The 144,179-nt window shown below is 36.7% G+C and overlaps 7 protein-coding genes and 1 pseudogene across 9 annotated transcripts; 4 read left to right on the top strand and 4 right to left on the bottom strand.

The window, feature by feature from the left end:
* Nucleotides 1-51,630: 51,630 nt before the first annotated feature.
* Nucleotides 51,631-60,082, top strand: LOC144438420 (dolichyl-diphosphooligosaccharide--protein glycosyltransferase subunit 1-like). Its single transcript, XM_078127445.1, has 10 exons — nt 51,631-51,949; nt 52,822-52,883; nt 53,360-53,669; nt 54,131-54,337; nt 55,109-55,301; nt 56,601-56,700; nt 57,260-57,518; nt 58,173-58,308; nt 58,826-58,935; nt 59,544-60,082. Exons 1-10 carry the CDS (start codon nt 51,701-51,703, stop codon nt 59,727-59,729), a joined length of 1,812 nt encoding a protein of 603 aa, XP_077983571.1. The 5' UTR covers nt 51,631-51,700; the 3' UTR covers nt 59,730-60,082.
* A 7,794-nt stretch (nt 60,083-67,876) lies between these two features.
* On the bottom strand, nt 67,877-70,276 carry LOC144435206 (tripartite motif-containing protein 3-like). The gene has a single exon (XM_078123789.1). It carries the CDS (start codon nt 70,274-70,276, stop codon nt 67,877-67,879), a length of 2,400 nt encoding a protein of 799 aa, XP_077979915.1.
* Nucleotides 70,277-73,957: 3,681 nt separating this feature from the next.
* On the bottom strand, nt 73,958-85,197 carry LOC144435198 (mesoderm-specific transcript homolog protein-like). The gene is made up of 11 exons (XM_078123777.1): nt 85,047-85,197; nt 84,641-84,720; nt 83,845-83,922; nt 83,142-83,272; nt 82,361-82,428; nt 80,259-80,299; nt 77,722-77,789; nt 76,786-76,887; nt 76,099-76,175; nt 75,173-75,233; nt 73,958-74,090 (listed from the first exon to the last, which is right to left on the bottom strand). The coding sequence occupies exons 1-11, from the start codon at nt 85,195-85,197 to the stop codon at nt 73,958-73,960; spliced, it is 990 nt and encodes a 329-aa protein (XP_077979903.1).
* Nucleotides 85,198-87,783: 2,586 nt separating this feature from the next.
* Nucleotides 87,784-114,661, top strand: LOC144438439 (centrosomal protein of 41 kDa-like). Of its 2 annotated transcripts, XM_078127466.1 has the most exons (12): nt 87,784-87,810; nt 87,939-88,002; nt 88,390-88,437; nt 89,246-89,307; nt 100,890-100,950; nt 105,321-105,474; nt 106,064-106,221; nt 107,510-107,583; nt 108,190-108,304; nt 109,302-109,460; nt 110,093-110,149; nt 110,586-114,661. In XM_078127466.1, exons 1-12 carry the CDS (start codon nt 87,784-87,786, stop codon nt 110,687-110,689), a joined length of 1,083 nt encoding a protein of 360 aa, XP_077983592.1. In that variant the 3' UTR covers nt 110,690-114,661. The 2 variants fall into 2 exon arrangements, with proteins under 2 accessions (XP_077983592.1, XP_077983599.1); XM_078127473.1 differs by lacking the exons at nt 87,784-87,810; nt 87,939-88,002; nt 88,390-88,437 and adding an exon at nt 88,813-89,119 and having other exon boundaries at nt 109,302-109,462; nt 110,095-110,149.
* Nucleotides 114,662-116,814: 2,153 nt separating this feature from the next.
* On the bottom strand, nt 116,815-117,180 carry LOC144440208 (late histone H2A.2.2). The gene has a single exon (XM_078129515.1). It carries the CDS (start codon nt 117,178-117,180, stop codon nt 116,815-116,817), a length of 366 nt encoding a protein of 121 aa, XP_077985641.1.
* Nucleotides 117,181-117,556: 376 nt separating this feature from the next.
* Nucleotides 117,557-117,925, top strand: LOC144440217 (histone H2B, gonadal pseudogene; annotated as a pseudogene).
* A 1,942-nt stretch (nt 117,926-119,867) lies between these two features.
* Nucleotides 119,868-125,807, top strand: LOC144441073 (SH3 domain-binding glutamic acid-rich protein homolog). 2 transcript variants are annotated; one of them, XM_078130610.1, is made up of 4 exons: nt 119,868-119,914; nt 121,686-121,806; nt 122,751-122,915; nt 125,604-125,807. In XM_078130610.1, the coding sequence occupies exons 2-4, from the start codon at nt 121,762-121,764 to the stop codon at nt 125,664-125,666; spliced, it is 273 nt and encodes a 90-aa protein (XP_077986736.1). In that variant the 5' UTR covers nt 119,868-119,914; nt 121,686-121,761; the 3' UTR covers nt 125,667-125,807. The 2 variants fall into 2 exon arrangements, with proteins under 2 accessions (XP_077986736.1, XP_077986728.1); XM_078130602.1 differs by lacking the exon at nt 119,868-119,914 and adding an exon at nt 121,090-121,261.
* Nucleotides 125,808-127,500: 1,693 nt separating this feature from the next.
* LOC144442841 (D-beta-hydroxybutyrate dehydrogenase, mitochondrial-like) lies at nt 127,501-133,952 on the bottom strand. Its single transcript, XM_078132226.1, has 5 exons — nt 133,643-133,952; nt 130,671-130,805; nt 130,283-130,435; nt 129,041-129,174; nt 127,501-127,887 (listed from the first exon to the last, which is right to left on the bottom strand). The coding sequence occupies exons 1-5, from the start codon at nt 133,950-133,952 to the stop codon at nt 127,501-127,503; spliced, it is 1,119 nt and encodes a 372-aa protein (XP_077988352.1).
* Between the last annotated feature and the right edge of the window lie 10,227 nt (nt 133,953-144,179).

Below are 144,179 nucleotides of genomic sequence, written 5' to 3'. Positions count from 1 at the left end.
GCGAGTCCTTGTAGGGAAGTTGGATGACTTCTGGCAGAGTTCTTATATTTCTTGTAGCACTGCACATGCACTATCTGACCGTTCACCCATCTCTGGATTGTGATCAGCATCTAGGCGGTGTGGATGTTTTTCTTCAAAATATACACTTTGAATGAAGGAGAAAACGTAACAGCATCATTTGACAGATTAAACAAATACTCGTAAGTTTGTCCAAAACAGAAAGCGTCCATGAACGAGGGCGATGTGGTTTCACGCATACGACGAAAAAGAACACCAAAGTGTCCTACCCCTTCTTTTTTAGCAAATGAGCAAATTGAGCAAATGCTGAGCTCGTGGAGGTTGAATTTTCAAAGTCCAAGATTCGAATCATTCAATCGCGTGACAAGCCAGAGAAGTAAATTTTACGACCGTTGATGGCGCTATTCAATCGGTACACTGCACAGCGCAGCATCCCCTATATTCTAGTTGTATTCCAGTTCAATTCGATCGAGTTCAATATATGTATTTCTCTGTGTATTATAATTAGATATTAATTAGCGATTCAAGATACTGAAATAATTATAAACAAGAACTTGACGGAACTTGGTGTTGTCTATATTCACTTTATTCAATCTTGTTATAGACACCAGAATTGGTTATAGACACCAGAATTGTTGCCTCATGCCCTTGCTCTGTCCATATCCTTCTTCTCCCTCTTTAGTTCTTGAGGGAAATCAATGCGGTTTGGCATGATGGTACCAACAGCATATAGTTAATCTCAGCTGGAGGGTGTAGAGGAGGATGGGACTTGTATAAAACCTGTCAATATAAGTGTGATAACCTTTGTTGGCAAGGGGTTCGGTTATCTGCAATATGTGATGACAAACTCGTAGATGGATACTTCTGGACCACCTTGTGACGACCACAGTACACTTCAAAGTTGTAGTTGTATCCTGTTGTACTTTCCGCTAACATCCAAACATACAGTACAGGGATTATTATTGACTGTACAATATATATTGAAGGAAGCAACAGCTATGTTACTAAATACATGTAGGTCAATAAAGTGAAAGCACTAGATGTGCATCACAGTTAACGATCTTATTACACTAAGCATACATAAATATTTCACATCATTATCTAATCACAACAGAAATAAATCTATAGACAACCAAACACCTTTTATACGTTTATCTGACTGATCTATCAACTCAATTCTAGATATAGAAAAAAATCACTCACATGCTAAAATGTGACCAGTACTACCGGATTCTCCACCAGTGATGCGAGTCGTAGAGTTGAACGGTATAAGTATGGATAGTTCTGACGTTACACTCTAGCATTCACACTCTCATACTCTCGTACGGGATCATTCAGGTCCAAGTCGGGAATTAGTCACGACTGAGAAGAGATTTCGGCTTGCCAGAATCACCTACCCGAGTGCATCTCTCATGAGCTCGTCTCGTCTCGTCTGATTCTGGATGTTTTATTCTCACTTAAGTATACTTCCAATACAATGGAATTTACACAACCACTAAATATAGAAAATCACACCATAAGATCATGGCATCATAAAAGTTATTACATACTTTTCTCTAACCAATCATGTGAATTTCAGTTACATCATGTTTGCCCAGATTCGTCATTGCCAGTCTATATCTGACCTATGGCCTACAATGCCGAAAAGTAGAATTTATTCCCTTAAATCCGAAATACTATATTTTGGATCGTAACACCACCTGGTTATGAATCTGAATTTCTCATGTATGGATCTATAATTGGAATATTCTATACCATGTTCCCCACTTCACTGGCTTGTCTTTCTCATATTGGTGCGTAACCATTCTGCTTTTGAATGGTACCATACATTTGTCATGGAAACCTCTTGGAATGGAGTGTAGTTTTTGAGAAGCTTTCACTTATTGTAATTTAGCAGTGGCCGTATCTTCCTTAGTTTATGGAGGTGGCCTTGGGTGTGTTGTTGCTGCTGCTGTTGGTCTTCATCACAGAAATGCAAATGCCTCAGTAGCTGAGTGAAACGGTTACAGGTGAAAACTGTATGAACGACTGGCAAATCAAAAAAAGAAAATACCCTCAGTGTATTCCACAGCTCCTCTATGCTGCCATTACAAACAAACGCCTTCAACTCGTCAAAGTCCACTGTCCCATGTCGTTATCTAGGTCCTGTTCCCGCTTTTCTTGTGTGCTGATGTTTGTCCACTGTTGTGTCCGTTCAAACAGTTTGTCAGTAAAAAAAGAGCGTAATAATTAATTGCTCTGTAGCCTGGTGGGGTCCGCTCATGGCAGTCATGTCGTATCAGAAGTAAACTCCTCACTTGCGTGGTCAACTTCAACATCGCTCCACTGAAAATCAGGCAAAGTAGAATCTTGTGGAAAACCGAAAAAAAAAATCTTCCTCATTCTCCATCTCAAGAAAAAGTGCATGTATGTTGGGGAGATTGTCCTATGATGACATTCTTGCCGATGGAAATGCATTCCCAACATTTTCATCAATGGATATGTCATCACGATTACTTCATTGTGTAGTGGTACGTTTGCTGCTTACACCATCTTTTAAACTCAATATTTGCATAGGGAATCAGATACTGTCAGGTAGGGGGTTGTTTGTCTTTAGGATTAAAATGAATGACTCAACTACGTACCATATACGGTAACTTCTAATCCATGTTGTTCTGTATGGACCAATACATCTCTAATGATATATCATGGTGAAAAGCTGTTAGAGGTGCTTTGGAAATAGTGAATTGGTTAGGCCAAAAAAAAAAAAAGAAATGTTTCTGGTCATGTCTTTTTTCCAAAAACGGTGCGACGACGCGAATTTTTTTTTTTTTTTTTTTTTTTTTTTTTTCCCTCCCCCCTTATATACATCACATATCACATATAGTGTTCAGTCAGTGATCATGGGCCTGGGCCCTGAAGAATTTTCTCTTTCTTCTGAGTCGTTTTGGTTTGGTTGCATAGCAACCACTGCAGGTTGGGTAGATGTCAGCTGCTCTCTCTCCTGTCAGCAAATCATGACCACAGCCACAATAATTACAGATTGCTGGAAACTTAGAAGATGAGAAATATGGAATCTCAACTGGAGATGTGCATTGCAGATCATGTCGAACATAGACTTTACTGATAATGTGACCTGGTTGTCCTTCAGGGATGAAATAGTGGATGTCTGTTCCACATGTGAAGTCTATTTCTTCCATTGCAGTGTCTAATTGGTCAAGTTCATGCTGTTTAAGTTTCTTTGCGGCATGCAGCACTCTTGGTTTATCACATTCGTAACATGTCACTGTACGCTGAACCCTGCAGGCAGTTTGGGCACTTGGATTGAATGGAAGCCCATGGCCTTTGTCAGTGGATGTGTTTGAGGATAAAGATGGTCTGTCCTTCTCAGTGGTTACAGTTCCATACAAGTCACCAAATGGTTTGTAGTGTATACCAGAGTCATCCAGGACTGGATCTGGCAAATGGTGAAGTCCAGTGAAATCATCATTTGGCAGTCTTGGGACTTTGTGGAACTTACATTCTCTGTCAAGACATTTCTTTACACTAAAGACATAGTGTCTTTCCACGACATGCTTGTCGTAAAAGTCCTTCATATTCTCACTTTGAAGCACTTGCTTCTTGGTCATGTTGATCGATATTTTGTCATCTATTTGATGAAGATGGTCCAACAATTGACCTATCTGTTCATCACTGGCACTTGTGAATACACTGAACTTTTCATCTTTGAGTTGCAATTTCTGTACAATTGATGAGATCAATGATATTGGTTGCTGAATGCTATCCTTTATGTCGTCCTTCAGCTGTGGATTTTTCTTTGCCATTTCCCTCACATCTTTCATGGAGTTGCACTTGTGCAAGGATTTCTCAGACTCATCATTCATTTCTTTGCGCATTACGCCCACTGCCTGGAGGCCAATGTTAAGTATTGACATGATCCGTTCGGCAGGATTTTTCCAAGAGTGTCCTGGTGGTGTTCGTACTGCTATGATAGCATCAAGGTCCTCCTTCAGGAATATTGCAATCAAGGAGAGTTGTACACTTGCATAGGTAACTCTATGGTCAGCCCCGCCATCACTATACATCAGTTTTATGGGAGCATCATCTTCAAGTGTATGGAGTGCTTTGTTAAGCTCAGTGACATGTCGCTGGGGTGAAGATGCTTCAAATGTGCTACACTTGATACCAACAAACACTCTCCCACGATAGAAGCTGTCAGTAATGGTTCTTGGAACATCAACCACCAATGCAACACTAGGTGTCAGTGTCATCCTGGTAAAGTCGTGGTCAGCTACGGCAAAACTTGTGTTTAAACCAACCAAGACTTGCTTTCCCCTATCTACAGCTGCCACTGGTACTCCTGGTTCTCCAACTTTGACTTTGTGTTTGTCATCTACACACACGAAAGAGACATGGTCCCTGTACTTGATGGCCATTTCTTTTAAGTACCGGAAATAGGCAGAGGCAAAGTGGCAGTCGATGTGTTCTTTTCGCAGTTGCCGCTGTTGGACCATGTACTTAACCTCAAGTTTCCCAGTATATTGGAGAGCTGATTTGGTGTATGGGTTTTTGGGCCAAAACTGAAGACGTAACCATTGTTTGGATGGAACAGGTGTATCTACAGGGCACAGTTTGGTTACTTCTTCATGAAGATGTCGAACACTCATAGCAGTTGCCATGTAAGTCACTGACTCGTGTCTCCGTTCATGCACTGCAGTCTCTGCTACATTGTTTATGTATTCAGCGGTGACCTCCCAAAATTTCTCGTACACAGGAGGACGCCCTGGATTATGAGTACGCAAGTCACAGATAATCTTGGGATCACCGAGTTCCACCATCATCCTTACTCTCTGGTCTCTTTCTGCTTCCATTTGCGAGGAGGGAGCAGCAGAATCATTTGTCAGAAGACGATATAGCTCTCTGAGATGCATTGGTTTTACCTTGGCTAGAGTACCTACCATGTCAGAAAACTCTCGCCTCATTTGTCGTGTGTGATATTTAGGTGCGGCTTTCTCTATTTCAATGGTAAGCTGTGCAGTTTTAGACTTGGCCAATTCACTAGGAGTGTCTTCAGGTTCTTTCCATATGAAATGCTGATTGGATATATTTCCACCAGGGGAATATGTGTAAAGTACTGCTTTAGTAGGCAGTCCATAAAGTTTCAAAGTCTTAATAGACTCATATCGCTTCTTCCTGTCAAGTGGTAACATGTCATTTAGGCCTATGAACTGGAAAGCTTCCTTCTCATTGAGAGCTGTCACGATTGGTTCTACAAGTTCTAGCATTTTCGATGAGGTTGCAGTTGATTTTGGGAGGTTGAAAATGCCAACACTATCTTCCAACTCTCTGACCTGCATGGATGAGAACAAAATATACTTTGATTTCTATTGAACAGACACATATGAAACTGGAATTTTACATGATGAACTTCCATCAAATCTTTGCCATACAATATTACATAAAACAAAGCTTTGCATGATATAAACAGAATGCTCTGTATAAAGGTATAATTTCAGAGATTTTTCTTATAATAAAATTGTTATTGCTACGTATATATATATTAAATTTTTCTTTGATGGTGCATAAAAATAAATGAATGACAGATGCTTTACCGGTTGTTCAGCTCTATGATGAACAGATGTCACCTCCAGCTGCTTCTTCAGGTAAGATGCATATTTATTGAACGCTGATGCAAGAGATTCAGTAGCTTCTCTGATGGCAGACCATTCTTTTTTAGAAATCCAAGACTGAAAAAGAAATATGCAGTACTTTAAAAGTGAGGGATGTCATACATTGTGAACTTTTTTTCCAAAACACTCCTCACACACACAAACATATAGCTAGTCTTTTAAAAACAATTTTAAAATAAAATAAAATAAAATATACACAAATCTTCATTTCTCAGAGCCACACATTTTTAATTAATTCAAATGCTACTTGTTAACATACATTTTGATGTACTGTACATGTATCTCAAACTCAAAGGAAAGTTTTCATGTAAAATGACAGCCTGTTATTTTCTTTCCTGGATTCTGCATTATAAGCAGTATTTGAATGTGGGCATTTCATGTCTAATCGATTGATTGATACTGAGAATATGACAAAATTACATGAAACATACCTGTTCAAGAATGTTGAATAAGAGTTGTGATAAATTTCGTAGTTCGTCTCCATTCAGTGGTACACAAACATGTCTGTGGACTGCGGGACAATTGTAGCCTTGGAAAACATCATACAACTCCGGAATTTTACACTGTTGTAAGGATATTTTGGAACGATGGGGGTCGATCAACCAAAGAGCATCTCCTAAAATGTTGACAAATTGGTCGCCAAGTGATCTGCTGTTATAATCCCATCCGAGGTTCTGTCCCTGCAACCATCGTATCATATCATTGTGCAGTTTAAAACGTGCGTTTGGTCGGTCAAGCTGTCGTTGTTTTGGCCACGTTTTTTTTCTAGCACCACCCATCAACAGTTGAAATGCATTCTGCACTGGTACTGGTCTCGACTCTTTCTGAACATCACCAGTTAAATTAAAGGTGATAAACTTTCCAAACTCGATGACCGCAGACATTGTCACTGATAATGGTATCGTTTGAAACTGGCCGGTGATTGACGTACTCACGCTACTTTCCACGGGAAAGTCAGCATACGCTGGCTCCAGTACAAATCTATCTCCAGTATTCAGAACACCCCTGCTCAAGTCATGGAACAGCCTTAGTAAGGTCACAGTTGGCGATGCGTCGACAAGGCCAAAAGGCCTTAAGATCTTTGACCCAAACGTAATCTGAACTGAGATTAACATGTCAATAGGTACGTGATGAATTAGGTCTGACAGCCATTTTGGGTAATACTTGTACCCTGCAATATTAAACTTTCCCTAACACCCGTGCGCGATGTGTGTGCATTCATCTTGATGAGTGATGAACTGTGGGTAGAATGTTATGAGAAAGGGGTATGAAGCCCGCCACCAGTGGCCATTTTCAATTTTTGAACAAGCTCAAAAAGCGAGCTTGCCGCCAGATCGGGAAAAAAAAGGAGTGACGCGCTGGTGTTGAAGTGACGCGCGCGCTGACCAGAAACATTTCTTTTCTTTTTTTTGGCCTTATCCAGTTAGAACGTAAAATATTGAAAAGTTTGTATATAATGTTCTTAAATCTGGTGAAAAATGGGTGGTAAGTTAGAGACAATATTGGACGTTCATTATTACTATATTATGTGAATTGATGCAAGATTGCCCAGGCAAAGATGACACTGTCTCTAAACCCTTACTGGTATTGAATGAAATAGTGGAGAAAAACGGTTCAAGATGACAATAAAAGCAAACAGTTGCTTTGTTGGTAGCTGTTAACTCATCACTGCATTCTTGTCAATGGAAATACATTCCCCTGTCATTTTTATCAATAGGAATTTCTTTATTACTACCGTGCCTCTGAACACATCTGCTATATTATATAAAGAAATGCATATGGAACTTGTAAGTCAGTCCATATAAATAGATGTAAAATCTAACGTTTCGAATAAAAATTCTTTATCAAGGTATTATCGGCGAGCTTCAGACATGTTAGGTAAACATCTGAACACATCTGAATGTTATGGAACAGAACGACAACTGCGCGTGATTAACGGTTATAAGTGTGAAAAGTTCTAATATTCACACGCACAAAATTGAACCCAATAGAACACGCCTGAAATTAAAAAAAAAAAACATGATTAGACTGGAAATGACGAGAATAATCTATTAATTCCAAGGGGTTCCAGCGTTCCGAGACGGAAAAATTATTTCCTCTTCCTTTAACCTCAATACTTCCTCATCACCAGAAACCTTACAAATTCCTGAAATAGACATATCTGATACACTGTGATCGTTGGTAATAAAATGCATAGATACGGGATAGTTACGCTTCTTTTGTTTGGTCAGGCGGAGATGTTCCACGAAACGATCACCAAGACGACATACAGACGAACCTATATATATAAAAAACCACATTTCTGACATGTAATGCAATACACTACATTAGTACTAATACAAGTAAATCTACAGGCATACTGTTCTTAGGGCTAAAAACATGATTAGTATTAATAATGAAACGACATGTACCACATCGAGTACGATCGCATGGAAATGAACCAGCATTAACTTCCAATTCATGTTCTGTATGGACCACCATATCTCTAAAACTGGTATCACGACGCCAAGCTGTTAAAGGTACTTCAGGAAACAATGAATTGGTAACCCTATAAGAATGTAAGATTTTAAAATGCTTGTATATAATGTTCTTAACTCTAGTGGAAAAGGGATGGTATGTAAGAGCTAATATGGGACGATCGTTGTTACTCTTCTGATCATGTGATTTGATACAAGCTTCCTTAGACAAAGATGACACTTTATAAAGTAAAGCCGCATTGGTAACCGACATTGGATAACCACGTTGGTGGAATTACGTGCAAAATTCAGCAGACCTTTCTGTGGAACCCAAATCACTACTACAAACGACATAAATGAAGTAATTGTGAATAGGGAATGGAATCTTTACACGTATTAGGATGTCACGGATGAACCATACTGCAAATATGAATGTGAATCAGTAGGTGTGGATAACTCACAATAGAAAAGGGGTTCGGAAAATAGCAGTAATAGAAATGACAATACAAGCAAGTAGTAGAATACAATTGGGAAATATGTTCTTTGTATATGCACGCGCGCTCCAACTTGTAACTTAAACTTACATCACACAAGAATGCACGCGAACTCCGACTTGTAACTGAAACATCACACAAGAAATTTTGATTTGATCGTCTGTCTTATCGGCGGGCTGCGTGCTGATTGGTTGATTATGTATGATGTATGACTATATAATGAGTTCAGAAACAGCAACAATGTTAACAACAACGTATAACACAAAATATGAATCAATAAATGTAATTCACGACATACTCCGGGCCGCGAGAAGAACTCCATCAAAATTATTGATTATATATTTTTGACGGCTAAGGTAATATAACACTGTAATATTAATAACACGAACACGATAATATCAAAGGGTTCAAATTCACAAATAAAATTAAAGTTCAACATACGAGTTCATTTACTTCCAAGAGTTTATTTAGTAAGTTACTACTTTTATCGATTGATAAAGTCAACAAGTCCAATGTTTGATTTTTTGTTTGGTGACTTCAGCAGCCTTGCGAGTAGGGCGTTCAATTCGTGTGGTGTCACCTGCGTTTTGTAGTTGATTTGTATTGTTATCAGTAGGGGGATTTTCCACTGAAAGTGATGTCGGGTCATTTGTTGTTGGGATTCCGCTGGTCTCCAGTGGATACAACTTCGTGACTGGACGATATGTTTTTCCCAACTTAGTCTTGATTTCAACAGCATTGACTCGTGATGTCTCGGTAGTAATACGTGCCTTTTCGATGTATATGGCGACATTCGTGCATCGGGCTGAAACATTTCACTATATTGACCATTTTGTTCCTGGTATCGGATGCAATGGTTGAGAAAGGGTGTTAAAGTTGGCAATAAATGCAAACAGTCCCTAAATAGAGAATTGAAATTAGACTTAATTCAAAAGAATAATGTAATAAGTCGCTACTCAGAGTTTCACGTTTCGAGCGATCTTCAGACAACTAAATTGGGATTGTCAAAATCAGTACATACACTTAATGTTTGTATGTATATTGTGTAACAAGATGGTCGGACTAAACTATTCCTTACGGGGGTTTACTCCTGTAAGTCCTGACCAGATTTTTTGTTCAATAACATACTCTTTTCAGCATTGATTATACAAAGTTTCTCAGTTAAACAGAGGTTACAACGTTTCGCCTCACTTGTATAAGCAGCCACTTGAATTGGGTGATGATTGTTTTGCAAATCTTAATGCTTTCTTTAGTAGATTTACGGTGATGGACGGGTAGAAATTGACGATATCGAACTTTATAAAGGTGTGATTTGATTTTAATTATCGGGGATGATCTTACTGCCACAGAGTTTTTCCATTGGTTCACTCCTGTAGCACGTATGGTATTCTCATTAATGCAGTCAAGTATCCTCTTACTGACCAGACCCATTTCACTTTTTGTAGGATTAATTAATCGGCATGTCGGGTTGTTGGTAAAATTCTCTTTGTGGTCTTTCAGAGTTACGAAGGCTTGCTTTTTGGCCATTTTTTCCATTCTGTCGCCAATGGTCAGGTCGTATGCTATTTTCTTTGCCTCTGTATTGATGTTTTATTTATGTAGTTTTGACGTAAATGAATTTGATGCAAGTGAATGCATTATGCAATCTATTCTAAATTTTATACCATTCAATCACATAATTGATAACAAGAACTCATATTGTATTTGCATGATGAGTTGGTATATCCCCACCAACACATTTATTCATCTCTTATCATTTACAATCCCAAAACACAGAAAATCAATATAAACCAATAAAGGTCACTCCGCACTAAAACCAGAGTAAAAACCTTCTGTTTAGCGAAAAATCTCTGAAAAAGCATGTATGAAAAAGTGTCGATAACACATTAATTGACACAGAAATATGAAAAGAGAACTAAAATGATAACTGTCCAGGGCTCGAAATTAACTTTTCTCTCTGGTAGCCCCTGTGGGCTACCATTCATAAAGGTCAGTAGCCCCATGACCTTCACTGGTAGCCCCATATATTTGTGTACATAGTTATCATACAACAGTGGTTTACCAACACTGAATGTGGACTATAATGTCTGTTTAACAATGTAAAAATGGTTGATAATAAAGTTACGAATTTCTGTTGTAATGATAGGACAAACGTCGCAAGTATCTATGATTACTCATATGGCATAAACTAATGAACACACCATGACCATTCATCTACTTGACTGCTTGACCATTTTACACCAGTCCATCAAAAGACCGTGTTTCGATGTCATATACCATCAGCCTCATCTATTACGTACTGATTGTCGTCGCATGAAATTCGAGTTTCGTAATTCCCAGTCTGTATATTCGTTCATTTGAAACCATGCATTTCCTAAAATGTTTTACATTAAAATCCGAAATGTGAATGAACGCATCGACTTCGGCTATGATTCCATCACCACTCGAGCCGAGCATTACGGAAATGACAAAATTGACATCGTACCGAAAATGGGTGAACGGGTCCTGCTGTCAGTAACCAACAACTTCGTGTCAAGTACTAACAACGTAAGGAAGTGCTTCACGGATTAAAACGCACGTTTTTTCATCAATGTTTGCGGAATTGTTATCACGAAATGTACCCCGGAAGTATCTGAATTAGCTGACATCGCAGCACATGGTGCGTCCAGGGTGTGACGTCATAACATCGTTGTCAAATATAAATATTCATGAGAGAATAATATGTAGCGATGTAGACGTCAAACACATCGCGTCCTGCAGTTGAACAAGCAAGACAGTTCGTTCACACACACACACACACACACACACACACACACACACGACGAGTAAAGAACGTACATATTTTTCCATTTCACTTTATTTTGCCTGACTTATGTTGACTACACACGATATTACGACTTGGTTGGTAAAAGCGGATGTCCCGACAGGGCAGATAGTGCAGAACATGGCATCTTTTTCGTTATCGTATTTCAGCCAGTCCTCCCGTCCCCTCATCTAAGAGTAGAGAGTTTCGGCTACACGTTCAACGTGTACGCGAACGCGCAACTCACTCACGTTCACGTTCGCGTATCAGCTGTGACCTAATTTTGCTTCGGCTAGCCGTTTACGTATATCAATAACAGATTACATGGTTAGCCTAAATATTACATTAATGTTTTGGTTATATGACATAAATAGCGCAATGACAATAACCGTATGGCTCGACATTATGACAAGACAAATAATTAAGCAGATATATTTACGTGAATAAACTCGTATGTTCACAATAAAATCACCCTGTAGTATCTTGAAGTTTGCAGCGACAGTCATCATCGTACATCGTGATTTCTGTGCAAAATCAGTTACGTGAAGGCAGCCACAGATTCAAGGTTGCATTTTAAATATTTTATCAAGGAAAACAAAATTACTGAGGTGTATTATGTTGTGAAGGGTCAACCTTGCTAAGAGCATCAACATTTTTGATAATATTAGTGATTATTTTACAAAAAAATTTAAAAGAAATTTCACGTTGTTTACTTACGTGTAAACAGCCGTCGCCACGTTCGAAACGCCCGCGAAACTTGTCAGTACGCAGAGAAGTAGGTCAAAATTGCGACGTAGTAGCACAAAATCTCTTACGTCACACGTGCGCGTACACGTTGAACGTGTAGCCGAAACTCTCTATTGTTGAAATTTTCTCGTGCGACTGGATTTCAGTTTTTTCAGTGGACTTTCATTTGGTAGCACATCAGCAGTCTTTTCGGGCGAATGCTCATCCGGTGATGAGGTTGTTGTTGATTGTTTTCGAAAGTAATTTAAGAGACTCATTGTGCCAGACGAAACGTCAGTTTTGATATTAGAGAGTTTCGGCTACACGTTCAACGTGTACGCGAACGCGCAACTCACTCACGTTCACGTTCGCGTATCAGCTGTGACCTAATTTTGCTTCGGCTAGCCGTTTACGTATATCATGGTTAGCCTAAATATTACATTAATGTTTTGGTTATATGACATAAATAGCGCAATGACAATAACCGTATGGCTCGACATTATGACAAGACAAATAATTAAGCAGATATATTTACGTGAATAATCTCGTATGTTCACAATAAAATCACCCTGTAGTATCTTGAAGATTGCAGCGACAGTCATCATCGTACATCGTGATTTCTGTGCAAAATCAGTTACGTGAAGTTACCCACAGATTCAAGGCTGCATTTTAAATATTTTATCAAGGACAACAAAATTACTGAGGTGTATTATGTCGTGAAGAGTCAACCTTGTTAAAAGCATCAACATTTTTGATAATATTAGTCATGATTTTACAAAAATTTTTAAAAGAAATTTGACGTTGTTTACTACGGCGTGTAAACAGCCGTCGCCACGTTCAAAACGCCCGCGAAACTTGTCAGTACGCAGAGAAGTAGGTCAAAATTACGACGTAGTAGCACAAAATCTCTTACGTCACACGTGCGCGTACACGTTGAACGTGTAGCCGAAACTCTCGAAAAGTAGTAGCCCCGTGTCAACATTTGGTAGCCAAATGACACGGGGCTACCGTTAATTTCGAGCCCTGACTGTCACTGTCATTGTCACAGTTTGTCCACTGTCCAAAGTAACCATTTCTGCCCACATCATCATTGTTGCTATGATATGGTATTTATCTAGGAAAAAAAAATAAATGCTTGAAACATAGTGTGTCATGAAGTTTATGTTTATGTTTACAAATTGGTTACCCACTCTTGTTTATATGTACAGCTAAATATTGAGACTTAGAAGTGTTTTATGAGTCACATTTTTTCTAAAATTTGGCAGTTGCGGCTGATTTTCTCGATTGTTGTTATTAACTCCGCCACCATCTTGATCTAAGTCATTGTCTTGATTGTCAATGTCAATGTCGTCTTCATCTTCCCTTTCCAAGCTACTAATGATATCAATGCCATCAAAAATGGCCCAGAAACCCTCATTGTCTTGTAACGGATCTATACGTAACTTTCATCTCATCACCATTTAAAAATTTCCCTCAGATATTTTACAAATTTGCAGTGCTTATTTCCACATTGTCGTGTTGTAATTGTTTATGGGTATATGAGAGTATATATGTCTCCCTAGCTTGGTCACTTACAATGTATATTCAATGGCAGGTACCCCTATTACCCCTCGGTAAAGGTGGGAAAAGTTGTACTACGTGTGGGTACTATAAACAGCTTGTGATAACATAATCAATCAGATATTTTATATTGTAGTGCTAGAATAATGAGGGGGGAAGGGGTCGCAATATAATGGGAACCAGCTCATCGGGTTAATAGCGTGTGAAAATCCAGGTACTATGATATATGGCTGTGATAGCATATTCGTTTACAACTAGCCAGAGCAAACGTGAGGATGATGCATGTGACGTATTCTACGTATGACAGGGTTATTCATATATCTTCTTCGTTGAAGTAGCTGGGATCGGCTAGCTACCCTTTGTCTGGGTTGGTGAAAATATTATTGGGTTAATGGGTTTCTTCGTTGAAGTTGCTGGGATTGGCAAGTTCTCTGTTCTTTGGGTCGGCTAAAATACTATCAGTGTAACAGGTTTCTTCCTTGGGATTGTCGAGTCTGCGATCGGGGTGACAGGTTTTCTCTTCACTACTAAAATTGTTTCTTGGTTTGTCTGATATCAGCTTTTAACGTTACTAAAGGGTCGTCTGCCTCTCGACTGATTTTTTTTTCTGAGTCAGCGCTAGAAGTCTGGCTGGGCTGCCATAGGGTTACGTGTTGGCAATGTCGGTTCACCTTATAAGTCCTCTTTCTTAGAAACAAAATTATATTCGGATCTTTTATTTGGACCGTCACAGATATGGTCGGCAGTTCGTTTGAACTTGTCTCTGAAGTACATGTAGTTGCAAACTAACAGTCAAACTAACATTACAGTGGTAATAGAAGACGTAAAGACATACAGATATTGCTGCACAGTTTACACACTGTACTTGGAATCTGAAAAAAACCCAATTGTAGCAATTAGCTCATTTACTTCTCCCAAACAAAATTCATTCTGACAGGATCTCACTTCAAAGTATGTAACTTTGCTTGGAAATATCCAGGCCATCAGTACACTGTATACATGTGCTTTGAGGATGTGGTAATGCAATATCTAAAGGCAGCTCTTCCACTAACCAGTTTTGTTTTTAAATTAGCAAAGTAATAAAGTGGTTTGTGGTTTCATATGATGACTCACACATGCTATATCTGTATGTCTTTACGTCTTCCATTACCATAAACTCAAACACAAAGTTTAATTGGCATAAAACTCCTCAAGAGTTTCTTTGACAGTGAGTGGTAAGTGGAACTTCTTTCTAAAGTTAAAGCCAGTTATGATGTTGTTCTATGGAACAGTTTCTTCCCAGTCTTCAGTTTGCCTTCCATGATGCATCTTAAGTAGCTTCCATTTTGGTGTCCATTTTCCTGACCACTAATGTGACAGGATGGCATCTCTATTTACTTGTTTGATCTGGCCTATCAATCGTCTCTCCCTCCAATGATGAGCAAATTCACCAACTGTGAACTCTGAAAAAGTATGTTAAAGTTCGCAATAATTTTATAAGTTTGTTATATATTACAATTTCCAAAACGAAAGTTTACAAGGTACAGGTAAATGGTGTTTGCTCTCAGAGAGAATAAGTCATATCATCTTAACTCAGCATATACAATATGTCTATACTGGAGCAAACAGTGCTCAATACATATACATGTAGAGCGGTATAACTACTACTAATAGTACAGTATCAAGTAAGATACACAGGAGCCGTTACACAGTGTTTCATGCTTTCGCAATCATCGGACGACAATATATATATATATATATATATATATATATATATATATATATATATATATATATATATATATATATATATATATATCCTGCTTTTACCTCATTGTTGTGATTCATATGTTCAGTACTCTCCTGTGCATATTCAACAGGTCTTCAGATATTTCTTGGCTTGACTGATCAACAGCATTTCTTTTCTTTGCAAGTAAATCCTACAATGGAAGTCCTCTTCTGGTGTAGCTACTAGAATACCTGGCAGGGTTTGATCAAGAAATATGTTCCACTTGTTTCTCTATTAACATTAAAAATTACCATCAAAGGCACAGGAAGTTCCATTGCCTTTTATTTTTTGAAAATATAATATTTTAGAGTAGTTCTACTTTATCATTAGTCACTTTTGTCAAATCCATCAATTTGAGGACTTAGAATTGTTGTGCATAATGGCAATTGCTTGCATCTGTGGTGTGTCATTTCTGATTCAATGTAAATTAGTCATGGAAATTTCTACTATATTTTTGAAAATTGAAAGAAAGTTTTAATGCAATTTTACTTCTTATGTTAACCAAGGTTTTTGCTAAATCCTTAAAAAAAGACATGTCAACCATGAGTACCTGTAAGTACACCAAGAAAGACTGTAATAGTAACACTAAGAAGGAACTTGTGAGACAGTCCGAATAAATAGATGTAAAATCCGACGTTTCGAATAAAAATTCTTCTTCATGGCATGTATAGGCAAGACATATTAGGTAAACACCTGAATATATCTGAATGTTATCTTACTCGGTGAGTATCAATCTGCTAAGACAGTGCTCTATACCGCAGTGGCAGAGCGCAATAGTTTTGGTAGTACTGGAACTCTTTCTTGGTTGTAACTCGGAGTTTCACGCATTGTGCGATCATCAGACAACTGAATGTTATCTTATGTATCTTGGGTAGTAAATAAAACATGGCTGTCCTAGGTCAACAGACTATAAGGTTGCGTGCTTCTGTAGGTAATTCGCCAGCCGATATAAAAGCATTAACAGTATCCATAATTTCGCGTTGCAGGTCTTCTGTAGTATCACCTTCCAATTCCTGGTAAAAATCTGTGTTTAAAAGTTGTTACATACAGATCTTTATGCTAAACAACTACCGCTCTACCTTTATCAACAGGCTTAATTTCAATATCGTCGAGATATGAAATAGCATTGTGTTCTTCCTTAGTAATGTTACTGAAAGGGAACCTGTATAGTATAAACCTCATGCCTGCAAACATTGATGTAATGGTCAAGAGTACTATTGTGACCAGCTGGAGGGTCCAATGAGATTAACAGGGAGAGTGCCAAACAATCATTGGTTATTGGTATTACCGGTATTAACATGAGCTTGGGTATCATTAACATTATCATCATCAGCAAAGTACTCTCTCAAGCGAAGACAATGGAAAAAACTTTTGACATCACGTTTAACATAGAACTCGTTGATATGAGATTTAATAGGAATATACGTGAGCCCCCTACTAAGAACATTCCATTCTGAATCAGATATATTAAGGTCTTCTGGGATGGTGACGACAAAGCGTTTAGATGTGTTAATATGGGGCTGTCGGTCACTATGAGGTTGATAACACTCTCCTTGATCTTCATGATGTCGGGCTTTGGTAAGGGCATCCAGCTTTCCTTCCTTACAAGCTAATAAGTAGGTTTGTAATTTACGGCTGAGTTCATGGACTGTTGTCTTAATGGTGTTAATTTATCAATGGCCACAGATGCCCTTCAGTTGTGAATATGACTTCATAAGTTTATGATCAAAATAATCACGCTGTCGTAAGTGGTCCTGGATGGTAATTCTTATGAGATGACGGGAACACTTATCGAGTTGTTTATCATAAGAACGTTGTAACTTCGTAGCTCGACCCAACAAACATGATTTAAACTTCAGTTGAAAACCAACACGAGAGACATGTTTCTGTAAACAGTTACCTGGTGCAGCTGATCTTCCCAAATGTGGCTTTTCAGTATTTAAGTGTCAAGGATTTTATGTCGTCTGGGAAGTGTTGAACGGTCTTCATCAACAAACCATGGGCCCAGTGATGGTATCAGTTGTTAGATGCCATGAAGATGTTGCAGCTATAGAAAACTCTTGTAATAGAGTAGTAGAAAACATAAGGCTGCTCAGACTGTAGTACAAAGAAATGCATAAGGAACTTGTGAGTCTGTCCAAATAAATAGATGTAAAATCCGACATTTCAAATAACAATTCTTCAAGATATTTAAAGGCAAGACATATTAGGTAAACACCTGAATATATCTGATTAGTTTGACTGTTTCACGGTTGAGGTTCATCCTTGTGTCCATTGGGAGTTGAATAAAAATACTCCAGAAACAACATTTCTAGATGGATAATTGTGGGTCAAGCATAAGTGGTGAACTTCTCTCTAGCAGTATTAAGTAGAGTTTTCCGTAGGCCTGAGAGCCCTTTAATGAGGCGTCAGATTTATATGTCTCGCTGGGATTGACAAATTCTTCAATGTCTGGGTTGGTGAAAAGACAATCAGTGTATTGGGCTTCCTTGCTGGGGTTGACGAGTGATTTAACACGGATGGTGAATTTGCTGTTCGGGTCGATGAAAAGATGCCTGGTGTAATTATAGCCTTCTTATCTGAGGTTGATGAGAATACAATTGGAGTGATAGCTTTCTCTTCGCTGACGCCGAGTTATTCCTCAGTCTGTCAGATGCGTTTAATGTCACTAAATGGTCGTCTACTTCTCTGCCAATATCGATCGCTAGTTGAGGTTGGGAGTTTAGCAGGGTTGATGTAAGGTTATACAGTGATGTCATCGGTCCACCTTAGATGTCCTTGCTGATGATGTCTGCTTTTTTGAAGCGAAATTACGATCAGAACTTTATCTACTTTTCAGAAAAATATACAGCATAGGTGTTGATTGGTGCTTATTATATTATTATTGATTATTATATTTACAGATAGGCATGTTCTTTGCTAAGACAAAATAAATAAATAACCGATTGTTTCCACTTTTAGGATTCTTTCTTGCCTCCATGCAACACATGACTATCCCTTCCTCTAGGTCCTTTTGCAAGGTTGTATATAGCCAATGGCCTGCCTCAACACAGACTCATCTATTACTGAGGGTATATTATATCTAGTATTAGGAGGAACACCTAACTGCTTTTTAAACTTTACCACTTTAGGCTACCTGGTCGATACAGGAGAAATCCTTCACCTCATTATCGGATACTGCAAATAAATAGTTTCAGCAATATTTTTAATCTAATCTTTTTCATGACGGGCAAATCTTTTGCAGTTCATTTCTTTTGAGTAGCATTGGTACATCATCCCTATCTCTATTTGGTAGGCAACAATACTTGTGTGTCCAAGACTGTCCTATTGACACACATCTTCAATACCATTGATGGACTCTCTTTGCACCAAAAGAAACATGACTTTGTTCACGCCGATGACTAAATACGTCATAAGGGGAAACAAGTTTCTAAATTCTTGCTGAACAGGAGTTGATACATGCTGTAGAAAAAATATAATTGAAATCAGGAAATTTATGTCTCGATTAAACTAATGATTTGCAAAACTATGGCATATAAAGCATTGAATGAATTGTTATTGTTGGGAATCTAGAACTTTATATTTGTATGTGGCATGTCTATATGATGCACATTCTACAGAGCTGTCTCTCCCCCCCCCATGTTTGTCGTGTTCACAGTGAAACGCTCAGCTGACCGTGGGGTTGTACCTCTCATTGATTTTACAGCATGCTTATTAATTTGTTGAATTATTCCTGATACAATACTTTCACTGGTTTGCTTGTTAACCCCTATCAATTTCTGATGTGACAACCCATCTACAACAGACTGTCTACAAACCTTCTCCTTGCTGTACCTGTGGTTGGTTTTTTTACCACGCTTACTAAATTTTGTGCAAACTTTACATCTATTCAATCTTGGATGCCTATACCACCAATTTGCTACTTGTAATTTAGAACTAAAATATTTTCCTGAAGTAGTAGCTACACTGAAACGCCCTATGGTTTTCTTGCATTTGTGGCAGAATATGTTTGGATAAACATCACTATCACTGAACTTAGTAACACCAAAATATGTTGTTAACACTTGAATGTAATCAACACAATGAAATACGGGTGTACACCTGATTTTGTCACCTCAAATTCTACAACTATTACTCAGTACATACTTATAAAAGTCGAGGTTATGAGACCTTCTTCACCAAAAAGTAAAACATCCATGAAAAATTGTGGTCATCAGAAGTGTCCACTAGCTATGCGCCTACTATGAGTACTGTGATGTGTCATGAAACTCAAATAAGGTGCCCTCTATTAAGTCACACATAACCAAAAGATGGTTACCATTGAACGACATTTGAAGGTTGCGGCTGGAAAATCCTGACCGTGGCTCAATGTAAACACCGACCTCTCAAGCACACAATAAATCATACTTCACGATAAAGTTATGTTGAACATCGCAAAAATATTATTTATGAGTACACTAAAATATTCGATACTTACGACATTTGCTCTCAAAAATTGATGTCAATCAGCATTAGTTCATACATGATAGTCGATCAGTCTTGTGTCCAAGACTGTCCTATTGACACATGTCTTCAATACCATTGATGGGCTCTCTCAAAAGTTGTTCATGCTGATGACTAAATACGTCGTAAGGGAATTTAATAAGTTTCTGAATTCTTGCTCAACAGGATTTACTACATGCTGTAGAACAAATAAAGTTGAAAACAAGAAAATTTCAAATCTTGATTCAGTAAAAAAATGATTCAGTGCAAAACTAGGGTATACAAAGTAGCACACGTATAAAGTATATTTGTTTCTTGGTTTGTCTGATGCTTTTAACACTGTTAAAGGGTCGTCTGCCTCTCGGCCAATTTCCTTTTCAAAGTCAGCACTAGCAGTTTGGCTGGGCTGCCATAGGGTTATGCATTGACAACATCGGTCCACCTTTATATGTCTCCTCTTCTTAGAAATGAAATTATGTTCTGCAGATATGGTCTGCAGTAGGTGCAAACTAAATGTCCCGTCAAGTGACTAGTTATGTATCTTAGTCTCTGGGGCTCCCAAAAATAATTATCTTTCAGTCTGGACATTGATAGGGAGGGGTTACCAACGTTGTGCTGAAGTCCTTAAGGTTTGGGCCTTTTATATAATAATTTTCTGCCATAATACTTTTCTACATTTTAGCCACCTTTCCTTCTTTCCATGTGTAACCTTATCTATCAAAAGTCTTTGCCATATACTTCTTCAAATGGTATGTTTTACCTTGATTATTTAAGGTGTTGTACTATTTTAATTATGCAAATCCTGGTACCTCAACACATGTATGAAAAATACTTTCACATACAGTGACCACACATCTGTTTGGAAACTCTTGCAAGTGTCTGGTGTTTTGGATAGATTTAACCTACTTTGGCAAAGACATCGCTAATATTTACCCAGTATCCAGTTATATTGACTTGCAGGTGATGTGTATTTTACCAAGCAACAGAAAGGATCGCTATGATGCCATCAAGAAATTCTGTTGTATGGATAAAATAAAAATGGGGGAAGGGTATGAAAGTCACACTGACCGGAGAACAAGGAAGTCCAGGCCGTTGGTGTCTGAGAAAATATTTTGAAAAAATGAAAACTGTTTTCACACCAAGACTGCATTTATGTAGATTGTACTTTTCACTGGCAGTGGGTGCCAGTACAGCTTTGCTGTCGCACATGCAGCAAAACCCATGGGTCCACGTACTGAGATAAGGGTATGGTAATGGTACAAGCTTTGGCAGTTTTCTGCACCTGAAATATTTCCCACTGTCCTGGTTCCTTTTACTTGGACAGTTTCTTGGGAAACTGAAGAGAGTGCGTAATTCACTGTTGCCGGAACCAGTACCAGTGGTACACGTAGCACTATGTGTTGTTGTTGTTGTTGTTGTTGTTGTTTTGTTGTTGTTGTTGTTGTTGTTGTTGTTGACAAAGTCAGTTGCACGAGCGTCATGCCCACAGCCACTGACAATACGTCACTTGTCAGGGGCCATGGTGTACTGGGACAGCTTCTTGGGAAACTGAAGAGAGAGTGTAATTCACGGTTGACGGAACCAGTACCAGTGGTACACGTAGCACTCTGTGTTGTTGTTGTTGTTGTTGTTGTTGTTGGTGTTGTTGTTGTTGTTGTTCACAAAGTCGGTTGCACATTTTTTGTCCTATCCACAGCTGCTGATGACAATGTTCACAGTTCTCACCATCTCACTTCGGGTACTCCAATTTTATAATGAGTGCCACTAAACTGCATGATTTTATTGATATGTTCACCGCATCAGATTTTAATCAGATTGCCCTACTAGGTAACAATCTTCGTGAATATCATTCCTTCTCCAAAGATTGGTGAATTTCTCCGTACACAAGCCCAGGTACTGCATGGTCATGTAGCAAGACAAGCATCCGTAAATAATAAATTGGATGTGCAAAGCGGCTTGCAAAACTACGAAATGGTATTTCTTCCTATTAGTGTATATCATACACTAATGTATGTCACTGGTGTCAAAGTCTACGTAGTGCCATCACTTGCATTAGCTGTTATCTGAGTCGTTTTTCAGGAAGACAATTGCGATGTTTTACGGTGGACAGCAATGATTGACATTTGAAGACAGACCGTGGAAAATATCTATTCTGGACTCTGGCTCTGTGTTCTGGTAGATCAGAACGGTTGATGGTCTCTGTACACACAGCACACTGTCTTCCTCCACCAGTCACACGCTTTGGTCTAGGACGTCCTTCCAACCGTTGCTCTTCAGTGATCCTGTTGCGTGGAGATTGTAAAGAGCAACTGGAACGCCACTGGTCGGTCAGCTGCTGGATCAATTGGATCCGAAAATCCTAAAGGGAACGCTTCTGATGATGTTGACGAATGTGAGGTGTAACATGGCCTTTGATGATGTATGCATTTAGTATGGCCACTTCTAAACAGTAGAATATGACATGGTGGTACCAGCGAACTGATCTCCTACCATACCCATAATACTGGATCATCTGGTCACAAAGATCTGCACCTCCCATGTACCGGTTGTAGTCAGGAAGCAATGGTGGACATGGTACTTCCCTTGTTCCTCCAGCTTGGCGTCTATCCACGGTCACTGGAACACCATTATCGTCTGGTGAATGTATGGTTGATAGAAAATAGACTGGCTTTCTGTCCATCCAGCTAGTGGCTAGGACAGGGCCAGCCATCCTCCATCTCATGGTGCCCCTATCAATGTTGGCGAGCTTGATGTCTGGTGGAAGTGCGGAACTGAATCGTACTGTCCCGCACATCAATGTTCCCTGTTGGTAAAGATCATTAGCGAGCCTGACACTTGTTTAAAAATTGTCTTTATAGAGATATGACCTAAATTAAATAAACCCTGAAGAAGGTCAGAAACAACTCGCCTTGCTTGCCCTACTTCTGGTCGGTCTCCCTCTTTCCCTGAAATAACCAAGAAATATAGCAATGTGAATTTCTATTTGAATTTATGTTACACATATATTGAATTCTTTATGAGTCAAACCACACATAATATAACATAATAATTAGAAACCTAAAAAATATATAATAATGCATTGTATTCGTTCTATGATATTCTAATTGTGCTGGTTATAGATTTTGTTGAAATTATATACCATATCTATAAATCCCCTTTTTTCTGCACAATAAAATGTATCAGATCTGAATGTGCATTTACCATTTATATTCAAACTTCTGACAACATCAAAGACACAAATTACATAGAGTAAAATTTAAAAAATACATAGGTATGTTATATAAATTGACTATGTAATGGCAATAATTGATATATCAATCAAACTATCTGTCTTTCACTATTATTATTACTAATAGACTTGCATGAATGAAAGGCATTGAATAAAATAGCATATGCACAATGACAATGTGCAAATTACAAAATATTCCCTGTTGTAAATTCACACTGTCATTGAACCATCTACAATCTGATATTATTTACACAATAAATTGATGAACACCAGGTATATCATACCTACTATGAAATCATTGTTTGTGTCTACAATCTGATATTATTTACACAATAAATTGATGAACAACAGTTATAGCGTACCATGATGTGAGTTTGATAACAGCATACATAGTAATAAACACAATAAAAATACAATAAAGAAAATATGTACCTTGATATAACTTTGACGTACCCGGTGTGTGCTTCAGATAATACCCAACATTTTATCCTGAATCGATGTGGCTTATTTCTTATAAATACTTTGAAAGATAGTCTTCCCTTGAACGGTATAATGGACTCATCGATGGATACCTCCCGACGAAGAACATAAGCATCATAAATCTTCGCATTTATGTGATCTAAAAATTGTCTTTTTTATCTTGAACATGTTGCCATAGTTTGGGTGTCCTCTAGGCTGTTGTATGTCATCATCAGAGACATGTAAATAACGATAAATTTGAAGGAAATGATTTCTTGACATGACCTCTGGAAAATTACAACAAAGTAGCCTCTCTGTCCTTCGCCAGTACCTTTCTAATGCAGGCAACTTCATGACACCCATCGCTAGACATAATCCGATAAAGGCTTTCATTTCAATAACATCGATGTCTACCCATGCCCCTCTGTCGTTGTTTCTGGCCCTCTTCCTTTCCTTTCTGCATTCAGATTTGTCATCTCTACAAAGATGGTACGAAGAGCTGGATGGATGTGACAACGACTGTAAATACCATAGAAGTGAGTCAACATTCTTAATTTCAAAATTAGTCGACATGAATTTCATCAAGATGTTATTGGACAACATTTTTCTCTTTCTTAATAATATTGTCAAAAAAAAATACTAAAATAATCTAAAGGTCGGCTGTTGTTTGGCATAGCTATAGTGGGCCCATAAACGTAACTCTAGATGTACTCCCGTGTACTTTCGCTGTTACTCGCTTCTCTGGTACAAGGGTATATCTAGATCTTTCAGAAGTACACTCTGCCGAGTTACTCAGTGTAGAGAGTTACATCGGCAGTACACTCCGTTCCGTAACTGAGAGTTGGAGTTACGGTCAAAGAAAGTAACAATTTTGTTTGGATATTTGCATAAGAACAATACAATCTTGTACACTGCTAAAAATAGATGTCTCGGCGTTGAATCAGTTGAATCGGAGAAAGCTCGAGACAGTAAATCAACTGGGTTTGATATATTACATATTGTTTATTTATTTATTTATTTATTTGTTTTAAACCCCATATTTTCTTAATAGTCAAACCCCCCCCCCCCTGGTATCCACATTCAGCTTGTACGTACTATTCATATGCTAGTTTAGGGGCCCATTTTACCACTGCCAGCCATGGTAAAATGGGATTTTACCACAGTTATTATCCAATCAGAATGGCACATAGTAGCATGATATAATATAATAGGAATTCGGTCGTCAAGAACTAGATTAATATTTACTGTAAATTGACCCATAAAATGACGAACAGGATCTTGGATAGAAGTACATGTATTATGATACAACCACAGAACTCAAGTTGGTCACTTGCCACTCAACCCATCATGTGACATATATACAAGGTGAGACTAGACACATTTACAATTCCATGTTATTTAATCAAAGTGATAATTCTATTTGAATATTTGAATATGCAATTTTATAATCTTTTCATTTAAAGCATTTTACAGAAGTCACTCTCTCTCTCTCTCTATCCCTCTCTCCCCCCATGTCCTGTTTGTCGTGTTCACAGTGAAATGCTCAGCTGACAGTGGGGTTGTACCTCTCATTGATTTTACAGCATGCTTATTAATTTGTTGAATTATTCCTGATACAATACTTTCACTGGTTTGCTGGTTTACCCCTATCAATTTCTGATGTGTCAACCCATCTACAACAGACCATCTACAAACCTTCTCCTTGCTGTACCTGTGGTTGGGTTTTTTACCATGCTTACTAAATTTTTTGCAAACTTTACATCTATTCAATCTTGGATGCCTACACCACCAATTTGCTACTTGTAATTTAGAACTAAAATATTTTCCTGAAGTAGTAGCTACACTGAAACGCCCTATGGTTTTCTTGCATTTGTGGCAGAATATGTTTGGATAAACATCACTATCACTGAACTCAGTAACACCAAAATATGTTGTTAACACTTGAATGTAATAGACACAATGAAATACGGGTGTACACCTGATTTTGTCACCACAAATTCTACAACTATTACTCAGTACATACTTATAAAAGTCGAGGTTATGAGACATTCTTCACCAAAAAGGAAAACATCCATGAAAAATTATGGTCATCGGAAGTGTCCACTAGCTATGCACCTAAAAGTCGAGGTTATGTATGAACAGGATTTAATACATGCTGTAGAACAAATAAAGTTGAAAATAGAAAATTTCAAATCTTGATTCAGTAAAAAATGATTCAGTGCAAAACTAGGGTATACAAAGTAGCACATGTACAAAGTATATTTGTTTCTTGGTTTGTCTGATGCTTTTAACGCTGTTAAAGGGTCATCTGCCTCTCGGCCAATTTCTTTTTCAAAGTCAGCTCTAGCAGTTTGGCTGGGCTGCCATAGAGTTATGCGTTGACAATGTCGGTCCACCTTTATATAAATGAAATTATGTTCTGCAGATATTGTCTGCAATCTGAACTTGTCTCTGCAGTAGGTGCAAACTAACAGTACCGTCCAGTGACTAGTTATGTATCTTAGACTCTGGGGCTCCCAAAAATAATTAACTTGTAGTCTGGACATTGATAGGGAGGGGTTACCAACGTTGTGCTGAAGTCCATGAGGTTTGGGCCTTTTATATAATAATTTTCTGCCATAATACTTTTCTACATTTTAGCCACCTTTCCTTCTTTCCATGTGTAACCTTTGTCCATCAAAAGTCTTTGCCGTATACTTCTTCAAATGGTATGTTTTACCTTGATTATTTAAGGTGTTGTATTATTTTAATTATGCAAATCCTGGTACCTCAACACATATATGAAAAATACTTTCACATACAGTGACCACACATCTGTTTGGAAACTCTTGAAAGTGTCTGGCGTTTTGGATAGATTTAACCTAGTATTTTACCAAGCAACAGAAAGGATCGCTATGATGCTATCAAGAAATTCTGTTGTATGGATAAAATAAAAATGGGGGAAGGGAAATATTACTCAACATGATTACTGTCGAGTGTTTGGTGTGGGTAAGAAAGTCACACTGACCAGACAACACGCAAGTCATTGGTGTCTGAGAAAATATTTTGAAAAAATGAAAACTTTTTTCACACCAAGCCCGCATTTATGTAGATTGTACTTTTCACTGGCAGTGGGTGCCAGTACAGCTTTGCTGTCGCACATGCAGCAAAACTTATGGGTCCACGTACTGAGATAAGGGTCTGGTAATGGTACAAGCTTTGGCAGTTTTCTGCACCCGAAATGTTTCCCACTGTCCTGGTTCCTTTTACTTGGACAGTTTCTTGGGAAACTGAAGAGAGTGCGTAATTCACTGTTGACAGAACCAGTACCAGTGGTACACGTAGCACTCTGTGTTGTTGTTGTTGTTTTTGTTGACAAAGTCGGTTGCACGTGCGTCATGCCCACAGCCACTGACATTACGTCACTTGTCAGTGGCCATGGTGTACTGTGACAGCTTCTTGGGAAACTGAATAGAGTGTGTAATTCACGGTTGACGGAACCAGTACCAGTTGTTGGTGTTGTTGTTGTTGTTCACAAAGTCGGTTGCACATTTTTTTTCCTATCCACAGCTGCTGATGAAAATGTTCACAGTTCTCACCATCTCACTTTGGGTACTCAAATTTTATAATGAGTGCCACTAAACTGCATGATTTTATTGATATGTTCAGACTCTGACTTCGTACTTTTTGTACTTGATGAAGATGACTGGTAATCATTAAGTTTATTTGCTGCATGTTAAATAAAAACTGCTCTTTGGGTTTATTTGACAACAGTGTTGTTATATTCTTTCCCAAAACTGGTGTGCCATCATCCACTCTAGATACCAATTCTTCAGCAACAATCCAGGTATTCTCTTCCATTCCTTGTGACTTGTATGTTTTATGTTTATTTAGTGTCATTCGTTCAATTTCTTCACTAGACATTTCATGAAATCTTGTTTTCACTTCCCAATTTATAGTACTACCATCGACAATAGCAGCGAGCACCAGTTGCTGAGTTTGTCCTTTCAGCTTCATTTTGTCCACTATCTCCTCTAGAACGATGACTTCGTATACGATATATAGTCAGAAATGTACATGCGTGCAATTTCAGTATCTCTGAAGCTACTTCAATGTTGGAGATTCCCACTCCTGGACCTGCATCAGTGAAATCACCCCATCTTGGCTTAACTGGAGGTACATGTAGTTTCAACTCATGAAGAGTCTGTAGAATACTTGAACATGTTGAGATAACTTTAAGACATCTAGCCGCGTTCACCGCATCAGATTTTAATCAGATTGCCCTACTAGGTAACAATCTTTGGGAATATCATTCCTTCTCCAAAGATTGGTGAATTTCTCCGTACACAGGCGTCGTGGCCCAGGTACTGCATGGTCATATAGCAAGAGAAGCATCCGTAAATAATAAATTGGACGAGCAAAGCGGCTTGCAACACTACGAAATGGTATTTCTTCCTATTAGTGTATATCATACACTAATGTATGTCACTGGTGTCAAAGTCTACGTAGTGCCATCATGAAGAAAATTGCGATGTTTTACGGTGGACAGCAATGATTGACATTTGAAGACAGACCGTGGAAAACATCTATTCTAGACTCTGGCTCTGTCTTCTGGTAGATCAGAACGCTTGATGGTCTCTGTACACACAGCAAACTGTCTTCCTCCACCAGTCACACGCTTTGGTCTAGGACGTCCTTCCAACCGTTGCTCTTCAGTGATCCTGTTGCGTGGAGATTGTAAAGAGTGACTGGAACGCCACTGGTCGGTCAGCTGCTGGATCAATTGGATCCAAAAATCCTAAAGGGAACGCTTCTGATGATGTTGACGAATGTGAGGTGTAACATGGCCTTCGATGATGTATGCATTTAGTATGGCCACTTCTAAACAGTAAAATATGACACGGTGGTACCAGCGAACTGATCTCCTACCATACCCATAATACTGGATCATCTGGTCACAAAGATCGGATCCACACCTCCCATATACCGGTTGTAGTCAGGAAGCAATGGTGGACATGGTACTTCCCTTGTTCCTCCAGCTTGGCATCTATCCACGGCCACTGGAACACCATTATCGTCTGGTGAATGAATGGTTGATAGAAAATAGACTGGCTTTCTGTCCATCCAGCTAGTGGCTAGGACAGGGCAAGCCAAGCCATCCTCCATCTCATGGTGCCCCTATCAATGTTGGCGAGCTTGATGTCTGGTGGAAGTGCGGAACTGAATCGTACTGTCCCGCACATCAATGTTCCCTGTTGGTAAAGATCATTAGCGAGCCTGACACTTGTTTAAAAATTGTCTGTATAGAGATGATGACCTAAATTAAATAAACCCTGGAGAAGGTCAGAAACAACTCGCCTGGCTTGCCCTACTTCTGGTCGGTCTCCCTCTTTCACTGAAATAAACAAGAAATAAAGTAATGTGAATTTATATTTTATTTTATGTCACACATATGTTGAATTCTTTATGAGTCAAACCACACATAACATAACATAATAATGGAAACCTAAAAAATATATAAGAATGAATTGTATTCGTTCTATGATATTCTAATTGTGCTGATTATAGATTTTGCTGCTTTGTCTAAAATAAAGTAGTGACCAGAGGTAGGTATACTGTGTCAGAGTTATTTTCTTTCAATGAATATTAAAATGATATTAATATATAAAATCAAAATTGTATACCATATCTATAAATCCCCTTTTTCTGAACAATAAAATGTATCAGATCTGAATGTGCATATATACCATTTATATTTTAGACATTCAAACTTCTGACAACATCAAAGACACAAGTTACACAGAGTAAAGTTATATATATTGACTATGTAATGGCAATAATTGATATATCAATCAATCAAACTTTCTGTCTGGCACTATTATTATTACTAATAGACTTACATGAATGAAAGGCATTGAATAAAATAACATACTGAAACATTTATTTGTGGGTCTTCATGTCATTACAGGTTTGATAAAAAGTGTACCAAATAAATACAATGACAATGTGCAAATTACAAAATATTCCCTGTTGTAAAATTCACACTGCCATTGAACCATCTACAATCTGATATTATTTACACAATAAATTGATGAACAACAGTTCTAGCGTACCATGATGTGAGTTTGATAACAGCATACATAGTAATAAACACAATAAAAATACAAAAAAGAAAATATGTACCTTGATATATCTGAAGCCTCTAGACGTACCCGGTGTGTGCTTCAGATAATACCCAACACATTATCCTGAATCGATGTGGCTTATTTCTTATAAATACTTTGAAAGATAGTCTTCCCTTGAACGGTGTACTGGACTCATCGATGGATACCTCCCGAGAAAGAACATAAGCATAAAAAACTTCACATTTATGTGATCTAAAAATTGTCTTATCTTGAACAGTTTGTCATAGTTTGGGTGTTCTCTAGGCTGTTGTAAGTCATCATCAGAGACATGTAAATAACGATAAATTTGAAGGAAATGATTTCTTGACATGATCTCTGGAAAATTACAACAAAGTAGCCTCTCTGTCCTTCGCCAGTACCTTTCTAATGCAGGCAACTTCATGACACCCATCGCTAGACATAATCCGAAAAAGGCTTTCATTTCAATAACATCGATGTCTACCCATGCCCCTCTGTCGTTGTTTCTTGCCCTCTTCCTTTCCTTTCTGCATTCAGATTTGTCATCTCTACAAAGATGGTACGAAGAGCTGGATGGATGTGACAACGACTGTAAATACCATAGAAGTGAGTCAACATTCTTAATTTCAAAATTAGTCGACATGAAATTCATCTTGATGTTATTGGACAACATTTTTCTCTTTCTTAATAATATTGTCAAAAAAAATACTAAAATAATCTAAAGGTCGGCTGTTGTTTGGCATAGCTATAGTGGGCCCATAAACGTAACTCTAGATGTACTCCCGTGTACTTTCGCTGTTACTCGCTTCTCTGGTACAAGGGTATATCTAGATCTTTCAGAAGTACACTCTGCTGAGTTACTCAGTGTAGAGAGTTACATCGGCAGTACACTCCGTTCCGTAACTGAGAGTTGGAGTTACGGTCAAAGAAAGTAACAATTTTGTTTGGATATTTGCATAAGAACAATACAATCTTGTACACTGCTAAAAATAGATGTCTCGGCGTTGAATCAGATGAATCGGAGAAAGCTGGAGACAGTAAATCAACTGGGTTTGATATATTGCATATTGTTTATTTATTTATTTGTTTTAAACCCCATATTTTCTTAATAGTCAACCCCCCCCCCCCCCCCCTGGTATCCACATTCAGCTTGTATGTACTATTCATATGCTAGTTTAGGGGCCCATTTTACCACTGCCAGCCATGGTAAAATGGGATTTTACCACAGTTATTATCCAATCAGAATGGCACATAGTAGCATGATATAATATAATAGGAATTCGGTCGTCAAGAACTAGATTAATATTTACTGTAAATTGACCCAGAAAATGACGAACAGGATCTTGGATAGAAGTACATGTATTATGATACAACCACAGAACTCAAGTTGGTCACTTGCCACTCAACCCATCATGTGACATATATACAAGGTGAGACTAGACACATTTACAGTTCCATGTTATTTAATCAAAGTGATAATTCTATTTGAATATTTGAATATGCAATTTTATAATCTTTTCATTTAAAGCATTTTACAGAAGTCACTGTCTCTCTCTCTCTCTATCCCTCTCTCCCCCCATGTCCTGTTTGTCGTGTTCACAGTGAAATGCTCAGCTGACAGTGGGGTTGTACCTCTCATTGATTTTACAGCATGCTTATTAATTTGTTGAATTATTCCTGATACAATACTTTCACTGGTTTGCTGGTTTACCCCTATCAATTTCTGATGTGTCAACCAATCTACAACAGACCATCTACAAACCTTCTCCTTGCTGTACCTGTGGTTGTTTTGTTTTTTTACCACGCTTACTAAATTTTGTGCAAACTTTACATCTATTCAATCTTGGATGCCTACACCACCAATTTGCTACTTGTAATTTAGAACTAAAATATTTTCCTGAAGTAGTAGCTACACTGAAACGCCCTATGGTTTTCTTGCATTTGTGGCAGAATACGTTTGGATAAACATCAGTATCACTGAACTCAGTAACACCAAAATATGTTGATAACTCTTGAATGTAATAGACACACTGAAATACGGGTGTACACCTGATTTTGTCACCACAAATTCTACAACTATTACTCAGTACATACTTATAAAAGTCGAGGTTATGAGACATTCTTCACCAAAAAGGAAAACATCCATGAAAAATTATGGTCATCGGAAGAGTCCACTAGCTATGCACCTAAAAGTCGAGGTTATGTCTGAACAGGATTTAATGCATGCTGTAGAACAAATAAAGTTGAAAATAGAAAATTTCAAATCTTGATTTAGTAAAAAATGATTTAGTGCAAAACTAGGGTATACAAAGTAGTACACGTACAAAGTATATTTGTTTCTTGGTTTGCCTGATGCTTTTAACACTGTTAAAGGGTCGTCTGCCTCTCGGCCAATTTCTTTTTCTATGTCGGCACTAGAAGTTTGGCTGGGCTGCCATAGGGTTATGCATTGACAATGTCGGTCCACCTTTATATAAATGAAATTATGTTCTGCAGATATTGTCTGCAATCTGAACTTGTCTCTGCAGTAGGTGCAAACTAACAGTACCGTCCAGTGACTAGTTATGTATCTTAGACTCTGGGGCTCCCAAAAATAATTAACTTGTAGTCTGGACATTGATAGGGAGGGGTTACCAACGTTGTGCTGAAGTCCATGAGGTTTGGGCCTTTTATATAATAATTTTCTGCCATAATACTTTTCTACATTTTAGCCACCTTTCCTTTTTTCCATGTGTAACATTTATCCATCAAAGGTCTTTGCCATATACTTCTTCAAATGGTATGTTTTACCTTGATTATTTAAGGTGTTGTATTATTTTAATTATGCAAATCCTGGTACCTCAACACACGTATGAAAAATACTTTTACATACAGTGCCCACACATCTGTTTGAAAACTCTTGCAAGTGTCTGGTGTTTTGGATAGATTTAACCTACTTTGGCAAAGACATCGCTAATAATTACCCAGTATCCAGTTATATTGACTTGCAGGTGATGTGTATTTTACCAAGCAACAGAAAGGATCGCTATGATGCCATCAAGAAATTCTGTTGTATTGATAAAATAAAAATGGGGGAAGGGTATGAAAGTCACACTGACCGGACAACAAGCAAGGCCAGGCCGTTGGTGTCTGAGAAAATATTTTGAAAAAATGAAAACTTTTTTCAACCAAGCCCGCATTTATGTAGATTGTACTTTTCACTGGCAGTGGGTGCCAGTACAGCTTTGCTGTCGCACATGCAGCAAAACCTATGGGTCCATGTACTGAGATAAGGGTCTGGTAATGGTACAAGCTTTGGCAGTTTTCTGCACCCGAAATGTTTCCCACTGTCCTGGTTCCTTTTACTTGGACAGTTTCTTGGGAAACTGAAGATAGTGCGTAATTCACTGTTGCCGGAACCAGTACCAGTGGTACACGTAGCACTCTGTGTTGTTGGTGTTGTCGTTGTTCACAAAGTCGGTTTCAAATATTTTTTTGCGTCATGCCCACAGCCACTGACATTACGTCACTTGTCAGGGGCCATGGTGTACTGGGACAGCTTCTTGGGAAACTGAAGAGAGTGTGTAATTCACGGTTGGCGGAACTAGTACCAGTGGTACACGTAGCACTCTGTGTTGTTGGTGTTGTCGTTGTTCACAAAGTCGGTTGCACATTTTTTGTCCTATCCACAGCTGCTGATGACAATGTTCCCAGTTCTCATCATCTCACTTCGGGTACTCCAATTTTATAATGAGTGCCACTAAACTGCATGATTTTATTGATATGTTCAGACCCTGACTTCACACTTTTTGTGCTTGATGAAGATGACTGGTAATCATTAATTTTATTTGCTGCATGTTAAAGAAAAACTGCTCTTTGGGTTTATTTGACAACAGTGCTGTTATATGCTTTCCCAAAACTGGTGTGCCATCATCCACTCTAAATACCAATTCTTCAGCAACAATCCGGGCATTCTCTTCCATTCCTTGTGACTTGTATGTTTTATATTTATTTAGTGTCATTTGTTCAATTTCTTCACTAGACATTTCATGAAATCTTGTTTTCACTTCCCAATTTATAGTACTACCATCGACAATAGCAGCGAGCACCAGTTGCTGAGTTTGTCCTTTCAGCTTCATTTTGTCCACTATCTCCTCTAGAAGGATGACTTCGTATACGATATATATAGTCAGAAATGTACATGCGTGCAATTTCAGTATCTCTGAAGCTACTTCAATGTTGGAGATTCCCAATCCTGGACCTGCATCAGTGAAATCACCCCATCTTGGCTTAACTGGAGGTACATGTAGTTTCAACTCATGAAGAGTCTGTAGAATACTTGAACATGTTGAACTTTTAAAGACATCTAGCCGCGTTCACCGCATCAGCTTTTAATCAGATTACCCTACTAGGTAACAATCTTCGGGAATATCATTCCTTCTCCAAAGATTGGTGAATTTCTCAGTACACAAGCCTAGGTACTGCATGGTCATATAGCAAGACAAGCATCCATATATGATAAATTGGACGTGCAAAGCGGCTTGCAAAACTACGAAATGGTATTTCTTCATATTAGTGTATATCATACACTAATGTATGTCACTGGTGTCAAAGTCTACGTAGTGCCATCACTTGCATTAGCTGTTATCTGAGTCGTTTTTCAGGAAGAAAATTGCGATGTTTTACGGTGGACAGCAATGATTGACATTTGAAGACAGACCGTGGAAAACATCTATTCTGGACTCTGGCTCTGTCTTCTGGTAGATCAGAACGCTTGATGGTCTCTGTACACACAGCAAACTGTCTTCCTCCACCAGTCACACGCTTTGGTCTAGGACGTCCTTCCAACCGTTGCTCTTCAGTGATCCTGTTGTGTGGAGATTGTAAAGAGCGACTGGAACACCACTGGTCGGTCAGTTGCTGGATCAATTGGACCCGAAAATCCTAAAGGGAACGCTTCTGATGATGTTGACAAATGTGAGGTGCAACATGGCCTTCGATGATGTATGCATTTAGTATGGCCACTTCTAAACAGTAGAATATGACACGGTGGTACCAGCGAACTGATCTCCTACCATACCAACAATACTGGATCATCTGGTCACAAAGATCCACACCTCCAATATACCGGTTGTCAGGAAGCAATGTTGGACATGGCACTTCCCTTGTTCCTCCAGCTTGACGTCTATCCACGGTCACTGGAACACCATTATCGTCTGGTGAATGTATGGTTGATAGAAAATATACTGGCTTTCTGTCCATCCAGCTAGTGGCTAGGACAGGGCCAGCCATCCTCCATCTCATGGTGCCCCTATCAATGTTGGCGAGCTTGATGTCTGGTGGAAGTGCGGAACTGAATCGTACTGTCCCGCACATCAATGTTCCCTGTTGGTAAAGATCATTAGCGAGCCTGACACTTGTTTAAAAATTGTCTTTATAGAGATATGACCTAAATTAAATAAACCCTGAAGAAGGTCAGAAACAACTCGCCTGGCTTGCCCTACTTCTGGTCGGTCTCCCTCTTTCCCTGAAATAACCAAGAAATATAGCAATGTGAATTTCTATTTGAATTTATGTTACACATATATTGAATTCTTTATGAGTCAAACCACACATAACATAACATAATAATTAGAAACCTAAAAAATATATAATAATGCATTGTATTCGTTCTATGATATTCTAATTGTGCTGGTTATAGATTTTGCTGAAATTGTATACCATATCTATAAATCCCCTTTTTTCTGAACAATAAAATGTATCAGATCTGAATGTGCATATACCATTTATATTTTAGACATTCTAACTTCTGACGTCAAAGACACAAATTAAATAAGAGTAAAATTTAAAAATACATAGGTATGTTATATAAATTGACTATGTAATGGCAATAATTGATATATCAATCAAACTATCTGTCTGGCACTATTATTATTACTAATAGACTTGCATGAACGAGAGGCATTGAATAAAATAGCATACTGAAACACTTCTTTGTGGGTCTTCATGTCATTACAGGTTTGATAAAAAGTGTACCAAATAAATACAATGACAATGTGCAAATTACAAAATATTCCCTGTTGTAAATTCACACTGTCATTGAACCATCTACAATCTGATATTATTTACACAATAAATTGATGAACACCAGGTATATCATACCTACTATGAAATCATTGTTTGTGTCTACAATCTGATATTATTTACACAATAAATTGATGAACAACAGTTATAGCGTACCATGATGTGAGTTTGATAACAGCATACATAGTAATAAACACGATAAAAATACAATAAAGAAAATATGTACCTTGATATAACTTTGACGCACCCGGTGTGTGCTTCAGATAATACCCAACATTTTATCCTGAATCGATGTGGCTTATTTCTTATAAATACTTTGAAAGATAGTCTTCTCTTGAACGGTATAATGGACTCATCGATGGATACCTCCCGAGAAAGAACATAAGCATACAAAAAACTCTGCATTTATGTGATCTAAAAATTGTCTTATCTTGAACAGTTTGTCATAGTTTGGGTGTCCTCTAGGCTGTTGTAAGTCATCATCAGAGACATGTAAATAACGATAAATTTGAAGGAAATGATTTCTTGACATGACCTTTGGAAAATTACAGCAAAGTAGCCTCTCTGTCCTTCGCCAGTACCTTTCTAATGCAGGCAACTGCATGACACCCATCGCTAGACATAACCCGAAAAAGGCTTTCATTTCAATAATGTCTACCCATGCCCCTCTGTCATTGTTTCTTGCCCTCTTCATTTCTGCATTCAGATTTATCATCTCTACAAAGAGTCGTAAGATAATATTGTAAAAAAAAAACCTAAAATAATGTAAAGGTCGGCTGTTGTTCGGCATAGCTATAGTGGGCCTCGCTGAGACGATCATAAATAGGGGCTTGCTTACTGTTTATTTGTTTACGCCACACTGTATTTTGATCTTGTTGTCTCAAACGTTGCTGTCTTGGAGGTCGTGCTGATGGTGGTGGTGATGTCTGGTCTACTTTATATATATATATATATATATATATATATATATATATATATATAATTATATATATAATTATATATATATATAGGTTTTGAAAATATGAACAAAATTACATGCTATTGACCCTACAGAACTGTTTTGTGAGGTGTGTATTCCTCACTCATCAGGGGTAGAATGGAATATAGTATCTGCGTTTCCTTACCGTTAATTCTATTATTCTAATGTTCCTAACAGGGAATATGTACCTAGTAACATAGCGTATTTGCATAGTTTATTGTTCTGCAATAGTGATTTATGTCTATGCCTAAACGACGACACAAGCTCATTCCGTTTGTTTAGAGTGCAGCAATGAGGTTGACAAAATATAATGTACTTTTCAGTTATGCAGAGATTAAGCTTACATCTCTGACTGGAGCTGTTGTACAGTCGTGCGCGCGATAATTTTCCATGTGATGTCGTAATCAATCTCTTTATCCTTAAGAAACCATACATATATACTTACTTAGTTCTGTTGAGTTTCTTGACAAATTCTTGCGCAATGAAGCTGTGTGGTTCCTGTACCGTGTCTTGAACTCGTTTTCAGTAAGTCCGACATACGTTTCGCGGATATTGGTGTCTTTGCGCTGAACTGTTGCCTGGTATACCACGCTGTTTTGTAAACATTTCCCATCCAGGGGACATGTGTCCTTCACGCGACAGTTACATAATTTTAGTATTCTCGTTTTTACAGCTGTTCTGGGTAGACAGTTGTGTTTTATTGTGGTTGTCGATGAGATGTTTAGTATTAGTTACACAACTGTAACTAATTTTAATTGTGTTTATGATTGAAGATTTTCCTGAGGTTGTTCCCTTGTGGAAAGCACTTGTCTACCAGGGCGAGGAATTTTTTACCAATATTAGTGGAGACACTCTTGCTGAAGGGTGGGTTATACCATAAAATATTATTCCATGGCCTATTCTTCCTACCTATAGTTGCGGGGGGAGGGGGGCTTATATTCAAATTTGTATTTATATTCGCTTTCGTGTAATGCTTTCTGGTACTGAGGTGCGGCTTGATCGAATGACTGCTTGTCTGATGATATAGATGACAGGCATCTATTTACCCCCGCTGGTATGTTTTTAATAATATTAGGGGGATGGTTGCTCTCTCGATGGACATATTGCAAGGTTGCGTTCGGTTTTGTATATGGGCTGTAGGTTTTCTCGGCGAGGTTAAATGTAACGTCGAGGAAGTTGACTACGTTCTTACTGGCTTCGATGGTGATGTTCAGCCCATACTCCTTGAATATATAGCAAATCTCTTTCTTGATCCTCTCAGTGTCCTTAGGTGTTGTGTCGATAACGGCTAATCCATCGTCTCTGTATAGTCCGACCTTTATTCCGTACACGGTTTGAAGCTGGGATAGTAAAAGGCTAGTTCGCAAGTTTCTGCCCCATCATAGCTTCCCATAGCGATGTCGAAAGGACGGTGGTTTCTCTTTTGCCATTGTTGTTGATTATGTGTAAGGAGGGAATTTTTTAATTGTTAACAATATTTCTTTCTTCATCAGTAATTGTATCGTACGCCAAAGCGAAATCAAGAGCCTTGTTTAAGAGGTCTTCGCTGATAGATGGGTAAAACTCTACGATGTCAAAACAAATAAAGTTGTGTTTCTCCTTGTTTACAATGTTGTTGAACTATTTTATAACGGACAATGTGTTATTCCACTGGTTGATCTTGGTAGCCGCAATGACTTTCGTATTTATTCTATCTAGGATTTGTTTACTGATTTTACCGATCTCTGACTTAGTGGGGTTAATCAATCTACAGGTTGGTTTGTTTGCAAAGTTTGGTTTGTGGTCTTTCAGGGTTAAAAATGCTTCTTTCCTGGCTGTTGTATTTACTCTATCAGCGATACCTAATTGTGTTACAATTTTCCTCTCGCTGTATATTTTGGACTGTAGACGCGGTTGCTTTCTTATAGCATTTAGTGATGTTTTCTCTAATAATTTGTTGTATTACTGCTGGCTCAATCTTGTAAAAGTTCGTGGTTTTGTCAGCTGGAAGAAGGAGCTTGGTGTCGCCGTTAATACGTTTTATATCGTCTTTTAGAAAGTTGAGGAATTTATTACTTACCGGATTAAACTTCGTGGTTTGGATAATATTTAACATACCTTCTTCAAAATGCTTTAGTTCATCGATTGGTGGGGTAGAATTGAATAGAATTCTTGGTAGAATTGAAACCGTAGGTTTGCTTACTCGTTGACTTTTGTTCCGGATTGAGGTAGAAATATGCCTTCCAGCGCATACGCGTAGGAAATGTTCAGTTTTCTCGATAAGGTTACGCAGATATTCCTTCTCTGGTGGTATAAAGATGTTCTTTGTTGAATAGCCAAGGTTCACTTTTTCCATTTTGAGTTGTGGTCAATATCGGAGAGTGCTCAACATGCGTACACAGGGAGCTAAGGATAATATTATATAACTACTAATAACAGTACAGTATCTGGAGCCGTTACACAGTGTTTCATGCTTTCGCAATCATCGGATGACTAATGGTACAGTCAGTGATGTTCTACTATTAAAGTTCAAAAATTCTACGATTCCATTTCACATGATGTGGGCGCCACCGTGGAAGTTGGTCAGTACACATCTATTTTGATGTCGGCACTTTGATATTAATTCAGATCGTTTCTTTAATAAATTGGATTTGTCAGCGTAGATGATACATAGCTTTTCTGCCAGACAGAGATCACATCGCTTTGAAACATTAGAATAGGACGGTGCGCGTGTGATGACAGACTAGTCGATGGTAGACTCTTGACCTTTCCTTTTCAAGTTCCAGATATGTTTTGATAGCTCAGTACAGCTGTGAGATCTCTCGTTGGTGATGGATTGTTTGTGGTTTGCATGTCGGAGCTTGAAACTGTTATCTGTAAACCAATGTATTGCTTGTTGCTATAGTTGGTCTTAACATCGGCACTGTACACGATATTACTGGATTGGCATTTTCCTCCAAGGGGGCACATGTCTTTAACTCGACATTTGCAGGCTACACTCACTGCTTTTTTCTCGGGTTCCATTATCTATATACCGGTATATATACATTAAAATCGGGTCATTATTCATCCTTCCTCTGTCTATTGGTTTGAAGGTCAGATATGCCTGCAACCTGAAAAGCTACAGTAAAACCCGCGAGCTTCTCCATATTTTCATATATAGCCATATCTTGCATATTTCCGAGCATCTCTTCCGTTCTATTTTCAGGTCGTCCGACTGCCGAAACAAGCGATAACTTTGTACAATGATGTGCCGTTTTTTCTGCCTCACCTCATGGATGCTAGCACCCACCAGCGACATGGTGATGGCACATACACTCCTTAGACTCTGGTGTCTCACCATCATCCAAGTTCACGACTTGGAGGTAAGATTTCAATTGCTGATACACCACTTGCGAAGATAAGGCTTTATTCTCCACTTCTCCTGTTGGCTTTGTTGGTCTAAACATAGTCCCCTCCACTGTCTATGGTCTAAAGAGATATCCTGTAGTTATATCTATGCCTAACTTCAGTGCAAGATCTATATATTGCTCTAATGTGTTTACGGGACATAAGCGTATGTCCCCCACATCTCTTAATTGCAAACATATTTGACTCTGAACCTCTTAAAGTCTTTCCAATCCCGAGTTGTCAGGGAACCGGAGAATTTCCTGATCTGCCCGAGGTCTCCTGCTCTATCACCAGAGAAGAATAACATCTTCAAGAATACCATATCTCTTGCATACACATATATTAGCATGGATGATGAGGATGACATGATTTTTTCCAGGATATGATCAAACACTTGTATCATCTTTGGCAAGAACAAAGGTTTTGCTTGTTTCACTGTAATGTGTGCTTTTTCCAGCTCTTCAGATATCTTCTTTAGGTATCGATGCGCCATTATACCATTGGCTGGGTTTGTTATACTACTCCTGGTTTCTGCTTGCACCAGTGGGTGGGTTAACACCATTATCACTTGACACCTGTTGAATAGAAGCAGATGCTTGTGTGCTAGAACGCTGTCCACTAGTACTGGGTTAAGTGGCTGAGCCGTGTCCCTGCACAAACGTCACTGTCGTAGCCGTGAGTCTTGCTCCGGTCGTACAGCCTGTAACTGGGGTACAGGTGTTGGTACGGCTGATCTCCATAATGCTGTATGTCAGTGTCGTGAACAAGCTTAAGGGATGACACCGACCTCCCCCTTCGTCTGGTTTTATATCTATCTTCATAAATATTCATGAGATCATTTGCATATTGCATAGTAATTTCATTCCGTGATAAGGCTTTTAATAAGCTACAGCATCACAAATATTCAATCCCAACCATTGAATACATTACCTTTACAGACACCCATGATGCAATAGAGAATAAAAAAGACCTTATAACAGCACAAGATCAACTTGATGTTTGATGGGTGAATGGTTACAGAGGCCAGCTTGGAATCTGCAGGTTGCAGGTTTGGGTCCCTGAATCGATGTCATTTGTTCTGAGTGGCTAAAGTCCTTGGGCAAGATTTGAATCACGACTGTATATTTGGGGACCTGGTAGGATAGAGGTTGCACTGTGACTGCTTTAATTGTATGCGCCTATAAAGGCTGCAATGGATTGTATGCTCCCCAGGGAGCTGAGGAAGTATAAAGGGCCATTGTGCTTCTATAGATCTGTGCTAGGCGTAATAATTGTAAAGAGCTATGAGCACCAAGACTGGGTGGGAAAGTACTATATAAGAACCAACACTATTATGTTTCTCTGAAATAGCAAGTAATTGCAGGTGATATAAACTCATGAAATGATTCTCCAGAACCCATAATGTTTCAGTGCTGTTCCCCAAAATATCTGAACACTGCAATTTGTCAAAACATCAAAAAATTAATATGGCTGAGATATAGTGAATTTACCATACTATATGAAACTGTGACCAAGTACTCTAACCCACAGATAAAGTAAATCTTCCGGGATGGATCGTGTGGATTCTGTACATAGTAACCTTCTTCATCATTGGAACTTAACTTGTAAAACTTTCTGTTTGGAGTCGCACCATCTGAAACCATTGCTCGCACATAGAATCCAGAATTCCAGTAACCGCAAGAGCCATAATAATTGGTTGCTGTCACAATTTGTGCTTGGGAACCATCCAAAGACTTCAGACAGGTTACAAAAGATACCACGGACCATTACTGCAATGATGTGTGTTGCAAGGGCTACTTCTGACTTGTCCTGACTACCCTGTTGGTCAGTTACTGTAAGTTTGGTTACATATTCTTCAATTTCCTTGTTAACGTCACCAAGATCAGAAAATCCAACTAGTTCACCTGATGTCTTGGAGTAGACAACGCCACCTTTGACTTTCATTTCATCAAATACAACCGTTACATTACTCTTGAAGTCTGGTAGATCATCAATTTTGATATCAGAATTGATTCGTTCTAAGACATCTGGGTTGTATCCATTTGTGTCTGTACCTGTAAATAGAGTATAGTCACGTAGAGTATTTTCATGTGGACGTGTGAGGAACTTTGATCCACGGATCATCCTGTAAGCTGCAGGCGATTTGAAATGTAGACTTATACACCATTTAATCATGGTAGGATGCCATCATTTTGCTAATTAACTCTGGCTGCTTCTAGCTGTTGTTCCCACAATAATAGTTGTGGACTGTCAGGTGGAAATTCTTTGAAAATACTGTCTTGTTGTTAAGTCATTACTTCTGAGAGAGAGAGTCTGACATATTAGTCAATTGCCTCCCAGTTGTCTCGATGGATGCCTTAAGGGTAACCTGGAAATTTTGGAACGCTGTGTTTTTTGTAGTCCCATTTCCATGTAGTGTGCCTCTCCGTGTACCAGTCATGTGATGGTCACCAGTGATCATGCTTTCAGTCACTTGCACTTGTGCCAAGTGCCTAGCTTCTACAAGTAGTCTAGATTTAACTGCATTGGATGGCAACTGAGTGACATCTTTTTTCGCAAGCTTTTGAAGAACTGTTTTGATCACACCATTTACCTGATTCATGGATACATGCATAGTTAAGAGATCCATAATAACTTCACTGATTTCGTTTGTGTAACGTCCATCTTGGAATGTTGTTATCATATCATCATTTGACAAAACTAATTCTGTTTCAATGTCACTGACTTCTTTGTGAAGCTTTTGTATCGCTACCTCTAGTTGAGCTCTTCTGTCTTCTTTCTCTTCAATTTTCTTTTTCAGCTTTACTTTTCATACAGTTTCCGTACCATACTTTCTTTCTCAGTGCATCTTTTTCTGTCTGTAGTATTTTCAGATTCACTTCAACTTCCTCTAGGTCTGTCGTTTTAGTTTCTAACTCTTTTTTGTACTCACTGATATCTATCACTACTCTACTATATACACTTGTTAGTTCTCTTATCTTCTCTTTTTGTATCGTTATTCTTGTGTCTCTTCCTTTTATTTTCTTATTTAATTCTTTTGTACACTTTTTTCTCCTAGCCCCAATAAGTTTAGACTGTATTTGATCCACCTCTTCTGATTTTTCATCATATTTTTCTTTAAATGCCTCTAATTCTGCTTTTAATTGTGCACTATCCATTAATTCTGGATTAAGATTGGCTAGCACTTCATTATATTGTATCATTGTTGTTAATACTGTGTCATAGTTTGTCTGTAAAACATTTAACTGTTCTTCTAATTCTTCCCTGTCTTCTTCTACTTCATCAAGTTTACGATTTAGTTCAGTGTTATCTCTGTTCATTGCACCGAGTTGCCGAGTACAATCTACTTCTTCTACAATTTTTCCATCACGTTCTTTCATTAGTTTGGTTGGGATGGGAAACTGATCATTTAAATATTTAATTTTAACTGGGTAACGTCATGTGCATCACCACGTCTGATGGCAGGAAATCTTTCCCTCACTACATTAGCTACACTTTTAACTGTAAAGCCTACATTTTTGTCATTTTCAGGTCACGATATACTTTATATATATCTTCATTTTTAATGGCCAAAGTTTCTGTTTCCAGGCCCTGATCTCAGATCTAACTTGATTTACTACAAGAAGAACAAACACAACATGAGATAGACAAATCTATGGTGTGTCGCCGTCTTTCATTCAAAATAGACGTACTACCCATCAAAATAAAGTCCATGATGTCCTCTACCTCGATATCTCCTTCAAAAAATCTGACAACCCTAACAAACAATGCAGAGAGCCAATCAAATCTAACATACATCATTTTGTAAACAACAACATTGGGGTCATGTATGTATGTGTGTGTGTGTGTGTGTGTGTGTGTGTGTTTGGGTTTGTGCATGTTCAGAACTTTATTATCAAACAGATTGGGATACATCTGCTCCAGGTTACATCAAAGTAAGTAAGTGATTGTGGCTACATGATGTATTATTGCTGAGGATTTGGCAAAATTTGTCTGGACCTGTCAAATTTTAGAGAGTACTGTGAAAGTCTTTTCCTAAGTTGCAATGGCTTCTTTAAATTTATTCCATTATTGTGTATAAATGTTGGAAAAGCATCTTATGATCTTCCTGGTATCTTAGTGAACACTTGGTCTGAGCTGTATTCCTTGACATAGCTGGTAACTTGCTTCTTGTATCTTGCCTCGCCTCCTGACTTTGATACATAAGTCTGAGAAATTTCATGTTCAAAGATAGCACTCAATGACTTTGCCATTGTCCCGCCCATCTGACTTAGCCGTAAAACATTCTCTGGCGTGTATCGGCCTCTCGATCTTTTCAACGATTCTATTAACAGAATGTGTAATATATGTTAATAGGTACCTTTTCTATACCTACGTTAGCAAAAAATACAATTTTACTGGCGTTTAAATAAAAATGACTTTTTCATAAATATGCAATTCAATAAACTGGGAAATGTTAACAGGTGTTCACACCAACAGGGACAAAAATGATGCAATTATTGAAAAAATGAATTATGACAAAATGTTCTAAGTGATACTAAAGTATACAGAGAGTTTTTTTCAATCCCTCCTGTCAGTTAAACTTAATTTAGTAAACAGTTTCACACACCTTTTAATTCATTATTGAGAAATTCATTACACAAATCCATTTCAATATTATGGCCACTGCTACCTATTAAGTGTACTGTTCGATTCCATTTAACTTCTTCAGCTAAACAAGGTTCCAACCAGCCATTGACACCTGTTGAATGAACTTTTTTTAAATAACTGACCATGACAATGAAATATATGTACTTCATGTACAACTAAGTTAAGTCTAAAAGCTAGCCATGGCAAACAACCTTTGTTTGGGTAACATTATTACTTGTGGTAACAAAGATGTCAAATGAATAGTCAAAGCCATTGATAATTTCAGTACTGTCTTGCTCATAACATTGAGTTTGTTGGTAAAATAAAATTATCGGAATTAATACATGTTTTTATAATTGTCTTTGGAGGGAAATTTTGAAAATTGTGTTTTTCAGGTATCATGTCAACATTTTGGTGAGTATGGCGTGACAATAATGTTGAGTTTCACACGATGCATACCTTTGCAAGAGTCACAACAAAACCAGTCTTCTTCTGGGATGTCTTCATTTGCTATTGATACACATGTCAAGTGGAACCAATTTCCTTCTCACACTTGGAATTTGAGCACTCAATCATTAAACAATGTCTGAGAAAGATGATAGATATGAAATTACAATTTGAATCATGTATATCACTGCTGAGGGGAGGGGGATTGAGTTAGTCCCGAGTGTCAATACCCTAATGTAAACAGATCACAAGAATATTCAGTGTCCAACTTCGATGCTGATTATAAATTGTTATAAATAACATGAAATTATCTACCTTTACATGTGCAGTAACTGAACTCATCTGCGTTATCATTATCATCACCTTGATTTTCTTCATTATCTTCCTCTGTAAGACCAATGACAACAGCTTCAATTGATGATGATTGACTGTCAGGCATCCAAGACATCTTTAACAATTCTTTCAGCAATGGGCATGATGTATTGCTGTCTTAACCAGACTACACACACAAACACTCACATGACGCAAGTCATAGTAGGAGGAAGCGTTGCCTGTTTCATGTGTGAAATACAAGAAGTACTGAATAGCCGGAGAGCCACACTGGCTACCGGTGCGAAACTTGCGAAAGACCCCGAAAAACATTACGGAAGAGGTCTGTGTAAAATGAATCTCAAAAAGTACAAGGAGCACCTGTATCAACTTGTCGATACGTTGCTCGGTTACTGAGACCAAACCATTGCACAAGTCGAATTGATGGCCCAACCAGGTTAAAATTGGTTCTGGTTTCCAGTGACATTTATCGGTACAAAGCAAAAAACCAAAATCCTCCAGGTCAGACTGGACAGTTTTACTTGTTTGCAAAGATTTCTCCCAGCCTCTTGCACCTCCTAAACCATCGTCAAAAAACATGAACTCGTATACCCTGCGAACGCCAATGGCTCAATAATACTTAAGTCACCTTAGTAAAAATATAAGGTGCTGTGAACAGACCGAACGGCAACGCATTGAATATGAAAAACTTGCGTACTCCGTTAATTACCCAGGCAAAGCCATGAAAGGTTCTGTGAACTTTAAAAATGTCAATATGATGGTATGCCGACTTGAGGTCAAAGGAAAACAGCAAGTCTCCGACCTGAAACACCTGCCGAGCCAATGAGACGTCTTCGCAACGAAATTTGAACTTGAACAAACACAAATTAATACACCTACAATCCAGGATAAGTCTCTGTTTTCCTGCACTATTAACCGCAACAGTCAGAGGGTTGACCACAAATGGGGTGGCATTTACCTGTGAAATGCACCCTTTTGCGAGTAAATTGACAATTTCACTTTCACCAAAGGAAGGTGAGGAGAGTGCAGAATTATTGTTTTGCAAATCTGTTCTCCTAGGCAAAGCTTTTAGTGGAAGCTTATAACCATTCTGAATTGTTTCCATGACAAAGGAATTTGCACCTGCCGACTCCCATTTAGAGATGGCACCTGCTAACCTACCACGAGGACTAACTGACAAAGGTTGCATGAGCGAATTGCCAGAAAGCAAAGAAAATGGCGGGGAGCCCAAAGGCGACGCCCAAATCTCACCCAAAGTTTGGCATGCAAAACCCCCAAATGTACTACTCCCCTCCAGCCCGAAACAGGGTTCGCCAAAACCCGAAAACTCCAAAGAGAACGAATCGTTATAGTTACTTATCTCATCACTTGCTGCGTTGATTAGCAATATGGCGTTTTGGAAAAGATGGCAGTCTTTTCGCCAATGTCCAAACTTTCCACAGGCGAAGCAGGAGCCCTGTTTCCTCTATCTGGGGATAACCTGATGCTTGAGAGGTTCCTGCTTTTTCTTTTTCCGAGGGCTCCAACGTGATACTCTTGAACGGCGCTTCACTGTTTGCTCCTTCCTCTTTTTGTTGGCTCTAGCTTCAGCCTTGTACATGTATATACGTCATCTGACCCCTCTGCTAGTTCATGAGCTTCGTACTCGTCGACAGTAATAAACCAGCCGTAGTCGGACTTGTCGGCCATCCTGACGAGCTTTTGGCGATGGGAAACCAAATCAATACCTTGGACAATATGCCCTTTGGCTTCCGATCCACAACTGGTGGAGGGCGCGGTTCTGGCAGTGTTTCAAGCTGTAGACGAGCCTCTTCAAGGTGGTCTGTTACTTTTTGGTTGTGCTTAAATTGGGCCTCACAGCCTTTCTTCTTGAAAACCGGGGTTTCCGAATATTTAAGATCCTTGATGGCCGAAAGTTGAGAGTTTGCTAATTGTCGTTGCCCTTCGGTGAGATCTTTCCTCAGGCCATCAAGGCGGGAGGACATCAATTTTTCTAGGTCCCCGAGAAGTTTTTGGCTGGAATGGTGAACAGCTTGGTTCACGTGGCCTTGGATGAGCTCGTGGAGTCCTTGGACTTCTGATGTGCCAGCGGTTGGCTTTTCCATGGTATGGGTGTAAGACAAATTTTGAAGTGGATATCGCTGCACACAGTGGCAATGCTAGACTGACGAATACTCCCAAACATTCGTTTAAATACACCGCATTGCACAGAACACCTGTGCAAAGCTTGCCAACGATTGGCACATAATTACGTCATGCAAAGACAATAATTTCCCGCTTTACTTCGAACCACAGGAAATTTAATTTCTTTCTTCCAGAGTGTCAGTGCTCCCTGGTGCATTCAGTGGTGTCACATTCAGAGATGTTATGTTTAGCTCCTTCATAGCAAGGAGACACACATTGCCATCTGTAACAGCTCTGATGAAATCTGCCACATGATTGAAACAATCCATCACCTTTGTCTTGACACTCCTATGATTCAAGGTATTCTTGATATGGAAGAGTGTACCTCTATCACCGGCACTCTTACCGCTGAAAAACTCATTCATAATATCCTATAAAATAATAATAATGAATAATCAATTAATGTCATTTATATTAGATATATATGTTAGTATGACTGAGTATATGTTAGTTTTGTATATCACAATTTAAATATTAAATACTTGCTAATCAAAGACTTGGTATAATGATATTTATAACTGTTTATTTTACATATTGGCAGTATATGCCGATTTACTTTAAAATAATGTGAAACAACACAGTCCAAGTCTAAATTATTGCAGAAGGTACAAAATAATTTAAAAGGAAGAGATACACATATTGCACAAATGGAAGTAATTCTAACTTTACTTCATGCAGGATTTCACAAAACTATAACTGGTAATTCATTGATTTACTAACAAGGATTTGGCTTACCTTGTTTTGCAATGTTTTTTTGTTGTTGTTTTTTTAGAAAAATGTGGCAAGTTATTTTATCAATTAAAAAAAATCCAACTCATATCATTCGTATGGCTACTTTATGGGATTACGTACCTGTGAAAGTATGCCTCTCGTGAAATTCTTTTGGAAATGGTTCCAGACCTTGCAATCTACCTATTTCAGTAGGATTTCCAGCTCTGGTACTTTGGGCATCACAGTGCCTCTCTACAGAGAATGCATCTCCATAACAAGTTCATTTGAGAAATTTTGGATTTATATAGCAGAGATATCAATGAATACAGTCAATTTATTTGATTAGTTATTGCACGCTGGAAATTACAGTAAAAGTACTATAATTAACGTCAGCACCAGCGTCCTTACCAACGCCAACGCAGCGTGTCACGTTAGGTGCGGAATTGTATTTTTCCCTAAGATATTTAGCTAAACTCTATATGTATTACCTATGAGAGCTAACCTAGATAAACACATGTACAGTTGAACTACATGACTTTAGCGGATACATATCGTTTTAAACTTTATAAACTATCCGCTAATTAGACAGACCGTCCTTGGTTTAAAAACTTTCACAAGGATATATTCGCTAATTATCGCGTCAAAATATCGTTCTACACTTTATAAACTATCCGCTAATTAGACAGAGTGTCCTTGGTTAAAAAAGTTTTACAAGGATATATCCGCTAATTATCGCGTCTAAATATCGTTCTACACTTTATAAACTATCCGCTAATTAGACAGAGTGTCCTTGGTTAAAAAAGTTTTACAAGGATATATCCGCTAATTATCGCGTCTAAATATCGTTCTAAACTTTATAAACTATCCGCTAATTAGACAGGCCGTCTCTAGTGAAAATAAATAAAAAAGGGATATATCTGCTAATTATCGCGTGGAAACGGGTGCACATATCCCGCGTATGTAAGGGATCACGAAAGCCGAGTGCAGTCGAGGATGACAAGCTTTCCTGGCATTTGAACAAAGTTTTTGACAACTAAATTTCACTGGGACTTGAAAAAATCACAGATGAAGAGCTAAATTTCTTCCATAAATTTAATCATGAAATTGCAAGACTACCCTTACGGAAGGCATTCAGTTTAAATCTGGTTAGATATACAACTAATCGTTTCCCACGATATCACAATAGCTAACGAACATGCTCCCACGAAACGTTGTTTGGAGGAAAGGTGTTTTGTCCACAACCATGGTGTTACCCCAATCTTCTTAGAAGTGCCAGTATGTCTGGTGGTGCACCTAACTACGTGTCAATAGAGTAACAAAATTATAATATTGTGGATGAATAAGATTGGTAACGATAAAACCTGTGTTTCATTTTGTTTGTCGTTGTACTTTTAACTGGAGGCTTAGGTATATTTATTATTATTAAACTTTATTTCGGGAAAGAAAAAGAACGCAAACACGCTCATAAAAACATCCCATAGATAAAAACTATACATAAAAAACGGCAATTTAAAACAAGTAAGACTTTAAAAAGACAATCTGACGAATACACATGAACAAATAAAAGCATTTAAAAATACAACAAATCTCTATACAGTTTATGAATCCCCGAATAGAGGATTGTATCGGAATTTAGCACTGCTGCAATTAAACTATTTTTGACTGTTTTCGATACGTTTAAAAAAGTTGTACATCAATTTACGTCTTAGAGCCGCAAAAGTGGGGACTGTGTGCTGCACAAACATACGACTGGCACTGCAGTCACGTGAGTAGCCCATCAGAATGCGAAACGCATTGCCATTGTTATAACCAACTCTAAGGTTGTTAATGCATTTCTTGTTGTACAATGACCACAGCTGTGAGCAGTACAATCTTTAATATGGATTAAAGATTTAAAAAATTGGCGCGTTCTAAAGAATGTCCCTAAATGTATAAATTAGCCGAAGTTAATATCAAATGCCATATCAATCAGAAATATGTACATGACATACCAGTCCCTGGCCGAGTGAAAATTTTGTATCAAGGATATATCGGATATTTACGATAATTAGCGGGTTCTAAATATCCTTCTAAATGTATAAATTAGCCGAGATTGTATGGTATAACCAGGAAATTAATATTAAATGCCATACAATCAGAAATATATGTACCCGATATAGTCCCTGGTTTCGTGATAATTTTGTACCAAGTATATATTGGATATTTACAATAATTAGCGCAGTTTAAACATCCTTCTAAGTTTAAATTAGCCGAGGTTGTGTGGTAGAACCAGGAAATTACTATTGCCATACAACCAGAAATATGTACACGATATACCAGTCGACGTCCCTTGTACATGTACATTAGACCCTGTGCGCAAAACAATTCAATTTTCATTGTTATCATGTAAAAATATTAACATTTATGAAATGTAATTTCGTCACGAAGCTTATCGTAACTTACTGGTTTTTATAATTGAACCAAGGCTTTACGTATCGCAACTACCGAGATTTTGTCTCTTAGCTGCTGTTTCTGTAACGCAGCTAGCGAGATTTGTATCGTCGCTAAGATTTCTTACCTACCCCTGCTTCTGAAGTCGTTGAAAAACCAAGTCGATTTTTTCTTTCATTTGGTTTGATGAACTTGGGTAGACCAATTGTAAAATATCCCTGCACTGCAGCTGGATCAACACGTTTTTTTTTTCATTCGGCCGTAGTTGGCGCTATTGATCGAAAGGTTCGTTGACCCTTGTGGTGCCCGAAGGACTAGTCCTACTGTACTAAAACTATTATTCTTGTGGCAAATAAACGGAAAAAAAATATTTTTTGTGTCGGCTACCTACCATATCGTTTCCCTATGGGCACTTGATACGATGCGCTGAATTTCAGAACTTAATTTTTTTCATAAACCAAATTCTGGGAAAATGAAATGAAATATTTTGATAGATCGAATGAATATTGCAAAAAAGAGAAAATTCATGAATATAGCTGGAGAATATAACTAGAATTTCAGCCAAAGGTGTATTTTTGGGTCGATACTACATGTGCACTTTGTTCATGTTGTCCTTCTCAGTCATTCTCCCAATGAACGACTGACGCGAAGCGTTGTTGTTGACGTGGCTGCAGCAAGGCATTATGGTCCTCTTTGCAGCGGCCATTGTTTTGCCTCTGCTGTTGTTGCTGACGATCCGGGCGAAATCCCCGATCATCGACAACGTAGCAAGATGTATCGCCATCTAGTGTACCTTGCGATCTTTACAAGTCTTCTATCTTTGTCTACAAATGCAAAATCAGGAAGCATAAATGCCGATATACGTATAAAAAAGGCCGAGAGGACAGTGGATCTTGTATCCCAGCTGGTCAAGCAGACAACAATACTCACATTGGAGAATGGAGGAGGTTCGTCAGTCGAGTCGTTTCTTATTGCCACTGAGCCAGCCCTTGCAAATAGCTTGGCATACGTTGGTGCCACGGTAAGTGAAATGACTAAAGCTTACCTTTATGCAATGTGATGTTATGGCTTTATCGTGTAAAATTGAATTGTATTAGATCGTATTCAGGTATGATCACTTCCGGGTTCGTTTGAGTTGAACATGTACACCTGGCAAATTAGCCATGGGTGATCACGATACCATGCAGTTCATTTGAGAGGAGAGCAACGCAAAAAGTAACAGCACAAACAATACTTGATCATTTTTCACTATTATGTGACTCAGACATTAACAGTTGATGTACATGTATCCTTGGCCCAGCGAGGACAGATGGAAAGGGTGGGGGGGGGGGGTTACTCCCAGGGGCCTTCAAGAGATGCTATAATGATTATATATATATATATATATATATATATATATATATATATATATATATATATATATATATATATATATATATATATATATATATATATGTGAAATTAACTGTCATCAGGTTTTCAACTTGCCAATGCATTTATTGATGGTGGTGTATATTACTAGTATGACACGTTTTTTCAAAGTTACCATGATATCCAATAGAAGGTGTATGCTGTGTGTGTACAAGTGTATATTGTGCACCTTCCATAACATCCCACTACAACCTTACCATATCAATGTCACCTGTTCACATACTAAGCATTTCTATGGTTACTAAAATACATACTTTACAATGAGTTACTAATATTAAAAACACCAGTCCACACACAAGGTCAAAACATTCAAACTTGAAAATAAAAACAAATGCAGCCAATGGGCAAGTTTTAAATACATTTGTTGAAACCCTGCAAAATTTCAATATTGTTTGATTGAACACAGCCTAGTGTTTAATACTCTCATCAGTAATGACTTGTTTCTTACGTTGAAATCCACAGATAAAAACAGATGAAGAAAACATCCCACTTGATGTTGAAAAAGCCACAGTTAAAGGAAAGAGGTAAGTGTTGAAAGTTTTCTTCTGGTATGATTATGGAATTTTATATTTTGTTGGGAGGTTTCTGTGAGATAGAAGTCGGATCACTGGAAACCTGATGAAAACATAAATTCTGTTTTGTGTATAGATGTGAAGATTTTGGGGACTAACTTTGTGAAGTATTGAGAAATAATGTGACATAAGTCACTTGCATTCCGTTTATTGAAAATTCAAGATGAGAACAGATTAACACAAAAGTCATGCCTTGTGTAGTCGCCATGGAGTTACAAGTCCAGCATTGCATGATCAGTGTTATTTATAACACGGAGCTGACATGTAACATCTACAAATGTACAATACCAACTGGAATGTGCCAGCATCAGGCCTGTGTTCAGCAGGTCACACCACGTTTAAACAAGGTTTTCAAGGTGCTAGTAAATCGAAAAGGCATGCTTTAGCTCTGCTGTAACAAAGAATATTTCTTTCCATTACTGTTTCAGTGACAAAATATTTTATAAAGTGTTTCTTGAAGACTCACTAAAAGGAGGGCAGTCATTGACACTACAGACTGAAGAGGTCTTCACTCATGTGCTTGAGCCATATCCAGCTGAAATTGCTCAAGGAGATCGACAGTTGGTTGAATTGAAATCTAACCACTACGTATACAGTCCATACACCGTTGTAGAGCAAAGCACCACAGTGAAACTACCAACAGCCAACGTTGAGTCGTACAGTAAACTCAACCCAGTATCACTTGATGAGGATGTCATCACGTATGGACCATACGATGACACAGCTCCATTCAGTGAGGTATGCTGAATATTTGTTATCTTGCACCGTTGTTCACCCTTTCACCAGTAAAGTACCGGTACTCAAATACATGCATACATTAAAGAATGAAACAAATCATGCGTGGGTTGAAATTTGGTTTTGGTGACCCGTTCTAAAGCTGAGGTAAATATGTAGCAGTAATAACTGTTCATGACTGGATGATTTGGTGACAACTACCTACAAAGAGTCCAATCCTCCAAATTCTAGCTAATACTACCTAGTAATACTACCTAGTAATACTACTGGCGTATTGACCTTAAGAAAAACACTAACTGGAGTGTTCCCTAGTGAAAATCAACAAGGTATTAGGAAAGCTCGATAGTTGGGGGGGGGGGGGGGGGGGATTTTAAAAAGTTTTTCCAACATTGTAGTGTTTTGTGTACTAACAAATACCCCCTGGTAGAAAGAGGATTAACAAGTTAGCGTTGTTTGACACACAGGATAGTATGAAAATACATTATGAGAACAACAACGCATTCTTAGCAGTCACTTCTATGGAACGAGTGATTGAATTATCTCACTGGGGCAACATTGCTGTTGAAGAGACCTTGGATATCAGACATTCTGGTGCCACACTCAAGGGAACTTTCTCTCGCTATGACTATCAGAGAACCCAAGATGCATTTTCCTCTATCAAGTCTTTCAAGGTGAGAATTTCAAAATATAGATGGAAACCAAAACATAGCAGACAGAATGTTAGCTGTAAACATGCATGTATGATGTAGCCACAGAATTGCTGGTCAGTATGTCAAAACACTGAATAATGTATCTTGGCGTGTGATATATAGAAAGAAGAAGTACAAAACTAAAACAATATGACGGAAAGTGTTACAATTTAACATGGGAAATAGACAATATTCCATTTTACTATCAGATGAAAATTTCTACTCGGAGACCATGAAAATTTTGGAATCAAAATTTTGCTGATGGGCCTGTCGGCATCGTGAGGGGATATTACAATGTGCTGTATCTCTTGTGCCTATTACGAAAATACTAGCACCTACATGTAATTGCGCATCTGCCATGCTGACACATACAATTTCGTATACCATTTGAGTCTTTCAGCAATAGTGATGATGTACCTGTACTTCTGCAATATGCAATGTTCTTCAGTCTATATAATACATGTACACAGACAATCTTGCCATTGCTTCAGATATGAACATTTGGAATAGTTGTTTGGCAAGTGAAACTATTGTCAGTGGGATCTCTATCCAGATGGAAATCTTAATTACAATAAGCGATAATATTCCCCGTCATATAAGCCTTCACTTTTGCATGTAATAAAAATAATACAGCCTCTAGTCATTCAGATATTCATCTATCCATCATGCATGAATTCCATAAATTATCCTGTTACAAAATTAGCTATTCTTTCAACGAATTGACCAACTAATCTCACCTACCTTTGCTTTCAGACTATCTTGCCAGCTTCAGCCAGGGATGTGTACTACCGTGACGAGATTGGTAACATCTCCACCAGTCACTTGACAGAACAAGATGACCATGTAGAGCTGGAATTGAGACCTCGATTCCCATTGTTTGGTGGATGGAAAACCCACTACTACATCGGTTACAATGTCCCAACTTATGAATACCTGTTCAATTCTGGTGAGTTCATTCAAAGAGTGTGATACATGATTGAATTAAATACCTTTCCTCATTGAATTGATAGAGGTCCAGTGTGCCCGCCAAGCCAATTTGACACTCTTCTGATGCACACAATTTCTAGTGACGCACCAAAATTTTGATGTTCCCCTATCTCTTACTGTGTGGTGACTTTGAATACAAGAAATGTCAGCTTTTATCATTTTGACCCAGAATAAAATTTGGCTATCATTAGAGGGCATACTGTAGAGGTCTCTAAATTAAATCTCAAGGCCACAAAGAAGATCTGAAAGAATCACTGCATTCTTACTCATTTAGAAAGGTTATTGAGAGAGAATGGTTCTCCCCATTCATTGATAAGGTGGAGACAACCACTCAGAAGAGTCAGATCACCTTTAACTTATTTGGACCATAGAATTGCTATTTTTCCACATTGTTAGCACCAAGAATGTGTAACCATTAACAGTATGTTTCCAAGTAGTCCCCCTGTATTGAGGGAAATAATGTAGATCTTGACTCCCTGTTGATATTGATGTACCCCTCTTGAATGTATATTTATAATTGACCAATACTCATTTTGGACTACAAAGAAACTGTGTGTGTGAGGGAGTGGTGTACATTATGTACAGCTCAGTACAAATGTAACATCAGTCTTTTCAAACAACATATGATATAACAGCCTGATAGCAGATACAATGTCAGTTATATAGTCTTTACATTGAAATCATCTTTTGAAATGACATATTATATACTCAGTGCAGTTTTGTTTTGATGATCATGCCAATTACTAAAGTTGATTGTATTACTTGGGTAACAGTAGCCTGTTGTGGCACTGTGGAGCTACATTATTAGCTGGTTGTACCTCCCTAGTCCTGGCACCAATAGCTTGTCGTGATTATGTTGTCAAAGCTGATAACAAGGGATTGAAAATTTCGCCCCAATAGCCTGGTTGATCAGTGTACAGTCCCTTCTACCATGACAACTAGTTTGACTGTCATGTATATTCCAATGAATCGTTATGTAAAATACACACATTACACTACTTGAGGCAAAACAGAAGTAGACATGTGTTAATTTACATGTCATTTACATATGGTTATGTAAATTTAACTCTGTGGGGTGCTGGACAACGACTTTTGGGGATGTGGCTACATTAACTGTTTGACAACATAGTCATGACAAGCTGTTGATGCGAAGGCTAGGGAGTTACGACCAGGTACTTGTGTATCTCAACATTGCCGTAAACAGGCTAGGGTAACAAATGCCAATTGTACTAATTTGTCTACTACTATTTATTTGCAGGTGATCAGTATGTACTTCAGATGCGGTTCCTTGACCATATTTATGATGATCTAGTGGTTGATCACCTCACTGTCAAGGTCATCCTGCCAGAAGGAAGCAAGTAAGTTTCTTGAGTTGTCAACCTACATCTTGGCGATTTCAAAAACTCTGCTACCCTTTCATAAATTGCTGAATATTTCTCGCAGGACTTTCACAGTGTATAAACAAAGGGAAACCCTCAATTGAAATTGAATAACGAGAGGGATTAACAAGATATGCAATCATTTTGCTGTTTCCAGAAATAGATATTTATATCTACTCGAAATACCTGTAAAATCCTTGTGTTGTGTTGTTTGGTAAGGTACACCTTGTACTGCAGTGCTATATTTTCAAGGGATTTTATTTTAACAGATTGAAGTCTATGTCAAAAGTCAGCTCAGCTATATTGCATGATTGTTTTTCTTTCAGTTCATGTAATAGGGTGTGATTTGAAAGTCATTTTTAAGTACTTATAGTGACACTTCAACTTTGAGTGCAAGTCCTTGCAAAAATTTATAATGAAAAGAAAAGTTTCACGGTGTTCATACATGAAGTATCAGCCACGTGATGTGATAGTTTCCCTACACCATCCACAACTAAATATATTTTTGTATTTAGCTCATATTATTGTATCATGACAGGGGTCTTGAATTCAACACACCTTATAATGTAAATAAGGAGAATGTCCAGCGTCATTACACTTACTTGGACACCTTAGGAAGACCTGTCATTGTGGCTCACAAGGACAACCTAGTAGAACAACATATTCAAGATTTTGAACTCAACTATACATTCCAGAAGATTTTGCTACTACAGGAGCCTTTGTTAGTAGTTGGTGCTTTCTATCTACTTTTCCTCATTGTCATTGTCTATGTCAGGATGGATTTCTCAATCTCTAAGGTAAGTGTCTTACCACGTTTTATCTACTTTTCCTCGTTGTCATTGTCTATGTCAGTATGGATTTCTCAATCTCTAAGGTAAATATTTGTCTCACTGATGGAAAGCTAAATCTCACAGCAGGTTACTTTCATTTCCTGTGGATGGTTTCAAAGACTGATAGATTTTTCATTGTGGGCAATCTGTTGATTGATAGTGAGGGAGGGGAGGTGTTGCAGAAACAGTGAAATGGGGGTATCCACGACAACAAATCTCTCGGGCTAGTGGGTTACATTGGTCCAAAATTTCCCATGTATATTTGTATATTATGTAAATTACTTGGTGTCATATTCACTTCTGATAAAAGCCATAAATATAGTGGAGTGATAGATAGGTTGAAAAGGTTTAAATTGTAAGAATTTTTACACAATTAGGTGAACTGACTGAGCATAGATATTTTCTTGGTCTATGACAATCTTTTGTGTAGTACAATACAGTATATAGTACTCAGGTGACTAAGTTGTAAAGGTTATTATTGACTGGCAAAATCTAATCCTTCATGGTACATACAGTATTTACTAACTTGAAGTGCTTTGTGTATCATAAACGTATGCTTCACCAAGCTTAGGAGTGTTTTTCCACCGTGTATGCCTAATTTCTGTTTGATTTCTTTGTCAGGATCCAGCCACTGAGTCTCGTCTTCGTGTTGCTGGTTTGGTAGAACAAATCCTAAAGGTTGAGAGTAAACGTTTCACCCTGTATCAAAGCTATGATGAAGCCATCAGCAAGTTCAAGTCCAGCAAGAACTCCAACAGTAAGTTTCTATAAGTCTTATTTCATATTCAGTTATGTATATCATATGTTTTGTTGAAAAAGTAGGTGCTGTGTACTTATCTTCACACAAAATTTTGGATTTAAGTCCACATATTATTGGACTGCCAGTTTATACTACTGTGGAAACTGAGCTGTCAGCTGACTATGGGTGGACACAAACTAAAACTAATGTTCATGTGGTGGATCACACAATTAGGTGATAGCAGTGCTTTTGTTGCGTGAATAATCAACCTGTAATAAAGATAGCATAAATACTTGAAGTTGCCAAAAATATTCACTGCAAGATCATGGAACTCATCAGAAATAATATCCTACTGTGTGTGATGACATCAACACCCTTTAATAGCTTTTGTCGCACCAGTAGTTTTAGATTTTTGTTTCTATGCATAGTTAGCCTAAACCCCGGTTTCCACTGTAATACCTTTGGTGTTAAAGATCATAAAACCAGTTTATAACTTGTCTCCAATTGTAACGTATTACATTATTTTAATCTGTAGACTTCAATGAAACCCGTAAGAAGTTGGACCAGGAATACAAAGGGTACACAACTAACATCAATGCCTACTTGGCAACTCTCAAACAAGAAGGAACTGATGCTGCTGATAAGGTAACTATGTTATCCCATTGTCACCTCATATAGTTGAACTGACAGTGTGTTAGAGAAATATTTCATCTTCATCAGAAACTATCACATATTAATTGTGAGTTTGATATGTTGCTACTGCAGTGAAATATGACATTTCCTGTACCAATGATACTCTACGGAACCATTGATGACTAAGTTGTTTGTTGCTTCAAAAGTGAGAATGTCATTGTGAATGAATGACTACTTACTTACATGTACATGAGAGCTGGGTAGGAAATGTGTGTTATAATTTAAGGAATATAGTCGCAACATTTTACACTATATCACATGTCAGTCAAAGAACCATTGCAAGAACTTAAACACTATTGTAACCTGTAATGATATAATGTGACAAAACAACCATAATGTAGCCTACCACACCATTTGAGCTTGTCAAAGAGCTGTAGATAACTACGTGAGTGAAGTTAAGATGAGTGAGGGGAGAAATGCAGAAATATATAATGGTTGTACTGCAGAAGACATGATTTAGTATTTCTTGTGTCATGAGTGTTTACAGGAGTAACAATAGGGTAATCTGTTTAATATTACTTCTGGTAAATCTGTACTTTTTATTTTCTTGTTTCAATTAGGTGGCCGAGATCCAGAAGTTTGAGAGTCAGCTGAAAGACTTCGTTGGTCAAGCCATACAGCATGCCGAGAGAATTGTCAGCGGCAAGTTCACCAAGGGACAGTATGTGGAAGCAGACAGAATTAACACTGCCAAACGAGAAGACTTTTCAGGCAGACTAGCAGCCATTGTTCAGTCACTTCAATAAACTAAGTTCCATTTTATACCTATGGTGATGGATGAATTCTAGACGATGAAAACACAATTTATGATTTCTCGTTTCGTGTGTGCTCTTTAAATCATGACTAATAAAATACTGATGCCTACTTAAAACTTTCAGTAATAGAGAAAAATATCTAGATGGTTGATGTAAGTCGTCTAGTTGTCACCCATATTATAGGTATAGCATGGAAAAGTCACACAAGATGATATATATGCATTTCTGTATTTGATACAGTTTTATACTCTGAGAGGATCTATCTCTTGGAAGTGTTTTGTCTAATCTTTATTCCTGGCATGGAATTTAGAAAGTCCCGCTGCAAAAGAAATAAATTTGGAAGTAGAGAAAACTTTGCTTTACTGTGTGTTTTTTTTTCAACAATCTCTTGCTATGCTGTGTGAAGAACTTGGACTTCGATTATAGTACTCAAGCTTATTTTGTCAGATGATACGAACTATCAGCTACCTAAATGAAAATGGAGGTTGGCAACAAAAATACATTACAAATTTCATGGAAGTCAGAAATTGAAGGGCAACACAAGGGAGGTTGATTTCATTTTATCAACATATCTCCTAACATGCATAATGCTTCGACTCACTTTATAGCAGGTATCTTGTATTAGTCAGATAAGCCAATGTTTAGAACTCAATAATACGTTGAACAATGCAGGATTGGTGAAATAAATCTTTGTGAGTCCCCAAGCCATAACATCTACACGTCGACATCAACCATGTTCCTGTTTACAATGCTAAGAAAGATATGACCTCCCCCCAACTTAATTTGTGATGATGTTTATTAACCAGAACCCAATATTCAAATTACTTGGCCTTGAAGATTCTCCATACAACATTGTACCCCTGGTATCAGCAATTTAAAAACCCTACAATTAATCGTATTTACAGGTATGGCACAAAATAAATGTCATTTCCATGTACTGTAGTTCGAGAAACTCTAGAATTACACACATAATGATGTGGCCAGTAGTGAGAAGTCATCTTTCAGAATGCTCCAGCAGCGTAAACTTCGCCTTCCCTTTCCCTATCTCTCTCTTCTTCCGCTCTGCGCTCTTGCCACCGCTATATCCTGGCTTGGCGCTGTGCAACAAGTCTTTCACTTTGTGCAACCTTGTGTCATCTCTCCTGGCTACTTGGCTGTACTGACCATGCTGGATGCCCAGTTTCTGTAGGATCTGAAGGTTGCACACACTGCCATCATTGAAATTGGCGACTGCATGGGCTATGCCAAACTGCAATTGACTGACACCTGACATGCTTTCCTTTGGACACCGCTGCCATATCATGGAGTTGAGACACTCGCAACAGTTCTGGGTGAACCCATCAAGACATTTAGCAAGGAGTCTCTCATCACTCAGCCTGATATATATCGGGGAGGATCTCATCTACCACAGCTTCAGGGAGAGACAGTCTTGGTTGGTATGTATGCAGACCAGTGACCTGGTCAGACTGCCATTTACACCAGGAGTTCTCTCCCTGTGGGCAATACTGATGTTGTGGCTGATCAACTGTTTAGGCGCTGTGGTAGAGTCCAGCCTTTACATCAGTTTGCATTGATTATTGGTTTCCTTTGTTACGTCGGATAGCTAAACCATAATACACCTGCAGCTCATCTATGGCCTTATCAGGTTAGCCTTCCTCTACCACCAATAGTCTTCCCGTCTCTCAACTACTGTCTCCCCAGTTCTTTTTTTTTCTTTCGTAGCGCTGCCCCCAGAGTTTCTGAAAATGGCCAACACATTCTAGTTTCCCAATATCAGTGTCACCATATGGCCCACTTCGAGTCACTGTCACCTACATATTTTGTGTACTGCAGATGCCTGTTTGCAACTGATCTTTCAAATATGCGTCTAGCCCCAACTGGCTCCGCTCCATCAACGGAGCTGACCCTTCATAATTTATGTCACAATCATGTGTTGCATCGAATCAAACGCTACAATTCCTCTAATTTTTCTGCTAAAGTACGCCTTACCTGGCACAATATCGGACATTTCCTAACTCCAACATTAATTACGGAGCCTTCAAGACCAAAGAAGTGTTCAGAGGTACCCCAATTCCGTCAAAATTGGCAAATGTAGCAAGTCATACAGCAGTTTGAAACGGGTAGTACGCTGACCCGGTACCCCTCGCTCACGTTTTCAATGTGGTCTCGTCTATTTGCATTTGCATTAGAGGAATTGTAGCGTTTGATTCGGGTTAAACGTCGGAACGAAAAAAGGCCCAAAAACAGACGAAAATGCTCTCAAAATCACATCAAACGCTACAATTATTGCAGCTAGCACTTTACATGAACCAGTTCTCAGCGATACAGATTTTGAACATTTATAACACATTACGTTGCATATACGGGTAAACAGTAAATACAACTTAACTGTAAACTTACGCTTACCTAAAACCTTCCAAAGGACTGTCCCGTTCATCGGCGATCACAACATCATCAACTCGGATGGAGTTTTCATTTTCTGAAGCCTCGGAGTCTGACCGCAGCTTTCTGAAGCTTGCACTGGTGCCAGTAGTGGTGACCGTAAACGGTCGAACTCCCGGTCGACGAGCAGGCCAGCGTCGCTGGGCGGCGATGAGTACCGCCAGTCAACAACTCTGGAGATTCTTTATTCTGGTGTTTGTTGGGTACGAACTGGTTCCCATAAAATTTTCTCTTTCTTCGTCTCATTGACATTTGTTTTCGTTTTGTCTGACTGTTCATGTTGAATGATCTTTTCAAACAGCACTATCATTATCATTTGACACAAAAGTTGTTGTCATTCACTAGAGGGCGCTTTGCTCATGTTATTTTGTGAATTGGTGATGTCACAAACTACAATCAAATTGAAATACTAACATACAGAGGAATGTTTTATAGAAACGATGGTGTGAGCATTGTTGTTATGGACTTCAATTCCCAAGAGCTAATACTGGGGTAATTAGAATTTTGTGTAAAATTTGCATGGTTTCTTTTTTATTCATCTGTAAGCTTGATGAGAAACCCAACTGTTACCAGTAAACATTGATAGACCACAGGCTGTAGTGGAGTTTGGTACTTGATATAGTGAGTAGATCGAAGGAAATGTGTAGAAAGATTAAAATATATATTGAATTTGCAATGCAAAAATGGTTGCCTGACTCTAGGTACTTTTACATGTAAATTACTGAATACATGTACCTACTGCCACTACCAAGGCTAGGTGAGCTAGCATATGTGGTGAGTACAACATCTCATTCACATTGATTCAACGATAACTGGGGGTTATAATATAACTCTAATAGTCTAATGAGGTGGTGCCAATGATGTATCCAGATAACCATTGGTTGTCTCCATCACTATATGAATAGCCAATGATTACAAACTAAGATATCAGCCCCGCCCACATTTTGCGATCTACTTACTATATCAACTTAAGCTCCACTAAAGCCTCTAGGTACTTTGACTTTGCATACTTTGAACTCTCCTTCCAACAAATATACAAAAACACCATATCAATCATTGCATCATTATTTTATTGATAGATTTACAATGTCCATATTATTCTGCTTGGTAGAATTATGGTTGTAAATAATGATTGTCCACTATTGTCAAAGAAATCCATGTAAAGTTCTTTGCAATTTTACATGTCACTATAGAAATCTATACAATTGAAGCCAGTAAACCTTGAACAGGGTCATACATATGGCTAAACAACAATCTTACTAATGTCATTATTTGGCGTGATAATTTTTTTACTAACATTGCTACATTTTAAAGTCTGGCTTGACATACACTCTTAGCAAAATCACAGGGGGCTTGGGTATATAAACAACATATAAACACTGACAATCATGAATGACTATTGTGATAGTGACCGTTTCACCTGTAAGAAAACAAATATTGTAATTCTTTTTACATAGAAACATTGTTGATGTTGATTTGCAATTACCCTGTCGTTCATATCTGTTAGTACTTTTATGTTGTTTGTTTGTTTGTTTACTTAGTTGTTTGTTTTTGTGTGTTTTCATAAACATATTTAAGCCTGAGCCCCCTGTGGTAACATTGGTGCGTTTCCTTATGCAAGCCCACTATCTTGGTGGCAGATTAATTGTTACACAGTAAAAGTGACTTGGTTATGATCTGCCAGGCTGATGGCACCTCAAACAAAGAAAATTTTGCAATTTTGATATGATTTTCTATGCAAATGTAGAAATGAAATGTATCAATATCTTAGTAAGATTTCTGTGTTGTTTGACAACATTTTATTTCAGGTTTACTGCTTTCAATTATATATCACAAGGCAATATATCTTGGCTTGCCAATGATATAAACTTTAAGTGGTCGTAAGGATGACTAGTTGATATTATATATTTTGGAGAATTTCTTTCTTAAAACATCTCAATTATGTTTTCCTATTTGCAAAAAAATGGATTACGTTTGTAACGCAATAAATTGCAAAATGCTAGAAAGTGTAAAAAAAAAACCTTAGTATGCCTGTGTAAAATAACAAAATTTTACACATATCTTTTTTTTTTGCAGTTTATGGAGTAACAAACAAGGACTTGGTATATGTTGTTTCACATAGTTTTCTTTTTTTTTCAAGTAGGAAAACATAGAGCTGTTTTCTGAATAAAAAAATCCAAAATAAATATCAATTTGTCATCCATATGGTCACTTTAAGTTTTGTTGAATTACAAAACTAATTAAAGAGACATGGGCCAAAGAGATATTATTGCTAACTATCTATAAATTGATGCACAGAATATGTGAACTAGTTTATATATTCATATTAATTTGTGCCTTGGAATGAGTTGCATTTTCTCTACAGTATATGTACGCGATATACAGCTGGACTACTAATCCCTCTCCCATTTCTCACCACTAGGTTAGCGAGAAGGCTTCAGTCTGTGCCCTAGTGGTGAAGAAAGGAGAGGAGACAGGTCTACAGTACACTATATCTAAACCAAACCATAGAGTGACTTTGTAAATATCTCTCTCTCTCTCTCTCTCTCTCTCTCTCTCTCTCTCTCTGTCTCTCTCTGTCTCTCTCTCTCTCTCTCTCTCTCTCTCTCTCTCTCTGTCTCTCTGTCTCTCTCTCTCTCTCTCTCAATACTAGACTGTCAATAGTTATTTATGCTTTTTGTTCATTTGTTGTGCAAATATAACTCGACAACTATGCATGGTTACATTTTTATAGAAATGTTGGTGCTGAAGATGTGATTTTAGTAAGTGAACACAGTACTTCACGCTGTATGTAGTTACTAAAAATGCACCTTTGGCACTCAAAATTTGACAAAAAACATATTATTAAGTATGTATCTCAATAATTCCATAAAAAATATAGAAGATGAGTGCATGCAACTGTCACAGTTTATCTAAGTACTACAAGTTATGAAGAGGTATAGAAAGGCATTCAAGTCAAATCTAATTTATCTTCAAATGAAAATTCATCTTTGTTAGTAAACCAATATAGCAACGAATTAAAGTTATTGAATAGATGGGTCAAACTGTTGACAAAGACTGAATTATGCAGTCCAAAAATTTCAGGTACAATGTTCAAGTTTGTGCTTGGAAATAATTTTAAGTTTTAATTCTATACTAAAGTCTGATTTGTAATATGTTTGTAAACAAATCTTTCAATAATTAATTTTCATTGCCGGCAATTACTACATCCATGTCAAGAATATCACACATGAAAGGACTCAAGATGGTCAGTTGGTATTGTACGGAAAGCATACAAGACACAAAAATTGTAACCAGCATTAGTTTGATACTGAGAAAACGTTCGTACTGACTATTAAAATGTTCAAAACATCTTAGAAAATGTTCAAAATATTCACAACTGCTAAACAGTAAAACAGTCATGGAGGTATCCTATAAGTATATACACTTCACTTGGTCTTTGTGACAGATTTGCTGAGTGCCACAAATATAATACTGTCTACTATAAAATGACAACCCCATGAAATTTGAGTGCAAAATGTGACATGTACAATTGTCTTTTGTGAGCATACTTTCATGAACAAGCAGGTGAAAGTGCAGTGGAAACCATTACAAGCAGGAGTGTAAATATCCCAAAGTGCCCATATTGGCAATCACATGTCATGGGTTGTTTCACGTTTCATCCAAAATAGTTAATTACATAAAAAATGTAACTATCATGTGTTCATGTACACAAACCAATTGCAATCACTTGCATAGAGATTTGCAATGTTTACTGTACAGCACTGCAATAGAAATACCACCTGTATGAATACACACATATAGTACAAATTATAATCACAGGTGTACTGTATATGTACTCCTACTAATAAACACAGCAGTGTGTTTTCTAATTACTGGGCAAATCTTATTCATACTCTTCCGATAAAATTAATTTCCTTGATTTGAAATCAAAGAAAAATTGTGCAACATTGATGAAATAGCTTTCAGAGGGTATGTTCCACGATGCATTTCATTTAAGGATTGTCTTCAAAGTAAATATAGATCTAGACTCTTGGAAATGTAGTACACATATACTCCCATTCTCATTATCTTATCTCACTACCAAACGTGTACAGTAGATAGTTAAATAGAGGATTTTGATTTTGCTGACCTAAAATCACGATAGTCATGTACTGCATAACAACATAATCTTACAACCCTTGCAACAGTTGTCTAGGAATGCTGCTGATCAGAAAATCCGCAGTGGACAATTAAAACTGGCTTTGTAGGTGTCAAAATGTCTTCTCCTAATATTACACTATCAAACTGACATGTAAAGTGATACTACAAAAACAATAGCAAGTGTCTCCGATGTAGACTCATACACTGCTTTTATCAGTTTGTTTATGTCTTTGAAAGTTAGTCACATGGTGTATGGCACCTGATAATATTTTGTATCAATGTATGTCAGTTTGATAGTGTGATAAGGAGAAGACATTTCAGCACCTATAAAGATAGTTTTAATTGTCTACTACTGATAAAACGACGTTCTGATCAGCAGTATTTCTAGACAACTAGTGCAAGGGTTGTAATTGACACTCTTTCACCACATATTTGGAGCATGACATGGTCATCAATATATTCCACTTGATAGTATGACTTCTGTATCAAGTTGACATTTTTCAGTTTTACTTTTTATGCAAAATATCTTTACTTGGTTCAAATTTGCGATAAATATTAGCAGCGCTACATGGATTCTTTAGACAAGTCTCTTATTGCTCAATTAAAGTCACATGCTTCTATTATACAACTTTGGTGCGTAATATGGCAGAACCCCGTGAACGAGTGCTTGTAGTATTTTCTATGGCTAGTAGAAAACACTGCAAGCACCACTGCAAATACCCCTGCACTGGCATTCACATGGCATGTGGTTCTGTTATAATTACATATGTTTATCCAAAAAAAATTTTAATTTCCATAAAAATGATATGCAATCATCATGCACTTTTGTGTGGAACAAATGATCACATCCTTATTTGCATGCAGGTATGTAATAATGTTTTTTTAGTGTTGCATTGCAGAGCAAATAACACTAGTATAGGTGCGCACCACACCAATACAAGTAATCTCAGGTACATATGTAATATTACCTATAGTCTTGGTGAAAGATTACTTTGATATCAATCATTCTGTGCTTGTACTTTTTATGTGTTCAAAAGATGTACGCCATGGTCTCATCAATGTAACTAGCATGCATAGATGAAAACAACAGTGTTCTTAGTCTGTTCATCAGTGACATTGTTCATGTTCTTTCCATTACTATGTTTAAACACATCCCTGACTTGTTGGTTTCACATCCCTGAGTTGTTGGCTTTTATTGTTTTGACAAACATTGTCCATAGACTCAATTAAATATACATCATGCTAAATTTTTTTTAGCATCATGATGCTGTGTTCACAGGAAAGGCTTTATTGTGCTATAATGGCCTTTATACCTGTACATGTACTGACCAACTGATGCTGAAGGGATGAATAGTGTTAATTGTCTCTGTTCATTTATGATATACTGAAATGTAGAAATGTCTTGTTTGAGTCCCAAGACAACTAACAGTTTGAGTTTGAGAACAGCAATATCTTGCATGTATTGTGGTCTTGAAGTAACTTGCCTTGACATGTCTGCAACATATTGTATAGTACAGAGTTGTGCATGTATGTATACCTCAGTATTGATCTGTTCATTGTTGAAATATCTTCAGACAGTGGTCGTCATAATCTACCACTACAACTTTGGGTGGCATGTCATCTGTTACTGTAATACCACGAGGCCATATCAATCCATCCTCTTCTCTATCGATACGACAGATAAAGTCACCATCACTGGTGAATTTCTGGACTCTCTTATTAGTTTTCTCTGTTATGTAAAGATTTTCATCCTTGTCCATAACTACTGCTTCTGGGTGTCTCACGTCACCCTCCCGGCCGTTCCCTTTGGAGCCAAACATATATAAGAATTTACAGTTGTGATTGAAAACCTGTACACAGCTATTGTTAAAGTCTGGTACATACACTCTTCCTTGCTTGCTAACACAAAGGCATGTCGGTCCTTTGAATTGAGCTTGCCCAGTTCCATAGCTGCCAACAGTTGTGATGTATTTACCATACTTTGTGTATTTTCTGATGCAGTGTGTTGTCTTGTCAGTCTCACTACTCAATACTGAATCCCACTCAGTCACATAAACAGTGCCATCTAAAGGACTTACTGCAATTTGTCGTGGATACTTCAGTTTATCCTGCCCAAAGCACCTGATCAGTTTACCATCTTCATCACTTACGACCACTTGATGGTTGTTATAATCTGTCATATAGTAGTCACCATCTTCTGATACTGCTACACCTTTAGGCTTGAAGGCCTTCTCAAACTGAGTGAATGTTATATCCTTTACATGGTTTCCATCCTTGTCTATAACCTGAACTCTAGAATTTCCTTTCTCAGTTACAACAAATTGTTTTCTTTTGTTCAAGGTGACTTGTGAAGGCTTGATAAAGCATCCTCTTCCTCCTCCCTTCTTCCCTAGGACCTTCACTCCTCTTTTATTGACCTTGATGATGAATGGGGATCCAGGTATTAGTTGATCTCCAATTGCCATGGTAACTTGATGACTACCTTCCATTCCTCCTCTCATTGTGTATACTAATGTACCATCTCTGTTGTCAGTTACTTTGACATCTTCTCTTGTTCCATCTGGTTTTCTCATCTCAACCTTCACTACTGGTGTTGGTATGACTTGTCTTCCCTGGCTGTCTTTAGTTTGGATCACGATGTCACTTGATTCATTTTCCAGGATATCAGTAGGATGCTTTTCAACGGTGCACTTTGAAGCACATATCTGAGGTACAGTTGGTACTTTTTCACCAGCATAAAAGGGGTGTCTAGACATCTGACTTCCAGTGGTATGTTGTGGGAACAGTACTGATCCAGGTTGCTCAGGGTGGTGTGACTTTTGCACTAGGTAAGCACCAGGTCGTGTTGAACTTAGATGTAGCAATCCAAGAATGTCACTTCCAAGTGTATCTCTTGCCGGCATAAATTCCATACATTCTGGTTTTTGTTGTTGTTTGGTTTCCATGGAGATAAGCCCTTGCATGTGGGATACTGTTTTCTGTTTGTTGGACAACAGCTGGGCAGCACTGCCATGATGGATCAGTGTTTCGATATATCCACACATACTTGCAATGTTGCCATGTTTCATCTCCCATTCATCTATTTGGACTTCAGCAGTTTTCACTTTCTGTCCATACTCTGTCTTCAACTCCTCTACCAATCTCCTCTCTTCCTTCCTTACTTTCCATATGACCTCTTCTGCTTTCTTTCTCACCTTCTTTTCTTCTTCCTGGCACTGTACCTGTAGTTGGTCTCTGGTCTGTATGGCTGTGGATTTACATCTTTTAGTTTCCTTTTCTTTCTCTCTCAACTTTCCCACCATTTCTTTCAGTTGGATGGTGTATTCATCAGCTGCTTCTTGCAGATCTACATGAACATGTTCAGTAGTACGGTGTTTTATGAAGGCACAGTCACTACACACAGTGACCTGACAGCTAGCACAGAAAAATTTGACAAGATTTTCTGGATGAACTTTGCAGAAGAGTTTTTGAGGTGATAGTTGTCGAACTTGTCGTGTGGATTTTGACTCTTTGTATTCATCTAGTGTGATCACATCATGATTTCGACTCATTGGAACTCTTTTATGACTCTTTGTACAGGAGGAACAGAAATAAATGCTACAATCTACACACCTGTGTGTTGCTGCGTTTTCATCACATCCTTCACAAAGCCCTGGTTCTTTAACATCAGCAGCAGGTTGGTTGGTTTCTACCAAGTCCAGTAGTGAGTTCATGAAGAAGTTAGCTTTCAATCCATTAACACCAGTCTTTGGTAGTTGACATCGTTGAGTACACGTAGGGCAATTTAACACACCTTCTCTCTTGACCAGTGTAATCAGACACTCTGTACAAAACGTGTGGTCACATGGCAAGACTTTGGGTTCCCTGTACTGTTCAAAACAAATTGCACAAGAAAGGAAATCCTCTCCAAATTTGTCCAGGAATGCTTGTAAGTCTGGAGCAGCTGTAGCCATGGTTGGAAAGTACAAAATATCTGATATATGTGAGTTAAGAGGAAGTATCGTTGTGATACGCCATTCTTTCTTTCTATATTTAGTAGATGGCATGAACTCCCTAAATCTAGAACCTTAAGCGAGAAACCAAACATTTCCTATTGTATCATGCAATGTTGCTATGGTGTTATACTAATCTTTGACATACTAAAGGGCCTCCTAAGGGGTTACTGTTTTATGTTTTGCATGGTTTAGTTGGAGTGATAACCCCGCCTGACCTTTGGCATTCCAGATTTTGCAGAGTATGCATTGTACTCGTTGAAACTAACTGGGTTATAAAGTAAGCTATGTAATTAATTATAATCATCAACACACACCTAAAGTAGCTTGCAGAAGGTGAAACCAACAGAACATGACATAAGTTATAACTATCATGGCAATACAAATGTACAAGCAAATAATCAATATACTTGATGAGTGTGGATTAAATTTCACTGTGCATGATCAGTTCATCATGCTTTCAACAGAAGATTCTATGAATTCTATACTGTATACTCAACTTGAACATACAGAATAGAACAAACAACGCAAATATACAATTTTATCCTCCTTACAATAAAGTTTGTAGTTGTAGACAAGATAGATCAACATGATACATGTATGGGAAACATTGTGTGATTGATAGGTACAAGTAGTATTTGCCATCAATAAATGTTCATATCTAACAGAAAAAAAATATTAATTGCAATATCACATACATGTACGTACCACATATCAACACTTCAAACATGTTTAAACATGTATCTGACATGGCAAATTATTCATTGACCAGAACAGACTGATTGTGAAAGATTGAGATAAATGTCAGAGTCCGCCATTGTTCTGATGAACATTCTTAGGACAGGTGACATTGGTTGGCAAGCTGTAAGAGCCATGAAAATTTATCATGTTTGACACAATTATTTTCTGTACATGTAAAGTTAGGTGAACTTTACATTGTGTCACAATTAACATCGGAGACTTGAAGCAAAACAAACTCTCCACTTTTGTGGCCTTTCAAAGCAGAGATCAAAGGCAGCCATGTGTTTTCAAAAGGCAAAGACAAATATATGCAGAAATTCTAACAAATGTGTAGGTCATGTTCTGTGGAACTGTCCATAACAGTGTGCAATAGAGGAAGGGAGTGCACTAGATTTTGAAATAAGAACGTATGCTAAGCACCGCAAATTATCATACTTTGAAACTACCTTATTGCCTCAATAACAGATTGTCAAAGCACTTATTAACAGCCAGCCATGTCTGGAAATGTGTGTCAAAGTTAGTGCCAACTGAGGTTTTGGCTTTAACATGAGATAGACACAAACTAAAACTAATGTTGCAACATGTTAATATACAATAAGCTATTGAACGGATCTACCACATCGAACAAAGTTAGTTTTAGTATACATGTGTCTATTTTAGTAATAAGCCAAAACCTCAATTGCCACTGTCGTATCAGTATCCAGTTCAGCTAGATTGTGGTTCAAATTTTGCAGAAATGACTTTGCCAAACAACACTTTGTAATCTATTGACACATATGTAAACATTTTTATTTATACTTCTCTTGAAAGGCCTGTAATTGTCATCAGATGTTTACAATAGATATTGACTTGGAATGACAGATATATATCATATTAATGTTCTGACAATTACAACTGTGCCTTTGTAATATTGTTTTATTATATTAGACATTATTAGTACATCTCAATTATATAGACTTCAATAAGTCTCTGAATTATCATTATAAAATGTTATACCCTTTAGCACCAATGGAATGTGGTTGAAATCACCCAGCAAACAATGTAATTAGCTTCTATACAGTAAATGATTAGGCCAAAAAAAACCCAAAACAATTCTTTCTGGTCAGGACATTCAGTCTAACGTAGTGTGACGATGCATTTTTTTTTTAAATTCTCAACAAACCTGTCACTCAATCTACTATTCATGGCAGATACTGTTCTTTTTATTTAGTACTTTAGAGTAAGTGTGTATGTGGGTCAGATGTCATTTGCTTGTTCATGATTGGCTCTGCAGTTGTCTTCACTGAAATAGGGAGGATTATTTTTGTGTTTCCCCTCGGATCTGCAGACTGCATGGGCTGGACAAACACACACAAAAAAAGACCAATGCAGGGGTATTTAAGTGATGTGTGCGCTTACCAGAAACAATTATTTTTTTTTTGGCCTTATGGTATGCAATCACCACATTGCATAGAAAAGTTTGAAGATGTTATAAGACGTTGTAAGACTTACATTTAGTCAGGTAATAGACAGTGGAGGGGAGTCTCCCCTACACTGTCTATGGTCAGGTACAAGGATACAGTTATAGAGTTTTATTGATAATACAACTTTCCACTTATTGTAGTTTCGAAAAGAACAAATCACTGGCCATGACTTTTCTATGAAAAATTTATACTGAAAATTACCATCCTGACAAAATTTTTATGTCTACACTTTAGTGCCAATATGTAAATATAAAATATTCTATTGTTATTTGCATGATAGCAATTATGACATTATTTGTCATATAAATTACTGAAAACTATATTGAGATCTTCTAGTATCATAATTACAAATTATCATTATTAGAGACACATAGCCATGTACTAATATTCTTGGTAGTGTTTGTTCTTATTTATATTCTTGTACTAACTATTAAAGAATGAATGATAACCTTATTAGCAATCAAACATCAATACACCACACATTCAAAATATGTTGGAAATTAGTAGTAATTTTGTCTACACCTGATTCATGACTGTTTAGACTCAAACCAGTGCATATCGTACCATCAACAATTAGATAAGTGGTAATGCAGCTCATCAGAACAATTGACCTATTTCATGTACTGTAGTTTTCAGCAGGCAAAGTTTACAAAAAGTCATGAAAAATAATTACAGCTTATTAACCTTGGCTTTGATAACAATTTCATGTTCATCAACTTCCAATATTTCATGATTTTAGTAATTTAACCCTACTTATTGGCTTGTAAATAAGAGAGGATCGCACAATGTCACACAAGCTCAATAAATGAACTTTGGTTTGTTTGTTTTTTGGGTTTTTTTTTTTTTTTTTTTGGGGGGGGGGGGGGGTCTGGTATCAATGCAATCGCTGAACTTCATTTTCACACTTCTAAAAACTTTGAGCACTTTCACACCTTCAATGACAACAGGTTCTGTATTTACTACTGAGATGTTGATAAGTTGATTAAAATTTACTTCTAATCTGATATACAGTGCTGGGTTTCTGGTCTCATAATTTTACATTTGTATTTGTCGTAGTGGTGTGACTGCTATAGTTTTCATCATGGTTTACATCATGGTTTACATCAGATATAAACATGTTGATTTCGCATTGTGAACTTTTGTTTAGGGGGAGGGGGTCTTGTTGAGCTTGTGCGCCATTGTGTGATCATCCCTAATGTAACCAATGTTTCATATTTTACATGAAATCTTGGTCACTTCAATTGAAGGCATGTATTAGCATTATGATACTATATTTACATCACCTAAACACAGAACGACCTTAAATAAAGTCCCATGTAACTGTTAATAGATTTGTTGCAATTTTCATGATTTCTTTGTTCATTAATCTCATCCAACAGTTGATCAAAAAAGTCACACTCCTTCCGTACATGAGATAACCACTATACAATGTAGTTGTTCAGCTATACATGAAGGCATTTGATGCCAAAAATTCACGATAAGCTCCCATAGTTGAGATTGGATCTTCTAACTGTGGATAGTGACTGATGTGTGGATCCAGCATTGATATTACTGCATGGGGTACAAGTTCCCTGAAAAATGAGCACAATTTGTCAAACTCTGTGGGGAAGGGGTTGAAATCGGACCTGTATGGGTGTTTAGTGTCAAAATATACCTGTATAGCAGCAACTGATGAACTTGCATGTATGTTGCAAAAATGATGTCGCTGTCCTTGTGGTAAAAAACAAATTTACAAAATCAGTGTTTGTTATATATCTACAGAATATAACGCCAAGAAATATTATTACCCTGGTAGTTGAACCTTCCGTTTTCTAAGATAGACACAAACTAAAACTTGTCACAACATGTTGATACAACAGTGACAAGCTAGTGAGTGGATGTGAATTTAATTATAGTCTCTGAAAACTAATCCATTTAGAGTCCCAAGAACTTGCAGTGCTGTTTTGGGACTTCCAATGTTTACACTGTCTTGATTAGAATCACACAACAGAGGAAACCGCTATCACCCACTTGTATAATCTACCACATTGACGCACAATAGATTTAGTTTGCGTCTATCTCTTAATAGTAAACTGAAGGCTGGATTACCAGTGTCATATTTTTGTACCTCAGTATAGCAACAATTCCCTTTTAGTAGTCTGAAAGATTCAGCCATTGGTGCATTTATATAATTACTCACTACCCACATTTTAAATGATTGCTTCAACTTTATAACCCCAATGTTAAGTTAGTCAGGGCTGTATTTCTATTTTGTGGATCTGGACCATAACATGCCCTCCCAGATCCCAAAGTTTATAGTTATTTCATTGTACAACGGTCTTATAAGTTTGTGTATATTTTTTATTCACGGCAGAAAGATTACCTATAACTATAGGTGATTAGAGCCTGAACGCCAACCTCTAACTTGCTTTATATTGATGTGCCACTAATGCTCAGCAATGTTTGTTTCCGTATATCTTATGATGAGAAAATCCATTTTTTACCATCATGGTTCGTTTATTAAACAATTTAGTCTTCCAATAAGAATGGGAACTATTATCATATAGACAATGAGAAGTATCCAGTCCTATGAATGCAGTGCTATGGTGTAGAGTCTGGAGTAGACTTTATAGTTTAGTTGGTTCTAAAGTATTGGATTTGCGATGGAACATACCTGTATCTATCCATAAAGACAGGAGGGTTCACTGGATCAGATGGGCCGTAGATAACACGAACTGAAAATAACCACAAAGTCAATCAGGATTGTGAGAGTAGGATATTTCACTGAAGCAAGGTCAGCTAGGACTTAAAGGATATTTTAATCTCAGACTGATATCATGATACCATTCATAGCCTCCAATAAAGATTACACTGGTGTTATGTGAGGGACATTTAGAAATATTCCCCAATATTTTTCTTTGCCAAGGCAAATACAAGTTACCTAAGGGGCCTTTGTCCACTACTCGTCTAGTGACTTGTAGTGACAACCCTTAGGTCATGCGTATTTTTCAGCTGAATGAAGAGAAATATTGGAGGAAAACATGATTATACCAGTGCCAGTAATATCAAAGAAAAAATATTTGTGATTAATGTTTTGAACACAGCAGAACCAGTGACGTAGACATGCATTGTTGTGACATAGCTGTGTGTTGTTGTGACATAGAATGACCATATTCCATATTTTTTGTTCAACTTGGCTCGTGCATGGTATAAGATTTATTACTGGTCCATATTTTATCGGTGGTCAAGAGTGATAACATACACAAATTTGAAAGTTATAGTATTATGTATACATATTTGTATTTGTATAAATTTATAATAGACACATGCAAGTAATCCAGAACCATTTATACTTATGTAAGAAGATGGATTTCATATAATACAAATACATTCAAAATGGATATTTCAACTGTCAACTGAAAAGCACTGATTTAGAAATGTGTGTCTGTATGTGTATGTGTATGTGTATGTGTATGTGTATGTGTATGTATGTGTGTGTGTGTGTGTGGGGGGGGGGGTAGAGTTAGTGACAAATTGAACTGAAAAGATGAAGATTTGTACAGAGAACTACTGTAACAGTATATTGATGCTTTAACTTACCAGGAACTTTTGTAGTCTGTAGAACACCAACCCAACGATCTCTGTTAGCATGTCTCTCAGGAATGTATTGTAATAAACTGGTGAAAAGAAAAAAAACAAATCAAAAAAGATCAAATATTACTATCACTAACAACCAGTCAGTTACAGTAGAACAAATTATCCTTAACATAACATAGTTTGTTGTGTTGAATGTATTCCCTTCACCACAAGCAGTTTGATATTTGGTTATACACAATCATACAGTTCAGATTACGATTGAAATTCAATGGTAAAAACAGTTCTCTGGTACAGCTACAGAAAAAGTTGGTCCTAAACAAATGAATAATCCTATGTAATCTATATGGCTTCGCTATAAATTATGTAGTTTTTATGGTTTTGTTTTGTGTATTCCTGTTTTGTTATCGTGTGTTTCCCTTTACACTGGTCATTGTGGTTCTCCAGATAGTGGAGGAAATGCAAATAAACTGAACTGAGCTGACTGCAATAATGGGAGATCCTGTGATTGAATCCATGGCCTTAACAGACAACAAATGGGTGAACAGTGTACATGCACAACTGCCAGAGAGAGAGAGAATTTTTCACAGTTGTTACAGTCGTACTCTAGTTATTCACCAATTATGACATGTACTTTTCATCAACAATTAATACCTGCACATGTAATGGGTCACTTTAACCATTGTTTCTTACCTGTGAGCAATCTGATGTCCATCATTCCAGCGTATACCAGCCCAGTGATCCCACATCTCTTCTGAAGTTGGTTGAGTTCTGGTCCCAAACACTTCACCAAAACTACATACATATATATAAAGGTATGCATGTAGTACTATCATTTGTACTAAACAAACCAATGAACTATAGCTTTGATTCAACACTAATTTTGTAGTATCACCTGATCTTTCAATACGAATGCTTGAGCATGACAATATAACAGTTCTGGAGAAAACCGCAAGGATCACAGGATGAGTTGATATCTGTCCAAAAACAGAGTCTGTCCAAAAACTGCAACAGTGTGTGTAGTTTCTTGCTTGCTTGTGGTGTAGTGTGGTAGTCTTTCACGTCTAGGAGCATCAAGCACTTGAAGTGCATGTGCAGTTTGATGCTGACTTTGCCATTTTAGACAAAGTGAGAGTCAGCACTTTTACACACACTTTATCAATTTGGGACCCTTACATACTTGAATGAGCAAAACACCCTACACACACATATTAAGTATGCTGATAGCAATGATAGTTCTCAGAGGTTCTTAGCTCATTTGTCTCTTGCCATTCATTTAGGGAGCAAATAAAAAACGTTGGTCATCAAATAGACAGGGTTTATTAGCAACAATGAATAATTGCATGCCTGTTCAGTGGCGTCACCATGATCAAAGTAAACTGTTATTCAACTTTGCCACTACATAGGTAATGTTGTGACTACTATTATAGCTAAATCTATGTCAATGCATCAGGGCAATTTCAGTATCAACAAATTGCAGTACTTCATCATTCATACTTCAAATGGAAGCACTGTAAGCAAGTTGCAGTTTTCTCCTATACGGACATTAACAATGAATAACTGCTACTTGTGACCTCAAGAGGATTAGGTAATAAGTGTGGAATAAAATCTCACTGACAAGATACTTACCCTCTCTTAAAACTCATGTAGTTCATGAGATGACTCAGAATAGGTCCAAACCTGGGATCTAGAAGGAGCTGAATGAAAACGAAATGCATTTTACAGCCCATTTCAAGTTATCGTTCACCGGCTCTGTTTAATACAACAAAGCAGAAAGCAATAAGAAACTGCAGATGCTACACTTTAAGATAGCAAGATTGAATGAAAACAGTTTCTTGCAACATTTTTTTCTAATTGAAATGACACATCACGATACAGACATCAAATACATGCTCTCTACCTCTAGTTGCAGTACGTTTGTCAATGGTTTATTTCGTAACAGACAAATTGTAGCAAGAAATTGTGACCTTGCTATTTTTAGTGTAGAACATGCAAAATCTTGTTGGCTTCTGTGTGGTTGTATTAAAAAGAACTGGTGAAAGGTAACTTGAAATGGGTTATATATATAAACTCAGTTGATGTTTATTGGAATTTTTATAACATGGTTTCAAAATTAACTACAAATGCAACTGCTGTCACAGGTTTATTTATCATGATATCTACAGATGAAAATCTTGTACATATGGGAATGCCAGTATGAGAACAAATTCTACTTTTGTAACTAGTGAGCATTATAGTATCTGTACTCATTTTATCCTTTTACTCTAATTATTACATATGTACCAGAGATTACTTGCACTGGCGCACATGCATACTAGTGGTATTTTCACTGCAGTGCAATACCGAAAACCTTATTGCATACTTGCATGCAAATAATATGCAAATGAGGACGCAATAGTTCATACACACGAAATCATGTGATTGTGCTGTATGATTTTTATGGAAATTTGCTGTTTCAGATCAACATAATATGTAATAATAACAGAACCCTAGTATTGAATTTAACTTTTGTTCCAAACACGACTTTGAAAATTTTACCGGTGCTGAATAGTAGTTCAATCTGTTGACAAAGATTAAAGTGTGCAGTCGAAAATTTCAGGTAAAATTTTCCAAAGTTGTATTTGTAACAAAAGTTAAATTCAATACTATGATTTACCAACAAGGACGAATTTGCATTTGAAAATAACATCACCCCATGCAATGTGAATTCCAGTGTGGGTACTCAAGGGTTTTGTACTACTTGTGCTTGCAGGGTTTTCTGTTGTACATTCACTTCTTACACTCATGAAAGTTCGGGCACAGAGAACGCTGCAGGCACTCATGCAAATACCCCGAGTACACCACACTTGCACTCACGTGTCACATGGGGTTTTGTTATATTATAGCATGGCTATTTACTGATACATTGTAAATGGACATGTTCTTTTATATTGAACAAAGTTTCTCTACCACATAGCACATAGCACAAGTCACCTTTTGTGACCTTATTGTGGATATCTCCATCACTGTGTTGTGTATATAGTATAAGCTGCAATTTTACACTTGATTTTGATAAAGAATTACTTCTACTTGTACTTAAAGCACCCCAGGCACAGACCTATAATGGCACACTGGCCATTTACACTACCCTAGATCAATTTTTTTAAATTCCTGATTTATTGTATGAGCTCAAAGCACCACAGGCACAGACCTATAATAGCACACTGGCCCTTTACACTACCTTAGATCAATTTGGAAAAATTCCTGGTTTATTGTATATGCTGCATGTACCTAAGGCACAAACCTATAATGACACACTGGCCCTTTACACAACTCTTGATCAATTTGGAAAATTTATGGTTTATTGTAGCCTGTTTACGGTGCTTACAGTATATTCTATTCAATCTCTTATACCTTACATTTGTACCTAGAATTGAAAAACACTGTTAATATGGTTTGAAAATATCCATCCAATCAGCTTGTTCATCACCATGGGTATTCAAATTTATGCAGATGACACCCATGCCAATGAAAGAGTATGCATATGAACACATGCAGTTGAGATAAGTGTTAATGTGTTCATGTGCACATACTTCACTTGCATGTGTGTCATCTGCATACATTTCAATACCCTATGGTCACAAACATTGTTGTCGGTGGCCGAGTGGTTAAACCACTTGCCTCTTACCACTGCAGTCTAGTCGGGGTTCGAACCCATTCAGGGTTTGCTTAATTTACCATGCTGTAAGTAAGAAGAGTGTTGTTCAGTTTGACTCTACCGATTAACACGGGTTTTCCCCGGGTACTCCGGTTTCCTCCTGCATTAATACTGAACCCATGAGGGATGGCCCTCACTGGACTTCTTGGGAGACAAGTGCTTATCCGGTATAAAGATTATTATTATTGTTATTACAAGCTGATTGGGCAATTATGCGGTATGATTTTCAAACCATATTAATTCTAGTTACAAGTGTAGGTATGAGAGATTGAACGGAATATACCATAAGCACCGTAAACAGGCTAAGTTTATTGTAACTCAAATAACAACATATCAATTCACCTTCTGGATATTCCTGGGATAGTGAGTTTCAGGTAATATACCTGCCAATGTAAAGTGACAAGTATAGCTTTAATGTGATATGGGTGATGGATCATGGATAGTGATATCTGTGTATTCATTGCCATACCTTTTGACCAGCTAATGGAAAGTTGGTTTCAGGTAGGATGCCTGTATGGGAAGCAATTGAATTTCTGTCAATACTACAGACTATAAATGAAAGTTTTAAAATCATGTGTGCTATACAATTTTTGATTGTGAACTCTCTTCTATCACTGAGCTGAAGCCCAGTTCCTTGCTTACTGCTTACTGTGCTGTGTTTATGAATGTGTTCAGTCATATCCCATTCTGTCTGCGGTTGTTATTGGCCAGTATTGTCAGTATTGCAAATCATGGATCAAGTACCCTGGTTGGTCAATGCTTGTCAACTATCACAGCATTGGCTTTTCCATTTCATATATTGCTGAGTGAAAAGCTCAAGCTTGTTGTCGACTCCCTGCCACTAAATTTGTTTTGGTTTCATACTGCTGGCAAACAAAACATAACTTTTTTGCTATGTAACTTCTGTCATTGTTTTGATGATAGCCCTAACAGGTGGCTGAATGGCAAATTGATCAGCTGACTACAGGTGACATTGAAAAATCTTGACAATCAAAAGGTAGGATATATCAGACCCTTTCATTAGCACAGCACAGCCAATGGTAAGAATGGGACAGGGAACCAGGCTAGGGCAAAACTATCGGTATGTCGGTATTAAAGAGCGCCCTCAAACAGTGAATCTTGTACAACATAGCCAAAACAAGGAATACATTTCTTGGCGGTTGAGTTTATACCCATTAAATCTATTTTAAAACATTATGAAAATATATTAGATACAAAATAACATTCTTAAGGTTAATATACAGTATGATTTTATTACAGAATGAATATTCCCATCGAATAATACTACAATGTTTTGTATGCCTGAAGCAGGAACAAAAGTTATCTAATTGCGGTGAGATAGGAATATTTTAATGTACACATAATTTACTGTCTATAGGGAAAACATGGATTCATGCTATTAATTTTAAATAGTGGCCCAGCATTTCCTGAATATTAAATCTTGAAGGATATTCTTGGGTAATTTTGTCTGTTAGCTTTTATCTCCATCTGATAAAATGATGTAGCCACTTGAATGGAGTATCTGTGTATTACAGTTTTTGAGTTACACAGTAAATATTCATTTTTAACCACAAATATGGCAGCCATGCAGTCAAATTTGCAAATCAAAAAACAAATTGATGTGTGTATGTCCCACATGATATGTCACCTCTGTGTCAGGTTTGAAAGAAATCGGATATTGCATGTCTGAGAAATGACGTATGATGGATGGACAGATGCACACATGTACGGACAAAGCCCATTGTAATAGCACCATTTTGGGGGCTAACAAACTGCACGGCTGGAGCTAGGGTGATGAAGTGGTGGATATTCATACAAACAGCATACTATTAAAAGGGACTGCGTTTGAAATCACCAACTTGCAAGCTGAACTTCCATTGCTGAAAGACTCTATTTGAGAAGTAATGACGTCAAATTTCCAGAGAGGATGTCTTTAGTTTCTTTTAATTTAATATAAGAGTGTCCATGAGTAATCGAGCTGGTATCCACTTTCAGCAGTGTATGTATAGATGACAGTTTGTAGAGACCATTTGTAGAGAGTTTGTAATAACTAGGGAAGATTCCAGTGTTTACAAGACAACTGACTTTATGAAAGAGCTAAACCATGACTAGGCATCCACCTGAACAAACAAGGTGTCAGTATAATGTGAATACAGTCCATTTTGACTTGACATGGCAGGTAGACAATTGTGGCTAAAATTTGCATTGATGTGTATGCCTTGTATACAAGCAAACATTTTGTGCATATATGGACCACAAGAATGTACAAGTCTGAATGGTGTTCGATACTCGGGGATATTCTCATTTGAAAGTCAGGTGACATGTGTTCATTATTTTCTGTACTTGGTATGTTGTTTGGAGTGCCTCACAACTAAGTGACAGCTATTTTGAACAAAATATGCTGCCGCTGTCAAATTATTGGATATCGTGTGCATAAGACTTGTTCCTCAGGTTTGTCAGTGATTCTCCTGTTTGTGATACAAACCATACTATGGTCCCCCTATCACATACAGTAGAGGGACTGTTTACTAGGTTCAAATTAAGTTGGTATTGACCAAATGAAAAACTTACCTCCATTGAGAAGACAGACGCTTTTTATCAACAAATCACGATGTTTTGTTAATTTCTTGTTGTCGAACCTATATGTGAACAAATTGACACAAATCTCAATGGACAAAAAATTAATCCTGAAATTATTATTATGAGCATAAATGTGAACAGATATGATATGATATGTAATACTTGGTTTGGTATGTACATTGTATTATTATTAGTAAAGTTATCGAACAGTTTCACTTTGCTTTGTCATATTTTGAACAGTGATGACCAACAATTGGAAACTTGCAAACCCACCATCTTGAATAGCATGAATGTTGCATCATGGGAAATATGATGAATATGAATCCATCAGTATAGTAAACAATTGTGTTACATAATTTTGTAAATTGTTTATAACCATAAAAAATAATCTAGTCATGGTTACCCAAATCATTATCAGGATGATTAGTCTACCAATAGTTCCTGATTAGGTATAACGATAACTACAGATAATCCCATAGTTCTTTGTATCTGAGCATGCTCAGTCTGGATTGCAAGGTCCCTATTGAGTGGTTTGATTTTTGAAAACAATTCTATGGACATGAATCACTGACAAGTTCTTACTTCGTCAAGGAACAAATAGACAACATTTAATGAGAATCAGAGAATAATACCAGAACAAAACTTCACGAAGGAATCTTTAAAAAGTGCAGATTTGTCAAAATCTCATTTTAATTTGCTGTAACTTACAAGAACGTTTTTTTGTTTTTTTTATTCTACACACTTTTGATAATATGCAGAAAATTGTTAATACCTGTACAAGAGTTCTTGTGCCACAGTGTCACCATAATCATGAGCTAAAAGATGAACTTCTTTGATGCCAATTTTCAACAACAATTCCTCCACAATGTCTGCCTGTTCCATGATACTGTAGTTGTGTTCTTTCTAGAAGTAGTAGAGAACAGAATAAGTAACGTTTCAGAAAAATTCTGGAAATGATTATAACTTCCTTATTTTGGGGCAATGTGGAGATATTACAAGGTTGCCACTGATTGGATAACATACATATACTTTATCACTCATTAACAATACAGCCAATAGATGTTCTTGTTTCCTTTGTTTTCTAACCAATCAGAATACACCTTATAAAAGTGGTTCACATGAACTTGGGGCTTATTTTTGATTGACTTGAGTGCAACTTGATGTAAGCAAAATTACAACCGACTCCATATTTTTATAAGCAGTTGAAAAACATATACCATAATCATTCTAGACCAAATTTGGTCAAATTTTCAAAATTGGGAGATTGCACGTCAATCTTTCTGTATGTTTGACTTTAGAAAAATATCAGCATTGCTCACAATTTCCAAAAAGATTATGACAAATTTGGCATACATGTTTTGGTCTTCCAAATCCTTCATCTTCCTGGTAATGCATTCTCTAATGTGTTGAACACTTCTGTCATACAAACTAAATCTTCAAATCCTTCACAACAGACATCAATGTTATCTACTTACTGGCTTGTCAGAAAATCCATATCCTATAAAATCCAAGGCTATCACTTCACCAAAGGTTCCAAGAAGTGTGGTCCATACCTAGAGAATAATATGTCATTACTAATCATATCTCATATCATATCATATCATATCATATCATATCATATCATATCATATCATATCATATCATATTATATCATAGTGTATCACACAGCTACAAATTGCCCTGGTTATCATTGCTAAAACAATTTACAAATTTATAAAAGTTCAAGTGGCTACTAAATACAAGTTTTAGGATTTTGTTACAGTATATTTTGGTGTTATTTTAACCACTAAGCAAGTGTCAAAATTATATAAAATCCAGGAGAGAGAGAGATAACTTTAAAGGCCTAGTTCAGATTAGGATTAAAATTTATGTGAGAAAGACAGTTGTCTGACAGAGCTATGAGAAATGTTGCCCATAAACATAAGAATGGTCATAGCTAATCATTACATTGCTTCCCATTACACAAACAGACAATAGTACTACTGAACTACATCAATTCAATGATAGACTAATTACACAATGTACCTCATAGAGTTCAAAACATGACTAGCTAATCATATAAAACAGAATGTGAATTCCTGTATAGTGGATTTTATGATCATTCACACATGTGTAACAGAGGGTGGCTAGACTCAATTACTCACCCACTGTTTAGAAACTTCAAGTTAATTGCACGTTCTTTGTTTCTTGTCTGACATAAATTCTTTCATTCACACATTCATTCATTCATTCATTCATTCATTCATTCAAGAAAATGAAAGTGAGAACAACCTCTTTCCAGTCATAGCTAGAGGTAGGGAATCCATGCAGACAGATCACAGTGTTTTCTTTGTCTCCTTTACCTGGAGAATCTGTCAAGTAGAGAAGAATAGAGAGTGGCAAGTTATGAGGACTGTTCAGACTCCTTTGTATATCTGACACATGCAATACACTCTCCTCCCCGTCATGTAAATATGTGAAGTGTCTGTAAATACATTGTTTTGCGATTTGTACATTTTTTCACATGAAATGAATTCTTACTGGAAATGTTCTACTGGAAATGGCATGCTTGTTTGGACCAGAATTTCATTTCATAAGATAGAACGGGATAGCACAGAGCATAGATCCCAGCCTAATTAAGACTGCACTTGCATAATGATCTCAGCAAAAGGCATCGAAATAACGATCAGAAACATACCAACATAAAATATCTGATGGTCGTTATAGGTGAAGTATTGGCCATTGTCCTTCCAATGCTTCAAATGTGATGACAAGTTTGGTGGTGGGTAATTCAAAAAGACGGCCACCACGACAACCAGTATTGTAATGACAGTATACCACTTGACCATTTTTTGTCTGCAATGAAACCAAACAAACAAAGACATGCATTATGGCTTGAAAACACTTTACAAGATGAATCAGGAGAAAATATACTTTGGAAGTTTTATCGTCATAAATGGTTTTGGTGTAGAGACATTAGTCAGCAGATTTGCTAATGTTTGGAAACTTTACAAACAAAGAGGGGAAAGCCAGTAAAACTTGTAAAGGTTTCTGTATCTATTTATTTATAACCATTTTGGTTGGGAACCTGGCGGTAAAACATCTGACCTTTAAGGTAGATTTTACCTACTAATACTCATAAATCAATGTAAAGCACACACAAATTAACAGCCATTGGTGAAGCTGCATATATTTATTGACCACTGCCAATATTGATTCATATCATTCTGTGGTAAGTGGAAGAATACAAATAATATTGCTATGCACTGAATTATGTGGTAAAATTTTATTGTCTGGTCACGTATGTGAATACTTATCAAGTTTTGTCACATTACATATTTTTTCAATGTCATGCCAGTGAACTTGACTCCAGTGATAACATCAAAAAGACACCACTCATTGTAAAGAGGGAGCTGTAATCAAATTCATGCATTGTCTTGCAACATGTTGCCATTTGAAGATTAAGACAATGACTCAATGAGGGGTGTGAGGTACAAGCATAGACCCTACACACATGTTGAGTCTATGGTACAAGTACCTGTTTTAGTTAAATCATTCATAGACAATAAAAAGAATTGTTTATGTCTAAGTGTCCACATAGTTGATAGCAGGTTTGACCTGATTGTCTATTCAATTAATTTCATTAGTCTATGTAAGGTGTGATACTCAGAGGTTGATGTACATGTACATAAAAGGTCACAAAATAATCTTTGAATTTCTTGAGTTTCTACCATATTCCTATTACCCCAAATTCATTTAAAGGCCTATTCTTCGGATAAGCCTTTAAGGATTGAAATTTAGGTGTGAAAAAAATTGTCTGGTACGTAGATATAGGAAAAGTTGTTCCAGAACAAAATAATGATCCTATGTAATCCTTATTGCTCTACTGATAAGATAATAGGATGAAGATGACCAGGGACTGAAACATAGCCCTTTAAATATTTAGATTAGCTGCAGAATAGATGGTTAAATAAAAGGATGATATTCTCATAAACTAGAGCTGATACTTCATCCATTACACTATGAAATAACCTCTTGACGATGCATTTGGAGAGTGTTGTAAAAGAGACTGTGGTTTATGATGATGATAGTCTAGTTCCTAAGGACCTTGCTTCAATTTACACTACATTATCTTCACACTACTGTGTGATATTGTATTGTAAATCGGAGGAACTAGACTACAAGAATGAAGGATGCATGATTCAAGGAATCTTGGTAAAGAGATTTTATACATTAAATGGATGGATGAAGTTATAGATCAAAATATTTGTGGATACTTTAAGAACAGGCTGATGCAGTCCTGCTTGCAGACGGTGTACTGATCTAGATTACTGACATGACCCTCAAAGGAAGGGACGACTTAGTCTGTATGCAAGCAGGACTAGGGCTGATGGTGAGACTTTTTGTAAGGATTGAAGGGTGATGAATCAAATAGAGATATAAAGTTCTATCACAACATCAATGGCATGTAATTCCACTTTCTCAGCTGTTCAAGACTACGGGTGTATTGGAGAACAACAGCGACTTTACACAGTAATTTGATAAAGTGCCATGATCATAGTTGTGAACCCAACCCTTCATGATACACGATCCAATAACATATAGTTGTACATATACAACCCAGATATTAGTCATGCTTGATGACGGAGTGCAGGACTCGATTCAGACATTGGAAAGGAAATTGTCAGAATCGAGTCCCGACTACATGTAAACTCCATCTGCAAGTAGGATTTATTAGTGGCAGGTGGTTAATACGTACAGTACACGTATACGTCGCCAGAGTGTGGGTCAGATCATGAAATAAATTTATTTATCTTCACCATCAACGTGTCTTTCATGTATGTTTACAACAACTTCTAAATATTTTTTTTCTCAAGCACGTGAAATGGAACTCGAAACATGTTTGGACCTCGCACTGGTCGAAACATGAGCCAGAACTTGTTGCACTGCTCCGCATAGCTTGTCCCAACACGCTCCTACTGGAAGACGTTATATGTTATTACCTGAGTATTTGACGTACAAATTCAATAAATCGATGGTTGCGCAAAATTCTTGACCTTTATTTCAAAGTGAAAGCCTTTCTTCGTTGCAGCAGACTTGAAACAAGGTAAAAAGTGGAGAAACTTAGTCAATCCATGGTCGCAGCCATTTTTAGAGTCCCAGGATGCATTTCGATTTTGAATTCGGCGCTCCTGACTACTTAGCTAAATTGAAAATTACTCTTCCCTCTAAACAATGAGTATTGGGAATAATATAACCGAAACGTTTTTCAATCTGACAATTTTTAATAATTTTCTTGTAATATACTCTTTTTAGGAAAATCATTTTGCAATTTGTGACATAACAATGGACAACAATGTCGTCAGATTTTTAATGTTTGTAAATTTTCAGTAACTTAAGTAGCTTGAAAGGGACTGTCAAGATCAAAACACAACATGTCTGCCCGCAGTAGGAACTCGGACGTAAGTAGTTCAAAATATTTTCGACAGTTGGTGACAACTGACCTCTAACGCTTATCTCAAACATATGAGATTATTGTTGATCTTCCCACCGACTGCTTGTAGTAATGGCTGCCACTCTTGCCTTCCAGGTCCTCAACAAAAGGATACCGGAAAACCCGAGATATGCTCACGTTAGAACAACTCTCGATACCGGTACGTATGATTTTAACTTGCTAAAATAATCTGAAGTATTTCGAATTTCTTTTTAGGCTTTTCGCATTCGTGGAACTAATAATTTGTTATTTTATTTTCTGTGGTGTACATTTGATTTTGTTTTTCGATGTTCTCTATTAAAACATCGAAATAACACGTCGATTTTTTTGTACACTGTATAGAGTTCAAATACATGATAGTACAGCTGGACGGCAACGTTTATCGTAACTATAGCCAACCTGACGTCATGCAATGGCCGACACAATCGGACCCTCATGTTATTCACACTTTGAGTACATAGACGGTTATTGAAGCTTTCTCATTTTTTAAAAATCGCTTTTCCTGTAGCCGACACATTACCGTACATTATTTATCGTGTTTTTACAGGGCACAGTATGTCTAGGTACATGGCCAAACTGGAAGATATTCGTAAAAGTAAGTAATTTCGAAAATTTTAATAATTTGCACAAAATGTTACTCCCAAGTTACCCTTATCGTGAAAATTAAATAAAAATCACGTCATGACTTCAAATATATGTGACACCGTTATCGGCTGAACATGAATCGTGAACCCACGTGACTGTACTATGGGGATGAGAGAGATCGATTAGGTGAACAGTTAATGTTATTTACATCTCATGCATATGCATCGCCTATTGTGTACTGTTGCTATAGAGATGTCAATTTATGTTCAAGGTACTAGGTAGGCTTAGCATAAGTACTGGAGCCTTCAACAACCGAGTAATCATACACGAGGTTTCTAGATTTACGTCGTCCAACATCTAAAGCGCACTACTATACTATAGCGCTTTTACAAACAACGGCAGCAACATTTCCATTGTTGAAACACCTGTTGAGCTGACTATGGCACAAAGCTCAGTATTTTCTTGAGATATTTTCATTCTGTGCCATTGGGGGAACAATTTGACTTCCAAGTTCCATGGTTAATCCTTTCTGTGTGGAGGGATCAAGTTGACTGGACAATATATATTGTTTACTGTACTCAAAAACACCATGCCTCAAAACAGAAACTCAAAACTGCAGCGAAGTACCAACAACAAACATGTGATAACTGATCTTAGAGCCCTTGCTGAGAAGGTACAACATTTCAAAGCAAGTAAGTACACAAGATGTGGATTTTTTGCAAAAGTTATGCAACAGTTAGATGTAAATAGAAACTGGTTGAGTTCTTTATACAGATAATTCAACAAGTCATTGTTGTATTTTTTCTCTCTCCTGACAGATTACAGATACAGACAAAATGAAATCTTTAAAAGGATGAAAGTTACAACTTTTGTACAACTGGTGAGTAAACTATGACAATCAAAAGTTTTAAAAACTTATATTAAAGAGCTTTTTGTTTTTGTTACCACATGAACTCAAACATGCTGGCTGTAGACTAATTAAAAATAGTCAAGTGCTTGTACTTAGTTTTCTTATTCATTTTCTTAGTACTCAGAAACTAGAGAATTTTGAACAATGTTCTAATAAACTGTAGATAATAAGGTATACTTATTCATGTTGATAGAGCACAGAAACTAGAGAATTTTGAACAATGTTTTAAGTAAACAAATTGTAGACAATGAAGATTAGAACTACAAATTTAGTTCCCCAAAAAAATCATATACATTGTATAGTCTATGAACACAAAATGAGGATAGTTAGAAAAGCCAACAGTGTGTGCTTTCAATCGGAGTTTTCTATTTTCTTTTTTGAATATTGACTTGGACTTTGTTAATAAAGAGAAATCATGAATGCTAACGATTTACAAAGTCAAAAGACTGACCAAAAAAAAAGAAGAGATTAATAATGGGTACAAAGTAGACAATGGCATGACAGTGTAGTTACTAGTAACACATGTATTATACTGTACTCACACCATTACGAGACTGTTTTTCTATACAGATTTCAAACTCCTTGGTAACACTAACAGAGAGAGAAATCTGACACAAAGTGTCCATGATATCATGTACCTATAATCATAAAAGTACCCGATAGAAAGCTTTGGCCAACAGGTAGATTTTACCTACTTGTGACTTTTTAATATAAACACAGAAAGATATTAAAATAAACTTTGGCAAGGATTGACATATAATGTTATCGTTATTCAGCAATAAATCTCAACTTAGTATTTATAGAATTTTGTATAATTTGTTCTCTGCTTGTTTGATGTGTCGCCAACTTCAGACAAATGGCTGAAAAGGGAAATTTGATAAAGTGTCTAGGATTTCTCCACATAAAAATCCTAGTAGTAGGAAATTTTTGCTCACAGGTAGATTTTACCGACTTATCACCTTTTATTACAAATACAGAGGTATAAAGTAAATACAGCCATTGATTGAGGTATGAAGTTATCATTATTACAAAATAAATCTAGACTTTGTTTATACACACTCAGCTTCAGACAATTGCCATAATAGCTGCCTAGGGATTTCTCAGTTGATAGTAACGTCACAGATCAGTAGAAGTTTGAAATCACCTCTTGTTAAACAGATGGCCTTCTTGACAGCAGGGCTCACTGTCATTATCCTTCTCTGAGGCACTTTTGTTAGATCATAAAATTAGTGCGAGTTTCAAGAACATAATAGGTTTTTTTTTTTTACATTGGCAACCAACTACTGAAAGGTCAAGGTTCAAGTACTCTCAGAAATGTCAATTTTAACAACCCATGTAAACTTTTCACACATGGAAGTTGACATTTGAAACTGAAGTACCAATGTAGAAACGGAAGTTAGAGGCCCATGATTCCAATCCAAGGTTCTTGTGTATTAGTGCTATCTTATCAACTGAATTTAGTTTGGCAGTACTTGTGACCCACTGAAAAAGAGAGGCTTAGCTCCATCAAAATATTTGGATTAATAATGTAGGGTTTTATGACAACATTATAGATGGAATGTCAGTGAAAAGTTGACAGTGAAGCCATGCAGATGAGATAGGATCATTCATTTGTCCTGGATCAACTTTTTCTATATCACTGTCAGACACCTGTTTTTCACATCTGAATTTTAATCCTATTCTGAGCTAGGTCTTAATATGTGTTTGATGGTTATCGGCATTCATATATGATGTAACCAGACAAGCATATTTGCAGTCTACTTGTATAGAGGTTTATATGTAATAATCATCATCTTAATAAAATTTAAGACTCTATTTATTTCACTGTGATGGTGTAAAATATATATCTTTGTGACGATATTCACCAAATACGAGACTGTTGATGCAGTCATGGAGGTTGATAACTGTTAAATTGTGTTTTTTTAAAAATTGTTAATTTTAACTAAAGCCATAATATCATCAATTACTATTCTATAGTAGTACACTTATGTAAGTATGTTTGTTTTGTAAGGCACTGAGAAGGGGTTACTGATAAAGAAAACATATTAGCAATTGACCTTGGATACAAATAAACACAGATCTATGCAAGCAAGCCTTTTTTTTCTGAGGGCTGTAAATAGGTGAAATCTACCCATGTCATATTACCTGGGTTCCCAAGCAAAATTACCATAGACTGTATCATTTGGAAACACTGCTATTTTTACCCCTTTCTCCATTTCTATTACCGGGGTTCCCCAACCTTAGCAAGAACACTGACTTCTATTTAGAAACAGAACAACCACCTGTTAACAACCTGGATATGATAAATGATATGTTGTAAAAATTATTATAAAAAATTATCAATTAAAACATGTTTTCAGTATAGTATTCTATTAATTAAAGCGAATATAGTGTATTTCAAAAAATCATCACATTTTTCTTTGTATTTATTTGGACCACTAAGTTGTGTGAAAATGGTTCAAATTAATTCTTAGGTCAGGATATAAATAGATGCTATATTTGTCTCTTAGTAACAGACGATATACATGGTATGATTTATAGCACCGTATAATGATGACACTTTAGACATTAATTTCCTTAACTTCTTTAGGACATTTCCCTTTTTGTATGCTAATGAGAAAGGTAACATTTGATGCCAGATACTGGAGGCTTGTTGTAAAAAATGATATTCCGATGTTATTTTTTAAAAAACTTTTGTCATAAGTGTGAGATATTGCAACTGTAAAAATATGTTCCCTTTTATCGAATTAATATATTTACATCATGAATTGAAAATTGTGTATCTGAATTGTAAATGTGTCAAGGCTATTAAATACCTTGGAAACAGATTACACTCAGAAACAGTGCTATTACCACAGGTGAGATATGGTGGTTAGAGATTTTCATATTAAAAAACAAACAATTCCAATTTGGCTAAACAACAGTATTTTTATTGCTACATGGACCATCTTGGTAATATCACCTAATATATGCACAGTCACATCACAAATAAATTTTCAAATGTATGATCACTGTGTTGCCATGGAAATAAGGCTACCAGATCAACTGGTTGATAATTTTTATGATGAACCATATGAATACATGTCATTCTACATTGCACAAAGCAACAGCACTTTTATTGCTAAAAGCATCTTTATGTATTGCATTGTTAACATTTATATGCTCAGATTATCCATTCATTATTTTACATAACTCATTTGAAAGTTTCCAGATTGTGTTGCCATAGAAACAAAGCTAATTCACTACATAAAAAAGACAAACCTTTATATTAATAACTTTTGCACAGAAATATTTCATTTCTTGGTCGACCTTGTCTGGAAATATTTCATTTATTACTACGTATACATTTGTCTTCTTTCTTTATTGATCTGTTATTGAAGTACATGAGAACATCCACATTGACTAAATTTCACTTCCTCGGAGAGAAAGAATATCAATAAGTAATCAATACTAGCAGTTGTTTGGACTAAAAACCGTCAATCCCAGAACAAAACCAACAACTAAATCTATGATAAAACTAACAATAGACGGGATTGTTGGGGTGACACTGTAATCAAAGTGTCAGTAAGTTGAGGATGTATGTCTGAATAGATAGTATTGTGTGACTGGAATTTTGACGTAATGACAAATTGTGGAGTTTCGGTTGTTAGGACAAGTAGTAGACCTGGTTACCTGGATATCTGACATGTCGATGTCTGAAGCATAACATCCCAGGCAATGTGTGTATACATTTGCACTTGCTTGGAAGCATAATATCCTGAAGTAAAAATTAGAAAGATTTTGTAGTGTACAAGACCTCACAAATAAACAAGTCTTCGTAGATGACTCAGATCCTCCATTTAAAGTTTACAGTCAAATACTTTACCTCTGTGTGACTAGAAATGTTTGACTCAGAAGGTCAAGTCAGGGTCAAATGTAAAACAAACTAATAGAAAGGTCATATTTGATAATATACAGATAGATACTTGATTAAGTGTCTGTTATCTCACAAATCAACAAATACCACAGCAGTGCTGTCAGTTAGATTAACAGTTTTCAACAAAAAAATTGCCAGGAAATTTTATACATTTCAGTAGACATTGCATATGGCCTTATCGCATTTCATCGCAGTTGTATTTTGTTGGGAGGGGGAGGGGGGGGGAGGTATAGCACAACAGTATTGTTTAAATAAGAGTTTTCAACAAAAAATGGCTGGAAGGTTTTATACATTTCAGTACACAATGCGCATGGCCTTATCATACTTCAGTTGTTAGGACAAATTCTAGACGTGCCTGGTTATCTTGATATTTGTCGTGTCTAAAGCACATTACTCCGATAAAGTTTTAAGTCCATATGTATATAGTAGCATAATGTCCTCCGTGAAATTTAGAATGATTTTATTATGTTTAACACCTTAGAAATTGAAAACAATTACATAGGAGTGTGGTCACAGTAAGAGAGTTTTTAAAAAGTGAATGCCTATTAGTGTTACATTCATTTCTGTCAGTAGATATTATGTATGGACTATTGTTAGACCACAATTCAAGACCTGGTTACCGTGATATTTGTCGTGTTTGAATCACATTATTCCAATATAGTTCAAAGTATATGTGTATATAGTTACAATATTTCGTGAAAAGAAATTTAGACAGGTTTATCAGCTTATTAAAGTATGTATATTAATAATACCTCACAAATGAAAAAAAAAAAAAAACATAGTCAGGGGTGAACAAGTTCCCAGACCTGTGCCTTAAAAAATCCAGTGGTCTTGCTGAAAGAATTAGTGGTCCCAGGTCCCGCTAATGTGAAACATTAAATCTTACCTATGAATCTGTATATTCAGATGACTTTTTAACATAGTTATTAACAGTAAGGTACTGGTCTGACGGACCAGACAAGGTAAATTTTGTGTGGTCCGCCCAAAATAATTGCGAGTCCCGGACCCAGGACCAGTGGATTTGTTCACCCCTGAGTAGTGCTTTCACAATAAGTGAGTTTTGAACAAAAAAATGCCATAACTATTTATACATTTCAGTAGAATAATATGATATAATTGTGAACCCTACATTTCTGACTCCAATATTTTGAGGACGCTGCAGTGTCGGTGAGTCTCCAGTTATGTCAAAGAAATCAAGTTCTGTCACACTACACCCTATAAACGCTGAAGCCAGTGGATAATACCTACACCATTTATTTTTTAAGAGTAGGAGTTCTACAGCAACAGTTTTTTTTTTTCATCTGGCAAACTTTGAGTGTTTCATTTAATTCAAAGGTTGTAAAAAAATCCATTAAGGATGTCAGTAGATTTCCTTGGTTACCATGGAAATTAATGAACAATAGGAAGTGCTTTGTAAACGTGTATTCATTTCAATTGAATAACTGTAAACTTTAAGTGAACTTGTTAGACAGTTGAAATTTGGATGAGATGTGTCTGTGAATTTTACAGCAGTAACCCATTCTTTGCCGATGTATTACTTGAATGCATATAACATGTTATAAACCGATTAAGTAATTGGACCTTGGCTACTAAGGAAAATCGAGAAAAATGTTTTCTTTAATGACATTGTGTAAGTGCTCATCTCTTTGTCACTATTTTGTTAAGTTACTGTAAATTTTGCATTTCTATCAAGTTTGTTGTTACAATGTCTAAAAGGTAGATGTGCATGGAAAAGCACTCTAAATAAAATTGAAGTATTTCATGGCAAACCTTATTACTGTACTCATATGTATTTTGGTGCTGGATTTTAGTCATTTTAGCTGAATATGTGCAAAACCTGTTTTTGTGGAAATAATTCCCACTAACATATTTTTTCTATATTCAGCTGTTATAAAAAGTGTCAACAACAGCTGAATAGGTGAGATAATTTACAAATGGTGTCTACTTCACCTTGCATTGTTCACCAAAAATAAAGTGCATCTGAGTCATAATATGCCAACATTTTTGGTGCCACAAAAATAAATATGTTTACGGTACTTAGTCTTTCATATCTGTTTCCTATGTCTCATGCAATATTACATTTTATGTGGTAATTAAGTTCCAGTGTTTTAATATTTTGCTGGAGATTGTTTAGATGTATTTGGTCTATGTATTAAATTCGCACATAGTTCCCTTGATTGAACAGTTTCATATTGTAAATTTAGTGTATGCATTTTTTTGTAACTAGTTAGGGACCCACACAATGTAGAGTACAAGTTAAAATACCCTATCCATTTTGCTGGCATAGTGTCAGTCTGATGTCAACACTAGACTATCATCATGATACAGACATGTATACTTCTAGTTGTTATCACAGGCTGGTGAAGTGTTATTATTGGCAGCATTGGCACTAGCTTTTATCTTCTTTTTATTTTAATTTTTTCATATATACAAACTTAGTAAGCCCAGTGAACTTATCAAGTTGTTCACTACAGGTCAGTAGAAGGGGTTAAAAACAAAATTCATACTTGTAAGTGAAAAAGATAAGGAAATATGAATGATAAAAGATGAAAATATACATCTTGGTAGCCCAGGTCCTAACAAAATCCTTCCAGGAAGAAGCTTGGTGCATGGAAGTACAATGGATAATGGATGGAAGTATTATCGATGATACTTCCATGCATAGTGTTAACACTGAGCTAGGCTGTGGTACTGTGCTGCATGCTAGCCTGTGATGCTAGTTCAACTGGGAATGGGTTCTTTGTAGCTGTAATGTAGGGCAATTCTGTAATAGTATCTTTTAACTTCTTTACAAACAGATCAATATTAAAATGAACCTGTATGGATATGGAATTTGTTTTTAGAGTATGACTCATTGTGTAAAGAAACCATTTAACTCCCACATTAATGTCTATATAATTATAAATGTTTTGATTTGATAACTTGTTTTATAGCAAATAAGTATTTTTTACTGCAGTAATAATAATCCATGCGTGGATTAACACAAATGTTCTTTGGATTATGTTTTAATCATCATATCAGAATATCAAAATAATCTATATACAAATATTATTATCTATTTCATAGATTTATAGAGTGTATTTAATTATCTTCCCTGATCAGTCATCATTTCATCCCCTCCCCCCCCCCATCCCCTTTAGGAAAATTAGTCTGGCTGACGTGTGCTAAACTAGCCAAAAATCCAGGCAATTGGGGATTTTCAATATTGATTTCCCCACTTGCGGAGATAACGAATTCCGTATGGATTCCAGGCTAAGTGCTAAACTAGCCTACATCATGTATGAAATCTGGACTGATTTGATGATGTAGTGCCTGCCCTTCATCAACTTCAAGAACATTGAGCTGAACATCTGACTATCTACATTGTGTAATTACTGTGAATCAACAGGTGGTCCTGTTAGATTCTCATAAATTGACTTCTGAATATTGTTGACCTTGTGCTGTGCATATACTGAATAATTGTTGCCGTGGAAACTATGCTTATGAGCAGAATTTGTTGGTGTGAGTTGCGACATAGAATATAGATTAGGCTGGACTTGTAAAAAAGTAAGAACGCTGTTAGTGCAATGATATGTATACTGATAAAAATGTATTGCCTGGTATATATTAAAAATGGTGATCTTTTTTTTTTAATAGAATTTGTATGATACATATATTTATTGTCATGTTTTATTTTCTACAAATGTAGACATATACATTTATAACTTCAGATTCAAGGAAAGAAAGATTTTCATCCCAATAGAAAAGATAAAGAATTGAACTTCACAAACAAACAAAATATTTTTAATTGCTATTTTCAAGCAACAGACTGAAATTAATTTAGCATAACTGCTTGAATGATCACATGTATGCCAACATTTTTGTCTGTGTGTTGATTTACCAGAAACTTAAACAACTTATACTAGTATCAAATCCACATGCAAATACATGACATAAACACTTTTAGGCTGATTTGTTAGATAAATAAATACTGTATCATCTGTGTTGCTATGTAATCTCATGTTCCGTATTTTTGATATGGGCAGTCACACTTCACATCCATACAAGACAGCTTGGATACTAGGTTACTGAGACTCTGTCCAGTGTCCTAGTTATTTGTTTGCCTCCACCATTACTCAGTTACTGACAAAAAGTTATGACTCTGAAATGGTTAGTGTTTTCCATAAGAATGATTATTTTGGAGTAACCAATTCAGCCATTAGAAAGACTAAATACATGTATACACCAATATATGTAACCAAAATATCTTTAGAAAAACTATTTGATGTGCAGTTTGCAAGAGCCCCCCCCCTCCCTCCCTCCCTTCAATGTCTGTCGATCTCTCTCTCTCTCTCTCTCTCTCTCTCTCTCTCTCTCTCTCTCTCTCTCTCTCTCTCTCTCTCTCTCTCTCTCTCTCTCTCTCTGTTTGATGACTGCAGTATAAACTGTGTCATGTAAGTGTGCTGCAGTTGAGAAATAGTTGTCAGAACTTACACATTATACAAATGTACTAGTCAAGGACGCAACTATTCAGAAGTTGTACTTGCAGGGTTACACCCACTTTGAAGTTGATTTCCACTTGTAGTCATGACTACAACTATTGAGACTAGAAAATCTGTAGTCAAAAGTAAAATTTAGATGTGGATTTTAGAATTCATACATTTTTGTAGTCAGAGACTGGACTATCTATGCAGAATGTAAACACTGCAGTCAACTGAATAGTACTTGCCTGAAAAATATGGATTTTGGAAATCATATATACCTCTCATTCATTCAACAGCTACTTTGATACGAATATATTGCAAAGTCATACATGGTAGTCGTAGTTGGGGTTTCAACTATTTCAACAATGGGTTGGGAACTCACAGTCACGGTGTTGTCATGGTTACAAGAGTCTAAAAGTAGATCGAAGAACTCTTGTATTGTAGTTATGGGTACAAGTATTCAGAAGTGGATTTTAGACGTACAAAGAAAACAGTTCCTTATAACAAGTCTGGAGTTGTACTATCTTTTCACCTTCACTGATTCGGAAAAAGATTATCACCTAACTAATACAACCCTTTTTTTCTTCAAAAAGTTAGGCAAGATAGTTGTAAATACAAAGAAACCATGAGGGTTGTAGAGTATCGTCAGACAAACAACAATCACTTTTTTTTCCCAGTTGAATTCACACCAGTCATGTGTGTACAGTATATATAAAAAGAACATCGTTTGAATTGATTTGTGTGGAGACACTGACAGTGAATATTAATAGTCATGTATGTACCAGTACACTATACATACATGTTGTGCTATCTCAGACAGTTAGATGTTATTCCCCAATTTTTTTTCTTTGTTCAATGAAGGAAAATATGAGTGACCTAAGGGGGCCTTTGTCGCTATGAGTCATTAGACTCATAGTAATCTTTAGGTCACGAGTACTTTCCGGCTGAATGAAAAAAAAATATCGGAGAATAACATAATTATACCAGCGCCAGTAATATCAAAGAAAAATCAGGGGAAAGTAGTGACAATTGTGAACAATAACCAGTGACGTAGACACGCGTTGTTGTGACATAAATGTGCACTGTCGTGATGTAGAACAACCATCTAGTATATATAGTCCATATTTTTTGTTCAACTTAATGGCCCATGCATGGTATAATGTAGACTGGCACCAATCCCTTGGAAAATTTATTTGGTCTCATAATCTTCAAATGTATTTGAATTTGTTATTCATTTCAAATTTCTGTGAAGGAAAATTTGCCAACCTTTTTTTAAAAAAAATGTTGCCAATTACTATCTAGTAGTCTCCCGACCTCATGTAACCAACCTCACCACTGTTTTGTAATCACTTACTCAGGTGACTCTTTCAGACAAAAGAAAAAGAACACATTTTGTACTTCAAAATATTTATTCAAATAAAGATTGAAAAAAAGTCTCTAGACCAGCAAATCGAAGTGTTTTACTAAGATTCTTGTAATCGAAGGGGTGCAAATCTGATCAAATTTGTATAGATTTCTACATCACTTGATATGAGTTGGATGTTGCCTGTGTGTTATACACAGCTGAGCTATAATAGTGTAGTTCTATCCTTCATTGAAATCTTTCAGATCTCCCTTTCATGTTGGCTTCCAGACTAATACAGCCCTATAAACAAAAAAAAACAAAATTAAGTGAACCCTGTGTTGGTGATAGAAAACACTACACTACTATGATACTTCCTACTACATTTAAAGTACCTTACAAATGCAGTATAATGAAGTTGTAGGCCATGAGCAGGTGAAAAAAATCAAGGAAAATAACGTTTACTTGTCAGACAACAAACTTAGTTATAATCGACCTATCAGTTGAGATGTTTTTTCTTTGCTTATGATGGGTGGAATATTGTGTTGGTCAACTAGGGGGTCAAAGTTCACATGCTAGGGTTAAGTTTCTATGGAGACAGATGCATGTATTAATGATATATATACTTTGTTACTGAAAACTCATAGTTGTCCAGCCACCAAGTCAGTGCCTGTACCAGGATACTTAGTAAAATGATTGCATGGATATATGAATCATGGATTCACTCACTCTACATTGACAATTGCATTATTACACCAATGTACATTGCACTAACCTGTATTGTGAAAGGTACCATACTCTTCAAATATACACATAACATGTACAAGTATGCTGAGTAATGAATGTCAATAAACAGAACAGTACAACAATCTGGGCCTAGGAAACTCAATCTGTTTACTTCTCTTACTGCAGTCTTTTCTGGACTAGAATAATAGTGTTGACTGGCAATCTCTGTGTTTGATACTAACTTTAGGGAACGTCACACATGCATACGGATCGATCCTGCTTCATTGTCTATTTGACTGTTTTCCACCTGGAAGTAGTCTGTTTGTTTACTCACTGGATCTGTGACTACACTGTACACCCATTTATTATCCAAATGCAACACTGCAGCTAGCCAGTAGACAGGCTAACCTGGAAGTTACATGCCATAAAACCTTTGGTCTTCAGACAGGTCTGCGTATGAAAATTCACCTTGGGTTAGGTCATTTCTCAAGAAGTTGATATAAGAATCATGGATCACTACTGAATTCAATTACAGCAATATTATACACAAATAGAAATAAATAGAACTAAACGAATCAATAAAATTAGGCTGGGCCAAGGACTTCTGCAGATTTTAACCAAATATTATACTGTTGATAATTGCCAGGTGAAACACTGTCGAAGTAGATGTATTTCTAAAGGGAGACACTCTATGTCCGAAATCTGAACTTTCACTTTATATTTTTTTCATATAAATTATTACAATGTACTGACGTTGCTATACTTTGTACCCAAACATTCTAAACTGTAACTATAGTAACCATGAGATTTATAGCATCACATTTGGATAGGTATTATCTTGAACATTCAATGACCATCCAGAAACCGTACTATCCATAAACCTGGCAATGCTACTTGGCTCTTTCTTACTCACTCCAAAGGCACACGCTAACACATGATGATCTATCACACTAAATCATACTTACATTGTACATAGAGCTCAATTTACAATATTATAGTAAATGAACTCTATGTGAGTATTTCAAGAAAAAAAACATTAGTATCCCTAGTTTGACTATTTAAACTTAACTATAGTAACATATTTTGACTCTTTTGTTTTTTCCAGGTATTACAAGTCAATGCCATACAGAAGATAGAAGATGATGCCAGACTACACAGTATAGCAGGTAAGATATACTTTACTGTTACATACATGTACAGAACAATTAATGTAACGGGTATGTCAGACAACAATATTTATCAGTAACAATCAACTACTCTTAGCATACCCCCTAGTACTAAGAAAACTATATCTCCTGTTCCATTCACCTTTTACATATTTAAAAAAACAAACAAATACATTTTAACAAATTATAAAGTGGTCCTGGATATGCAGGCTTGCTGATGGAAAGATCAGTTTACATAAATTAGCATAAATTATGTGGTTGAGATATGCAAACAGACAGTTTTCCTGTGTGTAAATCCATCCCCTAGTGTTTGCTTTGTGTCATCTCCCTAAACGTTACACATGAACAAGTGCGGTATTACCAAGAAATGGTGAAATGGTGCATTTTTTTCAACAAGGGATTGTTTTATTGGGCATTTTGCAGACTGATGTATGTGTTACAGGCACATTTGTAAATTGTACCTGGATATCTCACTGTCCCAAAGAGGAAATCAAATCAAATCTTAATTTTGACATTCCACAACTACTTGAAGGTTAAGGTCACAAATGCTATCATGTGATAAAACCACCAATTGTATGTTTCCTGTACAAGTATATTCCAAGGTTATAGTCCAGATAAAACTACATTGTCCATTGTGCATAAAAAAAAAAAAAAACTAATTGTAAGTTTAATAATAGACAGTTTCAAAATTGCTCTTTTGACTTTTAAAAGGTTGTTCATTTTAATCACATTTATACTGGCAATAAAGTATACCGGTACTTTGATATTGAGTGAAAGAAGCAACATGGTGATTCAGTGTGTAGAATATACTTGCAATTTTATGATCTTGGGCCAAAAATAAGCAAAACAAAGCAGTAACAAATCTGTACTCTTCACACTGCACACATTTTAAAATGTTAGAAAACACACAAAAGGTGTAATTTATGACTTCCAATTATCATACATTGTCAAAGAACAGTTTTTTTTCTTTTATGTGTTAGTTTACTGCCTCAAGACTGATCTATACAAGGTCATCCAAGGAGGGAAATATTTATGAGTACAGTTGCCTCTCAATGGCAGATTTGTCTTGTATAAATGTACTACCGTTGGTATTTACTATGAAAGAAATAATTATATGGTATAGCAATCTAACTGATCATTGATTACCTTTGGCTTTGATTCGTGACAGGAATCAGGACCCAATTTCCTTCATTTTGTCCTTGTTAATATCCAGAAAAGTGACCATTCTTTCATTTTCACTGTCATATATACATGCAAAGAACTTATTGCTACATCATGTATGGTGAAAGGAAATTAATTGAATACTTTCAACTTTGATCACAAGAAATCAAACGCAATTTCCTTTCCCTTTGTGCTTGGTAAATGTCCAAAAAAAGTGACCAATTGATAAATAAGACTAAAAGTATTGTATTACATGGCATGCAAAGAACTATATATTGCAATGGTGAAAGAAAATTAATTGAATACTTTCAACTCTGATCACAGGAATCAGACACAATTTCCTTTCTTTTATCATTGGTGTAATGTCCAGAAAAGTGACCATTCATTAAGTCTGAGCATTGTAGTACATACAAGAAACTAAATATTGCTATGGTAACAGAAAATAAATTTTATAGTATAAAAACATTTTGATGAAGAACACATTGAAACTTATTTAGGTTCATTCAGGTAGGCCTCACTTCACCAAATCAAATTCCTTGCAAACTCGGCCTCCACTGAGGTGCAAAATTAGTAGAAAATTCATGTTGATTTCATACTCATTTAGTGCACTGAGCAGTACAGGTACATTAAACAAAATCAACAGTCTTCACCCTAAACAAGTACAGAACCCCAACTTGCAATATAATGGTATACAATGTATATATGTACCCTTGTTATATTCTTGATATTTCTGTGCTTCATTTAACTTGAGATCGATTCCACTTGAAATCACTGTCATTTAATCCAAATGAGAGAAGTGTTTGGGTGTAAACATTCTAACCCTAGAGATTCAAACAGTGAGTAAACATCAAACTGTAGGAACTGCCATGATGTGTATGGTCATCTTTTTATACCTAGAGATCTGTTTAAACTGATCAGATATCACCAAGTAACCATATAAACTCTGGTCTCTAGATATGCCGCACACCACCTGTATATAGTGTTCACTACTACTAGTACTAGAGACTGTTGCCAGCCAGCTTTTTTACTGGGTCAACATCATAATACTACTCAAGTACAATCTATTGTGGAGTATTGTTCTTGAAATGTTTGCGTTACCACTCAGCTTTATTTGGCTGTCTTTCACTTGAATATGGATTGTTGGATGTCACTACAAAGGTCATCTGAGGTCATGGGGAAGAGGGTCGTTTTGATTTATGGATTGTTTTTGGATATCATTTGCTATCTGCATGTAAAGATCTACCATACACATGAAATGAATTGCCAGATTCACTGTCTATTTAAACGGACTCTGTATTTTTTAGACAACAAAAAATTTAAAGTAGTACTGTTAGTCCTGCAGCTACACATGAACTTGACATGACGTCTTGATGCTCAATTGTAAAAGTTACTCAAAGTTCAAACACTGCATTTAATATGTAATCTAGTCTTGGACAGATTATAAAACAAGATGGGTTTATTAAAATCAGTGACTTAGAAAAGGTGTCAATCAATGAATATGCATGTATGTAGTCTAGTTCCTGATGACCATGGTCCGATTTTACACGTTATCTTCACACATTACACATTACACATTAATGTGTGAAGATAACGTAGTGTAAAATCGGAACACGGTCGTCAGGAACTAAACTAGCATGCATGTCACTTTGTGTACATCCCCAGAATGATTACCACCTACCTAGTGCACTTGCCATCAATTTAACACAATGATGAAAATACATAAGAGTCTTGTATTGTCAGTACAGCCCTGGTGTAGGGGCAGTGGGCATAGACAGTAGAGGGGGAAACCTTCACTGTCGTTGTTTGGGACACAAATAGGTATATGTTTATGTGAGATTATGAATTAAATTAACATTTCTATTCAGAGTCAAATTAAACTTTTTGACTCTGCAAGTCAAATAGTAATTTTCATGTACCTCTGTATAACAATTTTAATTTAATGATGGTTTTGTGGTGGTGTTAAGTTGGTAAAATTTACCTGAGTTCCCCAAGTATTTTTCTGACATTCCCCCCACCAAATTTATGCTACAAGGTATGGAAATGGTCAATCTATGTAATTTTAACCAGATTTGCACATCTCTGTTACTGGGGGTTTCACAATCTAGGCATAAACATTCTTCAGATATAATATAGTGGTGACTAATTAAATTCAGTCCAGCTGTTCAAAATGAGACTATCGGTAGTATTACATTCCTGGTTTCAGACTGTGTTGTATCAGTTGGCTACACCATAAGGGTCATGTGAGTTCAGTTTAAATGACAGTTCAAACCTTGAAGTAGAAACCAGGAAAATAAATTGAGTCCAAAATCTACAACAGTTATGTGACTACTTGAGTATTACCCAGCAAGTCACATGATATAGTCAGGTAATGAATTAATATTAGCTATTATCTGAAAAAAAAGTTGAAATATTTGTGTGTTATAACCTTTGTAAATTTATTTGATGTGCCAAGCTGATAAACATTTTTGATCAGCTTATTATCTGGCTAAAACATATCAATTCAACCGAAATATTCAATCAATCAAACATCAGTGGAGGACTCGCGTAGGACTAGAATCTAGGCAATATATAATGCACAACTTGAGAAATCAAATGAGATATTTCTGTTTAAGTTACAGGTACTGTACACAGCCTGTATATGTAGAGGTAACACTAACAGGTGGTGATAATGGGGAGCGTGGAGGTGGGGGGGGGGGGGGGGGGGTAAACTGTGTAAATTTCCTTTGTAGTCTAATAGTAGAAAAACTGGGGAAACTCAGGTAGACTTCACCTAATTACCACCCTTGACAAACCACTATTACAGTACAGAGATTTTTCTGTGACAATAACTGGGACATTTAATGTGCACAAATAATGAGGTCTATTTAGTAAAAACTTGAAAATAGGCATTACAAAAACAATATTTCCCCAAAAGAAAAGTGAAACCCACAGAGATATAAAAACATCTAGTTTAAGTTTATCTATAAAAAACGAAATTCCAAAACTCAAAGATCTTTGACCAATAAAGTAAAACAGAATTAGAAATACTGAAAAACAATGTGCAACAAGTTCAACAACCTGTTAATATGAAGATTCTTTTCTTTTTTTTTATATAAATCTTTGAATGGTTGCAAGTTGGCGTAGTCCTAAGATGATTATAATGACAGTAAGTGATGTTGTGTATTACACATCTTCTCTGACCAATGCAACATGCTGTTTGTATTTGACAGAGTCAGTGAGATCAGAGCAGGAAACACCAGCTGTTAGTACTAGACCCCAAACTGAGAGTGACATGAGAGACAGTCCAGTGCCATCACTGGCATTGACAGAAGGTGACTTTGGAGATGTCAAAGACATGCAGACACCTAGATCTACATTACAAAGGTAAGGGAACCATCTTACTTTATCACATGCACTTGAAGGAATGTGAAATTAGCTTTGCAAAAAGTAAGGGACTGTTTCACAATAATCATGTAGACTTGGAGAAAGTGAATTTATTTTACAAAGGTAAGGGCTCGACTGCTTCACATTGCTACATATGTTTGAGATATTAAAGCGAAATCTGTTCTTCGGAAAGACCTCATCCATGACCTAAATGAAAATTCACAAATTGTGATACAAGAATGTAATATAAAGATACATATACATACATTGTATATAGAGCTGGTTATATTTTGTTCATTGAAGCTCACAAATTAGTCAGCACCATCAAGCAATATTTGACTTTACCAAAGGATTTATTAAGCGTTTTTGCTGTTGACTATCTCTAATTTTTTATTTCATTCATAAATAGTTACTAAACAAGTTCACAAAAGGAGCAAGTACTTACGTGTGTATCTCATGAGAATATGTCAATTTCTGAATTTAAAAGAAAATTCATGAAGGAAAAATGCAGTTAGCAAAATAATGTGAAAAGTTGTTCTATAAAGTTTGGCCATTCTCATTAATTTATCTTTCATCTAATTGTTTACAGCGTGATCCGTGGCATCGGTGAGTTCGATCTAGAGGACGGCATTGCAGTTGAGCAACCTGTGGTAACTGCGGAGACACCTAGATGTGATCCAGATTGTCCATACTTATTGTTGGATATTAGGGACAAGAGTGTATTTGATGAATGCCATATCATATCAGGTAGATCTCATTAGTTAAATCATGCACCCCTACTAGAATTGGCATCAATTTTGACGAGTTCTTAAAAAGTTGATACATAGCTCAGAATGGTCAGTTTTTATTCCTGTGTTTAGTGTAAAAAATTTCCTTAATGACGTGCTGTGTTTGTCACTCACATCCAAATTGTGGAACCACTTCTTTTTAAAATAAACGTGAACATTTAATAAGAACCCTTGGTCTTGGTATAAGAACATATTATTGCTATGTTTGACCGACCTTGTGAATGTGTTTAAGGATAAAAGTGAACATTTTTTCAAGGTATTGTATGTTAAAATTTCCTGACAAACAGACATTTGAGGAAGGACAAATAAACCATGATACATTCACATGGTATACAAGGTATATAAACAATTATATGGTCCCTCGGGTGTCTGCACCAACTTGAAAAAATAGTGTCTCCTGATTGAAATTACATGACTCAGTCACTTTTATCAATAGAGTCTAAAGACCCATCAGATTGGGATTAAAATTTGGGTTGGATAAACATTTGTCTGACAAAGCTAAAGAAAAATTTGGCTTTTAACAACAGACTGATCCTATCTGAACCCATAGTTCCACTGATAGGATGGCAAACTTATTAGTGTTTTGCAGGTTACTACTGTTCACTATCTCTCTGTTTGTAGCCTCAACAAGTGCAGTGGATATGTGTGTTTAATCTGCATACACTTCATTTGCATGTGTCTCATCTGCATACATTTGAATACGCCATGGTGATGACATGCTGATTGGGCAATTGTGCATAGAGATTTTCAAACCCTATGAACAGCGTTTTGCAATCCTGGTTACAAGCCTACATTATGAGAGAGATTGAACAAAATATACCGTAAGCTCCGTAAACTGGCTACTATGTTTGATATGCAGAAACCAATAAGAAACTGTACATTCTACACTTTAAGATAGCAAGATTGCAAATTCTTGCTACATTTAGTCTGAATGAAAAATAAAATATTTAAATGAACTGCTAGTATAGACACAGACACATAGGCGCCAATGCTTTGATGTCTACGCTTGATGTCTGCATGGTGGCACATTACTTTCATTTCATTTAGACAAAATGTCACAAGACACTGTTGTCATTCAATCTTGCTGTGTGCACTTTCATATCGGTTTCTGTATGGGTATATCAAACAGAGCGAGTGAACAGCAACCTGCAAGGCAGGGAATCAATCAGTTGTTTATATATTCATGTATGTAAATTGTTCGCACCATACATTATGTTTAATATCAATGTATCTTGTATTTCTTCCAGCGTTAAATTACCCTACAGCAATGCTATCAAGATCTTATAACAATTTTTCAAGCACACCACAAATTTTGAACTTTGTATCCTTTTGTGCAAAAAAGCGCATAGTAAATGTATGATTGCACAACATATTTTCAATGAAGTGTGCCCTCTGGTGGCAACATTGGAAATGGATGTTAGGAAGGTACTGTATTGATCTCGTCATCATGAGATTTAAGCCAATGTGGATATCAAATGATTTGATAAAAATTACAGTATAAAATCAAGCAGTTCACAATTATGCTTGGGTGTGTGTAACTGTCTATATGTCATGCAATTTTTACATGACACATCAATTCAAAAGCAGTCCATAAATTGCATCCACTGTTCTAATGATTCAAATGGGAAAAAAACATGCAGAAAGATGAATCAAAGAAAATGTAAAATCCCATTCTATTAAGAATTTAGGCGTATACACAATATCAGTATTTGAGATACCTTGAAAGTGCCCACTGAAGTGTACAATGATCAGATATTCAGTATGTGTGCTCATTAACATATTTATGTCACTGAAAGTGGTAAAATTGTGAGCCTAAGAAAATGGTCCCACAAAAAATTAGACAAACAGGTGGTGAAAGTATAAGGACATTACAGGAGAAAAGTGAAAGTGTGTGTGCGTGTGTTTTCCTTAGTGTACTTTTTCTCAGAGAAATCAACCAGGTAAAATCATTGTGATATATGATGAAGATGAGAGAATTGGAATTTCTGCTGCTACTACGTTTGCTGAAAGGGGATTTGATAATGTATTTCTATTGTCTGGAGGTAAGTTTTAGAGTTAAATAATAGCAGTGGTAGCTGTTGTGTAATTTGCTTTGAAGGTTTAACCCGAAACATTATCCACTGTGACAGAAAGTCGAAACTCTGAATATTGATTGAAATCTTCTTCAGGATATAAGTTATAACGTAAAATAAATATAGAATAAATATTTAATTTGGGGGATTTCTAGTCATTAATTTTTTTAAAATTTGAGAATTGTACCCAAATTTCAATTCCCCACAGTTAATTAAACTTTTATGGGTACATGTGTACATAATCATTTCACTAAAAACTGATAGAATGGTTTAGAGACAGAAATTACCAAATGAATTATGATCCACTTTGAGGACAATGGGCCTAGCCTTGCAAGCAACAACTACCGTATAATATACGTCAGATAAAGTCATTATGAATTACTGGTATTAGTCCATAGATTAACTTGCACTACATGTATATGTATAGTGTTTAACCCTGGTGTCAGAGTTTCCTTCTGACATTGTGAATGACTTCCATAGATTTGGGTAAATAACATAGAAGTTTACATTATTGGAAAGGACTGTTCTTAGTTATTGCCTATCAACAACTAATGGTATTTTCTTGACAGAAGCATTTGTCAAACAATAATGAAAGTCCACCTGTGCAATTTTTCAGTCTATATGTTCACAAATATAACTTCATTTGGCACCAAGAAATAATAGTAGCTCACCAAAGCTTTCGCCATATAACCTCCATGGCTTTGTTGATGTTTTCTAAAGTCACAACATATGTGTGCATGAACCTTGATGGGAACTACATGTAGCTGATACCAACTTCCGATAATTTGGGATAATTGTCTGAAGTCACACATGCATCATGGAAATAATGACAAAACCATGGCAAAAGCTTTTGGTGAGGTACTAGTATTTCTTGGGTGCAAAATGGGGTAAAATTTATGAAAACATTTGTCAAACACACTGACAGATTTATTTCTACAATATAATCTTCCATCTTTTTTTTATACAGGTATGAAAGTAGCCTATGCAAAGTTCCGTGAAGGTCTGATTACTGGCACTGTACCAGAGTCCTGTATACCCCAACCACCATCAACTAGCAAAGGAAAGAAGAGAAAACCTCAAACTGCTCAGAAAATTCCTGCTTATAAAATTATGTTTGATGGAGATGATATCCTTTCACTTATTATCAATTTATTCTATCTGTCACTTGTTTATCTTACTGTTTAAATATAGGTTTAGTACATTTTTAGGCAATGAGAGAATGAGAGAGAGAGAGAGAGAGAGAGAGAGAGAGAGAGAGAGAGAGAGAGAGAGAGAGAGAGAGAGAGAGAGATGGATGGATGGATGGATGTGTTGCAATATGTATCATATGTGGACATTTAAGTATCTGTTAGTATGATTAGACATTATTCCCCAATATTTTTCATGTATCCAACCAAGGAAAATATGAGTGACCTAAGGGGCCCTATAACAACAGATATTTTCCTGTTGAATGAAGAAATATTTTGGGGAGTAATAATACAATTATACCTCCTCAAGCACAATTCAGGAAAAATCCGGAAAAATAATGGCGATTTGGAAAGTTTTGACTTGTATTTCCAGCACTGCAGAACCAGTGACATCCTGATAGACACTGGTTGATGTGACACAGAATGACCAGGGTATATAATCCATATTTTCTGTTCAAAGACAATATCTTGGCTTGTGCATGGTATAATGGCTATAGTATAATTATTATTTTAAATGTTTTCACTAAAAATAGATTTTATGTAAAGTTCTTTCTTTAACTCCCATCTTTACATCTGGATAAGCTATCGGCAGCCCTGGATGAGAACCTAATACCCCAAGACACAGGAAGTGAGTGATAAACATTGACTTGATGTAGTACATGTACTGTCTATTAATATATGTACCAGAGTTTACTTGCACTTGTACGTGCACATATATTAAAGTGGTATTTTCACTGCAGTGCAATGCCAAAAATATTATTATTGCATGATACCTGCATGCAAATGATATGCAAATGAGGATGTGATCGTTGATTGTGATATACATGTATATGTACAATATATTGAGTTTTATAGGGTTTGTATTGAATAGCTATTTCAAGCTCAAAAGGGGATATATTTCACTAGAATACCATGACGATGTTCTTTCTAAAGACCATAGACCTTGGAGTGTCACTTTAGGGTTTGTGTAAATACACACTCACACAGGTCGCAAGAGCCCTTACAATATCATGCATGAATTCACTCCTGAATGATTTATACTGTAATTTGCCTGATTCTTGCAGGTCGACTCAGCCGAGCAAGTACACGTGCAAGTAGCACCGCCTCTGGAAGTACAGTAAACACAGCACGGTCTACGTCTAGCATCCATTCTTCACCTTGGAAATGAAGAAAAGATCCAAACAGAGTAATCTAGAAATAGAAGAAAAATCACTGCCTTTCATCCTACTGCAATTTTTTTTTTTTTACATGGATATACTTACATAGGAAAGATTCAATGTTTCAGAGCAAGTTCAAACACACCACTGTGTGTCAGGAGCAAGCAAATACTGATTAGATGCACAGTACTGGTCACAAGAGGGCGCTATACAAAGCATGCTCCGTCAGATGTGAACTAACTCTGGATAGATGATGATCAATAGCTTTGATTACAATTGTCGTTTTTCTGTTCTTTGTTTCTTCCTGCGGCTGCATATAAGTTATTTGTAACCATGCATACAATCATTTTCACACACAATTTCAAATTGTTTACAGACTGATGCATCGTAACTATAAATTGCAATAATCACACCAGAACATCTTGACTGACAGATCATTATTGTTGGCATTCCCCTAAACACTTACTCATTTGTAGTTGGCAAGGATACATATTTCAGTCTACACAATACCCACTATTGTAAAACAATAACAATAATAAAAAAAATAAATATACAATGATAATATTTATTTCTTAAAAAATGCCTTCCATGTAAAAAGACATCTCAAGGTTCTGTACAACACAATCATAAAACATGCTTTAAAAAACATTACTGGGACAAGCCATTAGCCAAGCAAGTGGACTTGTTATCAAAGAGTACCAATATTTACACATGTGATGATGGGCTCTTACATAACACAAGTAAACAGCTGTAAAACCTCTATTCAGCCGTCTGCATGGACTGCAATTGAGGCAAACCTTATCTCCGTCTTATATCAGTTGTTATCAATTTATTAGGCTATTATAAGTAACGCTACAAACAGCTTTAGAGATGCAAACAACTTTTATGACACCCGTTTTCGCCAGGCAAGCCCGCGGTTTTGTTGCACTTGGACCGCTAATGGTTTGTGACTGTCATGAAAAGAAAGAAGTATGGTACAGTAAAAATCACTAAAATCAGAACCCAAAACGTAAGGGAAAAAAAATTTAAGAACGCTAAAAATCAATTACTATAAAGGTCATGTTAAAATGTCAGTAGCTGCTTTGCACAATATGAACTTTCTAAAAAAAAAAGATGAATTTTTAGACCAGACAAATTATTAGCACAACAGGGTTCATGCGGCAGCCTATTCCACAACCATGAAGCACAGTTTGCAATAGACCTATCCCTAGAAAACATGGTATTACCAATCAGCTGGTCCAAACTGAGTGCACCACTTGCAAAACAGCTTCAGTTACATGGATATTAGCTGGCTCATGACAAAATGTTGTATTCAAAGCTATTGACACATCTGCAGGGTTTAAGGTAAACAACTACTTAAATTGTGCTGTATATTATTTCAAATGACTGTTAATATATAACCATAATCAAAGTTTATGACTTCGTACTTGTCCAACTTTATGTCAAAATGAAAACTTTCATTTTTCATAGAAATTACATTGTATTGTCAAATACAAATAGTATAGTCTGTAAGGTACGCCATGACGGCCACCCTCTCATATTGGTCAAGCGCTCCAACCAGAGGAGGCCGGTGAGGGCGAAATGACACAACGTATTTTACAGTCCAACTTGTAATATAGATCCCTCGGTATAAATTTTGTACTTTGGATGAGAGTATATGCTGACAAAAAAGTTCAATATATCTGCATATACATGTAGTGTATGTAGTGCTACGAATGTCATACTTAGATGACTTAGAACATGTACGAAGACAAAGGTTCATTGTATATTTGCATACATGTAGCATAGATCCCAATGTATTAAGTTTGTACTTTGGATGAGAGTTTATATTAAGCTAGGGATACTAGGACAAATGTGCATTGTTTCTCCATATACGTGTAACAAATGTAGCACTTATGAATATCATATGTAGATGAGAGTTTGTACGAAGACAAACATTCATTGTATAATATCCACACACATGTAGGATGCAAGAACTATGAATTTTGCACTTAGATGAGTTTATACCAAGACAAAAGTTCACTAGTATATTTCTATAAATCTGTAGCATATGCAGAGCTATGAATTTATAGTTGGAGCAGAAAAACATGAAAATGAGTTTTTAAATTATTTTTTTTTGACCATCCAACTAACCCATAGTTGCTATGAATCAGTAATGAGAAACATACAAATAACATAGGGTTACCCCAATACAACATTTCATTTTATCTTCATATACATGTAACATAGAACTATGAATTCCATACTTTTAGACAAGAACTTGCACTTCCAAAATAAAGTTACAAAAATGTATTAAACGGTATTAGTGTTTTGATTTTTTAAGTTTTTTCAAATCCTGGTAAGTGAAATCTGCTGAGATATTTCAATTACCAGCCACAATTTTAAAACAATGCATTTCTAGAATTGTGTTGATGTCAAGTACAATCCTATAAAAGAAAAACACTGTATTCCAAACAAGTAGAAACTCAAAATTTAGAGTGGCCCGCTAACAACATTCCCTAAAGTATTATAGTGTTTTTTTGATAATTATTGAATTTTTAAATTACATCCAACATAGAAATGTATTAAAAAATTACACCACATTTAATGTAATACACATGATTATCAGCACTGTTAGTTTATAGTTCATATGTAAATATAATATTCATATACGTCACACCGAGGTGTTGATTTTTTTCTATCTATAATTTAGGTACTATATAATATTTATATCATCAAATATGTCGCTGTTAGTATCCATATTTTTCATTCAGTAAAATCTGAACAAATTTTGGTGATACTATACTATAAATAGATATTATTCCCCAATATTTGTCTTCTTTCAGCTTTGGAAAATACTCATGACCTAAGGGTTGTGACTTCGTCTAGCAACTCGTAGTGACAAGGCCACTTAGGTCTCTGGTATTTTCCAAGGCTGAACGAAGAAAAAATATTGGGGAATAATATAATTATACCATTGCCAGTAATATAAAAGAAAATCGGGGAAAGTAAGCGTTTTGTCTAATATATTTCAAACACAGCAGAATTGACAATGTGGATGTTCATTGTCGTGACGTTGAACAACCAGGGTATATATTCCATATTTTTTGTTGAACCTGGCTCATGCATGGTATACGTACTGTTAACAAATACTAACAATTAAAATGAAATTATGTGAAAGCTTTCCACTAAAACAGGTCTCAGTTTTGTTCACTGTGACCTTGACTTCACTAAGTTTTTGTACACTTTTGACCTTGATTGGTGGCGCTGTCAGTTAGCACTATAATACTTTCGTCATTTTGTATATTTTTCATAAAATATTTTACCTCCTTCTTAAATGGTAGCATGGATTAGTTAGTAAATTTTTATGTTATGACGTTTCTGATATTTAGTAACCACTATGAAAATACAAATTTACAGAATATAGAATATTAATACAGATTCTGTCTGAACCTCAAACTTTCGGTACTGTAGCGTACAGATTGCACATGCCTGTGATACTTTAGAGTGGCCATATGGATGAGGATTGGGTATTTATTTTGGATTTTTAATTTATAAAACAATTTTATTATGGCTTCCTATTTGAAAAATTAATGTGAAACCACATAGACCAAGTCTGTGTTGTAACTCAATACATTATAAACAGCTAAAAATAAAATGTGCTTCAAAAGTTTGTTATTGTACGTACAATTACAAACATTTTACTTATTTATCAGTTCTTTTGCAATTATTGAGTTACAAACAAGCCTTGAGGACTTGCCATGCATTGTTTCACATTGATTTATCAAGTAGGATGCCATGATAGAATTGTTTTAGAAATTAAAAATCCAAAATAAATACCCAATCCTCATCCATATAAGGCCACTTTTAAAGTTAGTGTTTCTATTCGAAGTCAAACTTTTCACAAGTTTGAATTAGGTGTCATCATAAGCCTTGACCAATCCATTGCTCACATATATTTAGAAGAGTATTATGGACTTCAATCATGAAGGGGGGGGGGGGGGGGGGGGGGCACGTTTATCAATATTGTTATGATATTTTTGTGTTGATGTTAAAGTTTTCCTTTCTGATTTTGAAAGGAATTTTTGTATTGTCCTTCCAAGAAAACTTTTAATATGTTCTGACATCATTGGCTTTTTCACAGCCAATGATATTGCTAAGGTTGTTGCATGATCAGCATATTTATTTCTAATAGCTGAGAAGCAAGTTGTATGAATATCATACCCATATGAAAGTAGCCATCGTTATATCGTTATATTATGATCTTTGTTTTGTGATTTCAGTCATCTCATATTATGAGGCCCTACTAGTAATGTTCCGTCTGTTGCCAATATGTGTCGTTTGAGTTCAACAAGGACACACACACACATATATCTATATATCCAATAGTCATGATAAAATGTTTGAATGCAAATACAAAGCACATTATCAAACACTTTATTAATATCTGATCATTTTAGAGTTTCGGGAAAATAGACTTTCAAATTTGTTGTAGTCAGAATTGTATTTTTTTTTAAGTAGTATAACCGCCATGTCAGTTGCATTCCAACTATTTTACGTTGACCTCAATAGTTTTAGATACCTGCCACTATGCAGTGACTTTTCCGTAATACCCCCCCCCCCCCCCTTCTGAATTCAGGTTCAGAGAAACAAAGACCTAAAATACAGTGGATTTAAAAATACTATTCAGTTTCTCTACTTGATGCAACCAACTCAGATCTCAAGAAGAAACTGTGCATGCTACACAAAATGTCAATTTATTTTGTCTACATTTTGTCTAAAACAACAAGAGGCAGAGACACAGGGGGCAGGGCATCAATGTTTTGATGTTTGCATGGTTGAAAGTCTTCATTTAAAACTATTCATTCAATCAATCAATCAATCTTGCTGCGTCATGTGTAGTTGTATCACACAGCCAAGCTGCATGGTATTTTGAAATTTGGTGTAGAAATTTCTCAACACCTGAAGAAGTGTTACAAAATTCTTGTACCTTTCACTTCCCAAAATACATTTCACCTTATACTATATATTATGAAATGTTTACCTTAGACAGGTGACAGAAAACTAGTTTTTCCACATACAACAAAGCTAAGTGACATGAAATTGACACAGACCTGGACAGGTATGTGTTAGCACTAAGGTCTGTGATTGACAATATGTAAATGAGTTGATTTAAAATGTAAATATTATGATGAATATTCTTTGTGATTTATTGTTGTCCATGTAATTGTTCAAATATGGATGGGTGAGAAATAAAATTGATTATTTGTATTGTATGTGGCTTTGTATTGTATGTGTTATCTTTATGTATGACGTTGCGTACCACTGAACTTGTTAATGAAAAGTTATAATTTATTCATACCAAGTTTTACAAGATACTAGCAGAACAAAAAAAGTACAAACAACAATAAAGGTAGGACGTAAATAAAGAAATTGCTGTTGGACGACAATGTTATAAACACACAATTATATTATTACTATATACTGGAGCTATTTTATTACCTTGTGTAAATGTCATCGTATGTAAACATAACAATGTTTTTCAATTTTGTTGTATAAAAGGGGTTGCTTTCACTGTTCAAAGGGCCCTATACAAGTACTGTTCTGAGTGCATAATGTAAGAATGTGTGAGCATAAAGCCATAAAGAGCAAGGGGTTTTTTCCTACACACACCACATACTTGCTCTGACATTGCCCGAGCAAGTATGTGTGTGGTATTGTCAACACTTTGTTTGAGTTTGAGGAACGCCTATTCTTTAGAGCCTATGGAAATATAATATTCTTACTTTAGAAATCAGAGTAAGGAGCTAGCTATGTTATCCCTGGGTACCGGGTATGATAGAGGGCAGCAGTTGGGTGATGTATTTTGTGAAAAATAGCTGTGGTATTTTAATTCAAACTAGGTAGGAAATGATGCACGAAGTACAAAGTTTGAACTATTTTTCATTCTACGTAGAATAAACTCATTATGATAGTGCGCCTTGAAAGTTTTATCCTGACAAAGTATTTGTCGAAAAAATGATTTTGAAGTTTGAAAACGCATAAATAAATGTGCACACACGCTATATTATTGTGGTTACGTTTGGTAGTTCTCTTTTTGGAGGATGTGGTGGCCCTGAAAAGGGCCGTTTGGTTTGTGTAGACAAGCATACAAAATTTACTTCTTCTTTGGCAATAATACTGCCTGGATGTTTGGCAATACACCACCCTGGGCAATAGTTACACCACCCAGAAGTCTGTTCAGCTCTTCGTCGTTTCTTACTGCCAACTGCAAGTGACGGGGGATGATCCTCGTTCTCTTGTTGTCACGAGCAGCGTTGCCTGCCAGCTCTAGGATTTCTGCAGCTAGATACTCCATGACCGCAGCCAAATAAACAGGAGCACCTGCGCCAACACGGTTGGCATAGTTGCCTTTACGAAGGAAACGATGAACACGGCCAACTGGGAACTGTAGACCGGCACGAGCTGAACGGCTCTTTGCCTTACCACGCTTGCCTTTACCGCCTTTTCCACGTCCAGACATCGTACACGTATTCTATATTCTTTGACAGTTAATAAAATATGATGCAATCTACCTAGTTTATTGGTTTTTATAGGCTTCAGTGGGATTATCATTTAAGAAGCGTTTAGCCAATCACACTGTAGATACTTATATATGACCAATCAAAGCAGTTTTAACTAGCAAATAATAATGCAACATTGTTGCAAATAATGTTGTCGATGACGTTCGCATCGTACGTTGTTGACATAATGTTGCCATTTTCGTTTTCTCCGACGTTCGTAGTATTATGACTTTTGTAGGAGCCCTGATTTGCATATTGTAAACTATAAATAGGATAAATTTTCAGTTACACTTCATTCTATCTCTTTGTCGTGAATTGATTTATCAGACATTCAAAATGCCTCCAAAGTCTACTGGTAAAGGTGGTAAGAAGGGTCGCAAAGGCGGTAAGGGACGTGGTGGTGACAAGAAGAGAAGGAGGAGACGACGTGAAAGCTATGGTATCTACATCTATAAAGTGATGAAACAAGTCCATCCCGATACTGGCATCTCTTCAAAAGCTATGTCCATCATGAATAGCTTCGTCAACGACGTCTTCGAACGCATTGCCACTGAAGCTTCTCGCCTAGCTCATTACAACAAGAGATCTACCATCACTAGCAGAGAGATCCAGACAGCTGTGCGTCTCTTGCTGCCCGGTGAGCTTGCCAAGCACGCCGTCAGTGAGGGTACTAAAGCCGTCACCAAGTACACCAGCTCCAAGTAAATCGTATGCCCAGCATACACAAACCAAACGGCCCTTTTCAGGGCCACTACATCCTCCAAAAAGAGAAATACCAAACCCAACTGCAAAATTTATTTAACGTGCTGTGTCACATGTAGTATTTTACTTTTCCATATCTAATTTTTTTCCTGCGCAATGAAAATAAGAGATACTATTATATAAATTGTACAGCAAGACAAAAAATAAAGGCCCGCCAAAACTCGTATATCTTGTTGATAGCGTTACGTTTACACGGAAAACATTGCAACATTATTTACCTTGGATTTGGAGCGATGTCGGTGACACTTTCCCCGCCAAAAGTAAGTTTTGTCATATACTAAGTAAAACCAATGTAATAAGTAATGAATGTTTACAAAAATCTTGTTGGTACCCAAAGACAAACGAAGTGTACTTTCCTATTAATACTATACTATATATAGTATACTTATAGAAATAAATTGCAGTATGAGGCTAGTCAAGAAGGCGTCAATCACCTGGAACAAAACGATCGAAATAGAGGTAAAAAAAAAAAAACCCTAGCAGCTTTCACCCCATCAGATTGGGCAGTTGACAACAATCTACAATACCTGAGGTACGTAGCTAGCTAGCCCAATCTGTTTAAAATCCGATGTGGTGAAAGCGGCTAAATGCTTTATTTACTTCTATTTCCATCGTTTTGTGTCGTTTGTTTTTGTTCCGAGTGATCGCCGCCAAAACGATGGAAATAGAGGTAAATAAAGCATTTAGCCGCATTCACCACATCAGATTTTAATCAGATTGGTAGTCTTAGCCAGATGTACCACCATTTAAAAAATCATTTTATAGTTCTAACTTCTATTTAGAGAATTTTTCAAGTTGAACTATTGACCCCCTCGCCCCTTAAGTTTGACCATGAAAATACAATCGATCAAATTCAGATTTAATATTTAGTAGTGCCTTTTCTTTAGAAATTTTACGATCGATCAAATTCAGATTTAATATTTAGTAGTGCCTTTTCTTTAGAAATTTTATTTCGTACGATTCAAGAATTTATACAAATTTCTTTTCTTGGCCCTTCTCTAAAGCATAGTGAAATATTTGAAAAGCGGCAATGGAGAGGGCACTGATTGTATTTTTTCATCAATCATCAACCGAATATGCATTTCTAAAAATTGTAAAATGGTTTCTTCGATTGTGTCCGTACATTGTTTCATGACAAGTTTAAATCTTGTCCGTCCATGTTGAGAGCGAGATCAATAGCTCAATATAGGATAAAATTTAAAAAACTAAATTATTTTATAGTTAGACCCAGACTAGACGTGCAGACCTCACCCCTCCCCCAACTAAATTGGCCAAAATTTTCAAACAGTACAATCAATTTCAAATCGATAGATTGTATTGTTATGACTAGTGTGAGTATGATTATAACGCCATTACATTCAACTTTAAAATAGGTGGGGTAGGTAGATTTTTTTTTCATGTGCGAGTGTCTAGTTCAGGTTTTCCAAATGATCTCTGTGTTGTTTATTTCTTCCTATCAAAAGTACAGCCATTACAGATTGGAAGAATAGTATTATATTGTCTTTTTAAGTTGATATCCGTTTCCACACTCACTATTTCTTGCAAGACTTCACGATTTTATTATTATTTTTCTCAAATACGTAAAAAAAAGTTTAGGGTCGGAACCAAAGAACTTTTTTTATTTGGCCTAATGTAGTGAGTAAAAACTAGTTCTTTTGCTGATACTTTAACTTAACTTAACTTTTTTTAGTGCCATGCACTTAACTAATACTACAGAGAAAACACTTCTGGCTTCTATTTCTCAATATTTGATGACATTTTAGCATGACGGGGGTACAGACATCCATAGTAGAGAGTTTCGGCTGCACGTTCAACGTATACGCGCACGTGTGACGTAGGAGATTTTGTGCTACTACGTCGCAATTTTGACCTACTTCTCTGCGTACTGACAAGTTTCGCGGGCGTTTCGAAGGTGGCGACGGCTGTTTACACGTAAGTAAACAACGTGAAATTTCTTTTAAATTTTTTGTAAAATCATCCATAATATGATAAAAAATGTTGATGCTTTTAGCAAGGTTGACCCTTCACAACATAATACACCTCAGTAATTTTGTTTTTCTTGATAAAAATATTTAAAATGCAGCCTTGAATCTGTGGCTGATTTTGCACAGAAATCACGATGTATGATGATGACTGTCGCTGCAATCGTCCAAGATACTATTACTATACTACAGGGTGATTTTATTGTGAACATACGAGATTATTCAAGTAAATATATCTGCTTAATTATTTGTCTTGTCATAATGTCTAGCCATACGGTTATTGTCATTGAGCTATTTATGTCATATAACCAAAACATTAATGTAATATTTAGACTAACCATGTACGTAAACGGCTAGCCGAAGCAAAATTAGGTCACACCTGGTACGCGAACGTGAACGTGGGTGAGTTGCGCGTTCGCGTACACGTTGAACGTGTAGCCGAAAATCTAAAGACTAAAATCGATTTTGTAGGCGGACTCAGATTTAGTATTTTAGGCGTAAAAAATATTGTGTGGTTTGGTGGATTTTTTATTTTTTTTTAAATTATTTTTTTCATATGTGAGTACCTAGCTCAGTCAGTTATGTTTTCCGTTGTTTTCCATATGGTCTGACTCTCTGTGTTATTGGTTTCGTGTCATCACTGGTGTTAGTCCTGCTTACATGACGGTGTACGAGTCTGTATTACTGACTTGACTCTAAGGGGGAGGGACAATTGTCAGAATCGAGTCCCGAATTCCTCCGTATGCAAGCAGGCTTACACTGGTGTCTACAGCCATTACAGATTGCCATTACACTTTTGTATTGTCTTTTTTAAGTTGATTTCATTTTCCACATCCACTATTTCTTGCGAGACCACACGATTTTAGCGGTTTTATTATTTTTTCTCGAATACGTAAAAAAGAAGTTTAGTGTCGACGTGAAAAACTAGGTGGGGTCGGGTAACCGGAACCAAACAACTTTTTTTTTATTAGGCCTTATACTAGTGCCTTTACTTTAGAAATTCTATTTCGTACGATTCTAAGTAATTGGTAAATAGCACCATCAACGTTTGAAATATGCTCTCCAATCAGCAATCGCTTGGGACAAAAGTGGCCTTGAAGAATTTAAAGTCCCCGGATCAGCTAGCTGTCCCCGGGTCATTTTCTGCCACGACGAGAAAATACGGTGAACATAACAACACTCACGCATGCTTAAAATTCGAACAAGTCGCGGCTATTTTTGACAACTTTGCGTTTTGTTCGTGTAATTCGGAGCCACCACAGCACAGTTCACGCATCTGAGAAGTTTATAGAAGTTGGTGAGTATTACCGGTTACCTTAAGGTCCTAGACAGGACGTAGGTAAAATAAATGACTTGAAAGACGTTGTCTTTACCAATAGGAACGTGTACATTACTACATAGTGTATAACTTATATAGGACACGGTCATTTTTTTATGGTTATTTCTCGTAATCGTATAAATCAGACATATTGTGATTCAGTATCTTGTAACAATGATGCAGAGACATTCAATTTTTATCTTTGATGATGATCCATTGACATTCTAATTGCGTGTGTGTTGTTCTCGTTTTTTTCTCGCCGTATTAGAGAATGACCCTGGGACATCTGACCCGGGGACTTTCTTCAGGGCCACATTTTTTAGTGCCGAGCACGTACACTCATTGCACTGTCGAAGTGTTATATAACTTATCACCTGTTGAATATCTCTGTTCTTGATGTCAGATCGACTTTGTTGAGCTGAGTGCACACATTCTTTGCTAGCCAGTCGTCATTTTATAGAGGCAGTTCATTTTTCAAGATGGTTGTGAAAGTTTATTATTCCAGCGTTTCAAGCTCTCTTGAGGTAAGAGTTGAGGTCGTGTGATGCCAGGTGTCAACATGTCTTAGTAAAACCGGGTACCGTTGTTGGTACTTTTGGTATTTATATAGCATCACAGACAACTAACAAGGTCTGTGGTAGCATGCACACGAAGACATTTAGTAATACTTTTCTGAGAGAGGGAGAGGGCAATATTTTATGTGAATGCAAGGAAAATGAAAACTTCAAACCTGAACAGGTACGGGGGTATCCCATGGACACAAGTTCAATTCCATGGCGTACTAGTACTCGTACCATGCTAATTCATAGTGCTGTACTCAAACTCTGTTTTATTGCCCCCTCCCCTTGTGAAGTGCTTCATTTATCTCAGTCAATGGTTTCTAGCCTAATTAGTCACTAGTATATCGTTTTTACAAAATCTTATAGTTAAGGGAGACATTTTTGTAACATAAACTTCAAGTCACAGCCTTTTTGCATTTCGCAAGAACATGCAAGGATATTGTCATTATTGAGGTGAAAATACACAGCTTCATGTAATGATAATAATCTTATTTTTTTATATTAAATTTTTTTTTTGAAAATTAAAAAATAAGATAATCTTAAACTAGCTGTAGTCATATAGATGAATCATGTAATATAGAGATGAATTATAATTTCATTAAAAAAATGCATTTTCTTGTACAAATATTCATGGTATGGTGAGGTGTGTAGTAGAATTTTTTTAATCACTTCTACATGTAACACGTTAGACAAATATTTGAAATGTACATGTAGAGAGTGCAGCGCACTTTGTCTAATCTAGAGAGAACAAAAGGGAATGCAATATTGCTATTGTTCACAACATATGTATTGAGTTGAAAGGATGATGCATACAATTAATTCAAAGGGGAACAAAGGAGTCTGGCACTGGTTTTAATACAATAACATGTAAATTTCTTTGTATGTTTACATTGTTTTGGTTTTCACAGATCAAGAAAGCACAGCAGAAAATATTTATGGTCCTAGAGGGTAAAAAAATAGCTTTTGAAAGAGTTGACATATCTGCAGATGATGAAGCTAAGAAGTTCATGTTAGAGAAAACCACGGAGCATGCACTGCCACCCCAGATATTCAATGATGATCAGTATTGTGGTGTAAGTAAACCGTTTTGCAAGGGCTTTCTGTAACTTTTTACAATTATCTACTATTGTTCCTGTTAAGCGCCATAGAACATTACATCATATTGGATTTTGGCGCTATACAAATTCTTTTGATTGATCTTTATTATGTCTTTTTGGTAAATGTATTTTAATGTATTTTACCAAAAAAAGACAATAAAATCAATCAAAAGAATTTATATCGCAAGAGAAATTAACAGTAGTGAGTATTTCAAAACTTTCCAAATCATTATTTTGCTTTTTATGGACCAGTCAGTTTCTTCAGCCCGGGGGGGGGGGGGGGGGGGAGGGGAAGTTGAATTCTTAAATTGGGCCGACAAAAAGTCACTGACCCCACCCCTATCTGTAAAACAAAAAACAGGCTGACCCCCTATCACTTAATTCTAAAACATGAACCCCCCCCCCCCATATATATATATATATATATGATATTCACATGACAGGTATTTTATGATCGTGACTAAGTGTGGACTGCTGGACTCTCTTGCATCTACTTTATAAGATCCCGGGTTAGCACTATCATAATTATAATTATTGACTACACAGGGTAAATATATTCCAAAAGGAGTTTAACAGCATCTTGATAGTGAAAGGTATGGGAAAACTTTGAGCAGGGAATATGTATATCTCTTATGGGGGGGGGGGGGGGTCCTAGGGGGTCTCCCCTAGAAGCCCTGGAGGTTTTTTACTCTGAAAAGTCAATTTTGAGACTATTCAGGCCCTTTCAGACAATAATTACCAAGCTTTACAAGACAGCACCAACATGTAAAAAGAAAAAATATTTTTGAAATATTAAGTTTGATAGCATCTTGACAGTAAGAGGTAGGGGGAAGAGCTTGAGACTGGGATGTGTACACTTCATGTAGTGGGGGGGGGGTTCCTAGGGACTACTCAGACCCTTTCAGACAATAATTTCCAAGCTTTACAAGACAGCACCAACATGTAAAAAGCAACTACACATGGTTGAAATACTTTTGAAATATACTTTGATAGTATCTTGACAGTAAGAGGGGAAGAGCTTGAGACTGGGGTATGTCCACCTCATGTGGGGGGTCCAAGGGGGTCTCCCTCTAGAAGTCCTGGAGGATTTTTACTCTTCAAGCCAATTTTTAGGCTATTCAGACCCTTTCAAGCAATAACTCAATGCATGCTTTACAAGACAGCACCATCAAGTATCAGAAACTATTCTTTATAACTTACATATAGGGTTGAAATATGTTCTTAAACATGGCATCATTATAGACATGTAGTAAAGGTCAGCACATCTACTGGTAGTATCATTGGTAGGGTAGATTTGGAGTTTAAGGCAATTTTAGACTACCTTGGCAAACATTTCACATCTATAAAAGACTCATCTCAAATTAGAATTAGGTGAAAATATTTAAATCCTTGGGGGTTTTCCCCCTGGTAGATCTGCAGTTATTTGCTTCTATTAAGGCAATGTTTAGGTTATTCATAGCCTTTGAGGTAATATTTCCAAGCTTCGAATAGCTAATGTAAATGTAAGTTTTAAATGAGTTTCCCATGTCACATAAAAATGGCCCCATAACATTGGTATAGTGGCATTATTATTGCATGTATAGTATTTCACTGGTATGTTAGAGAACTTTAGGTGGTCATATCTTGTGTATAATAGAAACTGGAATCTGATGAGATGTGGTGATTTGTAGTGTCAATAACATGTAGTGTCCAAAATAGAAAGTGTATTGTCCCTTCTGACAAGTCCATAGTGATGAGTAGGGAACATTTTAGATTAACTTCTTTTATAAACTATCTATGAAGATAACAATTACGAAACCTTCAAGTTCACTTTTACCCCAAAGTGCAATATAAGTGAAGCACTGATTGTGAAACAGCCAAGCATTTACATGACATGTTCTGTAAATAGTGTGGTTGCTAGGTAATACATGTATATGTATATTTATAGTTATGCTCGAACTAATAAGTAATATTAAAGAATTCATGTAAGAAACAGGGAGAAGAACAAATATTTACATGTACCACATTTCAGACAAGGCTATATGCCATTGTAGAAAAAGGATTTTTTTCTCTAATCACAATCCAAAACACAATGACCCCCCCCCCCATCCACCATTTTGAAGACAGCATGACCCCCCCCCCCCCCCAATTTCAAAAAAAAAGGGTGACCCCTCCAGGCCGAAGAAACTGACCGGTCCCTTAGCTTCATAGCTGTATGAAACCTTAATGCAAATTCATTCTTGATATAATAATAAGGAATACTACTTAATTATATCCAGCATTTGTGCATAATCCACATACCCAGTCAATTAATAGCTGGACACAGTCTTACAAGCTATTTTCAATACTAATAAACACCAGTACTTCAAAGCAATTTTACCATGTAAAAATATGTTGAGTAAACTATGCACAAAAAAGAAACAACACTGTTATTCATCTGGAAATGGTACTTGATGTCTAGCCCAGTATTTAAGTATTTGTAACCCCTGTGTGTAGCATTTGTTTTCCTCGATGTGCGATTATATTCAATGAGTTTTGATTGACCCATTAGTTTGGGTTAGACACTTGAGATATAATTGTTTTAAGTCTGAATGTAATGGAACTACTTGAGGGTTACTGACAATGTGCTTAAAATATAGTCCTTAAAACAACTCTTGAAGTTCTTAAAATTTGTTTTCTTTGCAGGACTTTGAGAGTTTTGATGAGAGTGTAGAAATGGAAACGCTTGACTCTTTCCTGAAGCTCTAGTATCGGTGACAGTGCAGCTTTTCAGTAACAATATAAACATATTCAGGGGGGGGGGGGGATTTTTACACACATTTGATTTGTTTGTGTGTGTGATATCCTGTGTAACAAAATTTCTATAGAATGAAATTTTGATTGTTATGTTGAGCAGAAATAAATGTTATGATTTGATAAACTTTGAAGTATTCATATCCAAATATAAGTTTAATTTCACATGCCCTGAACCGCAATTGTCGATATAACTGCTTTTGAGTGTGGATTAACACAGTAAGGCAACCGAATTTGTATCGTTATCTAGACTATGTATACCAATACATGGTTGTATTTAATTTCCTCACAAAGCAGGTAGATCCTACAACCCTCTTCATGTTTCCCAGCATGCAAGTCAGCCCTACTAACCTCACTTTGACAAGCAACATAAGTATTGATCACCGCTAAACCCACTCAATGACTAACATTATTAACACATTATTTAATTAATGTCCTGCCCATAAACATGAAGGCATCAGATTCCAATCAATTGTCTTCCTGCTGGCAATCTCGAAGGAGCTAATAGCTAAGGTCTTTAATCCAACAAACGGCTTTTCACTACACTTAACTATCCTCATCAACTGTAGACCAAACACCACTTGTGTGCCTTCCTGTGTCTTTAGGGTTAATACCATTTCTCTCAGCATGACCAAAACACTGTGTACCTCCCCTTGCACTGACGTGCTTTCCAGAATTTTGCTTTAGGAATATGCATCATGAACCCTGTACATGCCTTGCAGACTTGGGGTTTGACAGGTATTGTGTTGTCAAAGCTGCTGCTATAGGTAGAGACACTCTAAGGTTCTTTCCCTATGTTTGACATAGGCTAGATCTTTCACACCAGCATTCCAATGGGTCCACAGCACATAAAGATAAATTACTTTCAGTAGGGACTCTTTGCTATGTGCTGAATCAGTCATCAAGCACAGCAATGTAGTAGACACCTGATTTTGTATGTTAGATGTTGAATCTTTCAGTCCTGGTAAGTGAAAAAAAAGGGGGGGGGTGTCTCTCTCTAGGAACTTGCACTCTTTATACTGGCACGTGTATAATTAAAGTATTGAAAGTTCACATTGTTCTCTTAATGTCACCTGGAACTGTTGAAATGACAATGATACCATATTCCCAGTCACCCCCACCCATTGTGAAGGTGTGCCACATTGGGACACAGACTGACTGCCATTGATGTGATTTTCTACGTGGAATTGATTTTTAACGGTTTTTTTTTTTAGTTTGTTTTATTGCATAAAAAGGAAAACAAAAAGTACAAACAAAACAGATACAATCACCTACATGTCAAAATGAGTGGGGGGGGGGGGGGCATTTATCAATATGTATACCGAATATATTCCTAGAGGATGCCATTTCTTTTTTCTACTTTAAGTATAAATTACATTACTGTAAGACTTGAAACCAGCAATATGTGGAAAATTATTTGAATATTTGCATCTAAAAATGAAATTGAAAAAAAATGTGTCATCAAGAATACAATTGATAGGTAAATTAATATGTATTTAAACTAAACTAATCCTTGACTTAATTTAATTTTTTATCCAAAATTAAGCAACAAATCTACAATCCCCGAATAAATGATATCGATAATAGTCGCCTTCAGTGTCTTGTTATCTTTGGTGTATTCCCTTACTCACCAAACTACCGGGGTAATGACATCCTACAAAACCAAACAAAGTTGTAATGTGGGCTTGTGACATCTATTTTTTGCCTCACTATAAACATCTTTAACAATGCATCTCCCACGTAGTACCCTTGTTTTACAGTGCTCTTCTACCATCATTTTAGCAATAATTTATTTTATTAGAGCAGCTGGTTTAGCGTACAAGTTGGCGAATTGTTGAATAAACATTCGGTCCATGATAAAACTTGGTAGGAAGCGAAACATGTATGCCAGCATCCAGATTTTGAAAAATCCACCAACCAGATATCTGTGTTTTGGATCCAGTGACCAGACAGCATGTACCATTGCATCGACAACAGGTGTAGCATCATCACAAGAACCATTGAGGGCGCCCTTCCGAAACTGCATATGACTATCAAAATATTCTCTTCCATATTGTCTTTTGACAGTGTCATCTAGACTATCCCATAATTGATAGCGTGACTTCTCAAACTCTTCCCATTTGTTGGGCCCAATACTGGTAGCCTTGGCGTACGGACCAGGTTGAACAATACAAACCTGTCAAAATAAGATTTCTAAAATCAATTAGAAGTTAATCAAAGATGAAAAATAAAAATAGCTCTACTGGCATTGCGCACAACTGATGTCAAATCCATGTTGTTATGGTAAGAGAATGATGCTTTCAGTGTGTAGATCTGCTAAGTAGTTTGAGAGTTTGATTTGACCAGAGTGATTATACACCTTATGGTTGGCCCACAGTGGACTTTGTGCTAATTTCAATTAAAAACGCATATTATCTTCCAGATGAGAAGTTACATAGATGTGGTTCCCCTACGTTTATTACAAAAAAATAGCATGCAGAACAGTATAACGTATACCTGTATACAATACTAGTACATCGCGTGCCTCATTATATTGTATTTTAACTTTTACCTTGAATCTATTAAAATGATGACCCAGTGGCAGATTAACATTTCTCCACCAGTGTCGCAATTGAATTGTACATATATACCCTGAGTATATTGATATGTTGACATGGTATTTGACATGTGAGGATAACATGTTATCATTTCGCCGGCAATCGAACTTGGGATGCTTCAAGTTTGTGCAGTGGGTGATAACTAACTACACCTGCCTCGCGCGCGCGCACACACACACACACACACACACACACGTGCACGCACATAAACAGACAGATAGACGAATAGACAGACAAAAGCATACATCACATTACCTTACCCTACGGACGGTAAAAACACACAAACAATTACTTCTCAAACTCTATTTGCGTTTTTATTCTGTCATTTCTGTAAACATGCGATAATAAGTAAGTTGTAAATTATACTGTAGACAATACACAAACATCAACATCATTATTTACCCGGGATTTCTATGTTTACTGTGGTAATACCGGTCGAAGAGGATTGATCCTGGTGTTGACTATTGCCAAAACAGGTGTATGGACGACTTCCAACCTCCTGGTTGATACCATGGGTGTGTACGCTATCACCTTGGTTCTGTCTGATGTACTAATATACTATACATGTTATGAGACGCAGCCTGTCTACTCGTTGGATGTGTGACAGTGCTATATGCTATACTCGTTCTGCTGCGGAGTCGCTTATCCTGGAAGTAGACCTGCTGTATGAGTCATATTTATTGGTGACAATAATAAACTGATACGGTAAGATTGTAAAATGGGGTAACTTACGTTAACTCCCCATTGTTTCATCTCATAACGCAGTGTATCTGAGAAACATTCAACAGCATATTTTGTCATGCAGTATTCGCCGTTAGATGGCGTAGTCCGTATACCAGCTGTGCTGCTTATGTTGACAATACGACCTATTGGAATGAAATAAAAACCAAAATAACAAATGTATGGCCAAATAATATTGGACATTTCAGTATATATATATATATCCCTCAATCTGATTACAATCCGATGTAGATGTCGGCTAATCGTTCTTTTGTTATTTTGCCTTGGTATTTTTGCTTGAATTGACCTTCTTGGTAAGCTTACATGTTTACGCATACGTTTTCGTGTTGATGGCCGCCTCCTCTACGAAACATAAGCGTGTATCACGAAAGTCAATTCAAGAAAAAATACCGAGGTAAAATAACAATGAACGATTAGCCGACATCTATATCGGATATTAATCAGATTGATTTTAATCATAATTCGTAAGGGTTGACTTTAAGACACCAGATTTGGTCTGGTCTGTATTGATACCTGGAGATTTTCAGACATTGAGTTTGAAATTTAATTTCGATTTTACCCAAAAATTCTCGAAAATGCTCAGAGCTTTCAATGTCCTTGTTATATTGTTTACGGTGAACATATATTTCATCCAACGTGTAAACAAAAAGGTAGCTTGACAAGCACCGCACAGACTTACTACTAGATACGACTCGGGACATCTCCTTGGTCCAGATTATAATCAGATCTTCTCACATTTCATGAAAGTTTGTTTTGGGGACTACTTATATTGATTTTATGATTTCCTATGGAAAGTCAACTGTTGATATGCCATTAGAAGTTGGGCACATTTTTAAACCGACAATTTACAACAATTTTAATTTTTTTTTTTGCTTCCACGAATTCCTTGTTGTAAACGACTACCCTCTATACCACATGTAACGCTACCTCCCGTACGATTGTTTGGCCCACGTTTCGGTCACCTCTGCTTGGTCAAGCACTCTTCATGAATAATTTATTTTCCGCGCCAAAGTAGTTCATGTACTTGTTAGTGGGTTGATATTCTCTGGTTTGCACGAATACCATGAACTTTAAAACTGTAATTTTTAAGGAAAAGCATTTAATATCAAATATATCTCTGGTACAAATTCCATGCGTTAAAAACATTTTAGGGACAGTTTATATCTCTTTGCCAGATGGTTTGTTGCAGTGTTTTATGTTGTATATCAATACATTCAACCGTACTCATCGTACCTTGGTTTCTCCGTATGTGTTGTAGACATGCCTTGGTTACACGTACCGTACCATACACATTTACCTCAGCTAACTTTTTGAATCTTTCTATCGGTGCAAACTCAATGTCGGCAGATGCCCAGATACCTGCATTGTTGACAACGGCCCATAGATCTGCAGAATGAAATAAAAAGTTATGAAATGTTTTGATATACTTTATATTGACACTGTAAACAGAAGCAAGCTTTGGCAAGGCAGGTAGATGACATACATGTGTAAATAGATAGAGAGCAGGGGTGAGCTAGACATACTCTTAAAGACAACATGCAAGCAGACAGACAGACAGACAGACAGACAGACAGACAGACAGACAGACAGTCAGACTTGTACGAAACGAAAATCCACCAACCATGATTTCTTTTAACCAAAGTTTCATCAACGAGATTCATTGCCTTGGCAACAGATTCATCAGATGTAACATCAAGGGGTACGATGACAACACGATTGGAACACTCAGTTGTCAGTGTTTGAGCACCTTCCCCATCTGAAAGAAACAGTATAGAGTCCATTACTTATCACATGAAGAGTTACTTTATAAAAGATTGGGTTGCTAAAGGGGAACACCACTCCAGGAACTTAGCAGACATGAACGTTGCACATCACATACTCATGACTCCTAAGTGCTTATTTCCTTCAGATAAATAGTGTGTTAGGAACCCATGATGCAACGGTGCACCACTTAAAGAATAAGGAGCCGAAAAAGAGTTTCAATTTGGTGTTTCTTGACAATCTAGCGAAATCTAAGTGATGTGAAATCATGGAATGACCCTCCAAAAGTGGCGTTCCTCTATACACTTTTATAAGGTCTGCTGGTCTGGAATCACACATTTATAAATTGAATGAGTTCCTAAATCCAACCATATTGTATTTTGTGGCACAGTGTAGAACACTGATTATTATTATTATACAACCAAAAAACGTTCTTTCCTTACTCTGGAATCATACTGTGTATTAATTCCACACCCAGTCTGGTTCTTATGTCTTTACAAATCAGGATTATGTTAAGGGGCTCTAACAGTTTCTGACTGTGATTCCCTAGGTTGTTACAAGTACATATACTTTTTGTACAGTAAATCCAATGTACTACATTGTTGTCACTATGTACATGTACGTAAACTGTCAAACAATATATCTTATGGTCTAGAATCCGGGCTTGAATCCGCCATCAGTGTTAAAGTGGCCATATGAATGAGGATTGAGTATTTCTTTTGGATTTTTAATTTATATAAAAAAAATTTATCATGGCTTCCTACTTGAAAAAAATCAATGTGAAAGAACATGTACCAAGTCCTTGTTTGTAACTCAGTAATTGCAAATGATTAATAAATGTGTAAAATCTTTGTTATTGTATGTACAATCAAACATTTTACACATTATTTTAGGTTTTTTTTTTCTTCAATGTATTGAGTTTCAAACACAGACGTTGTCAATGTTGTTTCATGTTGATTTTCTAAGTAGGAAGCCATGATAAAAATTGTAAAAATCCAAAATACTCAATCCTCATCCATACTGCCATTTAATGGCCTGGCCTAAATGTGAGCTAGTGGAAATGGCCTACATTTTGCTAAATGTGAACGTGGTAGATATTTTGAATAGCCATTCAGAAATTATCTGCAATTGAGTTAAATCCTTTCTGTACAGGTGTTTATTTATTTAGGAATCATGTCATTAATGAACTTTTATATGGTTAGATATTTGGATTTTAGAACACCACTTTTATTTAAAGACAAGTATGTATGTATGTATGTATGTATGTATGTATGTATGTATGTATGTATGTATGTATGTATGTATGTATGTATGTATGTATGTATGTATGTATGTATGTATGTATGTATGTATGTAATGTATGTATGTATGTATGTATGTATGTATGTATGTATGTATGTATGTATGTATGTATGTATGCATGCATGCATGCATGCATGCATGCATGCATGCATGCATGCATGTATGTATGTATGTATGTATGTATGTATGTATGTATGTATGTATGCATGCATATCGTATGTGAATGCAGTCCACCGAGTCCACAAGCGTTGACTCAGTACAAGTTAACATTAATTGACATTGGTGAAGCAATATACATTTAGATGTTACAGTAGTTGATTCGTACCTCGTATGTATGTATGTATGTATGTATGTATGTATGTATGTATGTATGTATGTATGTATGTATGTATGTACGTACGTACGTACGTACGTACGTACGTATATGTGTGTGTATGCATGTATGTATATATGTATGTATGTATGTATGTATGTATGTATGTATGTATGTATGTATGCCTGCCTGCCTGCCTGTCTGTCTGTATGGTATTTTGAGTGAATAACAATTCAGTACAAAAACGGCATAAATCTCCGACTAGTTTCGCACCTCAGTGGGCTTTTTCTAGCAGTTTGATGCTCGGTATGTTATTCTGTACATATACACTCAGAAAGTTTCTGTCGTTGTGTACAAACGCGCGCAAGGCCGCCATAATCGACAAACCTTTTAGTCTACACGGTATGTTGATTTGTGTGGCGGGGGGGGGGGGGGTGCTCCGATGTTACATTCTACATGTTGCTTAGTCACAAAGTCAACCTTTCAACCAGTCACTATACAGCAAACAAATTATAAATATAAATTAATATGTATCAATAAATGTACCGTCTAAACTACAACCTGTTGTATGATTGGTTTATTGTCAAACTTACAACTGGTCCATGACTTGATGTATGTTGATATAGTAGGATATGATAAATAATTCATTCGATAACAGTGACGTTCATACTTGATATAAGGCAAACCACGGACTGTGACCTTTCATTGGTTTTCAACATCCCCGTGAAATTAATGATCTACTACGATATGACCTCAGACAAATTGTGGTCCGAAGTATGAATCAATTACTGTAACATCTAAATGTATATTGCTTCACTTCACCAATGTCAATTAATGTTAAATTGTACTGAGTCAGCGCTTGTGGACTCGGTGGACTGCATTCACATACGTGTATCAGTAGGTTCAAGCTCGTATACACACCACCGGCCGGGGATTGGGATTGGGGCAGATCACAACTTGATATCGATGCAGTGGTCTTTCCATGTCTCATTTCTGGAGAAATTCACTACCAAGTTAATTTACATGGCCCTGTGTTTATAACACGTTATATATAGGTTACTCCAGTTATTACTGGATGCCTATCAAACTTTTCTCTAAAGTCTTGCTCTACATCAAGTTTGATCTTTGGGCTGAGGTTGCCTTACCTTGCTCCTTTGGTGTTTATCAGATTATCGACAATTGTGAATAAGGTATATGGGATAGAGATGGTACGTTACCTGGGTTGAGACATGCAGCAAATACCGTAGAAAACATATATTCATCGAGTTTCTTGACCAGCAGGTGACCGAACCCACTATCACATCCCGTAATCAGCACCGCCTTCTTTACGGGACTCAACACTCCGTATCCCGCCAGGTTCCAACTCGGCAGTAGTCGAATAACTGTATACGTTGTAACTAATGCAGCTAAAGATGTGATTATTGTTGCCCATAGACCCTCTCCGATAAACGGTAAAACGTAGTAAAGAAATGCTGGCAAAATACAAGCCAACGAGAGAAAGAACACAGCTCTAGTGACACGAACCATTGTTGGGGCGTTCAAGTAAAAATGTTGACACCTGCTCTCCTTAACCCCGACACAAGGGTCAACTCAACTCGCATGATGATATGACATTGTAAAGACTGTGCATGTATAAAACGTTAAACTTTAAACTAATGGCTGTACAAAGCTATGAAAGTGCTTCTTAAAAGATCATGCATAGCCCAGAAACCTTCAGAGCGGCGTCTTGGGAAGACCACTAGGACCCGTTACCAGGAAAGTGGATGGAACACCCCCTCCCCCTTCAATCTATCGACCATCGGATGCACCGACACTTCAAAGAATGACATGACAGTTTTGAATGTGCTAATAAGCTTTGAACCCTTAATATATATAATATTGTCGAAATAGTCTCTCCCGCATATAACATGTGACAGTGTCATATCAAGACTATCCCATAATTGATAGCTGGACTTCTCAAACTCTTCCCATTTGTTGAGACCAATACTGTAGCCTTGGCGTAAGGACCAGGTTGAACAATACAAACTTGTCGAAGTATACTGTCTTCAAGAATTAAATAGTGTTTATTACGATATACAACAATGTCTCTCGGTAGAGAAGTTACATACTTTGTATTTGTGCTTCATAGAAGAATCGAAGGTGTTAATAAAAATCACATTGTTCGAGTACAAAGCAAAGACAGCTGTGTTTTCAATTATGTCTAAATGTATTACACAATATTACTCTTGGTCACAAATAATAAATTTCAAAACTACTTAGCAGATATGTGGTATATTTGTCTAATGTGTTCGCACTGATGCCTCAACGTGAGATTGAAAAGGCAATCTTTAAAATACAACTGACAAAGATTTACGAAATGTGCAATTTGAAAGGCCGTATATATATATTAGCCCGCCCTCAAACGGGACGAGTTGTCACTAGTCTGCAATATATTGACCAATCCTAGAGATCCTTTTATATCATCCATGTAGTCAGATTTTTTTTCAAACATGGCTGCCTCCGACACTGAAATTAACTGTGAAGTAGTGGAAATGTGCTTCGACATAATGACTTTGACACACCTTCAGAAACAAAATTAAAAAATGAAAAGAGGAATACTGAGTGTGAATTTCTTGATTTTCAGGATACAACACCCACTGGCACTATTTTTTTCATAATCACACTCATGTCACCAATATGGCGACATACCAATCATCTACAGACCAATTTTCTCTCTCAAATTTCTAAATTCCATTTATGCTAGTCCAGCTTCTTCGAATTGAAGATCAACACCTTCCATCTTTTTCTTGTATTCTTCATCTATTCTGTCACTTTCAGCCACTGTTAAGACATTCTTCCAGTCTCCAGCTACTCCTGTACGACAACACAAGTCACAAATAAATTTGAACATGAAGTGAATGTTATATATACACCTCTGAAATGAAAGATTGTGAACTGTGGACTTTACAATTGAGGCTTAAAGGCTCAGACCATCACTGATAGAGAGAGGTCTGAGTGAAGGGGGACTATCCTGACATTTATTGTTGTCATGTTCTTTTTATTTAAACGTTAAAAATATGTACCCGGCAACTAAGATGCCGTCTATAGCAACAGTAAAACAAGTCTTCATAGAAGACACAGCTGAAGTCCCGTTACCGAAACATTTTATGCATACCCCTCAAAAAATTACCTGAAATCTTCACAATTTTGAATTCAAAATGGCTGCCAAGGTTTGACCCTTTGTGTATAAAATGTTAATGATATTGATTGCCTTGTAATCAAGCTTAAGGTAATAAATATAAAATCATGATAACAATAGGTAATATTCCTATCTTTGTATTCTTATTTACCTTTTCGAAGAAAGCTGTTTGATTCTGATTTTCCGAAATCGGCTCCCCTGTTGTTTACAGTAGGGTTATTTTTCATGTTGTCAAATCGACAGAGTTCGGTTATCTCATCTAACTGTTCTGGCGTTATAGAGTTAGGAAGTAGAAATTCTGCTATTTTTGAAATGTGGCCTTTGAGATCCTGAAATGAAAAAAAAATGGATGAAAGACATAAATCATATTGTGTAAAAACTGGTTACATCATTGGGAGCGTTTGCAACTGTGCCCTCAACGACGAAGAACTTTCCAATGTAGCTTCAAAGAAAGCAACTTGCCTTCAAGGCATTGAATTCATAATATTTGTGAAGTCATAATACATATATGCATTTTAAAACGTAAAACGATCGGGTACAATACTTATTCAAAACTTTTAATGTTGATACCTTAGGAAATTTAATTATAAGTAGCTAGCTAAGATGCATTATTCCCCCAAAACTCATATGTCTGATACTTAGCAACTTATCAAAACGACGGTTAACTAATAATGTAATAAAGCAATATTACCCGGGTGATATCTTCATATCGCAGGAACATTACATTTTCTTGGTGACGGTGTTGTATCCAGCCTCGAGTGTGATCGAACCATGAACCAAACACAACTGAAATTTAGATCAAACATGTTCTAATGATTGACAGCACGTAGTATGCCACGTTCATCAACTGAACTCATCGATTTCTATATGATAAGTGTGTCATCAGAAAGAGTTGATAGATTTTTGTATTTAGTTCTGTTGACATAACGAATTTCAAAGTGGCCTGGAGTACTCGTGCAATGTTGAGAGACAAAATTGAATATTCCAACTCCTTGAAACTAGGAAGTTAACACTGTTGGCCAAAGTATATCATAGCAACACACGGCGTATGTAGGTTTTTGTCAGGTGGTGTATTCAATGACAATATCAAATGAATTTTATAATTACCCAAAAATATGAAAATATGAAAAAAAAAAAAAAAATAGCGCCAATGGCGTCTGAATGATTATGCAGTTGACATTTTTTACCCAAACCACATACCTGTGATGCGATCATTTTGCTTTGAACAATTTCCCAACTAGACACCAAAAGTAATCTCCCCACCAAATACCAAGGCAATCGGTCTGGCATTTTTTAGTTTAAGTCGTCCACACACACACACACACACACACACACACACACACACACACTTACGTACGTACGTACGTACACACACACACACACACACACACACAATGGCAGACAGACGGACATATACCACACCATGCGTATAGCTACTGAAACTTATCAGTTCAGTTGTACTAATAATAGTCATGTGTGCCCAACTACATCATGATGCCACAAAGGTTACATGCGTCCCATGGATTCTACAAGTAACAGATCTGATATTGGCATATAAATCAAAACTTTATCGACATACCATCTCCCCGAAGAAAACGATCCAGGAATTCAGGAAATGTTATGTTGGGATAATGCACCAAAGAGAAATGATAAAATGAAACAACAACATCTTTAGGATTCCTCACTACAAACAATATCTGTAAGAGATAAGTACTTCATTGTAATTACCTTTTCCTAAACTAACAACTCGTCAGTAGTAGTAGTAGTAGTAGTAGTAGTAGTAGTAGTAGTAGTAGTAGTAGTAGTCGTCGTCCAATCCCTCAGTTGACATTTTTCGACCCAAATCACATACCTGTGATGCGATTATTTTGCCTTGAACAATTTCCCAACTAGACACCAAAGGTGTTCTCCCCACCAAGGCAATCAGTCTGGTGGTTGATGTATTTAGTACATGAAAAAATCATAATGTCCAAGCATTAATTACACACGTACGCACACACAAATTCACACACACACACACACACACACACACACACACACACACACACACACACACACACACACACACACACACATACACATACACACATGCACATACACACGTATACATTCACACACATCTGCACACATACATACATACATACATACATACATACATACATACATACATACATACATACATACATACATACATACATACATACATACATACAGACACACACACATCCATCCATCCATCCATACATACATACATACATACATACATACATACATACATACATACATACATACACACACACATACATACACACACATACATACATACATACATACATACATACATACATACATACATACATACATACATGTATACACACATACATACATACATACATACATACATACATACATACATACATACATACATACATACATACATACATACATACATACATACATACATACCCTCGTAAGGAAGATTCTTGGCTTAAGAAATGCGCGGCATTTCTCAAAATATTTGGAAAATGAATTTACCTTTGGCTTCCTTTCAAAAATCTGTTTCGCCGCCAATTCAATGGGTAAGTGGGATTTAATGAATCTTGGTGATGTCATGGATTCCAGAATCTTGTAATTTGGTTGGTCTTTATTGGGTTGTGTCTGCTCCAAAAATGGAAACGTATCGTGCATATTGGATTTCGAGATGGACTTGATATCACCATCATGGTCCATGATAAGGCGGACGATTTGTTGGCTTAAAGTTGTCCCTGAAGGTATTGAAGTTAGCAAAAGAATTAAATGTGTATTTCACCTTCCATCCTATTGAGTTTGAGAATGTTTGGACTTTTCCTTGGCATATGATCACAGTAAACAAGACAAGCTTTCATCAATATTAATAACTCATAATGAATAGACGATTTCATATACTATATTTATTATATTATTTGAATAAAAGATTTTGTAGACTTTTTTGTAAAGTGGTGACTTTACATGCCATAATGCCATTTCATGGCCAATGTATCAAAATCTGGTCAAAACACAAGATAATCCTGTAGGTTATTATTGAATTACAAGATAAACCACTGCAATAAAGCGCATGCATGGCTGAGGTAAGTATAGATAAAGCTAATACAAATGTAATGTTAATCTCATTATAATAATCTATCTTGGTGAGTTACGGATTTAAAAGTGGGCATGCAAGTCAACCTATGGCCATTTTGTAGTTTGCAATTTGAGACATTGGAGAAAATCGTAGATGTGTACAATGATGACTTTATATTTTAAATTAATGTGTTTGCATTCATTCATTCAGTCAGTCATTCAGTCAGTCAGTTAGTTAGTCAAGCAATCAATCAATCAAACAAACATTCGTAAACAGTGGGTTGGTCAGTCAGTCAGTCAGTTACTATAATAATCAGATATGGTGCAATCCACAGTCAATCTATCATACTTTACATGACTGTCACACTGTCATTTTGATGGCAAATTTCTCGGATACTGACCTTGTTTTGCCTGTATGGCAACAAGATTGAAGAACGTTCACATCTGAATGTCAACGCAGACGTAAATACACACAAAAGATGACTAGAGAAAACATTATCTGCTTGGCCGTAAATGGTAACTGATTAATAGGTATTTATATACTTCAGTGTACCGTTGGCCCTACAGGGTAACGGATAGAATATTATTCATACTTGTACCTGATCTGGGATACGTTATAACAAAAACATCGTCTTCTCTGATTTCAAAATCATCCATTAGATCTAGTGTTGACTTAGGGAATATGTTTGAAAAGAAATAAACTCCCTTATAGTAGTAGTACGGTATCCCAGCATGGCCTTTAGACATATTTCTTGTGCAAGTCAGAGTATGTGTGGTGTATATATACTACAACAGATCTCGCTAAGAAAGAAAAGATAAAAAGAAAGAAATCCATTGTTGAATTGAACTTTTACTCCAAACACAAACTTGAAAATTTTGCCTGAAAATTTTGACAGCACACTTTATCAGTTGTTGTCAACTTCCAGGCACTTATGCTATGACACCTGTGGTGCCTGGAAGTTGACAAACCGTAATACTGATAGAGTGTGCAAGTCGAAAATTTCAGGTTAATATATTCAAGTTTATGTTTGGAACAAAAGTTCAATTCAATAATATGGTTTACCAACGCAGTTGAATTTCCATTTTGAAAATATTGGAAATTATGCCCACTTATCTATCAAGTCGACTCCAATGTTATTCAAATTGAAAGAATAATGTAAAAGCTTTCTACACCGAATCTCGCATATCCTGAGTCTCCTTCTACTGAAAACGTTAACATGTATGCGATCCCATTATCCAATGAAAGCAGATGGCGTTTATAGGAACTACGTGTGTAAGTCATCTTTTGCAATCAATGCACACGACAACTGGACGTTTATAACATTCCGTTATCAAAGATAAATTCATACTCTTGATCGTCTGTTTTGAGAGCCCGGGTTGTCATGCATCCCATTGACACTTTTAACGAATATGGTTTCATACTAAGTGATGAAGTACTTCCCACCCTTTACTTGGACTCTATCAGATGTTATATATGACTCAATGAAAGAATGTATATGACCATTTACACTAATTAAAAAGTATAGTATTAAATTTACGTTTGCCCAACAAGGTTTCTATAATCTGTGTTCATAGGATTTTTTAAATTAAAATGTGAAAATTTTAAACAAGGTGCGCATTTAAAAAAAAAAGTTAAATGAGAGGATGGCATTGTTAATTACGGATGGGTTCAATGTTTTACCACTGGTTAAAACGCAATAATTAGTAATTAGTAAATTAACAAAACATTCACACACTGAACTGTGAACGTTGTTTGAATAGTACTAGTATGCTAATATCCGTATTGTTGTACCATACGTTTATAACAGTATACCTGCATGTTTGCTTAAGTTGAATTGAATATTTAATATCGACAATTAGAACTTACTTAAATCATGATAATTATCAAATTGTCACAATTTTCACATTGTATAAACTTTCAATTATGCCACTTTATATTCCCCAGTAGGCTCAACAAACATAAAATACCAAACGTAAACGTGGTCTGTGTGTGAGTTACGGCTTGTCATGAATGTGTCACCCTCTCCTGAGTATTGCTGACCTCTCTTCATATAAATGGTGTGGGTCATGAACTGTTGGCATTTCACATTTTCGATTTGAATTTGAAATGTCATCGTCGTAATTGCAAAGAGCTATGCATTCACCTGATGATTGTCAGTAAACGGATTAGAAAGCTAGAAGGCAGTGAGTGAACCAGGATCTAGTAGGTCTAACATATACATATACATATACATATACATATACATATACATATACATATAGTTATATAGTATGTACTAGTATTCCATATATCACTGCTTTATTTCCGAGTAGTCAAATCACATACATTGTACAGGATGTAAAGAAGTCATGAATTACAAAGTATTGCTTGGCGGCAACTGACAAGTGGGTACGGTTGTTGTTGTGCAATGGTTTACGTAGGAGCATAATGAATGGCCCCTAGATATCTCTAGGACAGCCTGAGCATTTTAAATCTCTCAGAACATTTGGTCGGTGACAAAATGATACTGATATAAGGTAAATCCTTTTGTAAATGGTTATCATGCAAACATTAAAATACATAAGTGTAGTACCTGGTATTCAGAGCAGAACGTACCTTGAAAAGATTGGCTGATCGACTCTCAGGTATGGACTTATCTCTCTCAACTCCTGACTTAAATTGATTTATAAAGTAAACGAGGGCGTACTACTTTATAAATCAACAACAGCTTGTGGCCTTGCGGGGCTTTGGACCACACTCCAAAATTGTCACCAGAGGTATGGATATCAATGAGCACGGGGCCTACAGGTACTCGCAGATCGGCGACACGCTTCACTTATACGTATGAACCTGTGCACACTTTCTGTACGCTTATCCGTGATATAATTCTTTGAATTGTTTAAATGATATAGCAATTATAATATGACTACTGTGATACTGAAAGACCACTTTCCAGCCAAATTCAGCAGTGTTCATAGTGCTTCGGTCGCATGTTCTGTTAGGGAGCCTTCAGTAATTACAAGGGGGGGGGGTCCGGGGAATTAGAGGGTTGACATTTTTATAAATCGGTTCGCGGGGAGGGCGACATTGCATATTTTAGAAAATGGGATAATGGGGGAATCACATTTTAATTTGAGTCATTGCCTAATTTTGCATAGGGGTGGGGATTTGGCATCCCATTGCTGCCACATCGGCTGGGTTAGGTTTCGGTTAATAGGTACCATGCCAATCAAATCTCTGCTGATAACCATATAGTAATTGCCAGGTGTGATGTGAGGAGAGAAGTCACAATAGGTTTCATAATAGTAAAACGTGAAAAGTTGGGTAAGATATATTTAGTATGGATAATGTTGTTGAGATGTTGACCTCGGTCCCGACAATATGGAGAGTTTACCCATCTAGTGTTTGGGAGTTAATGTTCTGGCCAGTGATACTAATGCAGTGTCGATTTCACACAAATCCGCGGCGGTAGGAATTGGGAAAAAACTAATTATATTATACCTTTCAATGTGGTGGCAGCGGTGGGATTAAATCCCTTAAACCATTGATTATGGGACTAGTGTCCTTTTCCATGTCCGACAGCATTTAAACTGTCTTTTTGAAATATTCAAACTGGGGAAGTCGTGTTTTATAGAAAAGAAAATGAGAAAGGGTTGCGTTTTAGCACGACGGATTTTGGAAAGGGTCATATTCACGCAACAGTCCAAGCCTGACCCCCCCCCTGTAATTACTGAAGCGGCTCCCTTAGCCATCAACAGTTCCCAGGGAGAAACGGTCTCCTTTTTACGGATGTATGGTTTGACAACTTTGGGTTTGGAGGTTTCACAGAGGACACCCACCCGTATCATGCTAGATAGAGTTTCCCCCCCCCCCCGCCTCCCTCCACCCGAGCATCCGATATTACTCAAAACACCTACCTCTGCTTAAGTAGACTCGCTAGCCAACGCTCGACGTTCAGTACGTGAAGTCCGGTTCAAACTGGTCTTTTACAGCTAATATCTCCTGGTATAACTTCAATGCGGTATACCAGCAATATTAAATGCCATATCATATCTGATATTATTAATAACACACGGCAATCTGAATCAAACGCAAATGTTTTACTTAGAGTTTCAAAATTTTTCAAAAGTTGTTCCATTTTGCTCAATAGACCAGTTACTATCGGCCAAGGTAAGTAATATTTGGTCATGTTTATCACGTGATGTTTTAGAACTAATCTGGTGCATGGTCTACGTTCAGACACAAGAGCTGAGATATTTTTACTATGGCGATTGACCACGGTGTATGTGTTCGCTTGTCGTGCATGTGTCCGTCACCCCTAGTTACGAGGTCAAGATACTTCAAGACTGTCACTACGTACTATGATGTGCTGTTTTCTATAGTTAGTGTTTTTTCTCTTTAAGTTTATCGTATATCACAAATATAGTTCGCAGATGTAAATGGACGTGGACTCGTAGCATTATTAAACACTATTCTACAACTTCTACTATTTACATCGCCCCATGTACACTACGGTAGAGGCCCATGATTTATCACTTTCATGACCGGAATATGGTATCGTATGAAATTATTTACACAATATGATATATGTTGTGAATTTGTGAACTAAATATAGAACTATATACTAACACTAGACTTGGCCATATCACCCTTTAGCAAAGTACAGTGACAAACAAGACCACACAGGCCCATCGGCCTTATTCGGCTTTGTCCGGCAACTTTCGAAAGCACAATCCTGGGCTCAGGTTTTACACCATGACTGATCAAACCGTTTACTACAGAAGAGAAGTATACTGAGTACCAAAAGATATTGCAGTTTCTAATCATGTCAAAAAGCCACCTCCTTCCGAATTCTAGCATCGCTCCTTGCAGTGGCCCAATAATGACAAAGTGATTTGTCTCTCTGAATACCAAAATATTATGTCTACACTTATAAATTCAGTGTCAAGTAATTGTTCGATGAATGAGTACTTGGGAGAGATAAATCATTATATCACAACGTGCCACCCATGATCACGTGAGAATTCGAATGTGTTCCAACAAAACTTAGGTAGGTTAAAAGTAATTCGGTCGTTTGCACCACGGGTAACACCGTAATAGTGGCACATTCTAGTCTATCTTCCTTAATTACCTTTGAGAATAACCGGGGTGATTAAAAGGGGGAATGACCGAGAAATGTAACTAACATAGGAGGGGTATTCGAAATATAAATTAAAGGCGCATGAATTTACCTAAATTGCACGCATACTATACTAGTAACCTCTGTGATACATCCATCAGATTTCCATTGTTCTTAGTTATCATCGTCTGTTTTCTCCCTTTCTGTTTTAGTTGCAGACGATGGATATAAATGGACCGCTACAAATAAAATGACTATACAGTGGAGATGACGAACCATTCCCACAGAGGGGTTCCGCGATATTATGACCATATTCACAGTGTCATTTTTTCCCTCTCTCGTCTTTTATTCATGGTCACCGGTGATTTTGAGGCAGTC

Source organism: Glandiceps talaboti, chromosome 1 (genome assembly GCF_964340395.1).
Source record: "Glandiceps talaboti chromosome 1, keGlaTala1.1, whole genome shotgun sequence".
NCBI lineage: Eukaryota > Metazoa > Hemichordata > Enteropneusta > Spengelidae > Glandiceps > Glandiceps talaboti.
This window is presented reverse-complemented; position numbering and strand designations above follow the sequence as displayed.

Excerpts from the sequence above, each read along its gene's own strand:
- LOC144438420 (XM_078127445.1), top strand. The coding sequence starts at position 51,701 with ATGTATCGCCATCTAGTGTACCTTGCGATCTTTACAAGTCTTCTATCT. Across the intron at positions 51,950-52,821 it reads TGGCATACGTTGGTGCCACG|ATAAAAACAGATGAAGAAAA; the intron begins GTAAGTGAAATG and ends TGAAATCCACAG. Across the intron at positions 58,936-59,543 it reads GAACTGATGCTGCTGATAAG|GTGGCCGAGATCCAGAAGTT; the intron begins GTAACTATGTTA and ends TGTTTCAATTAG.
- LOC144435206 (XM_078123789.1), bottom strand. The coding sequence starts at position 70,276 with ATGGCTACAGCTGCTCCAGACTTACAAGCATTCCTGGACAAATTTGGA.
- LOC144435198 (XM_078123777.1), bottom strand. The coding sequence starts at position 85,197 with ATGGTCAAGTGGTATACTGTCATTACAATACTGGTTGTCGTGGTGGCC. Across the intron at positions 83,273-83,844 it reads ATGGATTTTCTGACAAGCCA|AAAGAACACAACTACAGTAT; the intron begins GTAAGTAGATAA and ends TACTACTTCTAG. Across the intron at positions 77,790-80,258 it reads TTCCATTAGCTGGTCAAAAG|CTCCTTCTAGATCCCAGGTT; the intron begins GTATGGCAATGA and ends GTTTTCATTCAG.
- LOC144438439 (XM_078127466.1), top strand. The coding sequence starts at position 87,784 with ATGTCTGCCCGCAGTAGGAACTCGGAC. Across the intron at positions 88,438-89,245 it reads ACTGGAAGATATTCGTAAAA|ATTACAGATACAGACAAAAT; the intron begins GTAAGTAATTTC and ends CTCTCCTGACAG. Across the intron at positions 109,461-110,092 it reads AATTATGTTTGATGGAGATG|ATCTGGATAAGCTATCGGCA; the intron begins ATATCCTTTCAC and ends TCCCATCTTTAC.
- LOC144440208 (XM_078129515.1), bottom strand. The coding sequence starts at position 117,180 with ATGTCTGGACGTGGAAAAGGCGGTAAAGGCAAGCGTGGTAAGGCAAAG.
- LOC144441073 (XM_078130610.1), top strand. The coding sequence starts at position 121,762 with ATGGTTGTGAAAGTTTATTATTCCAGCGTTTCAAGCTCTCTTGAG. Across the intron at positions 121,807-122,750 it reads GCGTTTCAAGCTCTCTTGAG|ATCAAGAAAGCACAGCAGAA; the intron begins GTAAGAGTTGAG and ends TGGTTTTCACAG. Across the intron at positions 122,916-125,603 it reads ATGATGATCAGTATTGTGGT|GACTTTGAGAGTTTTGATGA; the intron begins GTAAGTAAACCG and ends TTTTCTTTGCAG.
- LOC144442841 (XM_078132226.1), bottom strand. The coding sequence starts at position 133,952 with ATGGTTCGTGTCACTAGAGCTGTGTTCTTTCTCTCGTTGGCTTGTATT. Across the intron at positions 130,436-130,670 it reads TTTGGTTAAAAGAAATCATG|ATCTATGGGCCGTTGTCAAC; the intron begins GTTGGTGGATTT and ends TTCATTCTGCAG. Across the intron at positions 127,888-129,040 it reads TGAAACAATGGGGAGTTAAC|GTTTGTATTGTTCAACCTGG; the intron begins GTAAGTTACCCC and ends TTATTTTGACAG.